Here is a 114633-nt window from a genome sequence, read left to right on the forward strand (position 1 = left end):
AGGAGAGCAGAGCTGGCAGCAGGGGAGGCCTTGGAGCTGTGGCATCGCCGGGCTGGCAGGTAGCGCGCTCTTTGGATGTGAAAACTGACTCACCGTGTTTCTTGGGATGTAGCAAGCTAAATGTCATCGTGTGAGGAACAGATAGTGCTGTGAGTTTAGTGTATGGTTTTGCTTGTGATCTGTAGTCTCTGTGTTGAGATTGTTGCAGACTGCTTGAGTTTTGGTTTTCCTGACACAGGAAGCATAGGGAGGGGGACACACAGCTTCTACTGACATAAGGGAATCTAAGGAAAAAGAATGGCTACCCTGAAATTTGGGAAGCAAACTGCTGAAATTATGGCATTCAGCCTTTGTTAGAACTCTCAGGAAGATTTCCATCCCTCACTAACCACTTGTTCTTGCAACAGCTCTGCTGTTGAAGTGTGAAACCTTTTCTGCACGCAACTAGTGTGGAGCAGGACAGGAACACAGGCCAAAGCCTACGGTGTAATCTTCGCCCCCGGAGAGGCGCATAATTCCCCTAAACCTGTAGCGTTTTTCAACTCCTGGGAGTGCGAGTGGGGCAGGTTGTGTGTCACCCGCCCACTCTTCCCATTGCTCTTCCCTGTACACAGCCCCACGGCATGCTATTGTTAGATATGAATGCTAATTGCTGGTATTTCAAGGCTCCTATCTTCTTATTGCTAAAGCCTGTAACAATAATCACAGCCTACATTCCCCATCTCTAGGCATCAAGGAAACAAGATATGATCACAGGCAGTGTGCTGAAGTAATTGTAGTATATAGAATATGAGCTTTTTCTGTGTAAACACAGGCCTGGCCACATCCTATGATAGCTCTTCCTACACTCCGTAAGATGGCTGTTCCCAGGCTCACAACTCACGTCCCCATTATGTATATATCTACCCTTGTCATAACACCACCTCTGAAACACTCACACCGTTTGGTCCTGCTGCATAATGTTAAGAGGGTGGAATTTTAAATTGAAAAAGGCTGTTTAAGTAATGTCAGCAGCCTGACTAATTTCACAAAAGGAAGGAAATTCAAAGTTAAGGCTATGGTATATTCTTATCTAGATGCCTGAAGATTTCTGTGCATGACAATATGCCCCTAAAATTCAGAGCTGTCCCTTATGTCTTTAATTTCTCCCATTGTGTCTCTCCTTTTTTTTTATTAAACATCAAAGTGAATTCACAACAGAGAGTCAGCCTAGAATTTAATCCTCTAAATACCTTGAAAATAGAGGTTTAGACTAGAAGTACCAATATATACCCTTAAAACTTCAGTGTAATATAAAAGAGATTCTAATCACAACAGATCATTACAAAGAAGAGTAAACCACTTTAAAAAATTAAGTGTCTTAAATATAATAAAAAGGAATAATTAAGAATCAAACAGGAAGCTGCTACTCTGACAATTTAATGATGCTGAATTGGACTGAAAGAATTGGCTTTGCCATTAAAAGGGAATGAAAATCTGATAATTTCAAAATGGCACTAGGATAAGATCAAGCATATTCTTCCAAATCAAATGCAGCAGAACCAGGAAGAAATGGTTGAATTCACCTCAGAAAAACCTTGAAGTGCTTTGGACTCCTGCTGCTGCCTGAGGCTGAATCTCTTATTTTATCAGACCTGCTTAACATCTTTAGACTGGGGTCTTCCTGGGAATTTATTACCCCGTGGATCCCATGGAAAGCAATGTGGCAACCCTGCTTGCCAAATAGAAATAATTCAACATTGATGTTCTTTCATTTTAATTTCTTTAAAGAATAAATAAAAAAGGATTTACATAAGTATTCCATGTCCATAGCACTAGGAGTTTTCCACTGTGTGCAACGTATCTGTTCTACTTCCATTTAATGATGTGCTTTTCTTTTTTGATGCATATAATCACAGAGATATGCAACCAAATGTTTAAAATCAAGCTAATCTTATAAAATATTTTTAACAACTGTACATGTAATTTGCACTTGTACTTACTGTGCTGTGTGTGGATTACAGCTATCTATTTACTATTACGAATTTTCTGAGCATTTGTGTCTTATGGATGAACTTAAGAAGGCACATAAGTACAAGCTTTTCAGAGGTTGCACCATTAGATTTTTAATTATTGGGTGGGCAGTTCTGGTATTTTCTACCTGTGAATCTTAGGAACCAAAACTGGCAAATTGCTATGTCTAGTAATATCACAGAGAAAGATGTGATTAATAATCACTTTGTGTGTATTTATACTGTAAAAAATAGATCCAAAAAGGTAAGAAAAATTATCTGTTAAAAAAAAAAAATGCTTTCTCACTGTATAGATTACTTTGGGCATCAGCAGCATCTAACTGGAACACAAAGGCAAAGTCTTTAAACACATAAGCAATTAGAAACAACACAGAATAACTAATACTGGTGTTTTTCATCCACGCGTGTTTTCCCAAAACTTCAGTAAAAATTTTTATGTTGCTTTCCTCTGTTTTCCTTCTTATGAGTGGTGAATGCAGAGTATGTGCTGCAGGAAGTAGTGTTTTGTGTGTGCTGATCCTTAGAGCTCTTCTGGTTAAGTATGTGATTGCCATGCATTCAAAGATTGTGACCTAGAACATCAGCTATTACAATGTGGAATCGGTCCTTTTAAATTGGCAACTCATAGCTCAGAATATTTTAAGGTGCAGCTAGTGCATATAGGTGTCACACATAAAACTGTACAACAAACAAATTTAAAAAAAAAAAAAAAAAAAAAAAGGAAAAACCACCATGTTAAAGTCTGAATTTTTCACGGTTTGTCTGAATGGAGGAGCACAACCTGGCTTCCAACTCCTGGTGTTCTGCTGCCATCCTGTGGCGAACCGGACTCGCTTCGTACAGCGGAACTCAGCAGGGATCTCTCTCAGTGCCTTCGCAAGGGTTACCAAAAGTAAACTTTGGGCTTGCCATGTTTTCTTGCAAGGGATGTTGTAGCCTGCTGCCCCATCTGCTTGTCTTACTGTTACCAGTCTTGGTTTGATTTTTGCTTGATGAATCTTAATGATAAGTAGTATAAAAGCAGGAAAACAATAATATTGCCACCAAGGATGAGATAGCTTACATAGAGAGGCTGTGAATCCAGGCCCATAGACTTAATTACCTGTAACCACAGATACAAAAATTAGGAACTGATTTTTTTTTTTCTAGTTAATTACCACGATTTTTATTAGAGAGTGACTTACAAGTTTTCCTGGAATGTGAAGAGTAACGTTTCCAACAGTCATTTCATATTTGGCTTCGGTGAACTGAATTTGCATCATGCCTTGGAAATTCCATCTTAGAAAAGACACTTTAGAAACCCAAAATGGAACTGGAAAAAAAAGTCAGAAAAAATCATATAAATAAGCAAATTCCTGTCTTGCTGCCAAAAATAACAGGTTTGTCTAATTTCTTGACAACCAAAGGCTGTATGATAGCTTATTACTGGACAAAATGGCAGATACACCCTATATTATTACACAAAGATTGAAAATTAGGGGAGAACTTATATCTATTAGACTCCCATTATCAACTCGAGTTCTTCTACTGAAGATCTTCATCTACTGAATATAACTTGTTACTGAATAATGTAGGGACCAATTCAGACTTTCACTAGTGCTTTTTTCAACCAAGCTTACTGTTACCTCAGCTTCAGAGGGAGACACTAATGTAAAATGAACTCTACTGTCACTATTCATGAAGATATTGCAAAGGTGGGAATAAAAGAGGGTTTTCTTGTATGGGACTCAGCCTCACTACAAACAATTGCTGATGAAAGCCATCGACATTTTCATTTGGAGGGGTAGTGGGAGGATTCTCTTACCTGTCCAGAGGTTTTCCAGGCTTACCACAAAACCACCACTCAGGTAGAATGATGTGAAAAGGACGTTGCCAAGGAAAGCTGAGAGCTGTAAGGTTGGCAACAGTGCTGCCACCCAAAGTGCCATCCCGCGGGCACAATACACAGCCAGCCACACCGAGAAGAAGTTCAGCAGGAAATGCTCTGCGTCAGGCATGAGGTTTGCCAGCCAATAGATGGGAACCCCATAAATTAGAACAAAAGCGCAGTGCTCAGGGAGTTCCCCTAAAATCTGTTCAGAAAGGAGGGAAAAAAATATATTAAGCAATAATCACAAAACCTTCTGAGATGCCCCTTGATGTACTTATGGACTGTTTAGAAAAACTTTGGGAAATAATCCCTTAGAATACAATCATCTCCTCTTTGGTTGTTTTCAGTAACAACAGAGATGGAAATCCTTGCTAATTTTTTTCCCTAGTTATGATAATTTCTGTAAATGTTGAATTGATAGGCGGCTTCTTACAGGTTGAATGTCGTATTTTGTTATGGTTTTGGCAGTTTCTAAGAATTTAAGAGAATTTCATGAAGAAATGGTGAGCTTGAGAGCAGTAATACTGTTACTGACTCATTGTAGGTGTACATTTTGTCCAAATTTGGTTGAACCTAGCATGAGATGAAATTTGAAATAGGCTGTTGGTCACTTCCCCACTTTGTCCCAAAGGTTGTCCAGTTAGTAACTTCCTAACTCATTGCAAAAACATGAATGTGTTTTGGATTTTCTCAAATATCTGAACATACATATTTTATTTATATACATGTGTGTGTATATATACAGTATACATAAAAATATATATACACACTATATGGATGTCTGCATACATCAGTTATATGTATATATGTAGATATGTTTAGATATGTGTGTATATACATATGTATGTAGTATTATGATTATTTTTTCCAAAGAAAGTTGCTACTATCCTCTAATACTAAGGTTGTAACAAATTACATCGATTCCTCTACGAATAATGTGCAATTTTTGTGACACAATGCAAAGAATATTTTTCTCTGGCAACCACTAATAAGCATTTAAAATCTTGTGCAGAAATGGAAACCTAAATTACAGATGCCATGGCAGGCAGAGCTCATCTCACAGTGGCAACATCACAAAGAAGGGATTCTTCTAAACCCTTGTGAAAAAAAAGAGAATGTAATTTTTCTGAAGTTCTAATTTTTTTCCAGGAAATCTAGCTCTTTATACACTTAATACAATTGTTTCTCTCTGATCAGTACAGGCCTGAACAACTACTGGAAATCTCAGTTAGCATTTTGTCATTTCTATTTTACTTTTGTTGTAGCGTTTAATATAAATATTCTGTTTTATAGATCAAGACATAATCAAACCTTCAAAGATGTTTCAGCTAATGAATCATTCAAGTACATAAAAGTGATGAAACGACCGAAGATGACTTTCAGAGTTCCCCAATTTTGGCCAAACAACCTTATGGATGTCAGCCATGACATATGGCAACAGATACAAAGTAGTGTGAGGTTTAATCAATTAACACCAAGGAAGCAAGAATGGTAGCTTTAGCTGGCAGACACACTAGAAGAAGTCTAATGCAAATGCAATTATTTATACAGCAAGGCTTTGGAATATTCTTTAAGCTATCTGTGTGTATTTCCTGGCATCAAAACCACTTACCTTAGCAAAGAAGTATGGGCTAACAGAATACATTCCATTTTCCAAGTCATGATAAAGCATAGCTCTTTCTGAATGGCCTGCAGGGTAGAAGCAAACAGGTTCATTTCATCCTAGAGTTGCATTTATAAACATAATTTTTCATTGATTTGAGAGCTCTCTGATTGTGATTGTTTAAACATTTACAATAAAGCTCACACTTACATTTGGCAATGACATCCAAAATCACTGTGAATGGGATTAGTGCACCTATCATGTACAACAGTGCTGTTGTGTCACGAACAGAGAGTCTACTTTCTCCATGGCCATAGTACAAAAATCCTATTAATAATGACATGATGAGGGCCTCAACTCCATGGACTAGTAGTGTTGAAAGATCTCTGAAGTCATTGGAGACTTGACGACTGGAAAACAGCGATATTGATCATAAGGTATAGTCCTTATTAATGCCAGATATATTCAGATATATTGCCCCAAGTGCTCTGCTAACAGCAGTTTGTGGAATTGCTGACTTTGAGTAGGTTGGGAGTTTGCCCAGTTCTGAACATGATTGTATTTAATCAAAGCTGCTGAGCATTGGTAGCGGCCTACTTTTTCAGGTCTGAAATGCTGAAAGTGTGAAGCCCATGGCGGCTGGAAGATCTCATTTTGAAGACACAGAAGCAATTATTTCAGCTAAAGCCTCTTTGTTAAGGGCCTGTAGTATACACTAGTACTAGATGTTACTATCAGTGATGTTCTACATGTATTAAACCACTAGGTTTTATTTCTTTTGAGAACACAAGCATGAAACCCAGCTACCACTATCCATCCATGCTGGCTATAATCAATGAAGCCTCCTGGCTTCATATCAAGGCAGAGGTGTGAGGATGGCAGCACCTAGGCCTGCCACACAGCTGTCTGGGCTTGCTGAGGGTTCAGTCACTGCGCTTTGGTGTGTGTGTGGAGATCAGGACGGTGGTACCCAAAACTGGGACACACATTTCTGAGCCTCAAGGCTCCTGCTGCCCAAAGATGCAGGCTTGCAGCAGTGTGAGCTGGAGGTGATTTCTGTCTGGAAGGAGCCCTGGGACAGAAAGCAAGGGGCTGGACATCTGGCTGCCACCCACCACCCTGCTCAGAGGCCTGGCGTGAGCCAGTATAGGAACACCTCAGTTCCATGGCTCGCTCGGGCCTAGTGCTAGGTGTGCGCTTTCAGCACCTGCTCAATTCACATTTTGTGCTTTTTAACTCTTTAAAATACAAATGAACATGATACATAGTTGTTTATGGAGGTAAGGTTACCTTAATAATACAGTGAACTGCCTTAAGACGCCTGGTAACTGATTGCTGGCATGGTAAGGCATGTGGATAGCCTCTTCTGATTTTACATGGGAGCTGTACAAAAGAGGGAAAAAATATTAGCCAAAGTTGTAGCAGTTATTCCAGATCTGCCATATGATATTATTTTCTTCACCTTTTTTGGCTGACTGTGTTCACAACATTGTCGTCTTCATTAACTTTCCATAAGAAATCATCAAAAGTCTTGATTTTTTCTAGGAACAAGCTGGCAAGAATACTTGCTCTTTTTTGGCTCTCCATCTCCTTTTCTGCAGTCTGTTTATCAATGCTGGCCAAATCAACTGCAAGACATTATTTGACATAAGTCCATAAGCTACAGCTGTGATAACTTTATGATGTGTTTAGAATCAGAGATTGTATCGTGAACAGACAGTATGAGCTGTGTGCATGCGTTAAGCTACAACAGTTAAAACTTTTATCAGTTACTTTAGGTAGATACTGAGAGCTTAAGAAGAATATTACCCAAGGAAAACATAGTAGCAGCAACAGTAGTTCACCTAGCTTTTTTTTTTTTTTTTTTTTTAACAAATTATTTTTTAAAATCTAAACTAACAGTAGTGTTTTCCAGTGCTGAGCATCAGTATAGAGCACCACTACCTGATACTTCGCAGACGCTTTCTGGGAGAATTATCTCTGTGCATTTCGTAATTCCTTACATTGAGCTGACTGTCTCCATTGAGCCACATTTCAGCAGGGGTCCATCAGAGAAATGAGTTGTAACCTGCCTGCCTTCTCTCATTCTGAGACTCTCCTGTTTCTCTTACTTGCCACACTGCCAGCATTTGTGCATTTCCTTCAGGTCCTCCTCCTTGCTGTGGCATCTTTAGCTTTCCTGTCCCATTTCCATCTTCCTGCAGCCCATATTCTCTGCCTTTCCTGTGGGTAGTGGCTCAGTGCATTGCACTGAATGATCTTTCACCTCCCTTCCTCATCGCCACCTGCCTCCATGTCACAGGGGTTCATCTTCTGAGGACTGCCCCAAATGGTCCATTCCCATACAGGTGTGCTGCAAGGCCCCCCACCCAGGGCTGCACTGAGCTGGGCAGGACTGCTCTGAACCACGTTGGTGACAAAGGTCTGTTTGTTGGGCTTGACATTAATTTCTGTCTATCTCTGCATAGCTGATAGGCATTCTGATATGAACTGACACGTAAGCAGAGCCGAAGAGGTTACTCCAGAGCATTGTAGTTGGTGTCTGTACAAGGCATACTAAGCAACTTGAACGCAAAGACCTGAAGGTAAGAATTGAACCAACCTCTGGGGTAAAAGACTACTGCCATTAGATTAACAAGGCCACATTCCCTTTGCATGTTGGGAGGAAAAAAAAAAAAAAAAGAAAAAAAAAAGAAAAAGAAGGGATTTAGAACCATGCAGGGTGGTTTTTTTTTTTTTTGTTTTTTTTTTGTTTTTTGTTTTTGTTTTTGTTTTTTTTTTTTTGAGAAGAGGAATCAAATATTACTGTTACTGTTTTTTTGTTGTTGTTGTTGTTTTTTTCTCCTCCCTTCCTATGCTCTATTGGGCAACTCTCATCTTTCTCATTTCCTCTTCAAGGTATGTATGATTACACACCCTGGGAAACTGGCTTCCTATGTTTCTTGAATAGAGTACATAGAAATGACTGCATGAAAGCAACTGATCAGTTCCTGCATGTCTTTTATCGCTGAATATAAAAGTTTCAACCAGCTGAAACACGGGAATAAGTGTGATAAAGGTTTGGAAGAGTTGCTACACCTGGCACTGTTAAGAGGATTATTTAAAACTGATTTTTTCCTCTCTCTTGTATTTGCTACATTTCCTGCATTGACAAATGGTGATCATATTCAAAACTGAACTTAGTACAATATTGTTGACGGTGACAAGGCATTTCTAAAACAGTTATGGTCCATAAAAATCAATGTTAGCTGATAGGCTTAAGAAAGCAAATGACTTCCAATAATATTTCTTTTTTTTTCTTCTTTTTATGGCAGTACTTTGTCAGTACTTGATACTAACCATAGAAATCTGCAGGGTTGCTGTACCTTGGGCAGGGATAGCCTAGTTCTGTGAAATATTGGACCATGTCCTTGGCTGTTCCGGAATAGACAGTGACTCCAGAAGACATCAGGAGAACTAAGTCGAAGAGTTGGAAGATATCTGACCGGGGCTGATGCAGTGAAAGAAGAACTAATCTGTTTCCTCTGGCCAGTCTGGATAATGTTATCACGAGGTTATGTGCAGTAAAACTGTCCAGTCCAGATGTGGGTTCATCAAGTATCAGAATTCCTGCCAAAGACAGTAAGTTTAGCTGTGGAAAACAGCTTGATTTGGAAAATATGGTATTAGCATTTGAAATCTCACTGCTATATTCCTTTTTTAAAAGTACGAAGTACATTTCACACCAGCACCAGGTAATATTCAACAATGGCAACCTCCTTCCACTGCCTCATTGAACATAATGACTATGTAGTAGGTACTTTAAATTTTGTCTTGGTCCTATTGGAAACAAGAGTAATGTTTCTGATTTTCACTGGAATGAAGGTTTAGGTTCCTTATTAAATTAATGTTTTACTCTGCAGTTCTTGCACTTTGCCTGTACAAATGTGAACATTATATGTGAATATACAATAGTAATAGTTTTATATTCTGCCTGCTGAAATATTTTAATCTATATTAAATATACTTAATTGATATTTAGACCTTTTTTTATGTGTAAATCCTCAAAGTATTAATTTACGTAGAGCATGCTTTGGGAGGAGAAGCTACTTAATGCCTGTTCACACCCAGATACCAAGAGATATGCATAAAATTGAATTTTTCTTGTTTTGCAATTGGTTGCTAAAAATTTGAAAGGGTTTTGTTACTTTGCAGTGTTTGTGTTGCCAGAAAACTTAATGGCCTCAATCAGCACAAGGCACTGTCTGTACACAGACATAGTTTCTGTGCTGAGGGGTGTAACGCGTGTTTGAAATGTAAAGGAATCTTTACTTATTTTTCCTAGAACTAATGTTTTTACTTCAGTACCAACACATCTATTTGTGAGCATTGCTTCTTACTAAAAAAGCTTCTACTTTCCCTTTATTTGCAAAATTATAATTCTATATCAGCAAAAAAATTTCAGATACATTTCCCAGTGGAAGTAGAGGAGCTGATAGGAAATCTCGCTCAACAAGAGGCTGAGGCAAGATCAGTGGTGCTGTTGATATAAGTAAGAGCAGATAGGGAATTCATTCCTGCAAAAGCAACTGTAGATTTAGCCTTCTCTTTTGCTTCCAGTGAAAATGATAAAATGACAGAAACTTCTAGTTCACCTGTAACGAGCCAGCCACATCAGAGTTGCACAAGACTGCAATGAGTTCCAGTGCTACCAAGAAAATGACCTTCCCTTGTTAACGTTGTACTTGTGCGTATGCAGAAGTGAGAGGGCTGGCTCCTGAACCACTCCTTTTATATAACCGTGACTATGATAATTACATTATAATCTGTGGTCAGCAAGAGTTGTGATTTAAGCAAATGGATCAGCACACCCTCACTGTGCCTGATGTTGCCATGAGGAGTGAACATCTGGCAGAGGAAAATGCAAGATCCGTTAAGTGTCTTGAGAAGCGTATGTGTGTCTGACTTTTCCCTGAACCCTACTATTTTCTCTAACCACCCCCAGTGGTTTGTGGGGGGCACAAGGAAGGTGTCATGGTTTTGCTCACCTGGGTTCCAGAGCAGCTGCACACCGATGCTCACTCTTCGCCTCTCGCCTCCTGAAACACCACGGAGGTACTCGTTGCCTACCCTCGTGTTTGCACACTGGCGCAAGCGTAGTTCTGCTATAACATCTTCCACCTGGGGGGATCCAAATGGTAACAGGGATAAAACAGTTTCTTGACACGTTTCTGCACAGATAAAGCCAAAAAATATAGTTGGCGTAGTTAAAATTCATCTGGATATTATGGTGCTATTTGATCGAGAGCCAGTTGAAAACAAATCTTGATTTTAGGGATAACATTAAAAAATGCTCAACGACCAGCAATTTAGTTCATCTTTCAGCCTCTCTAATGCTTTCTCTAGATTGTCATTTTTTATGAGCATTGGAACAATTGCTGGTTTCTATCTTGAAAAAGGAAAAAGATTTATAATTCATAATCTACATATATATTAAAAAAAAAAAAAGCCAGATTAGCTGTTCTGACTCCAAGCACACAGGATGTCTCGGATAGTTCCTTTCAGACGCATTTTTGACAACTTTATTTTTTTCCAACAGCTTAATTACCCTTTTTTCTCTTTGTGAGTCTGAGAAAAACTTTGGAAGGCGCAGTTTGGCAACGAACAGTAGCGTTTCTCTGACAGTCAGGTGGGGAAGCAGTCGGTCATCCTGCCGCACGTGTGCAATGCATTTCTTGACAAGCTGGGGGGTGCTGGGTTTGTTATTGATCATGATTTGACCAGACTTGATTTTGCCTCCGTGATCCCGGCAGGTTATCACGTCAAGCAAGGATGTCTTTCCACCACCTAAACAATCAAAATTAGAAAACAAATTTCTAGGGCATCCATTTGAAAAGTGATTTAGTCGCAGAGAATAGAAGTTTTCATTCCCTAACGTCTTTTCCTCAACACCTTGTGTTGCTTTTCTAAAGCTGCAGAGGTGGAATGATCTTGAAAGAAAATACTGACACCTGACTGCAAGCTCATGTTCAGGAAACCTCTTCCATCCAGAATGTATTACATGGCTTTAACCTTTGACATGTCCCAGGAGAACTGGGTAGCTGGCTTTTGAGAACAGCTCTGAATTTAAGAAGCAAGATCTCTGTCCGCTAGTTACCATTCTATATGTGTGGCTGCTGGGCTGGCACCTAAATGCTTTGCAGAAGTTTGCTTTGTGGAGGGAATTGTGAATTCAGAAACAGCAGCTAAGCAGTTTAAAGACGAAGGCACTGAGCAATTATACAGCTGATAAGACTCTGAAGCATGACTTAAATAACTGTGATTTAAACAAGACAAAAAGTCATTTTAATAATTAAGAAAAAGTTGGCTATTAAGAAAAAGTTGGCGCATGCTCAGAGGTAAGGCAAGTAAATCAATGAAAACAAAACCTGATTTGGAATTAAATAGCAAATGACTTTTTCCCTTATGCCATATGATACTTTATGCAAACACACAGAGCTCTCATTATGATTAGATATCATTCGTTTCCAGTCTTCCTGTTGAAAAATTAACTCCACACTTGTTGCTTAATATATATATTATAAAAAAAAAAATAAAAAAAACTTGTCCATCTGTAAACTACATATTGCTATGTTTGAGTGGCATTTGATTGCCATTGACAGTGTGAGACTCATCAGCAGTTTAATCCACTTTACTAAGGCATTTGATGAAATAGATGATAAACAGCTTTTTAAAATAGCTTGACTAGTTTGCTGAAATGGTTTGTGCCCAGTGTATGTTACCTTACAATAATCTAATATCTATAAGTCAATGTTATTTCATCACAATTTTTTTCCTTTTGCTATGGGGCATCTCTAAGGTACAATTTCCAGTACATTAGATACGTGCTAAGAAAAATCCCCCATAGCAGTGGGAAAGAAAAACCTCTTCTGTAGAAATAATGTTAAAACTTCTGTGGCAAATATGTTTTGTCCTTCTTTTTCAAAGAGAGCATCTTCACTGAATCACTGAGCTAACCTAATGTAAGAGTTTAGTGGAAGCACAGCATGTTTTTTTGCGGTTTTGTTTGTTTTACTTTCAAAGCATAGGTACTTATTACTTCAATTTAATGTATCACATGTCTACTTCTTATCCCCCTAGCTGAGATAAGTCTCACTAACCACTTAGGGCAAAGGCCAACTCTCTATTAGGCAACCTCATCCTTGAGAAGATTAAACCATTCCTACCAGAAAATGAAAGGAAAAAAAAAAAAAAAAGATGCAAGGAACCAGAGCCCCAGTTTTCAGACACTGTAAGCCAAATAAAAGAGGCGTTATCCTTTCTTTTCAAGTTTCTGTTAATTAATCTGAAGGTGATAGTTTATTCTATAAGACCTGTTTGCATGTGAAGGGAATTGCTGCCAGTTGCAACTGATCTTTCTTACAGGGTCTGGCCTCATGTCTGCATTGTTACTGGGTAAGGTCTGCAATTTGCCTGTTTTATGAGAGCCATGAAGCTGCTTCATGTCTAACAGAGATGGGGCTGCAGAACATAGTTGTAACAACGCTGCACCCCAAGAAACACATAGCAAATGTACAAGCCATAATATAAAAGTTTTTCTAAAATAAATTCAAAATATATTTTTCCAATATGTTTCTGTTTCTCAAAATGTACATTTTAAAGAATGTATTTAAGTGACACGTTTCCAGTAGTTCTTTGTCAGCTAGATTATGCCATTCAGAAGACTGAGGAATATTGGTTTTGATTGTGTGTTTTATCTAAGAATTAGTCAAATCATGAAACTTGGTTGTTCTTACCAGTGCTCCCTATAATAGCTAGCATCTGGCCACTTCGAACTTTTAAATTCAGATTCTGGATTACTGACACACGAGAATTAGGACCTGAGTTCCAGGTCCATGGCATTTGCATCTGCGTGAGTTTCTCATACCAGGGAATCTGGGATGCCGTGTTAACCTAGCAAAGAAAGAAAGAAAGTCTCTTCAATTCCTACGTTAAACTACTTAACATTAAATACTTTCAAAGTTGTAATAAATCAGAGAATATGTTAAAATAATATTGTTAATATTCAGAAATATAGACAAAAAATCTTTTTTGGACATGTATGGTTTTCATCCTTTGCTTCTTATTTCTGATAATCATTAAAACTATCTGTCCTTTACCTTACTTAGATAGTTTATTGCTATTGTACATTTTTAATTTTTAATACAATTTGAAATGAATCAAAACTGAAAACTGTGAAGCTTACTTCAGATGCCATGTGGCACAAAAGTGAAAAATTTCACTGGCTTCCTGAAATCCTCCTTATGTTTGTCATCCTCTCCTTGTCTCCTGCATGCTCGTTCTTGCCGGCAAAGGCTCCTGCTCCCTCAGTCCTGAGAGGAATAATTTAGCTCAAGACTGAGGGAAAACAGAGCCTAGAAATGGACCTCTTTTCCTGTATCATCGCCTAGTTTTACTAGATATATTATACAACAGCATGGTTTAGCCTCACGTTATTACCTTAGCCAGGAGTGTGATTCTCCTTACAAAACTTTTGTATATTTGATTGTGCAATATTTGCATGAACATCAGCTTTATACTGTTTTTAAGAGGGCTTGCTTAATGAAACAGGAGCTGCTGGATAAGTTCCCTGCTGAAGGGACGTACAGAAGGTAGAACTTTTACCTGGTAGTTGAGTTCTTTGACCTCAAGAACATTTGATTTTCCGCTGTATGTGAAATACAGGCTGTTATCTTCTTCAGAGCAAAAGATACTGTCCTGGGCCTTGGTCTGGAGAAATTATTGGGTTAGTTACAATAGTTAATTATAATAACTAAAGAGTTGTTAACATTTGAGTTCAGAAATGGAGAAACAGAACGGGAAATATATTTGTGGTATATAAAACAGTACTTCTGATATGTTACAGTGGTACAAAAGCATGAAGGGTTGAAATGAGTAATCTGTTAATCAGCGTGAAATGCAGTTTGTTCTAGAGGCATGTCAGAGGGCCAAACACGCTGTGCTGCGGTGGTCTATTAGCTTTCAGTTTAAATGGGTTTATTTTCAACATGGAGACAAATGCCATGCTGCCATAAAGAGATTAGGCTCTATTTCTATTATTGAGGAAGAAAGTGGATGACTACTGGAATTTTAATGTCTACTGGATCAAAACGGTACATATTGAAATTCATATTTCATAGCAGCTAAAAATTAAGGTGCACTGGAAGTATGTTCATTATTTAATTAATCCATACTGCACCATAGTAACCTGAAGCAGCTAATTCACCATCACACACAGAGAGAAGATAATTTGCTAATGTCTGTGCCTTCAAAGAGTAAATGGTATCTGCGAATAACGTCTGCTCAGTAAGAAAAAGTTAATCAGACAGGGAAATAATTTAACTAACCGATTTAGCGAACCACCATCTTCACTACAATCTCTGCTGAATAAATGTCTTGTAAAATAACAGGCAAAAGGCATGTTATCCTGAGTCAGCCATCAGAGATCAACCTAATTCCTGCATCCTTTGGCATTTCAGGGGATTAAAGCTCTTCCAGTGGCTCATAGTCTGGGTTTTCATTTCACCCAAGTTGTGTAACTCTCAGATTCACCTGAGGGCTGCTAGAAGAGCTTCATTTCCCCCGTTCCCTGTCTGGCAGACGTACTGCTGCTGGAGGTGTCTGGCAGATGGTGATCACTGCCTGTGAACAGTTCCTACCTTCACAGCAAGCAATGCTGACTAATCTCTTCAGTGCAGGCATGCAGCAGAAAGCAGCGTGACCCTAAGTTGTCTGAAAATCAGCGCTAAGGGGTCCCTCCCGCCGGTCTCACTCACCTCCTGTGCTGCCTGGCTCCAGCCACCACCTTCCAGCGGGATGTGCTCGGGGGGTCCCTCCATGGTGGCAGTGCAGGGCCGTGCACCCTGCGGTGCTCTGGCGATGGGTTTGTTGAGAAGCAGAGTGAGCCTTTCTCCCCTTGCCTTTGAGCTTGGCTCTTCCCAGCCCCCTTTGTTGCAGCACCCTGTCCCCTGGCACGCTGCGTCTCTGCGGCTGGTGTGACCCTGTGGACAGGGAAATACTCCCCTGCTCTGGGACAGGAACAGCTTGGGCTAAAGGTACATCAGATAGCGGGCTCTGCTGATTGCCTATCAGTTGTTCTCAGGAAAAGAAAGCACCGAGAGCCGCTCGGTTTTCTTTTAGGCATTTTCCCTGGGTGGTGAGGGCTGGGGGCAGTGAGTTGCTCCAGCCCAGAAGGAGCAAGGAGCTGCCCCTACCCGGCGGAGGCATGGTGGCAGCGTGAGGGCGGCAGCACACGGGCCCGGCACTGGAAGATGTCGTGCAGAGAGCCCTCTGCCATGGAGGGGGGCGGCAGCGATGGGCAGGCTGGTGAGGTGAAGGCTTTGGCACAGCCTCCCAGCAGTATCAGTGTGCGGGGGGTCTCCTACACCGTCAGGTAGGACTGGGGAGGGTGGCAGGGGGAGCCCCCAGCTGCTGGGAGCTGCCCTGACCTGGGGATGGAGGGGAGAGGGGCAGGGACAGGTGGGCTGCGGGCTTGGCTTCAGCCTAGTGAAGACTGGCGGCCATTTTAGGACCACCTGCCTCATGGTGCTGGGCCGCCGCCTCAGGGTGGGGTGGGCAGCTCGGAGGAGGCAGAGCAGGTCTCTTCTCCAGAGCCAGGAGTTTTTCTTCAAATGTATTTGAAGAAGATGCTGTAAAGTATATTTCCTGTGCTTGTGTGCTTCACGCAAAGCTTTTTACATACATCTTCGGTGTTTCTTCCTTTCTGATGTTTGTTTTCCAAGAGAGCGTGTTGGCCCCTGGTGGAATGTGCCTTTGTACCATAAAAAATGGACTCGGCAAATACTTAAAGATGTTTCATTTCACATAGAGAGTGGCCAGATCATGGGGATTTTAGGAAATTCTGGTAAGTTGTTTTTGTACCTTAAAAGAATAAACTCAGAGTTAATACTAGTGACTTCCACGGTAGCCTGAATGTGACTGAGGTCTGTGCTTTAAATAATGAAATTGCAATTGCTTTTAACCCTTGCATTGCGAAAACATGACACTTGTTTTCAGAGTTCTATCTTCTGTCATCTAACTGGCAATTATAACTTCAGTAAGATATTAGGTTACCTCTTAACCCAAATGGTCCACTATAAAGTGTGAATTTCTGTGAAGTAAATGCTAATTCACACACACACGTTCTAGGTTTCCATTTACTTCCCTATTTCTTTAACGTTATTAAGGAAAAAAGATTTGTTCTCATGTCTTCATCGAAGTGAGGCTATCACACTTGGGATTGCAAAATTCATCTCATCATATGATTAATTTCTTTTGTTTGAAAGGATCTGGGAAAACAACACTTTTAGATGCAATATCAGGAAGACTGGGACATAAAGACAGTTTCTTTGGAGAAGTATATGTGAACGGCCGTCATCTGAAGAAGGAACAGTTTAGAGACTGCTTCTCTTATGTACCACAGGTTAATCTCATTTGTTTCTGTATACTATACTTCCTCCTGTGTATTAAAAAAAAAAAAAAGGGGAAAAAGGAAAGTGAAAGTTGCTATTGTAATGCACTAATGTATTCTGACTACAGTTTTGCAATTTCAGTAGTGAATGAACGTGTGTGAGCAAAAGCAGTATCTTAATTCCTACTGAACTAACTCCTGCTTCCTTCATCTCTTTTCAGAATGATGCTTTGCTAAGCTTCCTCACCATACAAGAGTCTCTGACCTACACAGCTTTACTCGCTCTTCAGAAATGCTCCAACAGTGTCATCAAAAAGAAGGTCTGTATATTATCATCTTCCACCAAAAATGCAGACATGACATCATGTAATGCTTTCACTGACTGTTTTATGTTTAAGAGGTTTCCTGATCTTTATTCTGCGGCTGAGTAATCCTCCTTCTCCTGAGCCAGGAGTAGAACACAGACCCCTCGGCGCTAAGCACTTCCACAGGGAGCTTGTGGTGATGCCTTGGGGAACAGCCAATATGATGGCACAAAACTCTCCAGCCCAAAGCTGCAGCAGTTAACTGCTGCCCGATGTGCTGCCATAATATAGCATACAGAGTTCAGCTCCTCATTGGCATCTAGGAGACATGTGCATCTCTGGGGCGCTTGAGGCCATGCATGCTGGCGAGTCTCATGAACAGCAGAGATGTCTTTGGCACTATTCTGGCTCCTTAGGTGCTCTCTCACTAACCAGGGCAGCCCTGAAAAGCACTACTAAGCTCCTTACAAGCTGCCTTCTCCATAAAACAGGTGTGTTTCTGATCTACTAGAGGGCTCTTTTGGGCCTCTGTTGAGAGTAAAGATTAGATGTGCCTAATCAAAGGCGCTAGCTTTCTGTCTTCTCCCTTCACCTGTCTTCCATTCAGTATTTCATACTGCACCCAAATTGATTTGCCTTTCTGCTCCCTTATTGTGGAAGCAAGACCAGCACGTTATGTTTAGTAGCATAACTTCTGGCACCACCTCCAAAATGCTCTTCTCTTAATGTCAACTGAAGCTAAAATTCTACTCATTTTAGAATAAATAGAAATGAAAATGTATTTTAAACACTAATTGAAATACTGTATTAAAAATAATCAAATTGAAATGAGGCCAAGTACCTTCCAACTAGAATGGATAAAAGCAGCATATTGGGAAAGTCTTAGCTTAAAATTATGCCTTTTTTCATTATTTTTTTTTTCTCCCTGAGTATCTGAGTTGGACAGTAATTAGTCTTTCTAAATTGTAATTATTTTTCAGGTAGATGCAGTTATGGCTGAGCTGAGTCTTAGCCACATTGCTGACAAAATAATTGGAAGCCATATTTTTGTAGGAATTTCTGGAGGTGAGAGGCGTCGTGTTTCAATTGCAGCCCAGCTATTACAAGATCCAAGTAAGTACCCCTGTGTGGATTTTCAGAGTAAAGCAGAGCAGTGTCACTTTCTGCACCTGCTATGGACTTTCATAAACCACTTCAAAATCCAAAAGCAATTTTGTTCTATAATTCAGCAAAAGCTAGTCTAGCAATAACGGAGAAGGGTGAGCAGTAATTCAGGTCTGCCATTAATCTATTAGTTGGTCTTGGAAATCAGTGAATTTTAAAATCTTAGGGACTGAACATACGTTTAGACCTGCACTTATCCATTTTACCTCTTTCTGGGCTCCCTCTTCCCATGTACGAAATGTTGGTTGATGCATTGATTGATGGTTTATTGAACCAATTAGAGCTGTACATAAGCAAGCACTGAGTTTTGCAGTGGAGTAGCTGTCATTGAGCCACATATGTGTGAGTGTCACATAAATGCCAAAGTCAAAAAGACAGCGCATGAACTTTGCTCACTTGGAATGTATACAAACAAAACAGAGTAAATTGCTCGAGAGAATAATAGCCCTCATGTTGTATTGCTCTTGCTAAGAATCCAAATATTGATGCATACCATGCTCTCGATGTGGTTGTAGTTTTACTGTAAAGAAAACCAAGTCAGATGAATGAAAAAGCAGAGTAAGAGTGAGTAGGATTAGCCATGGGAAACAGCATTGTAAATTGCATCAGTTTTAACATGGTTTCTTAAAGGTGCTAGAATCTTGCAGAGCCAATGTATACCACCCATTTCTTGGACTCCAGAGACCTTACAGCACTGCAGATGCACTAGGACTGCACACCAGGCAGGAGGGAGAATGTAGATTCCCCAGGCACTGTGTGCTACTGGTGATTCCTGGACAGTTCACTGGGGGCATTCATTGCTCACTAAGCTCATGTTACAATAATCCTGTGTAAATAAACCTGTAAGTTCTCCTTCCTCCTCTTTAAACCCTAACTGAAGTTGAGCTGCCCTCTTCCGTACTTTATCTTATCTGTGTGAAAACAATCGATTTGACTGTAACTATTACCCTTCCATGTGCAATAAAATGATAAAGAAAATGAAGTTAAAAAACACCACTGCTCTCATTTATAGAATTATATGTGCCATATTTTAATATAACTCTTAATTTGCTCACAATTAATTCACTATGTATATATATCTTTAATTAAGATGACAACTTCAGGTTAACTCTGTCTGTTATATTTACATTTGTATACATGATGAATTTTATCTTAGAAGCAGGTGTAGACATTAAATCTGTTTTGGTAATTTTCTAATTTCACCTGAACATAGGAAAAAAAAAAAAAAAAAAAAGTTTATGCTATGATCTTGCTGTAGTTCTTTGTCCTTATTCCTAGTAGCTGAAACTGAACCACTGAAGCTAACTACAGATGAAATATCAAGTCACAATAATAACTGTGCCTGCTCTGCTTACACATGGAACTTCACATGTAAAGCAATTTCTACAGTATTGGTCATACTAGCTTGAAATGCAGAAGCCATAACATTTGCTCTCTGTTTGCCTGAGTTTTAATGCTTTTTCTTGTTGCTCCACAGAGGTCATGCTACTTGATGAACCAACAACAGGGCTGGATTGCCTGACTGCAAACCAGATTGTCTCGCTGCTCTCAGAGCTTGCACACAAAGACAGGATTGTGATTATTACAATTCATCAGCCTCGCTCAGAACTCTTCAGGGTAAATTACATCTACTTGTTACTTTCTCTTTTACTAGCTTTTTTGTACTTAAGTTCTTTTGGGGATAAAAGCACAAGGTCCGGTATAGTTGCCTCAAAAAGCTCCTTTACTTCCTCCCTGTGTAAATTCAGCCTTGTCTTTTAACCTTGCAGCACCGGCCTTCTGCCACTTGCAGGGTGTGCTAGGACATACGCTGCTCTGTGCCAATAATGCAGATGCTGACTGTGCACGTAACGTTTGTGATAGGAAGCTATCCAAATAAAAAGTACTGGGAGAAGCCATGTAAATCCCCCAGGTGTGCTGGCACTTTAAAAACTAGCACTTTATCAATACGTATTGCTATCTCAGTAATGCTTGCAGCTCAAGACAGAAGAGTGACAGTGGATTTAAAGTGGCCCTGGTGCTTTGGGAATATGGGCTGGTCACAGCTGGCGGGAACCCTGTCCTGGCAAACATACACCCAAACGACAGTGCTGTTGAAGTCCTTAAGCATTTCAGGATAATCTTCCCAGAATTTGGGGGATTGTGCAGGTAGAGGCTATTAAATGCCAAACGAGGTCAGTCAGTAAGTGAAGGTGCAGTGAGAAGTGAAGTCCCCAGGTCTCACTTCTGTTTGTGGATTACCTCTGTACGCTGCTGGCTCTGATCATTTTGAGAATCACTAGTTTTAAGAGCTTACACATGTGTCATCTTGCATAACCATTAAGAGGAGTGACGGAAAGGACAAACTTCCTTTGACAGAAATATACTAAGGAAGTTTGAATGTGTCAAAACTACTTTGCCTGTCAAAGCATTTTTCTTACCAAGACAAAGCTGTACTCAAGCATTAATGTACTTCTTCTCGGTACGTGTTGCTACAATGCTAATTTGCCCCCACAGTTATTTGACAAAATAGCCATCATGAGCTTTGGAGAAATGGTTTTCTGTGGGAACCCTATGGAAATGATCACATTTTTTAGCAACTGTGGCTATTCGTGTCCTGAACAATCAAATCCTTTTGACTTCTATGGTAAGTCTATCTAAGTTGCTTTGGTAAGAATATGGGCTTTCTTCAGACAAACAAGTTGTTTTCTTCTCCAAGTTAAAGTTCTTTTTCCAGAGATAGAAGTGTGTTTGAATTTTTCTCTGACTTTATAATTGTGCTCAGCTCAAAGGAGAGAGAGAGATGGGCCCATGGTCATCCATATGTCCACAGACAACATAAAAACAACACAAGTTTGCAGTAGGACTGAAAGACTGCAGAAATGAGTTAATTACCAATAAAAAGGGAATCTCATCTTCATGAAACCTGTGAGCTCCTGATAGCATCTCCCTATGGCTGTCCATTGGACGTAAGAATACCAATTTCATCCCCAAACTGTGGGAAGTCTCGTGCTCTCACAGACTTTCATAATGCCAAGCAACTGAACATGGTTGTTACATGGAGGGAAAGGTAGAAAAAAAATATAGGATGACCAAGGGATGAATTTCCAGACATTCACTGTTTGAGATTTTAGAAAGTTTGGGGAGTTTCTAGTACAAGGGTGAACTACTGGAGCTGAATGTATGGATGCTTCAGGACGTAATGATAGCAAGCTGTTTGCAATTTTTTTATTTTTTTTTTAACCAATTCAGGATCAAAAAATGTCTGCAAGAGATTTTGAAAATGAGGCTTGGTTACACTGCAGGGCATCTGAGTACCTGATCGAGTGCAAAAATGTTTGAAGAACATGTGAACGTCTTTTTGTGTGTGTCTCTGCACATGTACGTGTGTGAGTGCTGACTAGTTTGTAGGCTGACTTCTAACAACACAGCTGAACAATAAGCAGAGAATTTGACCAATGCAAAAAAAAAACTGTGTTCAGAAACAGCACATTGAGAGGAGGCAGTGTTTTTCTATTGTCAGGATGGCATCCTAACTAAATTCAGAGAGAAGAGAGGATGGTTGTTGACATGACGTTGGAATGGGATGAAGCTGAAAATACTGGTGTGACAGTGAGGATAATTTTGTCTTCATGAATTTGAATAGTCTTGAAATGCATAGATGATTTGAGATTTAGACCCACATTTAAAACAGCTTGGTAAAGAAAGTACTGCATTCTTCAAATGTCAACCTTTGAATGTGACAAGAAAAGGAAAAAATACAGTTTAGAGCAAAGAATCATCAGAATATTTAGTCTTTGGAAAATTGGTAGTTTATATTTTTTGTGTGATTTAATGATGTGAATGAAGGGACAGATTCTGATATCATTTACACCAAAAGTAGAGGAAAATAAGATCTGATGTATTGAGCATGGATTATATTGTTGAAAAGCTGCACATTGTAAAAGTGCAATTGCATGATAGACGTTAGATATCTGGTCCAGAAGTGAAGTCTTCAGTTTATGCTGACCATTGAATAAAATTATGCTAAATTCCAGCTTTCAGAACACCAGGGAAGTGTTCATAATCTTAATTTGGGTTCTGAGCACAAATTAAGACTCTTGGACAAGGGCTACAGATACCCTTTGCTTTTGTATTTTGAAGTTGAGCATAACACTAAAACTGAAATCTAAGGATGATACAAACCTTAAAAACAGGTAACTGTGTACAGCTATTCCCGAGAACAACAGTCTGGTTTTTGAAATGTCAAATAATTCATTGCTATTAGGGTTAAGGAAGATGTTCACTACATTTTTGCACTACTGATGAATCCACATGACTTGTACGAATAGCATGCATAAAGTTCCCATCTGCCAAGAAGAGTTGCTGGTGTCAGGAAATAGGGATCGATGGATTTATCAGAAAGGGATATTAATGCCATGAAGTATTCACAGTTCATAAATATGTTCCATGGCAGCAAGTAATATTTTCTTTGGCTTGTGCTGAGCCTGCTAGGGGCACTTGGCCTGCACAACGTCTTCTAACTTCATGTTAACATGCAGTGAAGTGTCTTTGCAGAATGAGCTCAGACTAACTGAAAAATAAAGCTCCAGGGTTATGGAGGAGCAGGCAGAAGACACAGCAGAATCAGGGAGCAGTATCAGAGTATGAACACCTGAGAGAGACGTGACCACAAAGCCGTCTTTTCATCCACATCATTGCTCACCCTCCGCTGGGGATCTGTCTCATTCTCAGCAGCAGTAGTGCTTCACGGGTAGCACAGCTCTGTGCTGTGCAAGGAGAACACTAAAGGGCTGACCAGCACCCTGCTAAGTCCTTGCAGTCCCAGACACAGAACCCCACACCTTGAAGGTCCTACAGGAGCCCCAAAACATGGAGATGGCTGCACAGTCATTCAGTCACACTGCTTCAAACAGAAGGGAGGAGTGAAATAAACTTCACCTCTTGCAAGAGGGGAATAGCTAAGAATGGAAAGCGATGTGTATATATAGTAAAAATGTTGTAAATTTACAGTGGATCTGACTTCTGTGGACACCCGAAGCAAGGAACGTGAACTTGAAACCTACAGTAGGGTTCAGGTAATCACATCAGCCTACAAAAACTCAGAGATCTTTAGCAGAGTACTGGAAGCCATTGAAAGGACAAGGTGTATGAAAGATCGGCCACCTATACCATTCAAAAACAAAGACTCACCCGGTGCCTTCTCCAAATTATGGATTCTTTTCCGGTAAGACTTTTGTTTTGTTTTTTAAAGAATATTCCTTTGCTTTGTTTTCCTTACCCACTAATCTCTCAGGCTTTTTCCCTGTTTGTGTAAATGCACTTTCTTGGTATTTTGGTCTACCACTTCACTTGCCTATTTTCTTCATACTCCTTTTTTCAGGGACATACTGCATGTAAGATTTTTTCAAAGCTAAATATCCTACCAACATGTGGTCAGTCATAGCTAACAAGTATTTTGTTATTGTTTCATTTGCAGGAGGATAACAAGAAATTTCTCCAGAGATAAGATGGGCATCATCATGCGTCTCCTCCAGAATCTTCTGTTTGGCTTGTTTGTAGCATTTTTCCTTCTCAGACTAAGGACTGACATGAGAGAAGGAGCAGTGCAGGACCGTATGGGGCTTATCTACCAGTGCGTGAGTGCCCCCCCCTACACAGGGCTGCTCAATGCTGTTGCCCTTTGTGAGTTTCCATCCTCTGTTCTGTGCAGCAGCAGGTATTGCTGCTGCTATTTTGTAACTAGGAATAAGTATTTTTGCAGATTAAAAAGATCGTTTAAAGGATCCTTACAGTTTTAGGTAATGTCAGAGTTGATGCAGAAGCATGAAATTTAAAAGTGAAGTTTCTGCAAGCTTTGCTATGCAGAAAAAGATGAGTGCATGAGAGAAGCTCCAGGTTCACTGCACTGAAGGAAGGAATATGCTCTCATCCCTGCCTCTCCCTTTTTACAGCTGTGGAGGTGTGTGTGGAGGTGCTGTCATGAACTATGCAGGAACTTGCCTGCATGTAGCACTGTAAAGGCAGGACAATGTCTAGGTTTAAAGTTTACCATCTTAAGTAAGATCAAATCCAAAGACACGTGGTAAGGGTGGAAGTACAAGGCAGCTTTGACAGCAAGCAGGGATAATTAAATTTAAGACTATTATGTGGTGATTATGTTTTTATTAGAGGGTGTTTCTCTTAGAGCTACTATAGATTAGTCACACAAAGACCAACAGTAGTTTTTATTTACAGCCCTAGAAACTGTTCTGCTCATGTAGGGAACATAGACTTCTGTCATTTTTGCTAGAAAAAAAGTTTTGTTTCTTAATTCAATGAGGATTTATTTCTTATGTATTTAATTATATTTAATCCAGTTCCACCTTTACGTGCTATCAGTGACCAAGAAAGTAAAGATGGCTTGTACAAGAAGTGGCAAATGCTTTTAGCTTATATACTGCACTTCCTGCCCTTCAGTGTCATCAGCGTGGCAATCTTCAGCATCTTTATATACTGGTAAGCACTTGTTGCACCTGTTGGATTGTTGTTTTCTTGTTATTAATTTCAGTTCCCTTGTCAGCAGTAGGCCTCCTGGTGTGGCTTCATGCTGTTGTCTCTCAGAATCATTCAGATCATTACAGAGAAAGTTTAAGGAAAGTTGATGCGATTTTAACTTCTCTTTTTCAGGCAGTGCTAAGACTAGGTGTACATTTCTAGTAGGAGGTGTTAAATAAGATCAGGGACTTAAGCAGCCCTTAAGATTTACCAGTCGTGCCAAAGGCCAGCTGAGCACTGCTGGGGTATTTGCAGTAAGGCTTGGTGTTGCAGGTAGGTCACACTCTGAATGCACACACGCAAAGTTTCACATTTCCTTGAGTGTTTGGGATTTACCTGCAGCATATGTTTGTGATAAGATCCAGAATCCTCTCTTCCACTCTCCAAAGAAAAGCACAAAAGTGGATTTCTGGTACTGAGAGAAAGGATTTGATAGTAAAATTGCTTCCCCCTGTACATTAATTTCCTCACATCATTGTGAAATATAGCACAGAGTTTGGTGATGAAATATTTTATCCTTTAATTGTTTCACCTGTCAGATAGGCCTGGTGTTCTTCATTCTTGTTCCGTTCATTTCCCCCCTTCTGCTTGCTTATTCTGAATTTAATACAGTCCACGGTTGCTATAGTAAGGTAATAGCAAGGTAGCGAGGGACCCATTTCTGTCCTTTGGTCTTTTTCTGAGTTGTTTTCCTCACTGTGAAAGGAGCGGGGTGTACTGCACTAGAGCTTATTTCTGTTTTCAAGTGGCAGCTGATGTCTGCAAAATGAGTTTGGTGACTTCATGCCTGCTGGTTTCCCCGGTCACACCACGGAGCTCGAATCCAGCGGGCTGTAGCATGAGACTTGGTAGCCTTGGCAGTGCTAGGCTAACGGCTGGGCCTGATCATCTTCCAGATCTTTCCCAGCCTGAGTGATCCTGTGACTCTAATCACAGAGTGACAGTCGGCGGTAGAGCAGGTAGCAGCCACTGGCAGGCTTGGTGGTACACGAGCACGGTGCCCATGAGCATCACGAGCCTCTGCTTGCCACTTAATCCTTACCAGACAGGAAATTCGTATGGCCACACTTTCCCCTTGTGCTTTGGTAGCTTCAGCCACAATCAGCAGTAAAGCGTAAAGCTCTTGGTTCTAGTTAGCAGGAAATAGTTACTGCTGTTAGCCTGTGCGTGTCTCTGCGGTCTTGTAGTTGTTTGAAAGCCATCAGTAAGCGAAGTGTCAGAGTGACTTCGTAGTGCCCTTAGGCCTCTAAGGGCTGGCGGTTCCTGTGGAATTCTGAAGATTGGACCTGCACAGGTCCAAACTCTGCTCAACTAACTTTTGAGAGGCTTTTATAGCCTCTGGTGTGCATATTTACAAGCCATTTTGTCTCTGAGTTTGTGTATGCAGGCACATAAAGGCAGAACCGAACTCTTACCTGATCAGGCACATGACAGGTCCGGCCAAGACCAAGTACAGCCACTTCTGCATGGCAGTCAACTAAACACACGCTATTTGTGCATTTTCCCAGCGAAGGATGCCTCTGGGAAATGCACCAACAGTTTATGTTGTCCTACCCTTCTATTGCTGTGATTTTTTTTTTCTTCTGCTTCTATTCCTGCCCTGATTTACTAGCCCGGATCTGCATAGCTCATAGTAAGCAGTATTGGAGCACTTCAGAAAAGGTGATACTTTAATGCTAGGACTTTGGAGAGCTGCTCCTTCTGTACCAAGCTGTGATTAGAGGTTGTTAAATACCCGCTCGCTCAGTGACTGTTTAATACTTGAAGAGTCCATGTTCAGCCACCTATTTATAATAGCGATTATTTCAGTGTTACATGCAAAAAATGCTACAGAAAAGACTGTGAGAAAATTAATAGTTCTATTTTAAGATCATGGTTCAAGCATGGTGCATTATAAAAAAGACAGAAGGCCCTGAGCAATGAAGATGAAAAAGTAGTGTTGAATACCTGCCTGTTAGCTAAGCAGAGTATGCAGTACGTACCTAGAACAAGGCAATTTTGGTGTGAGGTACTGTGAAAAATGATTAGTAATATGGCACCATATAATAAAAGGTTTTGTCATCTGTCACATATGCTACAAGGCTGAATTGAGTTTGCCAAGCAATTGCTGGCTTTTCCTAACTTTTTACTCCTTAGCACAAATTGGGCGTGGTGGTACATTTCCTTAATTAATTGAGGGAAAAGGTAGGAACAGCGTGTTGTTTATTCAAGAGTGTACGAATCTGGAGGAAGTTGCATTTGGATGAATTACAAGGGTGCTGAATTCAATTAGCTTTCCTTTTGATTAGGATGAACGTATCCATTTTTACGTTTGCAAGGACAGTATCAGAAGTACAAAATTCCCTCTTAATTATCTGCATAAAGATGTTCTTTTCAAATGTGACTTACATAAATAACTTAAGCGTATAGACTGTGAAGGTGGGCCGATGTTAGTTTAAATGATCTTTAAAGCCATGGTGGTTATCTTGAAATAATACAGATTTCTCCTAGTTACATCTTTATACATGTACACCCCGTTTTAATCTAGATGGAGAAAACCTAATGTGTCTGCACACATGAAATTAAGGCATGTCCTTCCTGTTAAGGCTCCAAAGAACGTGCAAGGAGCTAAGGGATAAACGGTTCACTTAATGTACTGTGATTGAAAAAATTAATAAAGCCAAAAATAGTGGTTACATTTCAAGTCTAGTACCAAACCCATGTTTTTAAAATTTTCTTCTGTTCATTTTTTTGTACAGGACCGTAGGGTTGTATCCTGATGCTTTCAGATTTGGAATTTTCTTTGCTGTTGTCTTTGCATGTCATGTGATTGGTGAACTACTAACGCTCGTAATGCTTGGTGTGGTTCAAAACCCAAATATAGTCCAAAGTGGAGTGGTGCTGCTTAACTCAGCAGGTGTGGTAGTGGGAACAGGACTTGTAAGGTAAGAAAAAGTTTTATTTATGGTGTTATTGTTAAAATAGTCTACCTATAAAGGAGTTTCTTGAACAATCTGTGTTGCTTAAGTGCAATCATGCATAGGTAGCAAGGGAACAAAAGTGCTGCTTTTATCTTCAAAAGAAGAACTATCTAATCACGTTAGATGTTGTACTAAATACAAATGCACATATAAATAATAGCTTTACATATCAGCAAAGATACTAAAATGTTTATTTTTTTCACTTATTTTGGAAATAAATGGGAGATAAAACTGAGCAATTCAAATCAGACAGCTCAGCTGAATGCTTTCGGTAATGCCAACATGATTCCCTGAAATGCTGTCCATTTTAAAGGATTCTTCAAAAAAAAAAATCTTCTGGAGCTTTCAGTAACAGTATTTAGTAACAGGTACTAAATACTGGAATTATGGTTTTAGGAAAAAAAAAGGTTTTTCTCAGTTATCTTAGTAGTGTTCTTCTGCAGTCTAGTCATTATAAATTTCAGACATTTTTTTTCTGTGTAAAGTCAACAACATAAAAATGTTAAATCAATAATTAGTTTTATAAGTAGGAAGGAACATTAAAATTCGCTTGCTGCATTACTGTGCATATACATGTTTTAGCATGGTACGTGAACTTTGACGAGTTTTCCCCTTGCACGTCAGCATTGAAACTATCATTTCTTTGAGAAACATCTCAGAATAAACATATTAGTGAAATGTGTGCTTCAGATGCCTAAAAAATATGATATGCTCAACTGAGCCCTTTCCAATGAAAATGAAATAAGCTTAACAATACATGGCATTAGGTTGTCCTCAAGAAAAGCATGAGTCTTCACAAAGCTGATGATGGCTGTTCACAGATCTCAGCTAATACTTGTTTATCAAATAAAACTAGGTTGATATCCAATTAATGTGGCCCCTACCTAATTTCAGGAATATATATGTTTCTAATAACAAGACAGTTATTCCTGTTACTGTAGTTTTTTAACTTTTAAAAATAACGTGTTTTTTTTTTTTAAGTATTAGCCATGTCTTCGTTGTAAAGTGAGGCCAGAAACCACTCTAATTAATATTGTGAATCTCTGTGATAATTAAACTTCATATACAGTGAGATATATTAAAAATGGCATTTGTTGTTGTTTTTTTTGTTTAATTATAAAAAGTCTTGCAAACTTCTAGGTGCCAGAATTGCCCAGTCTTGTTGAATAATAATATTTCTAAATGTTCACAGTCTACTTCTCTTCATATTCTTCTTTGCTTTATTACTGTGTCCAGTGACTTGATGCTCAGCCTTTTTTAGTTTTGAAGATAGAATGAGGGGGTGGTGGTTCCAAATGTAGGAACAGGGTAGTGTTTATATTAGTTCTTCTCATTTTCAGTTTATCTCTGCAAAATGAATATCAAAAACTTCACAGAATTATTTGTGACTGCCCATAAACAACTTAGGACAGAATTCTATGACACTGCACAGTGTCATAAAGACAGAGACAACCTTTGTTGCTGTCCCCCCATTTAGCACTAAGACAGACTTTGTTTGAAAACCTTTCATGTACAGCCAAGAAGTCTTGCTGTAACAGCCAATAACCAAAGTTAAGAGATTGTTTTCATTTGGGGCAGAACTGGCTCTTGGAATGTAGCAAAAGACAATTTAACTTCTCTGTTTCTTATAGGACCATAGAAGAAATGCCACCACCTTTTAAAATACTCAGTTACCTTACCTTTCAAAAATACAGCAGTGAGATTCTTGTAGTCAATGAATTTTATGGCTTAAGCTTCACCTGTGGTAAGTGTGCAATAAAAAAAAATCTTTAAGACTAATGTAAATAATTTTAATGAGATGTTGAGGCTTATCTTCCTTCTGCAACCAATAAAAGTATCCTGATAGCTTAAAGATTTAGACGTGTTAGCTGTTTAAAAAAAAATCAGCGATTAGTAAAGACTTACTAAAACTCGGTATCTGCAAGCTAGAGAAATATTTGACTACTTTTTTTCAACTATTTCTCATTCTTTCAGTTGTTTTTTTTTTAAATATTTTTCTTCTTTGTATGTTATTTTATTCCCCTTTGAGTTGATTTAGAAAGTAAACTTGGCAGCCTGCTATGTGCTTATCACAACTATTACACATAGAGTATCAACAGAATTATGCAATGCAGGATCAAAGATTGGTGAAGGGAGCAGTTCAGGAAACACCTGAGCACATTTCTCCTCTAATTCTAGTGAAGCTTCAGTTCAAATGTGTTTTACCACAGCAAATACTGAGCGGCTTAGATCTCTGTCAGGTTGTGCTTTGCTGTTTGTGAGCAAGATAAGTGGCACAACATTAGAATCAGGTTGGAGATCAGAAGGATGATGTGAATCCATCACCAGCAGTAAACTTAGAGCTCTGGGCCTGCCCTAAGCTGTACTGGGCTTTGTAGCCAGGTGTCTGTGCTTCTCTCCAAGCAGAGACACATTCCATATTCTTTATCCACTTGCTGTTCGTCATCAATCTCTCCTGTTCTCTTCACTATAAGAGGGCAGGTGGCACCTGTTTGATTATGACCATGCAAACACCTGTTAGAAAAAGGCTCCATGCCTTTGGTAGTGACCATCAGCAGCTGATGGTTAATGTACTTGAAAAGCCATAGATCTTTTACTTAGTATGAACAAAACAGAAAGCTCCTAGTGAACCCTTGTTCATTTCTTCAAAAAAATAAGGCATAGATTAACTGCAGAAACATATGGATTCTCTTACACCCAAAGAGTGGGACCTATAGCTATGAGCAGTAGTTCATTACAATAACGTTAAGGCTAGCTACATTACATGTAAGAGCTAGATACTGGAGCCTGAGTTTTCATTTTACCAATTAACCTACTGAAGGAATTAATTTTTTCTTTTGACAGGGGGAGTCAACAGTTCTACAAGTAATTCTGCATGTATATTCTCCCATGGCATGCAGTTCATTGACAAAACCTTTCCTGGTGCATTGTCCCGGTTCACAATGGATTTCTTGTTGCTCTATGCTTTTGTACCAGTACTTGCTGTTATAGCAATCCTGAGCTTCAAAATAAGAGACAGAATTATTAGCAGGCAGTGAAAAAAGGTAGTAGGTCTGACAATATGTAATTTAAATTTTACTTTCTTAATTTCATTATAGTTGAAGTCTTGATTTGCTGGATTGTAGATTTCAGAATTTAAATGACCAAACATAAAAAAACAAAAAACAAACCACATTCATCTTCTCTTGTTTGTACTAACTGGATGCTTTCCATCTTGAAAAACAAGCTTCTCTTAAGAAGGTGAATGACTTCATGCTATTCCTTGTACCTCACTCCTAAATTAGCCATATCAACAGTATTATATGTTTGAAAAGGCTTTTGAATTTAATTTAGTCTGATGATGTTGTCATTTTTAGCAATATATCTCACTGGTGCTCTAATTCTTTCCCCAATTTTGTTGTTGTTATTTTTGTTTTAACCATTACCAATAAGCCAAGGGATATAATTGCTAGTAACTGTTTCTCCTAGAATTGTATTTAAAATAGTATGCTTGCTTTTGATACCATTTGGGAGATTTGTAGAAACAGACTAACTAGCGTAAATAATGACAGAATCAAGAAATCATTTCACTTTAATCTTACACACACTGTCCAACCATGCCACCACTGAGTACAATAATCGTTATGATCTTTAAGCAATATAAAAGTTACCAAACATGTTTCAGTTGTGTAAATGATGGTAGATCACAGAAGACAGCTGTTATTATATCTGTTCATTCTTCTCTTTATCAAGTTTTAAATCCCCTCTTGGAAGCACCTTGTGAATTACTAGGAAAAAAAAAAGGTAATAAAGTATCAGTTTAAGTAGGGAAAAAAATGTTTCCCTTTTTTTGGAAGTGATGTAATTTGTATCTTTGTTTAAAATTTTTTCTTGTGGCTTTGCTAACATGTGAAAGAGTCTAATTTATCCAAATGATAAATAGAAGTAACTTCCCAAATTGAAAGACTAGCAGATGCAAAATACCTAAGTTTTATAACTTACTTTTCCTGTTCAAGGAAGAAATTATTTGTTCACTGAACAAATAGTGTGTAGCTAGTGATTACATTGTACAGATAAGTATACTTGTATCTTAAAATTCCATAATAAAATAATTTCAGTTTTGAGACGACACACATTTTAACAGGGTACGAAATCCTCAAGTTAGTGCAACTTTTCCATTTAACTGTGAGGCCAAATTTTTTTTTTCTAATTATCTTTATATATAAATATCTTAAATCAGAAAAAGTAATCAGTGAACAAATATGTTAAAAATAACTAGAAAGGGATGGAACAGTACCCAATTAGTTTCTTTGCCATTTTTATGCCCATGTAAGGATGTTCAGCAGGGAATATTCTTACAATCTGGTCTGCCAAGTGCCTGTTCAGGCATTTACTCTCTGACAAGTCTACAAGGCTTAGCTCTCAAAAGACACGTCTGGCCTTAATCCAGATCTTGACTTGCATATTCTCAAAAGACTCAGGCCAGCTAAATTATAGTGAGGAAATCCATGAACAGAAAGCTGTATACAGTTAAGGCTAGCATTTCCCAAGTTTAGGCTGAATGTGAAGTAATTATGCTTCTACCACTAACCAAGTATCTGTCAAACTCATTAAAAAGAATTCCTAGCAGTTGAATATTTGACAGGAATGTCTTGTCTTGAATTCTGTGCAGAGGTATTAAAATGCTATACAGTGCCATAAATAATTCCTGGTAAAGCAAACTTTTGAATTTTAGACCAGGTCAAAACTGGTTGAACTTGTATTTTGTTCTGCCAGTTTTTGTGGAACTGTTCTATTCACATGCATCATCCTATGATGCAAATGTATTCTTAAGCTTTGCTTTTGAATCATCTATGCAAGGAAATAAGAAAAAGATGCCTAGCACACTTTATCATGTAGTTTCATACTTTGGGTGTGAAAAAAATATTTGCATTTAATACACGTTTAGGGCAGAATTGTTCAAAAAGTAAGTTGAGTAATTTGTTAGCAATTATAAAATAGGTAGGACTGACTGCCGCCAGTCTTCATATCTCTGAACAATTCTTCTCTCCCCACTTTAAAAAAAGTGAATTGTTAGTGTAACATTAAAATAATTAGTTTTGCAAATGTGAAACTGAAGATACCTTGAGCAGTTCATCAGTCAGGGTCAAAATCCATTTCTTTCCAGGATTTAGAGGCATTTCTTTTGTATTGTTCAAGCTCCTGAAAGAGAAGCACAAATACATATTAATTTAATATCCTTATAACTAAAAGTGATAAGATACATTAGCCGTCTAATACTCTAAAGCACGTACAAAAAACTTGTCACAGTAGCAAAGAATGTACTGTATGATTTTTATTTTTAATACAATTATACTACAGGTGCTGTACTTGACTACACTTGCAGGAAGATGATACTCTATTGAGGTAACTGGTAGACCTAAGCATGTACTACTTGCAATAGGAAAAAAAAGGTCATTGTTTCTTATCAGAAGAATGTACTAGCTATTAAATACAACACAAAATAAATAATTATGCTGGAATTTCTCACTGAGTTCAATTAACCCTAAGGATAATTTTGATCTAGTGCTGCTATGACTTACCAAGTCCCTTTAGTATTAAGTCCTATATTGTGGTAACCACCCCACGAAGGTCTGCTAAGGAGTATTATTTATTTATGTGCTTTATGTGCAAGTAAAGAAAGTTAGATGCACAGTCTGAAAGTGAGTAGAAGGCCACATTTAACATTTGTTACTTGAATGGCTTCCAAAACAAAATTTCCAAATTTAGACAGTACCATGATCTGTGAAGACACTAAATATTGCCATGTAAATATATTGCTATGAATAGGACTGAGTAGGCAGAAACTGTTGTGTTTTTTTTTTTCAGTTGTTTCCATTACTTATTGAAGAATTCATGCAAACAGAGAGACAAAAGACATATTAAAATTATCTGCCAAAGCAAAAAGTAAATCCAGTCTCCAGGAATCACAGAAAATCACGTCTGTGTAATTATGGTTGTACTGGTACTGAAATAGCTTGGGATGATGATAAAGAAAATTTGGAGGTTAAAGAAAAAGGAAAAGAGCTGGACGTGAACAAGTGACTAGTATAAATGCAGCAAAGACCCTCAGAAGTGGACAAGTGTTTGTGATTCCTGTTCTGTTTTTAATGGAGTGGACTTAACAGACTGAGGTTTCTCTGTACGTATACAGATACCAGTGACAAAATTCACACCCGGTGAATTTAAACGAAGTATTAATTATCAGTCTCAAGCACTGAGGGAGGAAGAAAATGAAGGGCAGAGCAACAGAGAAATCATCATCTAAAAATTGCAAGGCAATTCCATTGGATTTTCTTTCAGGCAGTAATTTCAGCAGCTTCATCAGCAATGCAAAACTTTCAGGGAACACCACAGCTTTGTGAACAGGTAAGAGGATTTTTAATTAGTGCATATCCTTCAAGATGCTTGCAAAAGTCTGGTTTTACAGTTACATAATTCACAGATGACTAACGTAGAACAAACTGTATCCAGTCTAAATCTAGTTAAGTTGCATTGTTAAGTACAACTCCAGTACTACTGTATAGTTCCATCAGTAAACCAGCCTTTACTCAGTATTTTCACTCCTTCATTATTAATATAAAGTAATTATGATCTTAGAATGTACTGAACTGTTGGCAAGCTTCCAACAGTTGGGTAGTAGAGAATACTGTGATCATTTTAAGAAGCACACGTATCCTATTTATGCCAAGTAAATAATTCCAATTCTAACAATTTCCTCAAATGCTACAGGGAGGGGTAGAAATGGACAAAGAGGTTTTACACGTAATGACAATGCTGTGGAGTTGAGGCCTATGGGTGATGCCCAAATAATTAGCCTCACAAACGTTATCAAGTCTGATTAACCTGTTTCAAGAAAGAGGTAGGTAACTTAGCAGAATTTGTTTTGCTCTAATTTTAACTAGCTACAAGATGATTTGATACAAAGGCAATTCAAAGCTATAAAGTGCAAAAGATCAGAATCAGCCTATATTAAAACCGTATAGCCATTCCACTGTGTACAGAAGTACAGAACACAAAATGATAAATATTTTAGAGACGCATCAAATTAAGATGACATTCAATGAGAAGTGAAAGCATAGAAACCAAAAGGATTATATGGGAAGAAATTTACTGAAAAGAATCTTTAACGAATTTAGTGATCCAGGGAGAAAAGTGCTGTCAGGAAAGGCTACTTCCTTAGTTCTGGTGTAAAACAAACTAAAATAGATTTCTATAGGTCAGCAATGAAAAAAAAATAAATAAATAAAATATAACTTCAACAGCATTCCAGAGACAATTTTGACAAACCCTACCTTCCTGCTTGTGAAGTCCCATATACCAAGCATAAGCAGACTTCTGAAATATACTGTAGTTATATAATCAGCTAAGAGTTCTTCTCTCCAACCTAAAAGAACATCCTGCAAAAAAATATCTCCCCAAATAAGCCAAAATGTTTAAAGATGGTATTAAGCTTCCTTTCTTTTCTGGGTACCAAGTGCAGGGCGCACAGATTGGCTTTACAGAAGCATTAACAATTGCAATTTAAATAAGCCTTCAATGAGCTTTGAATGCTTTAAACATTACTAGTGTGCTAGCAACTTGTCCTAGATGTCTCAACACTGGCATAAAGGGGATTTTTTTTCTTTTTTTTTTTTTTTTAAAAAAAAAGGAAAACTTAAAACTTCTGTATTTCTGTACATTCTTCATCTGTCAACTGGGGAAGATCACACCTATCTCATAAAGGGATTGAGAATAAAGACTTACCTGATGTTTGTGAGGCACTCAGATAAGATAACATTACTACACATTCTCAGAGAAAAAAATTAATACTTTTGTGTTCATTGAAGTGTCTGAATGGCAGGTTGAGAAATAAGGTACACAAAGAATAAGGATGATGAAAAGAAATACTGAACAATTGAATTGAGACATCAGCAAAATAGTGTATGATCATGTAATTAAAGACAATACCATAATGTCTACAAACAAGTAGGAAAAATTAAGACTGTAGGAAAAGCCTTAATTGTTGCATTTCCCCAGTTCTGAGGGACTGGCTTTTTGTGACTTTAACTTCCTTTTTTTAAATGCAGTTTCTTACTGAATTTGCCCTCAATCTGGAACAGGGTAAAAAGCAACAATACTGAAACAAGGATTAAAGATCTTAACCCACTGAACTTCAGTAGCAAGTTCAATAACAGTGCTCTAACAAGGCTATTAAACCAACATTTAAAGAAAGAAAGAAAAAAAAAGCTTATGTTGGACCCATTTGGGCATGTTTTCTTGTGAAAAAAAAAAAAAAGCTTATTCTTGGCAGCTGAGTACAACCCTGCATAACTTTTCCTTCATGATATGAAGCCTAGCACTTCCCGTCTGGAGGAAACGAGATGCTCCTGATGCATAAGGTGATAAGATGATAAGGTGAGTGTCGTACTGCTCTGCCCAGCGCCACTGGCCTAACCAAGGAGGTTCACTGCACAGTACGAAGTCCTGTATTTTGCTTAAAGATTAAAATAGTCTCCTGAAGTTCTGCAACATGGTCATAGCAGAGCACTATGTGGAAGAAATAGGGCTGGCTCTCATGTGAGTTTATTGAGTCCCGATCGCGATCAGACACTCATGGAGTCTAATTAGCCATGGCAGACCTGACACCAAAGATGATTTCCAGCTGTGAATGACCTGGTTCATTAGGCCATTCCTATCAGGGAAAAATAGGGCTATACTTCCTTGAAAGATGTCTTAGAACTGTATTTTGTGAGCAACAGAGCTGTTTTCAATCCAGAATCTTAAACCAAAACAAAACAGCAGTTGCATGAACTACAGATAAATTTGATGTTTGCATGACTGATTAAAGGACTAGTGACAGAGTATATTTTAACCTTATTCTACATACAGTGAATTTCATACTAGCAGTTTTTTTCCCTTCCCGTTTTAAGAATTTACAGCCCTGTTCTTGGAGAAATGTTGCCATTACTTCTTGTAAGCTAACACCAAATGGTACCAGGTATCTAATTCTTTTTTAAAATTTATTATTACTATATTTTTGAGTACTTACAGTGCTAGGCTTCAGCTAAAACTGGCATCAATCCCTAACGTCATATATTTGTGTAACAATGACTTGTTGGTACGAACTTTAGCACTGCGTGATGCTGACTCCTTAAGTACCTGACTGGGAGGCTATCTGGTTCTCAGCTCAAGGTTAGCTCTATCATCCGCTTCCATGAATGAAGGTGCAGTTAAATGTCCAGATAATAAAGGATTTCTATCCTTTATGTAAATTCCAGAGAGATGCTGGGTGCTATATTCACTCTCATAGCTTAACTCCAGAGAATAAAAAAAATTAAACATTTGCAATAGCACTGTTTGACGTAAATCGTAAATCTGCACTTTCTATGTCTGTGGTGTATGAAAAAAGAAAATAATTTCCTGAAAAGAATACTGGAAAGACAGAGTTGAATAAGAGACGTGCTCTGTCTTGAACAAAGGCACAGTGTAAGGGTAGCCCCAGAGTTTTTCAGAGCAAAAAGGTTTAGTAATAGCATGGTATGTCTCATTGTTCACTTTGGAAAGTATTAAGGAACCAAAATAATCTGAAGTCTAAAAGAAAACATTCCCGTGACTGAGTGCTGATAAGCTGAACTCTAACATCTACAGCCACAAAGCATCTTGGATAAATACTTGCTGACAGCTAGTATGGGAGAGCGAGCCAGGTACTTTCCTGTTGCTATATTTATTTTTTAAAAATCTGTCTTCTAATTTTATACTCAATTTTACCTTTTATGCTGCTAGAGTGTATACTTCTGAAAGCTGATTTTACGGTAAGAATCATTGTAGCCAGCTCTGAAAAGGCACATTATTTCTTCACAAACCCTAGCTGCAGACAAACTCTTCAACCAGACTTCAAACAAACTTGGAAATCCCTGGAAATAGGACTATATTATCCAAACTACAAGGATTCATTTTAAAACTGGCTGCATCCAATGCTAAGACACTGAAAAGGTTCCTCACAAGTGGAAGGCAATAGAGAAACAGCCTTGATTTTTACTGAACTTTGCATTTGCCACAGTTATCTAGAAATGAATTACAGGATTATTTGCCAGTCCTGACTAAGGCTGAAATTTCACTTAGTCATGCACATTGTTCTATCAGATGCCATAATAGACTGTATTTTTTTTCCTGTTGCTACATTTGCGTTTATTTTTTTCCCTATAAGCTTATCTTTGAGATAAACAAGCAAACTTGTGATCATCTATAGTCCAAAGTAGCACATTACTTAACCGAATAAAATAACATGCACTTAAATGACTTCAATATGTACCCTGTCATTATATGAAACTTTCACATTGCATTATATCCCATGATTTCATTAGCAATATGTTACATAGTAAACATTTTAATATACTGTTCCTCCTAATAATAGATAGCATGAAACTCCAAAGAGAATGTCAGACTTATGATGCGTTTAAAATTTTGCTTTAACAAAATTAATAATATGCAAATAATCTTGTAATAACTGAACCTTACAATAAAGAGGTTTAGAAAATAGCTGTAGATAACAAAAGTAATTTTCTCTTTAATACTCAAATTATTTGTAGCAGTCCAACTAAAAGAAGCTATGCTGGTTTGCAGTGCCCTTGAACAGATTAGTGTTCTAAAAGCCTGTCTCTTTTGTTTAAAACCAGAAAAATTAATAATTTCCTTTATGATTTAATCAACATAGACCAGTAACTTTTTTTGCAAGACGGAAGTATTATCTCAAAATATACACCATAAAGTCATATTGAGATAGATATATTGAGTATAAGATTACATTATAAATTCCCAAAGCCACATGCTTTACAAATTGCAATGTTATCTAAGACTGCTCTTGATGTAACAAATTCAGAATTGATGCCTACATTAACAGGATATTACAGGTAATGTGCAAGTTCAAAGACTGCATAGGATTCTTGAAATGGCTTTATTCTTTTACATTATTAATGCAGTTCTTTGGATCAGGTAACTACAGGTTTATGGCCTTATGCAATCTAACCAAACTCCATAAAAACTTGATAGCAGTAATAATCTGATCCTTTGGCTTTCTTTTTACAAGCATGAAAAGAAGAAATTTGCTGTGGTATTCTAGGGTTCATTGAGATTGACTGCAGCGCACCTCAGTAAAACTGCCTTTCATCTTAAGAGGAGTGGTTTGTAAAAAGTATGTGAGACCAAGGTTGGTACACTCCATCTTTGAAAGGTCTCCCCTACCCATCATCTTTAACCACTGTTATAAAAACCTCTTTTAAGCACAGTAACTTAGTACACAAAGAAGTTAAATGACATGCAGATAGCCCACACAGAACCTCTGAAAATAGTGAAACATTTCTCAGTCATTCTAGCAATGAATTTTCTGCACATGAAACAAATGAATCTACAGGAAATACAGAATTTCCAGGCTAAGTATGCAATATTCTTTCCAAACAAAGAAAACTATATAAATCTTGGATTAAGTTTAACAGGCCCATACCTATGATATTGATAAAACCTACATTTTCACTTTGTGTGGTGTTATACATCGATATCTATATGGCAGTGCTGTAGCATTAGCCTAGTTCATCATACAGTGTGTGTTAATTCGCTACTAATGAATTCTGCTAACCAACGCCCAAATGAGAGCACAGGGTGCAGAAATGAATAAATTACTGCCAAGAAAGTTTCACTGCTTTGTTTCAATATTGTTCTAGAGAAATAATTCTGGAAGAGAGCTAGAGGGGAAGTTTTAATTGCTTCCAAAGAAACCACAAGAGCCAAAGCTTTTGAAATCTAACAATTCTCTACCCACTACATGGCTACCACCACCAACAGCAACAAAAACCACAACATATCCAAGCTAAAGAGTTCTTGAAGAAAAGTTGAAATTATTTAAAGGCAAAAGGGTGATACGTGTATATTCTACAATTCCGCAATGCTTGTGTCTCTGGAATACCTGACTGTGAAGAGCAATTGAACAACAACAACACACCTGGTTTTTCTGAGCTCTCATGACATCAACTTCATGCTCTGCATATTGTGAATCCTGTCCAGGGTCTTTGGTAGCTTGTAAATCATAGAAACTCTAGAAGAAGAAACGAGAGAAACACACAGGGTAAACGTTAACAAGATGCCACCATGCTATACATCTAATGGAAGCATTATGCTTGTAATAGGAAGGCATTAAAATTCTGCATTTATGGAAGAAAATTGAAGGTCACAGATTAGATAAAATATAATACATTGTCTTGGATTGATAATGGATAAGAAAAGAACAGTGCAGCTAGATCTTAAATGAAGAAAAATATTCTTACTGGGTGGTTGTTTATTATTCTCTCCTCAAAAAGCAAATAACCTTTCTGGCCCGTGATATTTGGGTATAGACAAGGGTACTTACGCCAGGAGCTTTAATACTCAAGACCGTGCTTCATTTGAAGCTACCAGAAACATTACTGCAGTATCTGAGAAGCACTACAAGAGTTAATTACGATCTTTTGGCCTCTTTTGAAACTTGAAAGAGCAATAAGTTTAACTCCAAAAAAAAAGAAAATACAGTAATAGAAAGAAAAATTATTAAATAAGATTTTTTTTAATTTTGTACTGCATGTCTCCTCACTCATACAAATAACAGAATAAAATAAAGCAGAATTAAAATAGTCATTAGAAGAGATGATGGGAAAAGGAATTCCAAATGCATAAAACCACTTCAAACGTTAAAGCGTATTTTGGAACCAATAAAGAATGGAAATCTACTTGGAAAATCTTTAATTTCACCGCTTACCTTAGGACACTGAAGGACCCTGCAAGATGAGAAATGTATTCAGACGTATCTAAAAACATTCCAGCCGTGCACTTAAATGGCCCAAATGCTTGTTTTTTGCATAAGGGGTTGTTACTTGGAATTATCTTACCCTTTAGAAAGGGCCAGGAAATGGTGTCTAACTTCACACTGCATCTGCTAAGGTTCCACAATTTATGGCACAGAGATACAAGCGGATGGCAGTAACCATTCTGGTTGTCAGCAATAATTAGCTAACAAGGCCAGATGATAAATCCGTTGCTTTCTGGCAGATGTATCTACCTGCAGATTTGAATAACTGGCGTAGCGTTAAAGTTACAGTCAGAACCAAGTCCTGTGCGGTACTTCAGGAAGTCAATTTAAATAACTTACAGGTCTATTCCTATGGCCAGAGCACTGCAACTGTCCAGGAACACATACGGACAATGTTCACATCCCATGTCCAGTGATTACTGTCAGCTGTTCTGAGGGGGGTTCAGGAGTTACTGGGTGCAGGACATTTGTATGTTTTTAAAAACACCATGAGAAAAAGTTATGTGAAAACTAAACTACCTTTATTGTTTTTGAGAAGTATAAATTTAATCTTTATCATGTAGGGACATACTGAACTGAGAATGGCATCTTGATGATAATTTATTCTGGTCACAAACCAACAGAAATAATTTGTAGGCTTTGATATCAAACGAATGAGGTAACGAAGGGGTAAATTAAGACACCTGCTCACCAAGAACAGAGATCCATAACTAGAAAAACTAGAAAAAGCCCAGTTTGTGAAGTGTAACTCAAGGCACAGTTTGATAGTCCTAACTCGCATGCCCAGATAAGATGTAGGGGCAAAAATGGACAGGGACGAAGAACTGTGTCACTAAACTGTGATACAGTCAAGTACACAAGGAAAAAGCACAAGGAAAAAGCACCAGCCTGCATTTGCTCAGGTCAAATAGAATATGATTTTGTTACTAATGGCAGCAATTACTTTTATTCAAAAGAAGTACATGGGGGTTTGCATCTTGCAACCAGAAGCTTCTGAAATATGTACAAGATTTATTATTGTGTAGGTGCCATGAGATACTAATTACTTTGCAAATCCTAACACTTTCTATAGACTTCCCATAGCAAACCAGCAGATTTTGGTAAGGAATCCTAATATACTTGCCTTTATTCAAAGCCTCACGCCCTACAAGAAAAGCAAGAAGTAGCTTGCTGTAGCCTTGAAGCATTCTCCTCTTGGAAAGTCCCTGTTACTCGGTTTAGCCACTTGGGCATATGGCACCTTATAAAATGCCAAAAAAAAAATGGAGCTGAGAATAGCTTCTCTCAATATAATTAAAGGCAACAGCATAACTTTGGAAAAAAACAGGGTTACATTGGTGCTTTCATTATTCCTGTATGTAGGAAGGTGACTGAAGATGTAGAAGCTAATAACCAAACCACCACTGCATACCAATCCCTCTCTTTTAAAAAATGTATGAATTTAAGAAGTTGGAGGAAACAGTACTCCTAAATGAGACCAAAATTCCAGTCATTGGACTTGACAGACAAAAATTACTACTATCCTAAGAAAAAAGAAGCTGTGCAGCAGACATGCAAACACCTACCTTGGGAGGAAAGGTCTTCTCAAATACTTTTTTCCACAGTTCCAAAGGAGTGTTTGCACGCATCTTCCCAATATCGCTGTCAGAGGTGGGCGGTGGTCCTAAGGATTTCAGCACAGCACAGAATAATACAAGTATGTTGTTATTACAAGATGAAATACCAAATCATTTTGGCTAACGATCCATCTAATTTAGTATTTCATGTTCTGCAGTGACAAGCTGCGAGATGCCTTGAGAAAGCACTGATCTCCCACCATGAAACAGGCTGGGTGGTACTGTATATTATATTTTCTTTTAGATCGAAGGTTGTTAGCACAACAAATTACTGTTTGATGTAGCCCAGATACTTTATAAAACTACATAAAACAGCACAGATAATTCTCAATAATATAAACTATGAATCATAGTCTTAATTTTTTAAGCCTTTGCTTCAATGATGAGTTAAAACAGACAGCAATGTGTTAGAATTCAACTTTACTTTGTATCTGCTTAATATTTTTTTTCTAATTTTCAAAAACAATTAAACAAGAAACACAATGAACATCAAATGTCCTAACCTATTTGGCTCAGGGAGTCCATGCCTGCTGGTATAAATAGAGGTTTGCTGTGATCCACTGACACAGACTTACTAAACGGAAAAAAAGAAAATAAGCCAACATTTAGTAATAAACTAAAAACATTACATTACTCTAGACAAGACTAGGCTCTTATTGGGCTTTGCATGCAAATATAGGTAAATAAAGTCTATTCAATGCTAGTGGTGACCACATTTCTATTCTGTCAGTTTGGGGATCAAAACAAGGCATTACTGCTGTTCTGCACGGAGATACGGAGCTGAGACATGAGTAAAATGCCACAAACAAGCATCTTGCAGAGAAGATACTTTTGAAAATAAAAATCAAAATAAAAGTGTTCTGGTGATTCAAATGTTTTTATTAAATACTTCAAGACTCTGGGCAAGACAATTAATAATTGGACAATAATTATGTTACCTTCTCTCATAGCCAAATGCCAAGTGATTAATAAGAACACGGGCTTTCAGCTGGAGAGCCTCAGATTTACTGGTGAACTACATAAATGAGAAAAAGTATATATTATGATCTTCCATCACAGAAATGCTATATTATGTCATCTGTACAGAGGATTTCAGATACAGCATGGTTGATTTGTGACACCAGTAAATATATCTATCTCTATATATATATGTATGTTTCCTAGATTTACTAGAATAAAAATCTCACCCTCCCTTTCAAAGCATAGCAAGAAAAATATTTTAAAATATTGATTCACAACTTTTGAAACATGCATGTTAAGATACAAGAATCTTTTGCCCAAAACTAATGAGTTAGTAAGATTTTAAACTACGTTAAAAATTATCCACAATACCACAAACACTTAGGAATGTAATAAGTAACTATAAAAGTGTTCACACATAATAAAAGCAGCTCGATAGCAACAGAACCAGTACAGATTTCTTGGAAAACACCTCCCAGAATATCTTCTCAAGCAGAACGCTTATTCCTTTCTAAGGTATTACATATCCTAACAGATTCAATTCTTTGAGAAACAAGTCAGATCTCTCCTGTGGGAAATTAACTTTCTCTCACTCATTTCAATGGGGATCAGTATTGGTATCCAAAAATTTTTAGACTCCTGGTTTTTATTTGTTAACTAAAATAATACATAGATACTTTATTATTTTTTTTAATTAAAGATAGTAATATTCTCAGTTAAAAGATGAATTCATATGTCAGCATACAAAAGCTGTACAATTTTACATAGATTCAAAGGGACATGCTGTAAGTACAGCAATTTAAAGCAAACTTAAGTTGTTTAGCAACCAAAATAAGCCACTATCACAAAAAGGCTTTACATAAATAGTGGTTGATAAAGTTCGAACCATCTTCGGATGCAGAGAGAAACTAGGAGGCAGCTGTCTTGGGTTGTAAATATTTTTCACATATTCCTGCATATTTTTGCCTTTACTCAGGAGTTGATCTGCCAAACTCAGATCAGTTTCTATGCCCACATAAATACTTCATCATCTTCATGGTTCTCTTGAGTTGGCGGTTCCTACTCAGTACTGTGAAAAAGTCCTGGTTTTATTTTTCAAAAGTGCACGTGTGGTAATCAGGTACACCTAAACTGCTGCAAAGACATGCCCTTGAAGCCAAGTTTTTTAGCCTTCAGAAGCCTGGTCATTAGACCTACGTTCATCGGTCTACTGAAGGGAGCAGTCCTCTAACGCCACCTAGGACAATCGCTTCCTCCTGTCATGCTTTCTTATACCAACAAAAACTTTGGCCAGCCACATAGTAAAGTCAGTACAGCAACTGAGTGGCTAACACATAACCATTTTCATTTAGTTTTTGCTGACACTGGAAATTAGGTATGTTGCTTGTTAACAAGGTATATTCATCTATCCCCTGCCAATCCCTGTAACCCACATTACATACGAGCTCATTAAGAAAGCTATTGTAAAACCAATTAAGCCCTATTTTCTCTAAGAGTTTTGCATTTCTATTTTTTAAAACATTGTTTCATATCATAACTATTGCTCATCTTTTCTTTCCTTAGTTAGAAAATGAAGATACATACCACCAATGATGCTCCATAATAGTGCGAAATAAATCGAAGTGTCTTGCTTACTGTTTTCCTCATTTCAGAGTCAAACTCCTAAAAAAAAAAAAAAAAGTTGATATTGGAACATATGCATTAGAAAAAAAAATAAATAAAAAAAAATATAACAGCTAGAACTTTTCATTTTTTTTGTATAAACTGCAATGCAGTTAGACTACAATATATGAGGCGTTCAGCTGTCAGCATAATTATATTGTAAGACAGAGTCAGTAACAGCCTACTCTGAAAAGAAATGTCACAATTTCCCTTTGTTTCTTTTTTACAGAGGGAGCATAATTCAGGCAAAATGTTAGTCTAGAAAAAGTTTCTTAATTGGGAATGCGTATTCAATTTCCAATTAATTTATGTTTCTTTTTGTTTTAAAATTTTAGAAGTACTGCCTTCAAGAACAGTAAGAATTTTCTTCTTTTTGTGAAAACATTTAACTTTAAGTAAACATTTGGCCATATGTTCTTTACATTCTAATAACTGTCAGATTGGAAAGGTGCACAGAAATACCATTTCATTTATGTTCCTTTAATACAAGATCATACAGATGGCCTTCCCTGGAGAAAGGAGGCAAAAACCTGGTCCCAATGAAGCTTGCAGGAGTCTGTCTGTAGACCCCTGTGGCATTAGGCTGTTGTTCTGTGTTTATTATATGAGAGTCACTGATTTTTACATTTTTAAAGTGTCCAGGGCTCAGCATAAAGCCTTGGTAATAAAGAATTAAATCAGAGGGTCGGCCTGGTATCCATGTACTGTCATCAGAGAAGCAGAAGTTGCCAGCACAACAGCTGAAAATCAAACAGACTGTTCTAGCTTCTCATGATCAAGTGCCACTTCAAAAGTGAGTATGCATTTGTTTGGGCTTTTAAAGTCCTAGGAGAGAATCCAGCAGTACCACATTTCTTTCCTCTCCCTGCTAAAAGATGCAATTACTCACTTGTTTGTAAAAACTTGAAAAAGCACTAAAAAAAAAGTTGCAGAACAAAATGATAGTTTACTGTTGTTGCTGTCACAACTACCAACAAGAACACAAAAGTAAAAGAGTGACTTACATGAAAAATATCGTATTTGCTTCCAATAATCACCAAGGGTATGGGAAAAGGGTCAACCAACTCGTAATCCTATTGAACAGATACATGACAGTTACGCAGTGTAAACAAGCTGTAGAAGATTGCAACAGTTCAAACTGAAAGGGGTTACATTAATTTACAGGAGACAAGGTTTATTCTTTCAAAACCTTAAGTTGGATGAATGAACTTCAATTCTATATCCACACCATATTCTACAGTTCTTTCATTTGCTTGTAAACAGTTAGGAAGTAATCCCTCTGAGCAGTCACAAAACTCAGCGCCATGAAAGGGCTTTTGCAGTGTATACTCCAGTTCCAACATTAGGTGGAAAGGGAAGAGGGCGAAACCCTCTCATTCGTTCACAGACCTACCACCAGTTTCGATCAGTATATCTGGAAGGCTTTTGTGTAGTCCACATGAAATGAGACAATCCCCTTGTGTCAACACTACGACAGTCAAGCTGCTTTGGTTGCACAAGAGTGGAAAAGAAAGAAGTGATAGCAGAAGTTGACCTAACTGTTCTCTTCTAAACCTGCTTACTTCACATGCAGGAGAAATGACAAGATGCAAATACAGAAGATCCTGTACTTTGAGGGGAAAAATAATGGCTTCGTCCCTACACTGTCAAGCTAAAACCTCTGAGCAAAATTACCGTAACTTAAAATTGGATGCATAGAACACAGAACTGAAAAAGATAAATAGATGAAGCGTTGGTTTCTTGAGAAAAAAATAAATAGAAATAACGTCAGAAACATTAAAACTGGCATCCAGCCACCTTTAAACAAGGTCTGCACTTGATAGATTTATGCTTTATCATAGCCAACAATACTTTATCCAGTCTAATGGAATATAACTTATCCTTCAAAAAATAATAATGATAAATCAAACTAACAAACAGAAACCCTACAGAACAACAACAACAAACAAGACAACAAAGGAAACCAAACCAAAATCTTATCAATTCTTCTTTATCACAAGAATGTTTAGGCATAAAGGAGCAAATAAATTTTTCCTTGAACTGTCATTTACTTTTTTGATTATAAAAGATGGTATTTCCTCCCACAAAATTGACATAATTTTTTCCCTGAACAGTGATGAAGGTTTCAAGAGAACCCAGTAGCAACATAACATTTTGTTTACATCCTTCCTGATTTTGATAATGAAGGCTGAATGGAAATCTGAGAGGAGAAGGTATAATTGTGTTCCCTACAGGGCAAGTATAACAAGCCTTCTCTTCAAAGCAATTAGTGGCATTATGCTTTTTACTATTGAAAAAAGTTTGCAGTTTTCCAATTCATAAGCTCTACACGTAAAGTTGACATTGTGGTCATGATTTGTTGCCGAGTGTGTTTGTAGGTATTTTCTTTTTGTGAAATACCTTCTCTAAAAGTGAAGAACAAAATCACTATCCAGCAGAGCTCAAATGCTATACTGTAAATCTATAAATCTACTGAGTGTTGCATAGGTTGCTTTCTCAAAAAATGGAAAAGTTACTTTTCAATATAAGCATTTGCTACATTACATTATATAGAAGCATTTTATAGAAGCTACAGTAACTAGATTTATGTGCCAAGCCTTTGAACTGTTGAATACTTATTTATGCATTATATATGCACAACATTTGCAGAGGTTTAATGCACAATGATTTTTCATTTCTATTGCACATAATCTAGTTTAGCTTTTCCAGAGATTTAGTTAGCAATTATGTTTAAAGGACTGATGTTAACATTTCTGAAACTTTATAATTTAATTAGTTGTCAGATTATCAAAAGGCATTGAGTTTGTGATAGACATTTAAATAAATGCAAAGTATATAGTCATGTTGATGGCTGTTATAACCATATTCTTTGCTTAAATTTGTACCTTCAGCTAGTCTCTTGCTAGATGACTTTTGTACATTCTAGTTTTCATCTTCATTTTAAAAAGATGAGGGGGGAAAAAGCAAACTGCTACTCTAAAACTATTTCTTTTGATTGGTGTAACATGCCATAACAATCACATTAGATATCTAACAAAAAGATATAAGAAACCTTCTTTCCTTGTTTCTGCTCTTATTGAATTTTTATTAAATTGCTATAATTTTCCAGTGAACAGGTTCATCTACATCAAATGGATTTCCAGTCATGCATAAAAATCTAAAAGAGTTGTTTATGATTTTCAAAAGCATTATCTTTAACTGTATAAAGGCCTGTGACATCTGGAGAAAATATTAGAAGTAACTTACTGGATGATCCTTCTGCAGACTGTTCCGCATCCTCTGTTTAATTTCAGTAGCTACTTCAGGATTTGTTTTTTCCAGTTTGGCTAAAATTTTATTCACGTGGTCCCTGATGGCCTGCAGAAGATTCTCCATGGTAGTCCAGAGCTCATTAGGTTTGGACAAATCCAATACAAGAACTACAGCAAACGACCTATTAAAAAAGGCATTATGTGGTCAAATTTTCACTGCCTGAGACCATTTACATTTTGATACACAACCATAACTCTAATACAAATGCTGAAAGCAACAAATGTGAAAATACAAACACTAAAATAGAATCAAATGTGACAGCAAAGGCAGATGGCTTTAAAGGATGCTCTGAGCACTGAGCAAACCTCTCCATCTTTTCTTGTTCAGAACTATTACTTTGGCAACTTTCCATCAGAGGGTTTGGAAGATTCTATATATAAAACTTTCTGTCCAGAGACTTTGATATAAAGAAGTAAAATATGCAAACATCCTGATCATATTCAACTTCTACCTGTGTGACTGGGTACTTCTGCTGCCATGTATCTTGGTCATCTCTTAAGTCTACACTCCCCATTAGCAATGTCAGCAAATGGTCAGGATCTTTCTTAACCATGAATTTATTAGAGATTTCTATACTTTCATTATTCTTGTAATATTAAATAGAAAAAGCTGGTTAAGGGGAATTATTCTGTGTCATGGATGGTGCTGGAACCTCAAATGAGCATATCAGAAAGTCTTCTGAAAGACAGAATGACAAATGGAAGAACTCAGAGCACTCAAAACCAATTACCAGGCTTTTAAAGGTGATTCTAATGAAAAATGTTTATATATAAACTTCTCTCCAGCCACAGCCCTGCCTCCCAAAACTCCAGCAGTATTACAATACAAATGTGAAGGAACACATTGGAAATGCAGAAAAATGACTGGATGTAATGATTTTTCCCCACTTCCATCCTGACAAGAAATAGGGGATTCCAGACTAGAGTGATTATCAGAAAACTACAAAGCAAAATAAATGTCCAATTTAACTTTGAAACACTGTGGAAGAAGTCTGGTGAAAAGTCTCTTGGTGCAACAAAACATAGTTCATGGAACTTTTAAACAAGCAAACTCCTTAACTGTAGATGGACAAGAAAATCAGTGAAAAGCTCCTATACTCAAGTACTTGAGATGGTAGAACTTCAGAGTAATAAATATGTTAAAATATTGTCTTATGAACACAGATGATCTTAAAGAACAGTGTGGCTCACTCAAAGAACCTCAAGATTGCACAGATCAGAAGATTCCTTTATCAATAAAATGGGGAGAGAAGACTGACAGAGGTGGAGCTCAGTTAAGTTCATTTAATGAAAATATGATCCTTGATTTTTGTCTCCAGGACCCGCTAGCATCAAAAGGCTTCACATGCTAGAAGTGTTTTTCTTCCATCTTAGTCTCTCACTAAATAACAGCATTATCTCAATAGCCAGAACAGTAGCAAGTGTATGTGATAAAAATTGTATCCTTCCCGTTAGTACTATTTTTTAATAGAAGTTAAAGCTCACTACCAAAGAAATATAGCAATGCATCATAATACAAAGGTAACATTTTTGATCCGTTTCGCCCCTTCCAATTGCCACTCTACCTTCCTTAGCTAGAAAAAAAAAACAACACAACACAAAATGGCACCCTCATTGTATTCTCATTTCTTGATGCATTTTTTCTTCCTAGGCTATTCTACCACTCCTACGTATTATTCTCACTGTATTCTTTTCATTCTCTGAATTTCTTCCTTTTGTCTTCAAATCAATTCACCAGTTTCAGTCCCTCTCAGAAACATCGTCTCTCATGTCTGACCTTGTTCTCATCGGGTGGGCACTTCACTTCCTAAAAATCCAGAGATTTTTAATAAGCAGTCTAGTGAATAAGTGGTCTAGAGATTTATTTCTGCATGAAAGACAGATGAAATTAACACAAGAATTGTAATTAATATTAATCACTTACCTTATGTTGTTGCTAGTGATTGGTATTCGAATCAGTTCTTGTAATGAGGTTCCACCACCTAGCTCCCAAAAGTGAGCTATATCTTTGGGCTGCAAAAGAGTTTCTTTATGTTAGAAACACACACTTCCATGCAACACCAAGAGAAGATCTTGATTCTGATAAGCTGGGTTTTCATGCCAGTGACCAGAACAATAACATGTATTACTTCACCAGTGTTTTCTAAAACACCAAACGTGTTCAAGAAATCCCATACAACACTTATTAAATACTCCTGGCATGCCTATGCCCATCTTGATGAATGACTGCTTTAGAGTGAAGAAGTCAGGAAGCAGCATAATTAACAAAAAACATTAAGAATATATATGTATGTCAGGTTTTCATCCCTTTCTTTTAGTTTATTGTAGTTCAAGACTAATGCTCTCAATCAGAAGAGTAACAAATCTCTACATTCGCATTTAGCTTCTGGGAGAAGTTTTAAGTGATTTTTATCTTTTAGACCAAGCCAGATTTTCCACTCCCTGCTTCAGTAATAGAACAGCAAGTAGCTGCAGCAATAGTTACTACTGCTGAACAGTGTAGTGATCAGAGTGGAATCAATATTCCCATTAACATATTCTGCAGTGCAAAAGTTAGTGATACTGGCACGTAACCCAAAACTTAATGATGGTTTAACATCCTCAGAGATGACTGTGTCTCTCATAAATCCAGTTGTAAGAGACCTCCCTTGGTTTATACTCATTTCATATTTTAAAGACAAAGTTCAAGGCATGCATCCTATGCATCTTCCTACAGTTGGAAAATAAAAGCATTCAAACACAACAAACAAGGTAGATTTTATAAAATGTAACTGATTGCTTTGTGTGATACTTTGGTCTCAGGTCTACTGCATTCTAGTGAAGGGGAAAATATATTGGAAATTAAAATAGAAAATTAAAATAGCTAACTTTAAGAAGATAATATTAAAAAAGAAAAAGTTTTTCCTCACAAACAATAAGCTAAAAATCCCCAAGATTCTTATACATAAAAATAAACTATGTATATAAAATAAATAAATACATACATACATGTTAAGTAAACTATACTTTCTGGGTACTCACTGCATTGTGTCTCCTTGCCCTTCTTCCAAAGGTATACTCCAAAGCTAATGTTGGCTTTGGAATCTCTTCCCTATCCAAGGAAAAATGAAATTATTTTGTCAAGATCCTATAATAAGGATAGTTCTACTGTTACTATAGCATAGTCCAGTCTGTTCAGAATGTGGCTTAGAAACAGCAATACAGAGAAAACACTCCAAGAGGACAGATCTCAGTTTATCAGTTGTTGCCAATGACAGGAGAAAAAGGAGCACCAATCTCAACCGATGGCCATTTCGGCACTCTCATGCTGGAGAGGACTGGAGGGGGCAGCTTAACAGGTAGCAGTGATAAGTTCGATCTATGAGTGATCGGTGGGACACAGAAGACAACATCTGTATGCATGTATTATGAATTATCACATAATATGAAATTCAGAAAAATCACACACTTTAATAACATTAAAATGCAAATGCTTACAGATCATTATCAACCCCTGGCAAGTAAGTAACCAGATTTCAAGACTACTGCTACTAGTTAACAGTATTTTAAACCGTTCTCTTTTACTGGCAACTGTTTCTTATGACATCTTTTATTATGATTATCCTGTAAGTACCCACAGTTGAAAAATTCTTCTAAAAATTTCACACGTACCTCTCGAGACACCTCAGTATAATAGTGGTCTTTCCCTGGAAATTAAAAACAAAGAAGTCTACTGCAGCATCATTAAAGCGTAAATAGTTATCACTAAATGAAACTTATTATTATTTTAATATTCCGATAGTAAAGTACCTGAAAAGTATAAACTCGTGTAATTGTTTGTGACCTTATAGTGGCAAGTTAGCTGCCAACTTTCTGTCAGCATGAAGCTACACTACCATTCTTACAGAGTGATGGAGATGACAAACACAGCAATAGGACCAGGGTAGGTAAAGTTAGACATTAGAGATCAACCTGACCAACTCTGTTAAACCGTTTAACAGTCTTTAATTATTAGAAGTATGCCAGCTTTCCACAGGGTTTGCATAAGTTATTACTGATGAGATGGAAATAAAAAGAATACTTAAGATACAGATGAACACACGGAAAAATATCTTTGCACTGTTGCCATTCAGACACTGAGTATGAGTACAACATCACTTTGAAGGGACAAGCATTTCTACAGTTTTACTCCTCTGTCAATTCCTACCTCAAAAATCTGTGAATTTCGTGTAAATCCCCCCAAAATTACATTTTGTAATTTAAAAAGTATTTTAAAGGTTGTTAATTAGAAGTTGTATATATACCAATACTCCTAGAGTAAAAGTGTTCTTATAACTGCGACTCACTTGGTCAAAAAGGCGAGTATTTTCTGATTTACTTTTCAGTTAAATGCTAACAAAAGACGAATATGAAATTACTGAATACCAAATTCTGGGGCAATGAGGTAAAACAGCCCCGGCCCCGTGGCACCTGGAGCTGGCGCCCTCGGGCGGGACCCGCTCACACCTGCCTGAGGGGCACGGGCAGAACCGCAGGCGGGGTGCCAGCGCCTCTAATTACAACAAAACCGGCCGAAGCGCACTTAAATCGTTTTGTTACCCGTTCAGCTTTAACAGGGGGACACTTAACAGCGCGTCACCCAGGCACAGCGAGGAGCTTTCCTTCTGGCCGCGACTTTTCCGAATTTACCCCGCTCCCCCCCCCCCCCCCCCCCCCCCCTTGCCCTGAGGCAGCGGCGCGCAGGGCGGGCGCGGCCCCGGCCTTACCCCGCGCTTGCTGCCCACGCACAGCACCGCCTGCTCCCGCACGGCCCCGCCATCGCCGCCGGAGCTTCCTCGCCGCTCCGCCTCAGCCCGCGCCGCGTCCCACAGCGTGTCGCTACCGGGAAAGCCGCGGCCGGGGCGCGTTAGGGCGAAACCACGGCCACGGCCACGGCCCCGCCCGCGGCTGCCCCTTCCCCGGCCCCCCCTATGGCCTCCCCTTTGGCTCTGGGGTCCCGGCACCGAGGCGCGGCCCCCCCGGCCGAGCCCCCCTCCCGCGGACCCGGGGGGCTCCCCCCGTTACCCGGCCTTGGGCATCGCTCCCCGCTCCCCGCCGGCCGGGCCCGGCTGCCCGTCGCCATGGGGACGGCGCGGGGCGGGCTGGGAGCTGTAGTTCCGCGGGGCGGGGGGGGGGGAGAAGCCGCGGCCTTCGGCCCCCGCAGCCTCTACCTTCGGCGCGGGGCCGCTCCCAGCTCCACACGGGAGCGCCCCAAAACCGAGCCGTGTGTCCCGCACAACTGCCCGAGCACCTCCTGAGCCTGTCCCAGTGCCCGAGCCCCCTCTGGGTGCAGACCCTTTCCCTAACCCCCAGCCTGACCCTCCCCTGTCCCAGCTCCATGCTGTCCCCTTGGGTCCTGTCACTGTCCCCAGAGAGCAGAGCTCAGCGCCTGCCCCTCCGCTCCCCTCCTGAGGGAGCTGCAGGCCGCCATGAGGCCTCCCCTCAGCCTGCTCTGCTCGGGGCTGAACAAACCAAGGGACCTCAGCCACTCCTCCTACCTCTTCTCCCCCTTCACCATCTTTGTAGCCCTCCTTTTGACACTCTCTAGCAGCTTTATATCCTTCTTATATTGCCATGCCCCAAACCGCACACAGTACTCGAGGTGAGGCTGCACCAGCGCAGAGTAGAGCGGGACAATCCCTTCCCTCAACCCACTAGCGGCGTTGTGCCCGATGCACCTCAGGATACAGCTGGCCCTCCTGGCCACCAAAGCACGCTGCTGGCTCATGTTCAGTTTGCTGTCAACCAAAATCCCCCGATCCCTTTCTGTGGGGCTGCTCTCCAGCCTCTCATCCCTCAGTCTGTACTCGTATCCAAGGTTGCCCCATCCCAGGTGCAGAATCTGGCACTTGCTCTTGTTAAATTTCATACAGTTGGTGATCACCCAACCCTCTAATTCGTCAAGATCTCCCTGTAAGGCCTCTGCCCTCAAGGGACTCAACAGCTCCTCCTTAGTGTTGCCTGCAAACTTCTTTAGAATACATCCAAGTCCTGCATCCAGATTGTTGATAAAAAAACATTAAAGAGAACTGGCCCCAAACTGGCCACTGTATTTTAGTTGAATATTTCACCTCAGCCCTAAGGCTGTTAATAAACTCAGATGCAGTAAAGCTGTGGGATGACCTCACCCCATGAAGGGGATGTAGGAAGTAGGTAAACCTGACAAGTCACGAGTATTGCCAGTCAGGGAGGTGACCCACAACCCAGAAGAGCAATTGGAGCTGCCTTCTGCGGCTGAGTAGCTGCTTTGTGTCCTGAGAGAGCGAGGTAGAAAAAACAATCTCCTGCCTGTTTGATGAAAACCAGGAAATGGGCCTCACTCAGAATTTACTCAGAATTCCTCTCAACTCCATCTGTCCCCAAAGAAGGCTTATGTAGCAAGAGACAGACCCTATGTAACACTTGTTCATAATAAATATATTTTTTCTAAGTTTAATTTGCATAATTATTCAGTTGCAGCTCCAGAGGTCTTCATTTGGTTATGTTCCCCTGTCTTAATTCACTTCCAGGTTTTTACACGGCTCTTCTAAAGCATTTGACAACCCCCTCTGGAAACCATGCTGATTAAAAAACAGGAAGAAACTCCATTATTTAGTGTTATAAAGTGGCGGGCCATGCTGATGCCTTTCTAAATGCATTGCTTTCATGAATTTCATTTCCACAGGGCATTTCCAGTATCTTGGTATATGAAGCCAACGCTAATCTATAATCACCAGTTAAAAGTGGTAAAAACCCTGGACGAAACTACTGTTTCTCTGCCAAACAAAGCAAAACAAACGTAGGAATGGCTCCTGGCACTAAAAAGCAAAGTATTTTTACCGCTATTTACTCAGTGACAGAGTGGTGGCAAATCTGGAAATGCTGCAGTACAAATCTGGGTTGGGAAACAGTGTAGGGGCATTAATTAATTAATAAGCTGTGCTGAAGACCAGCCCAGAAATGAATTTAGTTTTCAGTATTTTAAGTTTCATCTCAGTCTTCCCTTTGCTGCTCATGACCTAAGAAACAGTAAAAAATAACTTTTTCTTCCCAATTCACTGTTACTTAATTACTAATCACCTTAGTTAAAAATTAACTCAAGCTAATGGATCACACTAAGCTGTATGGACTATTAAAATTTTATGTAAAGGTTTAAGTGGTACATTCCTTTATGCAAGGATGAATTCCTTCCTCCAGGACATTAACTGTGAAACTGTATTAGTCTGAGTAGTAACTCCAACTCTAAATACCTACCAGCCTTTTTTTTTAATAGGGAAACAGAGGCCTTTATTTTAAATATAACAACATTTAATCTAAAATAACAGGACAACACTGATTTTGTAGATTGCATTAAAAACTCAAAGCTTTATCATTTGCTTGCTGTACTATAGAAGTCTTGCTTGTTTTAGAAATGTGCAGTTTGCTTACTAATCCTGCTGCACAAAGATTGACAAGGCAAACTTGTATTTATTCATTTTTATTGTATTCCAAAGCAAGCACAAAATGTTCTGAAGCTTGCTATGGAAAGTGAAGTCTCCTTCCATGAGCTTACCTATTAATCTCACCCTGAGAATATTTTTACAACCTAGGTTTTGCAAGCCTTGAGCATGGGAAGTTCTTCAGCATCAGTCCCAGAGGTTCCTGCTCATTTCACAGCTCCCATTTCATCACTGCTGCTGAAGATCAGAAGGTGAGAAAAGTCTAGTTCCTGCCTGGGCTTTAGTCGTGGATTAGGTGGCATGGTATGAATTGTTTTGATGGATGACTCAAGGCTAAGACTGAGATGTGGATCACTCATGAGGTTCAAGCTGGGTGGGGAAGGCAGAACAGATCAACTACCTGACTCTGAAATTTTCAGTTTTGCTGACTTATTTTGTGTGGTATCTTCTAAGTAGGTTTAGGGCTAGCTTAACACAGAGCAAGTCCGCCAGAGACAGCTCTTCAAGCCACACTGTTGAAGTGTGTTTGTGTAAGAGACTTTCCTTGCTGACTGTTAATTTTAGGGAAAGGTTTGCTTGAAGAGGTTACTACCACACTATGGAAACCATGCTGTTGCTAATCAAAACCCTGGGAAAAACTTGATTGTTTAGTGTTGTATGGCCACGCTGTGATTCTGAGTGTATTTATTTCATGAAAATTACACGGTATTTCTGGTAATGTGACCGTATATGGGATTAATGATGACCCATCATAATTAAACAGTCATATTAAGTCTGAAAGGTGCTGCCAAACAAAGGGAAACTAGAACATGGACTGCTTCTGGCACTATGATTTAGGGATATATTGCATCACCAGGAGCTTAACCCTAAAAAGCAAAGCTTCTGAATTATCTACCTAAAAGCAGGAAGGAAAGTCGTACTACTTATATTGTATGCTGCTTTATAAAAAAGCTGTTTGTAAGGCAGGAATTGTTAATGAAATCTGTTTAAAAGACTCAGGATCTGCACATCAGCTTTGCGTATCATTTTGTCTCCAAACTAACCAACTTAATTCAAAGATTTAAAAAAACTACATGAAGAAACTCACTAGTGACATGCCTTACACTATGTCCTAATGGACAATGAGGAAATAATTGCTAGCTGGAATATTCTAGGTTGATTGCTATCATAATTTTGTGATGACTTTTTGTTTGTAAATTAACTTTCTAAGCATATTTGATAAGCTTTACACTACCACCTGAGTATAACTGCTGCAGTACCATCTGTTTGAATTTGTAAGTACCGTCACCCACCCCCATAATTCTCCAGAAGTTAACTATACTGCTGATCTCAAAGGGATGTTAATTCCTAACCCAATTACACCACACTACCTGCATCGCTTCACCTGGGGATGCTGCACAAAAAGATGCTGCAGTCAGTGCCAGGGTCTCCTGTAGCTTCCTGGGTGCTTGCCCTGATGATGGCAGATCTGCTGTCCCCTGCCTCATTGAAAGAGAAATGGTGTAACTACTCGTGAAGGTTGAAAGTTATCAGGAAGCTCTTTATGCATTTCAAACATGGTATCATCCATATATAGTATGTTTGTAATTTTCAAGACAAAGCACTGAGCCATAAAGTGGAGGTAGCATCTTGCAGACTTAGCTTGTGGCAGGATTTTGAGAGCTTTCGGAAGAAATGTATTTATCAAGTCAGCCAGCCAACTTGTCTTTCCACTTTTTAATACTATGTTCTTTTTGCAAACTGTATCTCCAAACTAACCTATTTCAATTCTTCAGGAAGATACTTCCTACCTTTTACAGAGGGCAAACAGCTGAAAATTACTCCTCTCTCAATCTGTATGTCTGTATATACAAAATGTCATATAATAAAGGAGTTTTTCAACCTTCAGATATTAATATTCACCAATATGAAATTACTGCAGGCTAAAATGATGAAGGTTAGCAGTAAGTGATTAATGATCAATGACCATCAGCATGAGCAGAAGTAAAAAATATAAAATGTGTATAAATCAATGATTCATGTTTAACTACCCCCTCTGCAGTTGGACCTAAATTATTAGAGTATGCTGCTGATCTATTTCAGAGCCTGTAGAAATGGTTTCTTTGCACAGAAACTAAAATGTGAGGTTTGGAATTTAAAAGGAGTGTCATTTCTATGTACTTGACCCTACACAGCACTGAAGCTTGCAGCTGAAAAAGGTAATCAGAAAGTGCTCCCAAATCCAATAGTGCAGATGCAACATTTTACCTTTAGTGTGCAAAAACATTGTAATTAGTTTTATAATGTGAAATGTATAGATACAAATGAAAAACAACAAATACATCTTTTACAAAATATTATTCTGTATCACTGTATATACATTATACACATGGCATTTTGTGTCACTTATGTCTCCGAGCTCAACAATTCAAACAATGGCTTTCTGTGTTATTCCTGTGTTTTAAATTGAGTCATTCTTGCATCTGGATTATATTATTATTTCTGGATTAAAGAAGTATAATAAACCTATACTAAATACAGTGCCTGTTCAATTTAGATTTTTCCAAAAGGCTGGGGTTGAGAGGGATTATTTAGAAATGTATCAGGCCGAGGCTGGAGATTTGCCAAGTAGAATAGCTGTATAAAAATGGCTAAAAGGGTATTGGGAGAATACTTGTTAGATTTGTAATAGTTACACGATGTGTTTATGTTTTTTTTGTTTTGTTTTTAAGAAGAAACAATTCTAAAACAATTTGCTGGTTTTGGTCCCATGGTGCTTGTACTGAAAAATAAAGAGGGGTGACGGAAATGGAAAATATACTATTTGACATTTTTAAAAACAAAAAATCCTTTAAAAAATGAAGGTTATACAATCTGTACTTTTTAAAATGCAACTGAAGAGGTGAAGACAGTTTGGTCCCTGAGAAAATATCTGGAAAATGTCTAAAATGTATACAATTGTTCCCAAGGCCACCCTTCCCCATCACTATCAACAGACATGTTTATTTTTGAGCTATAGGGACAAGCCACCCCAATAAAGCAGAATTCTTAAATCGGCTCATCTTCAACATTCCAGTTTGTGCCAGGCTTTAATTAAAGGATTCCTCCTGCTATATACCATTGAAATGAATGTAAACCCATCCTCCTTTCCTTCATTTACAAACCTGCTTATGCAGTATGTCTTGTACATCAAAAAGTTTTCAATCAGTGTAGAAACCATGTAGCAAAGATGCATTATCAGAATAGGTAACACTTTCATAACAAAGTTGGACATTTAGTTGGTCTGTTGTTTGTGAGCAGTGGCTGACTCCCCAGTTCCTTGAATTTCTGTCCACTTTGAGGTGTCAGTAATGCTGGAGCGGAGAGGTGATGAGCAGCTCCTTTTTGCTGATGAAAGTTGTTAATATAGCTGGCAATCAGTAGAGTGATCTCAAGAATCTGTAACAGGAACATACAAGTCTCTTTGAAAAATACAGTGACGTGTTTTGACTGCTGAAAAAAATAGCTAACTTTCTAGCTAGTGACAATCAGCTGGAAAAGTACTTCTACTTTATCAGACTAATGATGGGGAGAAAGGAAATGCTACCAGAACTTTGTTCTATCACTGCTTTCCAATAATATAATGTTATTCCTATCAGTATGCTGGATACTTTGTCTTCTTCAGTCTTAAAGGACTCAAACAGGTCACTCCTTTCATTCAATTTTGAGAGGTATTTTGAAGTCCAAAAGATGATGCTCTTAGAAAAAACTTTCATGATGTATTCCCTCAGTTTTCCAAGAAAATAACTAGAGCTCAAGGACTCAAGATGCAAAGTAGGTAAAAGGAATGAAGACATCTGGGAACTTACTGTATTTTCTCTTTGCATTCCACCCAGCTTTGCCTGTAAGGGCACAGTCTGAGGGAAACTTGAACAGATGTATTTTACTAAGTCTAACTGTATCGAGAATCATGACTTTACCCAAATTTATATGTAGAATTTCATACTGTTTCATAGATTGTTCTGCATAACAGCAAGAGACTTCACATACTGTTTTTTGTTTGTTTTAATCAATCTTACCAGCGAATGAGAGAATATAGATTTTAAAAGCTTGACAGCTCCTTTACCAAAGGCAAAAATATCCTAGAATTTTTAACAAGTGACAGATCTTTCAGATCTTGTATTCTGCAATTCCACCGTAGAACAGAAACAGTTTCTTCAAAATCTATGGTGCTGATCAATCAGACAGACTACGTACTTACATGAAAAATTTGGAATGTTATATAAAGGGACATGAAAAGAAAACACATCAGTATTGTCACTGTTAGCTCTTACATTAGTAACTGTTTCTCCCTCTAAAGCCATCTGGAAAAAGTCAATAATCTCAGAATGCTAGGAATAAAGCAAGTGTTTCATCTTTCACATCTGTTAAGGATTAACCACTAGAAAAAGTAGAAAAGTAGCAGATGGTGGGGAACTCTTTCAGGTAATATACCAACCTTGGGTTTTGTCATGGCAAAAAGGAGTTTTTCAGTTGCTTTGTCCTTTATCTGAGCATCATTAACAACCAACATAAAATCATCTTGATAGCCTCCAAAAGTCATCAGACTCTTATATGTATATGTAACTGTCAATCGCTTAAAAAAGAAAACCCAAAGCTATAAGCAGGTCAATGCAAGAAAAACAGATTATGACAAATACATCTCTTAAAAATATAACTGCACGTGTATTTTTCAAAATGTTGTTAGCCTCTTAGGAATCTTGAAATTAATTGTAAATTTTGGGATAGATTTATCCAGACCTTCACAATGAGGAACTTCCACTGTATATAATAAGACTCCCCTCAGTTAGACTTCTGTTTCTATTCCAAATTAATTAGATCATTACATTATTATGAGCAGGTTTCAACGTAAGCCTGTAATTCACTTTACTTAACTCCTGACTAACTTTGAGAGAAACTATTCTCAGGAGTTCCACTTGAAATTGAAGTAGTGCCTAAGTAAGTTAAATGGGAATGTGTATGACATCTAAAGTGATTTAACTCCAGGATTTCTTTTTGGGCAGTGATATAGTTTATAGACACATAGTTAAATGTAGATTCATTTTTTTTTCCATGTCTCTGACAGTACATAAATGCTCTTCAAAGCTCCTCTGCTTTGCTCCTTCAACTCTTGCTGTTCAATGTTCAACACCACGCTAGTGGCCTTTGAGTCTACGATTAGCAGTTGGTTTATCATTAACATCATATTAATATGCTTAAGATTATTCAAAAATTCATCATGAGACAATACCCATATGATAACTCACTTTACTTGCTTGATTACTAAGCCTCTTTTTGTCCTTATTTCCAAATAATGTTTTTAATTAGCTGCTCCTTGCAGCACCAGTTCTGATACCCGTGATCCTTTCTGCACAAAAGCAGGATAGTCTCTGGAAACTGAGCATTCCTTAAATGGAAGACAGGGCCTGCCTGCACTGTAAACAGGCAGTGCTCTGCAGAAATCCCACAGCTAGCTCTATGAGCAGGCAGTGTTTATAGAGCTTTCTGCAGTCTGATGCAAGCTCATTTTGCTCATTCTCTGTATACAGCTACTGTATAGCTGCTCTTTGCTCTCCTCATGTTTTTTGTTTTACTGTTCTGTTGTTTTGTTTTTTTTTTTTAACAACAAAAAATGTAATGAAAAGGCCTATATTAATGCAATTATGAAGTCGAGATTTTAATTTTCTGATATTCAATATTAGCACTTGCTAATAGCAACATGCCATTCTCTTTCTTTGCAGGATATAAATTAAAGCAGGGATCTTCTCAGGCATTGCTTTTTTATACTGATTACCATGAGTCGTTCTCTGTGAAAACTTTTATTGCAAATCAAAGAAAAATCAGAGCCTAAAATGACATAATTAAATAACACTCAGTTATATTACCTACTATTAAACAAAAATAATACAATGAAAATAACAATCTTTTTATGTAACTGCACTTTGCAGAGTGTATGTATTATGAATAATAATGGAAAATGAAGTCTTCAAGAAAAGAAAATTAATGTTATTGTAAGAACTGTAACTATGGATCTTCTGACATCTGCATGATTAAAACATTAACATTTCATTAAAAGATATAAAAACTGTATCTGATAAACAAAAATAAATTCAGTGCAAAGAAATTGTTACTTATTTCTATTATTAGTACTCCTATAATGGTAACATGAAAGTGTTTTGAAAGGAACAAATTTTTGCTTTATGAGGAAAGACTAGATAATGCCATCTTTTGTGTACTGTGCTGGTGAATCTCTCTATATACTCAGTAGTAAAATCTACTTTGACCAAAATAAATAAAGAAAATAAGTCACTTACCATAGTGCTGTAATCAAGGATGCTTATGCCATCTTCATGTACAGCAAACCATATGAAGGACTTCTCAAGTGAGGATGTTGCTAGAGGCTACAAAGAGATATGTTCCTTAATTACTACTTCAAAATGAGACAATATGTAAATAACTATTAAGAGTAAGCTAATACAGAGCTCTTCTCATCCACAGATCTTACTGAGATTTACACTGGGAGGGAACTACAAAGCCATGTAGTAGGCCAGTGGAGGAACTGTGAACGCAACCTAATGCTCCTGAAGCTTCTCCCAGTGCTTAGTCCAATAAAATGTACAGTCTCACTAATAAAATAAATAAAATACAAAAAAAGTTTTTAATTTTGTTCACTAGTCTATGCATGTAAAGAACAGAGTGCTGATAGGTAATTTATATATATATAATATATATATAGGGATTACCTAGTGAGACATAAGGAGTGAAGTGACAATTCTACTTAACACAGTTGTTTGAATTAAGAGAATAAAGATACCAGTGGGTTAAGAGAGAGAGGCCAGCACAGTGCTCCAAATACCCTTAACAACATTTACTGAGCAGAGTTCTGCTTCCATAACCAGTTAACGATGCCTTTCAATATTCTAAGAGTTATCAGGCAAAAAAGTATGAAAGAAAAAGGCTCTGAAGATCTGAATATGTAAGAAAAGATACCACTGAGATTAATAACTTAAACCAAGCAGTAAGAGTATTGGGAAGTTATTAATATGGTATACCTATCACTATGATTGTTACATTTCACCAGCGTATAGCTTAAACAAATTAGTAATTTGACAAGTGATTAAATCAGCGTATGTGTATCATACTCATTTTCAACAAAAGAGTTTTCCAAAAACTCTGCAAATCACATTTATATTAAAAAAACCCATACTACTCAAATTCATTAAAGTTTCTTACTTTTGCTGCAAACAATTTAGCACCAAAGAAGGACCATTTTCTGGCTACAGTGAGATAAATGCGCACACAGTCAGCAGCACTGTGCCCCCGGAGAGCCATCCATCTTGTAGACAATCGCTGACAAAGCTGTCTGTTGAAATGAAATATGTAATTTAGTTATTGAAAGGAATTTAAATGCTTACCCATAGCAAGTTTAATGAGCAAAAAAAATCCATTTATTACAACGATAATTTAAGTTAATGCAACAACTATCACTTACACAGTATCAAACAAATCCAAAACACCATTTAGTATTTTTATGCACATGAGAATGACAAAGTTTCTTCTCGTTTCTGCAACATTATGATTAAATATTGATGTAGCAATAACAGCATAAAGGAAGAGAATCAAGTACAGCTTTTAATGTGTCTCTAAGGTAATCAAATTTTATCAGTACTCAACAGCAATGCCAGTTGTCATTCCAAAAATCCATCCAGCTTAGCACCTATCTTTACCTGTGGCTGGTCGCAGATGTGGAAGATAGAGCTTAATGCTACTCTTTCTCAGTGTATTTGGGCACTGCTACCAGAAAGGGTGCTTCTAATGCATGATGCATTCACACTGGCTCTTTTATTTTGTGACTACAAGGTGAGTTGGTTCTATAAAATGATCCCATGGAAAATGAATCCTCCAGAAAAAACTTGGCATACCTTTCTAGCACTCTGAATTCTACGAATATCTCACCCTGCAGCTACGAGATCCAGCCCTGGAAAAGGGAGGGGGAATGTATTGTAAAAGTGAGATCCTTCACTTGCAGCTTACGCTTACTGGAAGTTTATGAAGTCAAAACGCACCCTTAGCAAAGAACACAGGAAATAGGACAGGTATAGAGGGGTCCTTTCCCTGCTACAGTCTTTCAACTTGTGGCAATTCATAGTTTAGGAACTAACTGAACAGTTTAACAGGCTTAGCCTCCACAAGTTAGTCTGAGCTAGTGCTTCTTACACTTTGTTCTCTAAAATTAATTGCATAACTTTTTATTTGTTGAGCATATACTTTTGAAAGTCCTTGTTATGTTCTGAGTATGTAATAGTGTTGCTTTGTGTGTATGATTAACAGCTTTAAACTCTCAACCATGTCAGAATAACAAGGAAAACATTTCTGTAATGTGTTTTGGACTTCAAAATTGCTATGACATTGACTTTAGGTAATTTATTAAGCTGTTATGCTATTCTTTATATGAATAGTTGCTGAGTAAAGTAACTTGCAAATGATTAATTTTATATTAGGTGATATATTAATAGTGAGTCCACCAAGTTACCGTATTGCCAATTTGACTGGCTGCAAAACATTGCACATTTGAATAGCAAACACTTAGATCAGACCCTTATGCCCTTTACTTTCAACAGTTCTTTTCTATGCATTTTCCTAGTTCCGCTCTACACGCGGACCTAAATACACTTGCTGAGTAAGAAAAATAAGAATTTCAAAATCTCTGGGGTTTGCAAAACTATGTAGTAATTTGTCTGTTCTAAAGCTTTTACTAGAATGCATGCTTAATGATGATACTCCATTTAGATCACAAATGTAGAGAGGAAGTGCCTTCTTTAATTCTGCAAGAAAATAAGTTTCACTCACAGGTGTAGGTAAATCTGGCAGAACAGTCAGTTGTACCTTAGGAGAATTAAAAAAATCCTCATTTCACTGCTAAGTTTTCAGAGAAAGTAAGCAGCAAAATATGTCTCACCTTAATTGTTCTTCTGAACAACCATGCCTGTATCTCTTGGGGTAGAATCTCTCCAAAACTTGTTTTAATGTTTGATTGGACTTGGACTGGGAAGTGACTTGCCCTGCTGGTGTTGAGAAAGGCCTTTCAAAATCTCCGATTTCTACCTAAGGGTAAGACCACAAAGAAGAAAAATATTTGTTACTGCAGGGTAATTTTCTTGCTGGGTATTTATTTCTTCTGTCTTACCATGGAAAATTAGAAACAGTTTGTCAGTAATGTGTATTTTTCACTGATACAGAAGCCATTCAAGTAATTTTATTTGATATTTACCATGCAAGAAAAAACAAATATCAAATATAAATTGTACAAATACAGGGTATAATACTATCTAGTTCTGCTCTGAGATTGCTACATCTTCAGCTACACAACCAGTTTAGATTTGAGTAACACCATCAAGTAACTTTCTCAGTAACCTTCTTTTGCTTGAGTCTATTTTTTTTTTAAATAAAACATATTTTATCAAGACCATCTCTAGTAAAGGAGCTTTAGTGTTTCATTAAACAGCTGTTACTTTGGTATATTAACTTGCAAAAATAATTTAAACAATAGCAAATGAAGAAATGATATGTGATTAGATGATACTTTATCAAATGGGGCCTAACTGTGTAGGATGGTAGAGAAAGCTTTACCCATACTGGTGCCAACAGTAGCGCTCACTGTTGAGCATTTCCACTGAGGTACAGAAGTTAGCTTTAAACAAAGATTTCAGCCCAGTCTATTTCTTGCACTATCACATAGAAAAGGTGAAGGCCATTTGACTGCCAAGCAACCCTGGACCACCTCCTTAATTTAAGGTTTCCATCTGTAAAACTGCTGTGTGAGCCATTAATGCACCAGGATTACCTGAGCCAGAAGAGCAGTCAGTTCCATCGCTAGTTCTTTGTTTACGGGGAAAAGTCCATTGACTATTTGATCGTTCGTCTGATAGACTAGCAGCAGCTTCTCTCTGTCCGTCTCCCCATGGACTTGAACTGAAAAATAAAGCCTGAAGAGAAGACAGAAAGCTATCAAATATAGAAGATGGGGACATACGTTAGCCCTGAGGACTGGTAGTATCTGAATATGACATGTTTACATCAGTGTCAAAACACATTAGCAGAACACCACTTCTACTTAAACCAGTGGGCAAATACTTAATTTTAGCCTTCTGAACTCAGTGTTGCCCTTACTTTTTTATAGCACCCTCCTCACCGCTTTCTGAGGTAAAACCCACCACACCATATATACTTTTTAAATTGCTCTGGTTACATCCATTTACTATTTTTATTGCAAGTTTTGAGCCAGCCAGTATTTTTCATAAGAAGAAACTGCAGAAATTAAAATCAAAAAAAATATAAATCCTGACACAAGACAGAGATGTTATAACTGCTATACAAACCTATTTTTGTAAGTAAGGCGGACAGTCCTTGTACCTTCACATTTCCCAGGATGTTGTTCTTTGGAGGCCTGCTCCCATTTTGAAATAATGTCACAGATCTAGAAACAAATCAGTAATAAAGTAACTTTTGCTTGTATTCATCTTTCAAAAAATGTGAATAAAAACTGCCTACTTATTTTAATATCATTTACCTATTACATATTGGAAACTTACATAGCTTGAATCTTTAAACTAAATAGAAGATAGCTTTACTAGCTGTTCTTAGTTGGAACATTTAATAATTAGCTTTTCTGTTGTTGGTTTATCCTGGAACACACACCCTAACTTTGGAAATAAGCCATGATATGTTTATGTGGAAAGGACAGGTACTTGATTTAGCAGCAGCCAATGAGTATGTAATTATACAAAGTGAGTTGTTATATAATTAATCAAATGCCTTTGATCTCTGCCTTCTCCTTCTGCTGTATGCTGGAGATTTTCAGGCCCCTTTTACTAACTGTTTGTTTTGATGTTTGTATGAAGTTTGTTAACAAAGTGCACTGAGGGTGGTTTCTGACAAGTGGTGTGTGTGGGCAGCCTGGGAGGAGGCAGAACAGAGGTCCAGTGAGTCCTGCTGGACTTCAGGGCACCATTCTTTCACAGAAGAACCTTTCTGAAAGAAGTAATGTGAACAGCTTCTAAGGCTGCATTTACCAAGGAAATAAGTATTTTTGGAAACATGTTTTGCTTTCCATATGGTAATTATTCTGGTGGGGAAGCAGAGCTAATCAGATGACTCTGCTTGTTTGTCATGAAGAGCTGACCGTACCTTCCTTTGTAACTCAAAGTGCAGCTGTGAGCATTGGCCAAAGAGTGCAAAAGACTACTTGATAGAAGCACAAAAAAAAAAAAAAAAAAAAAAGATTCATTATTTGGTAAAAGGCTTGAAGAATATTCAACTAAAACATAGATTATACTGCATTTTGCCAATCTCGGCCACAAAAAAATTATTATTAGTAATAGATGGACTTAAGATCTAGAACAATGATATGCCAAAAACTGGGAATTTCCTGAACCTTATTTATTCTGTATTTAGATAAGGAATCCTTTCTTTATTTTCATTCCCAAAGATCCCCATGCCAGTATCAATGACTTTTTGGACCTCAAATGGTCATCTTTTGGGGCTATACCAGAAATACTAACTGAAATCTCTAAGTGACCATTGGATTTCCAATTTCTTTTTGGTTTTACAGGACTGTGATTAGTAACAGCTTTCTTTCTTTTTTTTTTTTAGTCTAGCTGTTACTTCTGTGATTAATATCAGTCTCCCAGACAATGCTTTTAAATATAGTTCACTGAATGAATTTCAGTAATTGAAAAAGTGTTTTTTTTCATCTTTCTCATTATGAGGGAAAAAAAGACAGTTTTCTGACTGAAAATATTTTCCTTTACATTGTCTGAAGAGAGCTCTGTAAAATGAAGATATTTTGCTCTTTTATATGCACAGCTCATTAAAGACTTTTATTTACCTTGATGTTCCCTTGAAGACAGTGCTCTATATCCTTGCCAGAGGGATCATCAGAAAACAGTGCAAATCCTGACTGAGCTGGTTTCCTCATTCCTGTATCCTGGTTCAGGGTGTTCAGAAATTCTTCCACTGTGGTAGAAGCATCAAACCCAACAACCTAAAAAAGCACCCAAAATATTTTTTGCTATCAAGCACTTGGAAAAAAAATGAATTAAAGCTAAAATTTTGAAGAATAGTACCTCTAGAACTCTAGAACAACAATGGCAGCTTAAGATCCATTCCATCCTCTGTGGATAACTTATCATCAGTGGAATTTACAAATTGGTTATTTACTGATCCCACGGAAGTAATTTATTTATTCAATTACAAATTTCATAGCCCTCAGAAGATGAATTTTGAGCAATATATAAATAAATGAGCAGTGATTCCTTTTCTTCTTCAAACTTTATTTTTGAAACTTTTTAGGGTGACTTAAATACATGCTGATTTTTCTCTTTTACTTGGCATGCAGTAAGCAATTAAGAAACTTAGAGGGGAAAAAAAAAAGATTTCTCCTGTTATCTGAAATAAAAAGATTATTCAATATAGTTTTGACTTCATATATAAAATCACTTTATATCTTGTAATATTGTGAATTGTTAAAAAACTCTTTTTGCAAGCTCTCACCACTAGAAACAGAAACCAGGATTTGCACCCCTATGCACAGAAGCCCATGGAAAGCTTTCTACAGGCTTTGACCGATGAGGTCTGAAAGGTTAAGAATGAAGCTGTGTTTGTTCTGTAACAAATATGGTTATCCTTCATGGCTGATAATGGAAGTCATAGCTGCGTTTCAATGCCTTCAGTGAGATATTTAACTTTAAAGTTATCTTAAGAAAGGAAATGGAATTTAATACCTTTCCTTTTCCTTCAGTCTAATTCATTCATCTGGTGGCCAGGTTAAATAAGAAACTTCATTCATATTTCTCACTCATAAGTGTTTTTTCCCAAACATTTACTCTTCATTGATTAAATCAAACTCAAATACATTGTGCCCACCATTGCTAGCATTGGCACAGGATGAAAGTCAAACAATATTTACCTTAACACGTAAAATTCTGTTTCTGATATACTTCACATATACGTTGAGAGCATAGGTTAGGGAGCCCTTAGATTTCACGGTCTATTTAACATTACCTGATAAATGCCATTCATGAAATGAACTGGAATACTAAAGGGCAGTGAATGGTGGTAGGGGTTTCTTAGAAGAGTTGAAAGAATTTCCATTCTGGAAGGTCTGGCTTCTCGGTCTCCATTCTGCTGCGTACGCTCTACGCATCGCTGACAATATATTGCATATTTCCCAAATTCAGTTCTGTGACAAAAAAAGAAATAAGGCAATTCTTGGGACTGATTGAAAGGATAGGAAACTGTGAGTAAAACTCTCTGGAGATACCAAATGCGAAGAGCATTCAGATTTCACAGCCAGATTTCCAACATTTTTACATGAGGCATTATAAGGAGTGTAAGTCCACTGAGACAAACAGAATTGTGCCAAAGATGAACATGGCTCAGAGTGTTTTGTGCAACTGTTATACTTTGGTCTTCATGCTTTTGCAATATACAGTCAGAATTCCATTGCAGACTATTTATCAAAACAAAGGATAACTTTGCCAAGCGATGCACAGAAGCAGCATGTATGACCTTTTCATGGCACTGAAACACAATGCTATTCAAATGCATTTTAAAATGTATGTCCAAAAAAAAAGAAATATTAAATGAAAGATTGGAAATAAGGTACTTTAAGAAACACTAGTCAAGTAGCTGGCTAACAATATTCAGGCACACCTGGAATCTGCATTCTTCTTTAAATGAAGTTTAAGAAGCCAAAGGAATGGGTGCTGGGGCAGAAAGAGTCCAACGCAGAGAGCCAAGAGCTGCAAGCCCTGGACAAAAGGAAGACATTCACTGTTTTAAACATCTTACAAAGTAAAATTTCCTGCTGTGGCTGCTGGCCAGCAGTGAAGCTTACTGAGCCAAGTTGAGTAACAGATGATTGTAAACAGGAAGAAAAAACAAAACACAGAGAAAAAGCTGAGTAAATGAACATGTCACCTCTTGAAGGCCAAAATGCTCTCTATTTACTTGTGTACAGCATGTTTCTTTTAGGGCCAGAAATGTGTAAGTAGATCAGTCTGCACAAAAAGCAGTCAAAATACAGGAAAAATATACTACAGCTGCAACCCAAGCACTAGGATGTAAGGAGCAGCCTGTGCAATTTTCATTCAGCTCCCCTGTTCATATACATAATGAAGTAACCCATAAGACATTTTCCTCCTACAAAGTAGTCAGGAACTACTGAAAATACAATTATTCATTATTTTGGTGTATTTTCATTGTTCAATATGTATCCATAGCCTTCACTTAATGCGCACTGCTCTCATGTACTCTCGATTCAGGCTTATTTTTCTTTCTTTTCTCACAACTGTAGCAATGCTTCATACTGAAATTCAGAAAACGAGGTTTCTCTATCTTGGTTTATCTGGCTTGCCTGGTAGTAAATCAAAATTTGACAGCACAGCCTTTTCATCAAAGAGCAGTACTTTGATGGAGGATAGCATCAGCTCTATTTCAGGAAGAAACTGTATCAGAAGTAAGTGTGGGAAACTACAGCATGACTGAGTTAATAATTTAAGACTTAAAAAAAAGCGTGAGGCTACAAATGTTTTACAGAACGGGTTAACCCTTAAATATCATGTCAGTGGATTATAATGGCTACAGTTTATTTATCTGTATTGGAGGGAAGGCCTCAGCAGTGGTTGCAAGTACCAAACATGGATTATGGTTAGTTTAAATTCCATAAGATGTATGTAACTTCAGTGTTTGCTAATTGACCTGGATATGCTACGTCTTTTATAAAAGCTTAGTAGACATTTTAGCAGTGCCTACATGCTGTCTATTCTCCAAATAAGGGCCATTTCTAGGTAACAGGCAGGCCTGCTGGTCGTGTTCTACTTTCTACACGAAATCCGAAGAAAACTGTGTCCATTACAAAAGCCTTAAAGTGGTAATTTCCTTTCTTATTTTCTGATTGATCTCCTAGTTCTGTAGGTATGACTATATCACATGCACTATTATTCCAGTTCTGTTAGTTCCACATGGGTTGCAAGTATTGCCTTTCCTTTTAATTTCAATTCATTGATTTGTTACATATTTAGATACCACTGAAATGCTGGCAGTGGACAAAGGTGAAGAATTTTAAGTATATATTCATAATCTAGCATGCAGGATGCATGCAGAATAGCACAAGAAAGTAAAAGGTGACATCTATCAGAAAAGCCAAGCATATGTGAAATTCCACAGCATGATGCTACAGGTTTTCTTCACACTTATGCTACAGAGACATCTGTCATATGGTTTTGCCCACCAAAGTGCAGCACCTATCTTAGGTAAGATGCAGTAAAGGAGAATTAGGCTCCATATATCATGCCCTTTACTTGACGATATGCCACTGTATGTCAAGCCTTTAAAAAGAGCGCAGGCACAGATACACCGTGTCATCTGATGTGAGTACTTTGATGGAGGATAACATCAGCTTTGTTTCAGGAAGACCCAGCAGTAATAAGATGTTATTTCAGAATTTTTTCTGCTTTTAAATAAGCAGAAGCTATGGATGCACAGAGACTCTTGGCCATTCTAAACAGTCTGTGTAGTTACTTCATGGCTGTTGAGATAAGTACCATTAAAACAAATACTGGTTTACCTGTATTGGTCCTGTCTGGTTTTGTGGATGTCGACGTCTAGTCTGTTTAATGAGCTGACAACAGATCTCATTTTGAAGTTCAGGATGCGTGAGGCAGATCTGCAAAGCACTCTGGGCCAAAGATACATGGTAGTCAATGGCAGGAGAGTCAACTGCAGCATTTATAAACAACTGGCAGGTCTAGAAATAAAATAATAAGCGAGTTTACATACAAAAAGCTCCAACAAATCTTTTAGATGTTCTGCATATCAAAAATGTGCTTCAATTTAAGTCACAATCGGTCCGTTTACCTGTGAAAGGGAGGTAAAAAGGAACTGGAATGGATGAAAAGCTATAGAGAGACTTAAGACAAATATACCTCTCAAAAAAAAGCTTTTCAACTCTGTGTCTAATGGAGGGAACACTTGCAGGAATTGCCACAGTTGTGACATTAGGAAAGTTTATAGACATGTTGAATGTGCACAGCTCACCTCTGTGCAGGTCTTTAAGATACAAGGTGGACAACTCACAATGGCAGCCAGTGCAAAACACTTATGCTAGGAGTGAGCACAATGCAGTGGGACATGCACAGGTTAGAAAACAAGGGCTCAGAGCCACTTGTTTTACTTCTTGACTTTCACTGATGTACAGGTGAGTACATACAAACTTTCCTACTACTGCTGCTGTCTTAGGGAAGCCAGGTGTCAGTCATTTGTTATGCTGTATTAGCGAAAAGCTTCCTCATCACTCACTCTCTTTAGTCTACATGATAGCTCTCTTGGTCACAATAACTAAATTAATGTATAAAAACACTTCCTTAAAGATGAATACAGGCAAAATAGAAGATAGGAATGGAAGCCTAATCTTTCTTGTTTATCTGAAAATGTGTAAGTGTTCAAGGCCAGGCTGGATGGGGCACATGGGTGGCATCCCTGCCCATGGCAGGGGGGTTGAAACTAGGTGATCTTTAAGGTCCATTTCATCACAAGCCATTTTGTGATCCTATGTGTGGATGCATAGAACTAATCTTCATCACCAATACAATATCTGAAACTGAACTTTCTGTTTCTAAATGAGTTTCCTAACTCACTTTTAAACTGATTTATACAACATTATACAATATGACATAGAAGTCATACAAGTAATCTCTTATTTATTTTAGCTAAGTGTCTGTGGTTTGACATAGGTCTGATATGTATTTCAGAAAGTGATTGCCAAATAGATATCAATTAATTCCCTCTTACATTTCCATGCTGCAGTACTGCTGAAAATAAGGTGGATCTACTTCTTTAAAGTGTGGCTGTAACTGAACATACGGTACTTGACTTGAATTCCTTTCCAGATCCTAACCCTTACATCCAGATTTTCAAGACTGTTAATGATGTATGGAATTTGGTCTTTGGACTTATGCAATCTCTGTGGAGGATGCTCATTTATCCAAACACCATGCTTACCAAATTGTAATTTCTTTCACTGTGTACAGAACAGCAAGAACCTGTTTTGTCTCTGTAACAGACTTTATTTATATCCTGGCGATTAGTTAACACTCAAGAGCAGTTCACCTGGGTGAGGGTAGGAGAGAGGAGAAAGAAGGTTAATGGAATTCCAGCACTTTCTGTCTCATAGGCATCAGCCACAGCCACAGCCACAGGCCCTTCAGTGCAAAAGATACAACGTCTTACCAGCACAGAAAAATTTTCAAGAAAGAAGCTGAAGCTAGACAGTTGATAAAAAGGCATTTACTGTGGTTTTACCTTAAATAATTTAATTGCTTCAGTTTGCAAAGCTTCTGATGGCAATGTTGTAAGAGGAGAAGCAATTCCTTCTTTGCTGTGGCAAAGGGTGGGATGTCTCCAAACCTGAGAAGCTGAACAGATAAAATATGTGCTTTCTGCAATTAATTCAGTACAGCAAGTTCAATTTTTTACTCATCATTTAATGAGAAATAAAATGTCAAACAATCAACTTAAATTCTATTTGCTTTTTTTAAAAAAATGCTTTCTTATCTTAAAAGACTGCAAGCATCAGATTTATAATTTAAAAGGCATTGTCTTCAACACAAGAACCCCTTAACACCTCATTAAATAGTGACTCAACACAAAGATATGTCCTGAATCTGTAATAGCTGAATGTCTCCTAAAACCTTATTAAGTAGACTAAGAAAGAAAGCAAATACCAATCTAACTGTATATTCTATCAAGTGTTTATTCTTTTCACAAATGATCTTTGTTTTCTTGTCAGTACAGTATCTTTTTGCAGATTACTTTTTTGTTCTTCTAGATTCTGATACTTAATATTCTAAACTCCTCCATGTGTTAAGAGCTGAATCTACTAAAATACTTATCAGTTTTTGAGACTACGGATTCTTCCTTTCTATGTTTTTCACATCTGTAGACTGAACTATTTCATGATGTTCTGACATAGGTGCTTGAAATGAGACAGGCAGGCCATTTCAACAGAATTACTAGATTGAGTCTGTAAGAGCACATTTAAAGTACATAAATTTAGAATAAATTCAGTTTGTTTGATTCATCATTATTTATAATCCAAGAGAAGGATACTCTATCATGTATTTTGTAAGTATCTTCTGGATTCTTTGGGATCTAGTACAGTATTTTCCTCAATTACGGCATTCATTGAATCACTTGTCTACCTGGGTACCTCTTTTCACAACACCTGTAAGAACGTAACTATCTTTGATTAATTTCAATTAGTTGTACTAGTGGCCCAATGTTCAAAAATTACTGTGGGTGCCAGAGGCAGATGTGAAAAATGCAATCAAATGAACTTTGTTGTCTTAAGAAACCAGAGCAAAAATTATAATGTTTCTGGGTGTACTCTTTTGTTTGTTTTTGTTTTTAAGGAAAGTTCCCTCATTCCGAACTGCTGCATCCCTCTGTACTGCACATATGCCTTAGACTAGCTGGACTGAGTATATCAATATCAAGAAGATAAATTATTGAATTACAGTAATCCTTCCTCTCCCCACAATCTCTAACTTCTTTGTGCTTATCTATGCAGCGGGGCCAAGAAAGAGCCTCAGCGAGATGAAGCTTTTAAGATACTACATCAGTTTCTTTCTGCTGAAATTCACAGCTCCACCTCATGCTGGTAGTGGGACCTGGCTTCTAAGTTCTCGTAGCTGTATCTCAAATCATGATAATGAGTCTGTAGGATTGCTGGCTTTTGCTACAAACTGTGAGACTATGCAAAATCATAAAACTTCTCAGGACCAGATTCTTTATGAGGTTTTATGTGAGAATAATTATATGAGTAGGAGTTTGCAAGATGAATCCTAAATTTGCTGGCACAGAATGTCAGTGAGTTTGTCTGTGACTTCTGCTTGAATATTTTGAATTTGAAAAACAGCTTCTTGCAGATCCAGCAAGCACAAGAAAACAGTATGTGGTGTTCTTCTTTTACAGCTACTACTTCATCTATTCACAGCAGCACAGGATAGCCACTGTTTTGGGAATTAGTGTGACATCAAGGTGAACTGTCCCCAGAGATGAATTAAGAAGGTGCTGGAATCTTGCTTCTAGAGGCAGATTGAGGGGTATTTCCCTCTGAATAGACTTTGGCATTCAGAACTGGAACAGTTGCTCTAGCTAAATGGATTATACCAGAAACATGAATTCTGAAACTTCACTAAATAAAACCACTGAATATATATTATTTTTTTTACAGAAAACTTTGAAACACAAAGTCTATGGTCTTCTTTTAGGAAACGCTTCTTTCATGTAGCATAAGAGATCGGAATTTCAAAATGCAGTTCTATACCTAGTTGCATTTAAAGCCCCCTACATCAAGTGGGAGTTGGGTATCTGTTAGCTTCTAAATAATTATCATCTGTTCTACAAATACTGTTCTAAATTTTGACCTGAAGTACAAATTCCATTCCTACTGATTTCAGTATGCTATAGAAACAAGACCTTAATAGTTGCATTTTTTATTGAATAGGAATAGTTTTGTTAATGATTTTATTAATGGTATTTTAGATAAGAGATTCAAAGCCCTGTCAGGCTTGTTCAGAGTGTTTTACAGGGCACGTTAGTGTCTGTAATACTGTTTCACAGAGCAGATAGCTCTGCTGGAAAGTTAGCATAAATGTAACCTTAACAAAAAGGTTAACTGACCTGCCTTGTATAGATCAAAAAAATCTTGTAATGCATGTAAGCATTTACTAAAATCTCTCAGAATTATGCCTAAAACTTCAATTTGTCTATTTTTTATTACTTTTTTTTTTTTTTTTTTTTTTTTTTACAATCTTAGGATAATTATTTTCTCAATATAACTGATAAGTATGACAATATTAGTGTGTTGAAACAAAAAGTAACTTACTGGTATCACCTTCCATATTTAGTAATTTGCAAATAAGTTGTTCAAACTCAGACCCGACATTTACGTTGGTACTTCCAGCAGCAACCGTCAGATGATAAAGCCATGTGTCCTAAAGTAGAAAAATATACAGCAACTCACTCATTCATTCCACCAGACTTTTAAGAGTATTAAAATATACTGAACATCACGTTTTAAAGGAATTAAGTCAGAAGTTGAATTGGTTTTGAAGGATTCAGCTGTGTTGGAAGTAGCTTTTTCACAAAGATTTTGCTTTCAACTTTCAACCAATTGCCATACGCTCCTGGTGAAGCACAAAGGAGTTGGCCTTTGTTTCACTTTCACATCCGTACTCATGGCCACTCCATGTTGCAAGCATTAAGTAAGGAAAATTGGACAAGGCTCTCTTCTGAAGTCTTTTACCCTCAGAAATCATGCCTAATTATCAGCAAGTTCTTCTTTTCTTCTTCAGAAAGCTAATATAAGTGCTTTTTCATCACTGCCAGATCCTGCTAAACTGAGGAGTTAGGCCAAAAAGCAAAATGAGGTCTACAGGATTAGTCAGTACATAATAATGTAAGCAATAATAGCAATAGCAAATAAGCAATAATAACGTTTTTAACCATCTCTCTCACTTCCCTACTGTTACTCCTAACAATGAAAACAGGTAACAATATACCAGAACTCTCCGGAAGATCTGCTAGAGGTCTATCTACGAGTTATTGCAGTGTGAGCAAAATTCTCAATTTACAGCATATTTAGTATTCTACACCACCACTTTATGTAGGCAAGCCTCAGTATTTTTGGCTATTTCAAAAGGGATTATCAATGATAGCACTGGCTCACAGACTGATCGATGTTCATGAAACAGGTATTTCTCTTTGTTTATTACATCAAACTACAAGCTGTATGACTTGCAGATTCCATTTCCCCTCATCTTTAGGAAATGTTCATATCACAGCACCACAGTCATAGACATGTTACTGAAACTCAGTTAAAAAGTCCTTTCATTACCTTCTCATGCTTGGATCCTATAAGAAGGTAAGTTGGTCCTTGATCTTTGGGGTGGATAACAACAGTGTAATGTGTTGATAATAAACTGCGACCACTAGCTTCATAATCTTCATCAGAGTCACAGGACCTATCAACTTCTTCAACTTTGGCCTCAAAAAGCTTGATTTGACCAAGAGGAAACTGAAAGTAAATATCAGAAGTGGTCAGAGAGCACATGTTTATTTCAGTGCATACTAATGTTATATTTCTTATTCTACAAACAGAAACAAACAAACAAAATCAAAACAAAACAAAAACATAAAACTGGCATCAATACTCATTTATTCATTTTCACTCCTGCCATGTGATGCCAGATAAATGAGCTGTTGCAGACAAATGAATGATATGTGAATGATATGTGCCAAAGTCTGAAAGCGAGAATTTTAAAAATTCTTTTCCAGGTCTGCTTCTGTATCTAATTAATGTAATAAATGTCTGTTAGGGTGAGAGAAGTACGTTTTCAGAGTTTCCAGACCTGCTTCCAAGTAAAAATTCCTTGGGTCAAGTCTAGAGCCTTAATAATAGTCTTGTCATTCCAGAGGCCAGCGGTGTTGAAATATCTATTTTGTTCATGCTATAAATTCAAAAGGTAAATGTTTTGTGTAGCAGACCTTCTTAGTTTGCTTCATTCTGGAGTCCAATAGTTCGAAATATTTGAGGCTTAAGCTGTATGTATAGTTATGATCATTAATCATGCAATATTTTGTATGAAATGACATTCAAAAGGAAATTTTCCTAGAAGTATTTCATACTCATTATCAACAGGAAACCACAGCAAACATCCATCTTCATAACTGGGTGAAAGGACTGACAGAGGCTGACAGTACTTTCTGGCTATTTTACGTAAAGGTTCCTCCCTTTCCATAGCACCACTGCTCTTCCTCTGGACATTCATACATCATGATGTTCAAATGAGTCTGGTATTTAATGTTGCAGAGAAGAAGCCTTTACTATTGTTTTTGTATTGTTTGTGATGTCTACTAATGTTTACAGAGATTCAGCAGAAAGAGAGAGATGTTTCCCTTTGGCAGAATGATGGTTGGGCTCCAGAGCAACTAGCATCTCATCTTATCTGTGCCATATTCTCGTACAAGCCTGAAGTAACTGGTCTTAACATATTAACAACAGTGAAAAGCAGATGAGGCTGACTCTTAGCTTCTCAGTAAAACTGTTTAAAAAATGAAAACCTGATAGTGGAGAGTAGCTGCCAAGCCTGACTCAATCTCAAGTGGGTTTCTTGAATCGTGATTTTATAAAGTGAGCAGTTGATATAATCATTTGAAGAAAACATCACACAATGGTGGCTCTATGTTTCAGTGTACTCCCTAGTAAGGATTAAAGATGCATGGTGTGATCTGTTTTCTGTGGCAGTTCTGAAGCATTCAACTATTTGAACAAAGTAGATTCTGAGAATCGTGAGGTGCCATGGAATATAAAAATAGTCACAACCAATTTGTTCACTAAGTTGAACTAAAACACAATTGGCTGATTTTTTTTATTTGCATTCCATTTTGAAATGCCACTTAAAACGACTCCATTACTGTGTTAACTACTGCAGATGGTGTAATTTTTTCCTGCACAGTCACATTCAGCTACAAGTATGTTTTTAATTAGCCAATTGTTTAACATTAGAAATGAACTAGCTCTGGGAAAATTTTCATACATAGTATTTTAAAAACACATTCTGCTTACAAAAGCGAAATGCTTATTCTGTTGCAAGCTAGTAAATTAGTTTCAATTTTGCCTTAGGAGAGATAACAAAACTTGTTCCAAATGTGAGGGATATACTCATAAGGAACCAGCAAACTTCTTGGATGTTCCTGAAGGGCTTCCTAAAAAAAACAAACAAATCTTCAAAGGTAAATATGTGTAAATTCAGGTACATTAAACATAGAGATTTCTTCATTGGAGAAAAATGTAACTTAAATAAAGTAAGTGTAAAATGAGCTAGAGGTCAATACTCTAGTCATTTGATTCCCTAGCTCTGTACTGCACTTTTAAAAAGTAATTAAAATAAAATATTCGGATTGATGTTTAATGCCATCTTATTGATATAGAAATAAGCTTCAGCTGAATGTTTAAAAATGGATAAAAAACAAAAGGAGAACAAAGGATATAACTAGCTTTATATAGAGACTACAGACTAATGGGTCCAGTATGAATATTTGGATAGATCGGAAGTAACAAAGGGGATTTTATGTATTTTTTTTACCTGTTACGGGTTTTAATGGCTCAGCAGAGTGTTAACATTTTTGTCAGTGCCAGCAGTCCTGACACTTAGGTAATAAGGGCATGAATCAAATATTCATAACCTCAGGGATATTAAAAACAATTTTTGTAGGCTTTCTCAGAATCTTGTTCCTGACCCAATTGAATGAAAATGTGTTTCTTGATGACAAAACACAATGTCCTGAGAGCAAAAGGATGAGTCAAAACTGTTACTAGTAAGTGTCTTTTGTCCAGACTCAGCAGGTAATTATGACTGGAAATATTAGGGTCTGACAACATTCAGAAGTGCAGGTAGCGAACTGAATACCAGGCTCAACAGGAAAGAGTTAGGTAGTATTGTGAGGGTAACCTAAAGCTGACTGGACTCCATTTCTTTCTTTTCTTCCTTAAAAAGTATTTTCCGTAAGTTTCAGAAATCATTTTCTCTTCACTTTCTCCTGCCTTCTTTCATCTCTGTTTCTAACCATCTCATCAGTTGTAGACCACGAGCTCCTTTTCCTTTTCTGATGGGGAACTGGAAAGGATCCCCCCATGTGACATGCATCTGCAGAGCAGCAAACTCTCTGCACCCTGCTAGTCTCTGCCTTTCTTGTAGCAGTGTGGAGGTACAGTGACATACCAAAGAACAAGGTTCGGAAGACAATCAAGGGATAAAAAAAGTAATTTCTTGAATCTTGCAGTCACTGCCCACTGCAAACATATATTAAAAAGGGTCAACTTCTGGAAGTAAATGGCAACCAGATCTTTTCCAATCAGTCTCAAGCCTGACAGGGAGTCCTGAACCATCGGCAAATTAATGCCGACAGTCACTTTGGCTAAGGGTAAGAAGATGCAGGATATTCATCATGTCTCATAGGAGAAGTAGACTTATGGGTGTGCCCATAGTGCTGTCTATTACATAGGAACCTTCCAAGTTGAGAATCTGTTAAGTCTAAATATCTGGTTATCAAGATAAAATGGGTTTATACTACCCAGGCCAACCTGTATCTTAATAAAGTCAAAACTTAGTTTTCAAAGTCTACTCACTCCAGTATGTATTCTTCCCTCACTGAGGAAACAAGTAAGGGACCTACCTTATCTTCTTGGTTACGGAAGTAATACAGAATTTTTCCAACTAGGGTACACCATACTCTTTTGGAGTATCCATGTTTCACCTGAAATTACAGAATATTAGGAACAAGCACAGTCAGAAAACTACTGACTACCTTTCACCGTCTAGACTTCGATGATTCTGTGAATAAATGACTTAGTTCAAATTTCTTTCCACATTATTAAACAAGTAATAAATTAAATTAAATTAGATTAAATTAAAACCACATAACTCTGTTAAAGGTATAAGATTTAGGGCATCTAAAGTACAGATAAAGACCTAAAGCCCAGGAAAGAGTACGAGGTTTTCACTTGACTTTGGATCAGGCCTAAGGTAATGAAAGCTGAGGAAATGAAGAGAACTGAAAGAAAAAAAATTCTTTTATACAGTATTCTTATTATCTTGAAATAACCTGTCTCAATGAATCACACTTAAAAGGGATCACTAAATGGAAATAAATTAGATCAATTAGCTACTGCAACTTATGCATGTCTCAAAGTGCCATGCAAAACCAGGATACCTCTTAACTGCAAACGGAGAACTCAACAACTTTTAATGAATTGAAAAGCTGGAAAGAAAAAACAAAGCAAATCTCAAACAACCAGAAGAAATGCTTTGGGAAAAGTAAACTAGTTGGTAGTCTTCCTCAACTGTTCACTATGAAAAGTACAAGGAAAGCTAATACATGCCTGTTTTGCTTGCATTTATTGTAGAACCATTTTCATCTAGGTATTATTCTTAATAAATACGGAATAAGGCACATTTGGGGGAAGAAAAGTGTTCCTACCTTTGTAAGTAACCCTTTCATGGTTGGCTTGATTTCCGGCTGTATAAAAAGTGGACTAGCAGCCTGTATTTTAAGAACATTCTGTAGTACTTTGATCCATTCTTCTAAGATGTTCGGAGAATCTGCAGTCAGGTAGTATGTCCGTTTTTCTGTGGTCAGCTACAAAGTGGCAGAAGAGTTCTGAGCTTTAAGAACATTACACAATCCAACCCACGACTAGAGGGTTTTAACATATACTACCCAATGTAGTTTCACACTTTGGGGGGTTATTTCTCCCAAATAATTGTGCATTAACAAAATGTTCAATGGCCAAGCAGACCAGACAGAAACACAGTTTCTGAGACTCCTTCTGAAAGATTCTAGTATAGCAGAATTGATAAAACCTAATTTATCTCATTTCAAACAACTTCACACAACCCTAATATCTAGTCCCAATACCACTCTCTTTTTTTGTATCTGTCTCATATTCCTATAATCTGACCTTTGTAGCAACACAGATAAGGATATGTTTATGCCTTTCTACCCCTCATTTTTATTGTTGAAATGACCCTTCGGTTTTAAGCAAAGGGCACTGATTAATTCCAAGACCACATTGGACTTCCAGTCCTACAGTGACTGGGATGTTTTGGCAATGCAGGAAATAAAGACCTACTGAAAAACAGAGAGAGAAAAGCAGGCACCTGAATTGTTTGTTTTCCATCACCCCTTTCAATGTGGCTAGATGCATTTAACTCGATTTGACCTTGAGGTTTTCGAACTACATCACTCTGTATGGAAAAAATGGAACAGAATATTTTAAATCCATCAACAAATGGTGATAAATAATCATAGAACTTATTTAAGCATTAATCTTGTTAAATACTTCCTATTTACACATTGAGTACCTTACATGCCTGTTGAGGAACTGAGTCCTCTTACAGCTCAAACACCAGGAATACATTTCTTTTCATTCCGGCAGCCCTAAATTCTCAGTAAAAAAACGTCTAATACTAAACAGTAAATAGCTATATGTACTTACTGGGGATTTGTAGTATAGTAATTCACCTCCTTTAAGCACAAACCATCGTCGTTTCCAGGTCTTCACTTTACCACCCATTTTTAACAGATATCCAGATTTTTCCAAAGGTTCCTGATTATTTAGAAGTTACATAAGAAGTAGTTAAGTACACCAGTATACCTATATGCCCCACAGATATTGTATAATTACACCACACACACAGATATTTGAATGACTTATAAGCATGCTAAATAACAATTACAAAATTGTATGAGATTTTTGTTCCAAGGACAGCATTTTTGCAAGCATTAAGACAAATGCCATGCATGTGTGATAACTAATTAATATCCCTACTTACAGTTATAGTACATGAAGGAGAGTAAGTGATTTGCCCAGAACTATACAAAGGAACGAAGAACATAATGATTCCTGATTTTACTCTAATTATTTATATTAAACAAATAACAAAATTAATATGATCTATATACATCATTTTTCCCAAACTTTAGGGCCTGGCCTACAGAACTGATATAACAGTGTAATTTAGAACACTGCAAAGACATACGTTCAGTGTGTACACCAGTAGAACAGAGTTCACAGTTTTGCTCTGTGAAGAAAGCTTAAAAGAAATTATTTTTGTCATCAGTCATTCAATCCACTTTTATGCCAAGACACTAACTACTAACGCAGACCATTAAAAAGCTCACAGAGACAGACCAATACCCTGTAATGGTTTGGTTTCTTTGACTGATCCTACTATGCTGTTTTGCTTAGGATTTCTCTAGTTTGCCTGAAGTCATTTTCCCCGTATGAGGAAGCTACAGAAACTGATTACAGAGCACAGATTTCTACTGATGACTCCAGCTCCTTCAGTGGAAAGCCCTCCTATTTTTTTTGAATATTCAGTTAATAATTTTAAGCTGATTTTAGCATTTGTATGCAATCTGATACCAGATCTGGTTCCAAGAAAAACTTAAGTGCTTTGAATTGTCTTCAGGAGTTGTCTACCTACTTCCATGAACTTCCATTTACTTCCAGAAAGCTCAGAATTATCCTCTACCTTGTTTCAGTTATTGCAGTCTTATATGGTTACTTTATTGCTGATATATTTTGCTATTTGTACTCATAAGGCAGTCTGTGAGTTGGCAAGAATGAATACAGGAATTTGGTCATATTCTTTGAACAGAAATATACACACAGCACCACAGGTACACTTCTTTACAGAGCTTCAGTACTTACATTTTTTCCATTATCAGTAGATGAGGAAGAGGTTTTAGGAAGTTTCTGCTCTGGCTCTGAACAGTCTGTATCTACTGAATATGCATCAGGAGGAATAGCATAGTCACTTTCTGAGGTCATAGAAGACAGAGACACACCTGAGTTAAAAGAGAGATGTTTCTTTATATTTTTATTTATTATGTTACAACCAAATGAGGTCAGAACATCCATGCAGAAAGAATATCTGAGCAGGAGATACAGGCAAACACAAGTATCTGCGTAAATCCATTAAGAACCGAGCATTTTGTATAAAAATACCAGCATATTTAACTATTAGTACAATGCTAATAGCTATAATCCCATTTTCTTCATAATTAATTGTTTACTTATGAATGAAACGAGAAGTAATTGTCTTCTATATTTTATGACCTTCTGTTATATTACTACACCTTTTTTAGAGGAGGAAGTCAGTGCCCTATATTGCATTTATTCTGTACAAAACAAATATGGGATCTTTAATTAAACTAAGTAACTTTCTTCTTCCTCTTTCTATCATTTTCTCTGGTATCTAGATTTCCAATGCAAGTGCCTAGGTACTAAAGAGCCAGGCTCAACATCTGCTTTATGTTGAAGTTGTAGGTTACCGTCTTTGTTTTGCAATTAGTTTTTATTCTAATATTGAGATTTTCTAAAAGTCTGAATTTCAGATTTCAGGATTTTTTAAAAACTTTATTAGCTTTACTCCTAGAGAAAAATACACCCTGTTTTAAATTCTAGTGAATGAGCAATAAAAATTCAAACTGCTCCATATTCATCATAGAAATAATGATTTTCAAACATGTCCTTTTGTAAAGTTTCACTTTCTGACCAGTGTTCTTCTCTGAAAGGTTACCCTCCAAGACTGAAATGAAGATATCATGTTTCCTTTGTTTCATTGATTTCTAAACTTATTTTCTGATTTGATTTTAAAAATTGCTTTTCTCATTTATTGTTTTGGCAAGCCACCTGGGCTTTCAGGTCAGTTGTTCTCTTTTCACGTAAGATCTTTAATAACACATATGCAACAAGCCAATTATGCTCATAGTCAAATCTGTGACTGCCTGGATTTTTAAACAATGTGATCTCATATGCATATATGTGTTTTGTGATTAAGAAAACTTTCCATGCATGAATAAGTACAAAGGCTAGTTTTGAAGAAGGAAGTACAAAGGGAATGGCTCAATTTTATAGACATGATGTAAACTGTGGGTGAAATCAGCTACAAAATTAGCTGATTTACCTTTCCTATCGTGCAAACATGATGAGATGCATACTCAGGAACTATGGGTCCTTTTCACATTAGCATGGCAGAACTGTAACTACTGCACTGGAAACGGGACCAACGCAGACAAGCACTTTGATCTTTTCAGTTGGCATTACATAAAAAACAAGAGTTGCGGGAGAAATCTAGTGAAGGACAAGACCCAGGCGGGGAAGGTTGCATGTCTTGGCCCTAAGAAAGCTGGCTGAGAGAGCTTTGCAGGTCAAAGACGGTTGTTCCTTCCTCGCAGAGCAGCAGGCAGACCTGAGAAATGAAACAGCCTTGATGGTATGTCTGGCTGGCACTGAAACACTCCTAGCAAAGCAGCAGCTGTTTTTGCCTGCTCAAGGGTGATGTGAGTGGAATTTTAGCGCACTGGGATTTTAACATATATAACATGAACAACCAAATAATGCTATCTTGCATTGCTAAGCAATATATAACAGAGGATGTAAGTACTAGGATGTTAGATTGTGAACTCCCTTGCTTTACCCAGTGAAGAAACCTTCTCAGGAAGGTAACAGTGATAGTCACCTAATGATAACATTGTGTCTTGCCATGTAGTGAAGCATGGTATTTTCATTTTGCAAATGGAAAACACACAGTTATGTACTGCTGTGAGATTTACCGCTGACAAAAGAACATTACTGGATTCAAGTGTTTAATTACATCTTTGCACAAAACAGTTGCTATAAAAAGGAAAGAAGTCCACCTCTGCATGAGATGACAGAACCAAACACTCTGTTGGGGGAACTTTCACACCTGCTTTCTAATCATGTTAAACTATTACTTTGTTTTATAAAAAAGAGTATGTATTTTTTTGCTGCTAGCAGTTACTTTCTTCTAGGTCATTTTATGTACATGCAGTTAAAGGTTACAGGGAATAATTGGTGTGACAGCACAAGTAGAATGGGGTTTCTTCCTTTAAATGTAAAAGTCACTTTTTCCTCATGACAACAGCTAGACTAATGCCTTAAACATCCATCTTCAATTACAGCAATAAAAAGAAAGCCACACATAACTGTCCTTTCTCCTGCTTGAATAGATCTAGGCTTTGATAGCTTAGATAGAAACCTCGATTTGAGATGTCCATGCAATTTAACCAAGAAATCAATTTCTAAGAAGATAAAGCAAACTGTTCAGTTTTCCAAATTCCCCAGGAGTTAATTCTTCTTCTGTTTTTTTGCCTACCTCGTTTCATAGCCCGAGGACTACTCGGGCCACTTCTGCTTCGAGAATCGGACTCAGAAGTCCTTGAGCTAGACCGAGAGCTGTCTTCTTCCTCAGATCCTGACGACTCATCTATAAATGGGCTGTTGCTTATTTGAGTTGCTTTCTGCAGAAATTAACGGAACATTCTTTGGTATCTTGCGTAAAAAGTATCAGTTCTTTCTTTCATACTGTGGCAGAGCTCTGATGGCTTTGTAATATTCAAAGCTGTTTTTGCTTGGGCTGTGAGTTTTGGCACACAAATATCAACATCAAACTGAATTCCCTGTCCTCTGTATCCTCAACCACCCCCACACTTTGAAACAGAAAACTGAGGCAAACTTAAGGGATGGGTCTTTCCAATCACAAAAAGCTGCCAGAAAAAAAAAAAAATAATAAAATGCTGTGATAAATAAAAACAGTTTTGGCACTGATACAAAGACATTTCTATACACACACACGCTTTTAATTATGACATTGAACACCATGTGGCTCTTTTTAATAATTAACAAGTCTTTGGAAAAAATCAGCAAGGGACCTGAGAAAGACTGACCTGGGCTGGTAACAATTTATAAGGAACAGTGGTTTTGTTTTTTTTTCCCAGCTATTTGACATTTCCATTACTTCTGGGGTTCTATAACCTCTAACCATGATCTTATGACACATTTGGCATGGTATCCTCAAATGTGAAAAAGCAAGTTTTTGGATGTGAAGACTAATGGTATTTAAACATGTCCTTTAAACAGTAATGCAGTTACCCCTTTCAAAGTGGTGTAGACAGGAGTGGTCATGTTCTTATATATCAGAGATGTGTATAATCCAGATACAGAGTATGATGTTAGTGAAACCGCACCTAAAAAAGCAACACATTGTATAAATGACCTTCCTAAGTTACACACCCTCAATTTACCAAATTCTGATGTCTTTTTTTGCACTGTATAGCTCAGCTATAAAAACTGAACTAACTCCTGATTCTTCTGGATGCGAGATTTATAGCTTTTTGAAATTTACAATAAATTAATTGTAATCATGACCATTAACCCTTTTTAAAACTGAAAGTACAATCTTTCACCCTCATATTTGGTATGGAATCTTCAAAATCAACCGCAGAGAAATCTGGTGTGAACAAAGTACAAATTCAGCACAAAGTCAAGAGGCAAAGTAATAGAAGGCAACGGAAAGATAACCAATGATTTTCCAGGTTTTAAATAGCAGGTAATTGAATCTTAGTATCTTAGAGGAACACGGGATATTTGGTCCTTTCTTACCAATAACTGGAAGAAGATAATTTTTGTTCATGAGACAATGAACAACTAAACCACTTACTTTTGTTAAGAGATTCCACGGTGAAGGCTTCAGACATCCTTAAGCCAGATTTGGCTACAGCATAAATTCTGCTTTCCTAACATAAAAAGAATGGATTTGATGGTAGACAATTAAAACACAATTACTTTTGTTCAGCCTCCCCATAGCCTCCTACTCTTTGTGTTAATACAGCCAAGTGATAATATGGTTGATAAAATGGTGTCATCAGTGGTTGCTGAAACATGCATCCTTGTTTTATATGCCATACCCACCATACACACTGTATGATCCAATCTTCTTTTTCTCAAAATGAAAAACTTCCTTTCATTCATTTAACTTCTTTTTAAATATACTATTATCAATGGCCAAAGAAGGTATAGTGAGAATATTTTTAATGGAAGATTGTATAGTTAAGAACAGAGACATGACATTATGGAGACAACTTTTCAACAGTTTTGTGTTAAAAAGCCAGAATATGAAAATCTACAATGGAAAAATATGTACTAAAATATATCAGCAGAAATAACGTGTTACATTAACGCATTACTCACCTCTGAATCACTAAATGGGAGTGTGGAACTGCAGAATCAGTGAGTATAGATGGAGCTAGTTTTGGATTTTGTGTTAGAAAATTAGTATCTATTTTAATTCCCTGACTGATGGCTTTAATTTTTTTTTTTCTGGAAAAAATGATCAGTAACTTCTGCAATCTGTAGTTGTTGTCTGTCAACATATTGTTTAGATTGTGAGTGGTACAATGGTTATAGTAACAGCATTGACACCAGCACTTTTAAGTCTCTGTTCGTATTGAAATAAATAAATACACACATTCACAAGCATTACCTTGTTGGTTATACACAAAAAGACATATACACCTTAGATGTGACGTTAAAAAAAAAGGTCTTATCTACAAAAAAATGTTTTTCACTGGCTGAAATGCTGTGCTTCATATCAAACTTGCTTCTGGATTTGTCCCTTTAACTTCAATTACAGTAACACCCTGTCTTGTCATCAAACAGAGAATGGGAAAGGTACAAGCAACAAAAAAACATAGAAGAGAAGACTGAGGATGAGTTAGTTTCACTGTGAGGAAAAGTATCTAGAATTACTCTTACCCAGGAAGGAAATCGATGTAATGGTGGGGTTGGAGGTTTGTTACTAGCAGCTTTTTTTGTTGTATCACAGGGTTCCTGGGCTTCAGCATTTTGTACTTCAGTGCAGTCATAGGTAAACACTCCTTCATCACAGCCAATCTCCATTTTCTCTAAAATACCTGTATCTTCTCCATCCACCAGATCAATGTCTGTTTCCTGAGGTCTCCACGGACGTATCATGCTTATAGCATTTCTATTTTTACCAAACATTCTATCAGAGCTCAGCTGGGGCTGGCTTAAATGTTTTTTTGCCAATGCTGAATTTATACTGAACACATTAGGAGTCCGTAACTTTGGAGGTGGCAAATTTGAGGGAGAATCTGATGGTGTCAGGTATTGAGATCCTGCAGAAGTTGCTAGGATTGGGTGTTTAGGAGTTAGAGCAGGGGTTAAAATTGGACTTGGGGTATTTGCCTCACTGGATGAGGATGAATAATCTAGCCTCTGAGACTGAAATTTCTTGTTCAGTTCATCTGAAGAACTATCTTGGTCTTTCTTCTTACTTGTGAAGTCTGAGTTGCACTTTCCACCTGGATTGTTCTGGCCTTTTCTTTGGGACCCTTGCTGCCAGGAGTACAACTTTTTGTGCTGAGTCCTCTGAACACCCAAACTCTCTTCTTCAAATAGAGAACTACTGTCATCGGAGGCTGTCAAATACATTTCACTTCCCACTCTACTGTACCTAGTGTTCTCTTCGGATGTGTGGCTTGACAGAGTGGATGCACACCTAGATTTCAGTCCTTTATTGTCTCCTCCATCCTCATCTGAGCTCCAGTCACTCCCTGTAGTGCAGGAGTTCTTTGACATGTCACTGTCCATATCTTTGGATGAACAACTTGTTCTCACATTTTTGTTCTGCTCTGATCCTGAGGAACTTTGCTGCAATGACTTCTGACCTTTATTGCTTTCATGTGCAGGACCAGCAAAGGTAGTTTCCAGGATATCCTTCTCTAGAAGACAAATACAATGAACAGGAGAAAATTACTTTAGCAAATTTGACTGCTAAAGGATTTTGTCATTATGTCTGCAAATAGTAAGTAGGTAATCATTCCAAGTAAGCACATTTATTTTTTTTTCTGAATATTGTATGTAATAATCTGTAAAAAAAAAAAAATTACAAAATTTTGAATGCAACTAAAGTTTCATCAGTATTTAAGAAAAAAACGCAACAGGCAATACTCCAAGTTTTAGCCAAACTAAATATGGCAATGAATGTACAGATGAGCAGAGTGGAGCCAAATGTTAAAGTAAGCCAGATATGTATGAAAATAAAAACTAGAAAAAAGACAAAGCAATGGTTTAAAAGGCATAAGCATTTAGCTGCTTTATTAAATTTAGAGAAAATTAAAGCAGAGTAAAAGCTTGACAGAAAAGATTTACACTAACAAATCAAATATTCTGAGGATATCTATAGTGTTTATTTTCAGAAATTTATTCTGCAAGCTATTACCATATTCTCAGTGGAGCATGCTTAAGACACACAAGAGTGGCTCATAAAAATGCTTAGGGAAAGACGTGTTAAAAATAACTGTGCTTATGCTTTTCACTTTTACCTGGTTTTGCAAGAGAGAGCTATAGCTTGAAGCATGTCAGTGAGGCCTATGTGCTTCCCCTGAGTTAAAACATATGCTAGAACTAGGACTTTTCACACGGACACTTGGGAAAGTTAAATAGCTGTATGAAGTTAAAGTGGATTGGATAAGTAAGTATACAAAATATTAACGGGATCCGCGTCAATTTCTGCTTTTCCACAGAATTCAACCTGTAATGCAGGATACCATGACTAACTATGAAGAAAATTCTGAGGCCATAAATAGCACTGTGGGACTCAAATGAAGGATGAGAGCAGGAGTAACAGTCTCCTTCTTGGGCTTTTCATTGCTTAAGGAAAGCAGCAAGCTGCAACGGACTTGCTTATGCTTGTAACAGCATTAACAGCACATCAATTTGCTAGCATTACAGGACTTCAGGGCTTGTGGGGGCAATTGTACAAACTGTTGAGGGAGCTTTCTACTTATTTGGATAGGAAACAATAGTGCAAAAAGATGCCTGAGACTCTATTCTATTATTTCTGACCTTGATTGAAATAGTATCTTCTTGAATTAGGACATAAAACTATCACTGGGACACCAGTGGTAGCATAGATAAAATATACAGAAACTGGATTTAAATCAGACTGTACACAGGCATAAAAACCTAACAGCAGTCTCTGGGGGACTGGAACACCCAAAGTCCATATTCTACTGTGAAGCAAACCTGAACCACAGCAGTTTCTTTCCTGGGCAGCCAGAGCACCCACCAGCCATTGCATACTGCCAAGCAAAGTATCAGTGGTATTACTGAGATGCTAATGCCCAAAATGATTTCTTCCTAGTAGTAGAGACTGACATTAAAGAAGGAGAAAGTTCTGCTACATACTTGGAAAACAGCTGGTTTGGATCCACTTACATACCACTTCAATTTTGGTTTCCCACCCGTGTTAGAATAAAATGACAGTAGGTGTGACTCAGTACCTAGTGTGTTTTTGCCTTCAGTGTAGTCTGACTCTTTTGATGAAGATTTGCTTATTTCTTCAAATTTAGGAGATGGTTGAGGACTTCTCGCTCTGTTTGAAAAGCATCCAAAAGTCAAACTGCTTAGTCGCTGACATTCCCCAGGTTTTTGTGTTGAAGTAACAGATTTCTTGCCCGTAGCTTCTGAAGAACAGTAATTCAGCAATTATGCGTTAGTAAGTTTTGGATGACTGTAGTCAAATGTAATAGCTACAAAATTCTGATCAGAATTCTTATTCCCTGCAGACTGACATTCATTGGTTCATTAACAGTGCTAGAATAACAGTGATAAAATGAAGAAATGAAAGCAAACAGCTGACACAAACCCTGTCAAATCTTACTACTTGCAAAACCTTTTATGTAACACAAGGATACCAGTTCAGCCAGCAAAAAAAGAGTTGTGCTTTGTTTGAATGTCTTTTTAATAAAAATTAAATTATTGCTTTGCTAACAACTTTATGTACAGTCACTCTGAAGTCAGGTAATTAATGCTCATTGAAATCTCTGATTTTATGGAATATTTCAATTATATGGATGCACAAATTAATAGGGTATAGTAAGAATTATGCTGTATATAGAGAAATGTTTCAAAAACTCGTACGCTTACCTTGCAGTTTGGATTGTACTGTTTTCATCTCTTTGGTTTGCTTTTGGTTGATCAAGCGAAGGTTCTGATTTTCCACCTCTAACTAAAAACACATAGATTTAACCTCATCCATCAGTGAAACAGTTTTAAAAGTCATTACATCACTTAACATTTTCTCTGAATTTGTTTTCTTAAGGTGAAGCTATTGCAAATGCTAATCTCCAATTTACTTTGCTTAACGACAGTCTATGCATTTGTATTTTTTCAACAATAAAATTCCCTGCAATGATTATCTGCACAACTGCTTCCTCAGTTAAAATCATTCCCCCGCCAAGCAAATCCAAGACACCTTTAAAAAGCCCAAATAATTAAGAAAAAGGGAAATCTCTGTTGTCACTTTAATAAAAGCAAAGGGCTAGAGTTACAAACCAACTCTTGTACCATTTGGCAAACCCAAGGGAAGGCAGAGGAATTGAAGGCAATGATGGCACTAAAACATCCTGACATCCCACAGAAAGTATTAAATAAATGGGTACTGAAAAGCTCACACAGAACAGATCTACAGGAAGAAAAAGACCCCACCAAGCCATTGCTATAGCCCACTGCTAGGAATTAAGAGACAACAGAGCTGGTTCAAACACCAGCTCTGAATTATGAAAAGAGAAGATGTGAATCTGAGTGTCCAGTATCACAGATAAGGGAGCCATCAATTCCACCTCCAACTGAGTGACACCTAGCTTCAGATCCTGCATATTCTAAACTAAGTACATGGTTTCAGTCATATTTCATGCAAACTATTTTGAGATGATTTTAGCTAAACTTAACTGCATTTTTATTACATGATTTTATTTAAAAACTTCCCTTGCAGACTAATCATAAATGTTATTTTTAGTTTCCTTTTTTTTTTTTTTTTTTTTTAAACTGGAATGTGTAGTGTTAACCACAGGACTGTACGACTGTAACATTTACAGGCAATTTTAAATTCTCTATATGGAAGGAGGAGAAAGCACTGCTGCATACCAAAACTGGCAGCCTTAGACAGGGTACAGATGGTTATCTCACCACAGCAAAGAAACAAGGGAGACAGCTGGTCTCTTACAGGAATAGAGCCAGTGCCCCTGAAACTATCCATGACTAAGAGTACAATGGGCATTGGAAAACAAGAAACGGTACATCCTTTTTCTGCCAGACCCCAGTAGACTTGTTCAGCTTTTGGGGGATTATTCCCACTTCAAGCACCTGCTGGAGCAAGCAAATTTTGCCAGCTAATCTTTCTTAATTGGTGGAGATAAGAATATCTGCCAGAGAGAAGTTCTGGGGGGTTCTCTCCATGAAGAGCACACAGAGATATGAGTTAAGCAAACCAGACATCAGAAGTTAAGCAATATGGACACTTTTGTCCTCAATGCTGTTGTTTTCATTTTCAATCTTTTAATGAAGTAACCATACCAACCAATCAAAATAGGAAATGTTTTTTTGACTATGGCCAATTTTCTGCATGACAAGCATTGTAGCAAGACAGGCATTATACCTCATGGAGCTTGACCGTCACCCATTCTTTTATTTTAGCTGCTTTTTCTTCTATGAGTTTTGCCTCTTGAAGTCGTATTTGCTTCTGGAAAAAAAAAAAATGACATAAGCATAAACTTTACTTAACATTCTAGTTTGCCACAGTAGTACCGTCAGAAATAAATCCTAAAGTTTCCTTCAAGAAATTCAATCTCCTGGGTGACACATGGTGATTTTTAAACAAATCGCAAATAGGCCCTTCAGAGCCTGGACTGGAAAGCAGAGGAGACAGAGATAAGGAAGAACGTCTTGGCCCTCTTAAAAATTAGATTTCTTTCAAAGGAAGTGAGAGCATAATTTGCAAGTGAATAAATGTTATTCAAAGCACACTCCTAATGAGAAACCTTCCAATCAAACAACAGAAATAATTCTAAACTTTTCTGTCCTCTATTGATCTTCATTCTTTTCCTTTTGCATAATTAAGAATGGAACTGATGCTCCTCTTTTGTAACAGAGTTATTTCTAACCTGTTCTTCAAGTTGTTGCTCCAATTTTTGTATTATGTCATTTTTATCTTGAATCAGGATCTCCAGATCTTGACATCTCTTATACAACCTGTTTTCTGATTCGCTCGTTTGAACATTAGCTGCTTTTAATTTTTCTTCCATTACTTGCACCTATTTGGAAGGTCAAACATAAAACTTTAAGAAACATTATTCCACGATAAAGGTAATAATTTGATCACAAAATCGATTGTTAAAATTGCCCCCACACTTTTGATTCAAGGTAATCCTGCAAAATTCCCAACCTTATTTGAGAAAAAATGCCAGTTTGTTATGTCACCCTCTGCATCTAATACCAGCAGGACTGGCAAAACACTTTTTTTTTTTTTTTTTTTTAAAGAATAACAAGCAGCACAGAATAGTTCTATTTAGAGACTGTATTGGTTAGCCTTCCTTTATTTTTTTAAGGTTTTTCTAAAATAGGTCACTGTTTCCTCTCCCTTTTATTCATATTAATCAATGAAGAAGTCCGTTACATGCATCTGTTCTGGATTTGCTCTGTTAGCTTTGACTTTACTGAACTGGACAGCAAGCAAAGGACATCTCTACTAAGACAAATCAGTAGATGTAAAAGGAAGCTGTCTTCTCCCTTTTGAGCAATACTTTAGACAGAAAGCAATTTTCTGAATTTCCTCTGGTAACAGTACCTTAACATGCACATAGCTAGTGGAGGTATTTTTCAATTTAGATATACCTGCTGAAAAGCCCTCTCTGCTTGACGGTCAGCATCTATAACTTGTCTCTCAAGCTGCTGCATCTGTAGATAAATAAAAACATATAGTAAACCAGCCACGCCTTCTGCCTGCTGCCAGAAATACCACAGTGAAACGTATTTTCATGGTCTGTTCTGAAAAAGGAAAAGATGGGTTCTGAATAGGAACATAAAAATAAATAAGAAGATAAGCTGTGTGTCAGACTGGGGAGATGATTCATGATTATGACCACATAAAACACTGTTAAGATTCTTCTAAAGAAAAATAATTAATACTGCTATTTTTACCTGTTACCAAGAGTAGAAATATGTTTGATAATAACCCCAGAACTTTTCCCTTGCAGGGAAGGCTATGGTCTTACAGCTGCTAAGCTCCTTCAGGTCCTTCCAAAACTGGCAAGAGTAAAGACTGCTTAGCACATTCTACAATTTGTCTGTTAAATTCTTCTGAAATTGACAAATTTATATTTTTTTTTCTGCTACGAGGTCTGTCCCAGTCTCCTCCACCCTTTGAGTGAAAGAGGTATGCAGCAGAAGATACACTGCAGACTCAGGTACTGCAAAGAACAAGATGCAAAAAGCCACAGCAGAAATGGATGAAGACAGACACCTGCACTGCATGGAGGAGTGTGGGTTCCTTTCGAAAGGAAAGAAACCCTGATCTGTTACATTATAATGACGCCTAATAAATCATTGTCTCAGCCTTTGCCCCAGGCCTCTGAAAACCCTTGCATTTTATATAATTTGTTTTGAAGGGGTTTCCAACAATGTGCAGCAGCGTAGGCCAGAAAGAAATGCTTTGTTAAAAGTTTGCGTTTGATTTAGTTATAAAACAGAATGATGACTTCTAAAAGAAGAAAACTGAGTACTTACATAATATTACGAAGTACCTACGGAAATGAATACATTATTCCATAATTTACAGGCTGGAGATTGGTTCTCAGGAAACACCTAGCTATAAACCTCTGTTTACCAAATACTTTACATTGGTATACTCAGTATTCAGTTTCAAACTTGTTCATAGGAAAGCATACAGTACAAATAACGAAAATGAAAACCATTTATTCTGTTTACTGCTTGGTTTTAAAATAATCAGTTTCATTCTGTCCTGTTTGTTCGCCATTTCTGGCATCTTTCAGTTTCTTTTTTTCTCTATTTTTTTTTTTTTCCTCTCCCCAATTATGTTGTCAATCAAACAAAACAATTTTGTGTACTTCTAGCACCTCAAAAAGACAAGGACACAGTGTCATCACTCTCTATCAATCAACAAATGAAAAAGGATAGAATGAGTTTTCATTACCATAACAAAAGCTGTGACTGACTTTCTAGGACTTTCTCATAGGACACAAGAACCCAAAGTCTACATCGTAATACCAAAACACTCTACTGATAGAAGAGTGATAAACACTACACGATGCACCTGGTCCCTGAAGAGTTGTTCTGAAGGAACAGCGCTAAGGAGACGATCTTCCCCTCACTCCTGTACTAAGTCTGGACAGACAGACAGGGAGACAAGCCTGCCTTCTTTGTCTCTGCTCACATGTATTGAATTCCCTGTTTGCACAACTTCATTTTGAGGTTTTAATGAGTTTAATTTGTAGGATTTTGAATTCTAAGGTTACTTTCCATCTATTTTGGTTTTATGTTCAAATGTAGGCTTAGTTCACATAAGCCACTTTAACATCAGTTTTATGACATTTCTTTTTAGTGAGTTTTTGACTCACAAATCGAGGTTGTTTCTGAGCATTTGGAGAGCTAATGTTCTGCTGTAGCAGAAGCACTATGTTAAAGCAAAAAGTGCAGACATTGTATCAATAATGAACACTGTCAATACTCTGTAATAGTTAATAATAATTTGTCATAATGATAATGTTATGACAGCAACGTCCTTCAGCTATTTATAATGTGAAATTCATTGTTGCCGAGTAGCAAGTAGTTCACCAATTTTCACAGGCAAACAATTTGTAAATGCAGGTGACTGCCACAGTCATAATTGGCAACTCATTTATGTCCAGTAAGTACAATTAATTCCAGCTGTAAGGTCGTATAAGAAACCTGGCAGATCTGAATGGAAATAAAAAACCTGAAAAGAAGAAATGTCTCTGGCACTACCCGATGACCCCTGAACCACTGTTCAAGCACAGAGCAGCGGCACTGCTCTTCTACACAGGAGATGGAGTTTGGGATGGTACAGTGCAAGACAAACCTAAGGTCCTTCCATGTTTCTACACCAAAACTGTGGGATGCACCTTTCCTAGGAATGTTGCAGTGGCCCTGGAACATAGCAATACGTTCGCCTAGTCTGCTGGGACAGAGGATATAAGGGGAATAAAGCTGTTGCTAAAATGGGCATAAAGCTAGGAGTCAGAGTAGCTGAGAGAATAATTACCAACAGAACTAGCATTCAGAGATAAAAAATGGAAGAGCAAGTTTGGTTTTGCTTCTTTAAGAGCTAACTATTTCAAGAAGATATGCTAAGAAGCTTTGCATGATCTCACAAGAGGGATGCGTCAGTCAGCCTCCTGGCAACAGTTAAATGGGAGCTGTTGTTTGGAAAATTTCTTAAGGGTCCTCAGTTTGTCTTAGGAGTCTCCTATGAAATAAAATAAAATAAAAAGCAAAACAAAGCAAGCTGTATTATTCAGCAAGTGTGGAATACCATAGTTAACCAAACATGAGCACTTGGTGTAACGGTTAAATTGACTAACTTTTCAATAAGTTGATGCTACTTAGCAATTACTAAGTAAGTCCTGATTCTCCCTTCACTTGGGGTTTATTTAGGTTTGTTTTGCAGTGCCTATTGTAAAACTTAAAAAATAAATATATTTTTTTCCATTAGCAGAAGTGATCTCTAACCATTCTCCAAAATAGTTTTACAGGGAAAAATAAAAAAAAAAAAGATATTCAAAATCTGTACTCTTAACTTTTCTGCTACTCTACAGGCCTGTGAGACTGCAGATTAAAAAAGCACTGCCTTAGGATACTCTAAAGGTTATTGAACTTGTTGGGCAAAAGACTGGAACTAGTTCCCAGTGAAAGGCTTTCTCTTCACAAAGAAAATCTAGCCTTAAACCTTTCTTTTTAAGTTAGCAGGAGATTTCATATCAACGATCACAGTGCTACTGTGTGTGTGAGAGGGAGGGAAGGCGGGGAGAGAGGCATGGTGAGAACACCCAAGTGGACCTAAATGAAAAGCTGAGCTTTGAACTCCTCAAGAATAAGATGCAGTAGTAAATTCTCTTTACCCAGTAAGTTTGAAGACAATTCCAGACCATGAAGAGACAGCTTAAGATCCTCAAATTAAAACAAAAATAAAGGAGGTAAATACTACAATACTATCTTAACTTGACCTCAAGATGAAAAAGGCAGGTAACTGTAGCCATGAGACATTTGAAAGCAAAGGTTGATATGTAGGAGTTATTTCTTCTGCATCCATAAAACATATGGCTGCACCTTGAATATTGATGACCAACTCTGAGTTTATCGAGAAAGTGATTAGAAAAAAACAAAATCTGTTGAATTAGACCTCTGTCTCGCCTAGTTCTTTTAATGTACAACTGTGAAAATTACCAGTATCAACAGAATTAAATGATATGTATCAGCTGTTAGGCTAGACATTTCTTCAAAAAAATAAAGTCTATAGAGTCTCAACAGAAACAGAGTTGGCTTACTAGCAGAAACATGGAGGGCCAACATGACATTGGTAATATTTGGCACGTAGAGTATATTAAAGCTAAAATTTCTATGTCCTGAATAGGAAAACCTGAAATAGTGCTCCAGCTCAACAAACCTCTGATAAAGAATATTCTTGTCACGTACATGTATGATTGTTTCAGGGTCTTGCCAAAATTCATTAAGGACTCAGAGGTCTCCCATGATAATTTAGGCTGGCTTTGGTTTTATACTCTTAAAGACTAAATGTCTTCAGCACAGGAACAAAAAATACATTCGGACTGAAAAACAGGAGCAACACAGGTATGGAAGAATGGATTGCCACTTTAACCTGCACTTTTTCCTTCTTTCTGCAAGTGTAAAACTTCTGTACTTTTCAGAAAACATGTTAGTGCATGCTGCATTAATTATTTGAATTATGGAAAATAGTATCTATTGTTAAAAACAGATTTGGTTTTAAAGTTGGTAAGGAAATAACCACTCTACATCTGACACTCATCAAATTGAGCTATTTTTGTTTAAGCAATGAACAGAGAAATGCCACAAGTATATAAATATTGGATGCTTTGAAGAAAAATAGCAGTATAAAAATGAAGAGGTGTCATGTCTTGGAGGTCTGGTCACTGAAGCTCAACACAGAGTCACTGGGAATTTGTTAAAATACAGAAGCAAATCCTAGAGTGACTGTTTTTCAAAGTTTACCTGGAAGTTTCCTGACCGTATTCAGAAATGTCCAACACACGTTTTTGTGCAGGTAAAGGGATATCCTATTTTATTATAACATCTATTGCAAGAAACAGATTCCTTTGCACTAAAATGTTTTTGCATCTATTTTTGCACTATAAATACTCCATCTGTATGCATATACGTGTATATATACTTTTAGTTCTGCATATATAGAGAGATTATTATTCCTGTGACATGCATTATAGAAGAATTACAGCACTACATTGATAATATCCCTGATATTTCCAAACGTTATTTGGTAATTCAAAATGAAATCTTTTATTTCAAAAACCTCATAAAAGAAAAAAAAAAAGTTGTTGGAATTCTTTCCTTTTTGAGCTATGAAATGTCTGTTATTGATAGGAACAAAAAGGTAAATTTTTTACCCAGGTCATTTTTCAATGTAGTAACTTGTCACATTCACATTTAAAAAATATATTATAATTGGTGCATAATACAGTGTCTTCTCAATTTTAATATTATAAACAATAGAGTTGTATCACGTAGACTTTTTGGAAACCTCGGTGTATGGTGTTTTGAAATAAATACAAGAACAGAACAATGAATGAAGAGGAAAAAAAAAAAAAGCTTTACTTAGCTGCAAGCCTTTCAAAGCATGTTGATAACAGGTCAGTTTTCCAAAACAAAACACCAGTTAAAAACAAATGTTTCTGAATGCAAAATGCAGCCTGCCTGTTGATTAAGTGCAGAACTTGCAGTGACTTGAGAGCAGAATGTTTACAGTCTGCTTTTTTCTTACATTTCAATTTTTCTATTCACCCTCACCTGAAAAAAACAACCTAAACCACCTCTGGTTGAAAAATTGTGCTTCACATCTGTCCGTTTTAAGATTTAGTGAACTATCAGTCCTCCTCATACCACATAGGGCTTACCAAAACTGAAGAAAGATGCAGCCTTTAGACTGGATGGAAGCGGCAGTGTTATACAGAATAGCTCTTTAAAAACTTAGACTAAAAGTAAAGAGGTTTGATCAGAGTGAATTCTCACCATGAACCTTAGCAGCACTGTGCCTTCCTACTTAGCCACATTCATACCAGCAATGACGTCTGTAATTCCCTGAGCTCACAGGGGGAGATGACTGCTTCTATAAATAAGCAAATAGGGGAAACAAGGGAGGAATAAACACACCTACACCTGTCTTTCAAAGAAGCACTAAGATATAAACAGGTGATGAAGAAACATAGGCCGGAAATTTTCCAGATCGGCTCAAAAAGATTTTGCAGCTGCCTTGCAGTAGAAGCTATAGATACAAAAAGATCTGACTTCTTATTTGGTGCTTGCTAAGTTTGTAAGTGGTTTGAATATGCCTGCTGGCTATTCCAGAGCACTGCATGTGACCAAGACTTCCCCTTTTGGTTCTACGTTTGTATGTTTAAACTCACACATTTAAACAAATATCTGCATTTCCTTAAGCAAAGATTAAGTAATGCTTAAAACCAACCACCTGTCCATCAGTGGCTTTGATCACCATCAGTCTTCATGTTTGGAAATATGCTTAGCCCAATCTATAGAGGTATAAAGCCTTGCACACATTTATTAGTTAGAAGTGATAGTTTTTGAAGCACGACCTTTTGAGAAAAAGGTCTCTCTTCTGGTGATTTAGCTTAAAAAAACGCTGCCACGTTCCTCCTCCTTCCAGTTACCGAAGAGCTGCCTGGGTGGGGATGTCCCACCCGTATTTTCAGATGCTCTGCCTTCTGTCTCGGCACTGATTTCCCTCCTATGTGTCAAGTAACTTCCATATGACTGATGCCAAATCTTTATGCGCTACAACAGACTTTAAAGGAGGAATGGACCAATTAAGCCACACAGGCAAAACATAAAGGTGTGAAACCACGATATAAATATAGCACAAGGAAAATAACGAGAGGAGAGTTTGTAAGAAGGAATTGGCACATACATTGGATAAGATACACTTTGTTCTTTACTGATTGACTTTTTATCCCCAAAGCAACACAATAATTAGAAAGACATCTTTCATATAACAGCTTTCCTTTTTAACTAAGAGAAGTCTGTCTTGTCTCACTAAAGCTGGAAGTGATACTTACCTACCTATATGCACAAAATGAACCACATGTCAGTAAAAAATGAAACTGAATACTTTGGCACAAAAGCCTTTCCTTAGAATAAGATGAAACCTAAAAATGTTTCTCAAAGGTGTAGATTTAGTCACGAAGAACCACTTTCTGAACCCAATCTTTTTGTTACACATCTCCCCAAATCGGTAACACACATCTTAAGATGGCTCAAATGTTCCTTGGACTACTCAGATCAAGCACAGTGGATTTTCTTCACAATTTTACTGTTTGACATTATTCTCTACATGAAAAGAAATCCATATTTAGATGAAATAATTAGTTATTTAGATTAAATTCCCAAAGTCACAGCCTTATTCTTCCTTTAGATCCCACCTAACGCTCACGTAGGTTATAACTAGTGCAAAACTCATTTTGGTGCTCACAACCTGGCAGTTCACAAGCTACCACTTCTCAGTGCAGCCCCGTTTTTCCTCCTTCTGTCTTAGCTATTTTTAATACCAATGAAGAGGTAAAAGGTGAGAATTCTCATGAACAAAGCAGTGCCAGCTGGTCCTCTGCAGACTTTCTATCTAACCAACTCCTCCTATTCATTTTATCTGTGTTCAGAATTAAGAGTGTAAAAGCAATTTAGCTTCACACATATATATATGTATACACACATACACATCTATTACTTCTTTCTGAAGACTGCTAATAATTTTGCAGTCTTCTATCCCCACTCACAGTCCAGTCTGCTCTAAACTACAAGAAATTCTGGCACTGCTCTCGTAGGTAGGCAAAAGGCACTTTAATCTTAATTGCAAGTTTCACTTAACTCTGCTTTTTAGCTAGCTCTCATGACCTATGTTTAGTCCAAAAGCCTTTCCTTGGAACAAAATGACAAAATTGTCCTTAGACAAAAATTACCATTCTCCATCTGTTCAGTCTCCAAAATGATCAGTCCCAAAATTTTTATCAGTATCCATCACATAGTGAGTATAACCACTGAGGTCTATGTTTTCTTGCAAGTTGTCTGTATTTGAACAAGATTTTAGAAATAATTATTTAGCACAAAAGTCTTTCCTAGTGTTTGCTGAATATGTGAAAAGTACACATGGAAAACAATCTTTTATATTTCAGCTGACTTCATTATAGAGAAATTAATGTTTTCTTCTGGAAAATATATACATTAAAAATATGGAACAGAAAAGCCCAGGGAGAGAACTCTTACAGAACTAGTAGTCTAGGACAGCTGCCAGTAAACATAGACTTACAAAAGTGAAATTCAGCAGTGGGATTTGGGGAGGCAGTGCAGTGAAGGTCAAATGAGCAGCATGTATTGCTGGCTGAATAGTTTGTGCTTTTCCCAACTTCGGTCTTTCCTAAGGACTTTTCAGGACTTTCCTAAGCCTGGTGAAATAATAGGAAAGTTCACTCTGGCTGTCTTCTTTTCCAACTCAGATCTTATCCTGATAGTTAAGTTGTAGAGACACAATCAAATGCAAATTACATTGACCTCCACTCTAGCAGAAGCAGCTGTTACCGTAACATTCAAAATCTTGAAAGGAGTGGAGATAGCGTTTTAACAAGGTGGAAGAATGTACTGAGGCACATGGTGGCGAACTGGGAAAAAGAAGTCTCACAGGGTACTTAAAATTCTAAGAGAAATGTACCAACACCTGATTTTTCATCTCTGTGACAAGGCAGTTACCTGCTTCCTTTTGTTTTGATGGTTGTACTACGACTGCTGAAATCCTGCTACTTTTCTCTTGCTGAATTATAAGTTCTGATGAGAGCATGAACATGAATATCTAAAATAGGAGGCCTTTTTTCATGTCACTGTCTGAGGTGACAGCTTACGGATCTAAGGTACCAGTCAAAAGTCTGCTTGCCAAAGTACAGAAGTACTTGCCAAAGTCGAAAAACTTGAAAACTTGACTTGATTGAAACTGAATTTACTTATGAAATTGAAGAGTGTAGGACAGACACATAGGGAGCACGGATGCTACAGGAGCAAGCAAAATTCCAGAAATGTAAGTAAGGTGGCATGATGCAGTTTGAAGACATGACAACAGATATTTAAAGCCTGAAAATACTCTCTGAGGGAATGAAAATTAAAAGCATAAATTGTAAGTACAGGAAGAGTTGCTTCCAGGAAAAACAGAGAAAAAATATTTTGTAGCTTCTTGAACTGAAACTCTTAAAGAAATCTTTGAAAGGGCAAGGGTCTGCACAGCGCCTGCCTCCTATCTCAGCTTCCACAACATCCATCAATTGCCCCATCTCAAGTGGCTGGAACAGAACTGATGCCCCCACCTCCACACCAGCAGCAGCAAGGTTTTCATCCTCTGGCTGTGCTTTCTCATTACACAGCTTGGCTCCTAGGACAGCAGCTGATTTATTGCTTCCTGAGTTCTCTTTCATTCTTTCTTTTTTTTTCCATCTTCACCCTCCTTAGAAAGAATATAGGTTTACGACATACAAAAATAGTGAAACAAAAAAAAACCTTCTCGCTGCCATAAAAAGGCAAGGCATAAAGTTAATAATAGACAAAGGATAAAAATAGAGTTACAGTGGAAAAGGTATGGGTATTGAAAAGGTGTAAACAAGCCTACAACCCTAAGTACAAAAATTTAAACTTTTATTCTCTTCACCTCTCCTTGCTTTCTCCTGATTCTATCTTCCCAGTTGCACATTAACTTACAATAGATTTAATTATTAAATCATACAAATGAAGTCCTCCCTGTGTGAACCTTCTACAAAGCTCCATTCACTGGTGCACAGACATGAGCAGGGGCTTACCCGAACAGAGTCTAGTGCAAGACCAGAGGCCCAGGCAGCACTCTGGTACTCTCTTTATATGCTGGTTTCAGTCATCAGCAGTGAAAACTGGGCCACAGGGGCCAGTAGGGAGTTTATTATTTCATTCAGGTGTTGTCTGTCTGAATTGCTTTCCATGACAAGAGAGTTTTTTGAAGAGCAACTGAAATACTGAAAAATAATCTTCATTTGAATATTTTTTTCAGCATTTGCCCCCTTTTACTTCACTCTTCATAATCCCTTGAATGCTAATGCAAATACTCATTGCGCTTTGTCACTATTTTGTGTGCAATCACTGCACAAGTGAAATGCATTACGGACTTGACCTCTGAAAACATCAACCTTTAGACTGTCCTGCCACAGATAACAAAGCACACTGCATCTGTTTCATTTGGAAATATTAAACAACATAAATAAGTCTCCAAAATGAATACAAATACAGGAGGATGTGGACTTCGCTGCTGGTTTGCAAGCCTTTAAGTCATGAATGTGTTGTGTTTTGGAATATACTGGAAACAGTGCTTGGCCTAAAGATCAAGTGCCATTCAATTTGCATGATCTGTCCAGAAAGTATGAATATTATTGTATTTGTCACATACACACACAGTCGCCAGCTGAACATTTATACAGAGTACTCAAATCGACAGATGAAAAGTGAGCAAATCAATACGTATATGAAAATAATTATCTTGATCATTTATATTTGTTGCAAGTCATTCAAACTACAAAATAACGATGCTCTGCAAGGAATCAAACTTGGAGACATTCATGTAAATGCTGAGTATTACTGGATGTTGCATAATGCAACATTTGGGATACTGCCATATTCAGACCCTTATAGGGTCTGATGAAAATGAAATTCAGTGCAGGCTGCCCAAGAGCAACTTTAACACAGCTATGATTTTACATCACAACGTGATTTTAGTGATAGGAAAAACATTGACTTTACACCTCATGTTATACGCATAGTTAAGGTGAAAAATGTACTTGTTATGAAAAGAATGAGGGCACCAAATTTTGCTCTGAGATGAAATGCTAGCTAGGAGTTAAACTTGCAGTCAAATACTGTAATCTTTTAACCAGTGAAGGTTTTTAGTGAACTCTTCATCTGCGTAAGACTCAAGCTGCACTAAAATAAAGGCTTCTACTTAAAACTCAGTTCCACACACATCCTAAATTTGGCGTACTAGGGATACTTTCTACATCATTCCTTAAATTCCTTTAAAGACCTCTCCCACTTACAGCAGCAGCTTCTGCTTAAAACTCCAACAAGGTCTCTTTCTTTGCATGTTAGATTTATAAATATGGACTCTTTTCTTGGCAAAATGAAAACAAACAAAAAACCCAAACAGATAAACAATAGTGAATGGATTAGTTCTTTGAAAACATTGTATATTTCTTTGCTCCTCTCTCTCTCTCTTCCTCTCCCCTGAGTTCACTACAGAATTACAGTACTGGTAGCCACGCTGCTGAAACATAACTATAACACAAATTTCTCAAACTTCTCAGCCACTGAGGTTCAAGGAAGAGTCCTTGATGAACTTAAAAAAAAAAAAAAAAAAAAAAAAAGTCATTTGTTTTTCTAAATTAGAATAAATCTATTAGAAAAAATGTACTGAAGATTTCCACATTAAATGATCATTATTTGCAAAACCACTGTTAAAGAAAACAACTTTGCAAAGGTATTTGATTTTGGGTGTATAAGAAAAGTTTTTCAATTAATTCAATGCCCAAATATATTTATAAATGCAGAGAGATTGCAGACATGGATATTAAAAAAGGATAAATTTAAACAAGCCCTTATGAAAATCTGGTTTTAGACTGAATTACAGTATACACAATGAAAAAAAGCAATGGCAGTTTATGACAAGTCACACACATACTGCGACAGGATGTAAACTTCTTTTCCTGATTCATTGCCTTGAGAAGATGTCTCAATTACACGCAGAGGAAGAAGGCTGGAGAATTACCACAGTAATTCATTTATATTACCTTCCTGTGGAGACCTCCTATTTAGTCACAATACCACTCTCGCTCTGTTTTCTGCAACAATTACATAAATTACATAATTTAATACCCATGAGGGCTTTACATCTGTCATGCTATAGGACTGTGATTTCTCTTGCTATTTTGAAGTAGAACCCTCTCTAGTGCTATTGTTCAATGTTTTACTACACACTTCATAGCACAGAGATGAGAGTAAACAAAACCACAAAGGCCTATGCTAATCAAAGTATGAGTGTGAATTTGTGTGCCTTGCAAATTATAAGTTGTTTCATTCTACAACGGGTAATAAGTCCCAGGAGTGACACAGGCTGTGCTCTTCTCTTGTCATTAATACTAAGATCGAGTACTGGCCAAACAATTTGTCAGTATTTCCTTTGCTGTTTTCCAAATATATTTTTGAGTAACAATTCCATGCAGTTTAATGTCGTAATTGTGTGGATGTATCTTTCCCTTTACAAATACTGAGAACTGTTTGTATACCTTACAATTTTTTGAAATAAAAATATGCAAAAAATAACCACTGGATCATTACAAATGAAACCAACATGGAAACAAATACCACTAAGGGTTTAGTGCAAACAGCTGGTTTTCAGTCCTGCAAGATTGATACATCTCGAGATGGATACAGTCTCATTTTGTGAAGCTCTGACCAGCCTCTTTGATGCATGTCCTAAATGACTTCCGGTTTATGAATGAAAGATTCATATTAAAAAGTCAAAGTGACAAAGTGAAGAGAAAGATCATTTTTTAATGAAGTCTAGCAATGCTCTGCTCTGGAGAGCAATACATCAAATTTTCCCAGCTGAATACTTGTTGGACCTTGTTGCTCTTCAATGGAAAATATTTCTCCCATTCTCAACTCCTGTAAACACTTTGCTTTTTGTAAACATTCTCAGAAAATTAAGGAAAACTAAAACAAGAAGGCAGTAACATGACAAGTTCTTAAGACTCTTCTTTTCAACTTTAAAGTAACATTTTTCACAGTTGAGAGCGAATCAGTAATTTTCCTTTGACTGCTTTGATTCCGGCACAGTGCTGAAAACCTTTGATGTTAACTCTGCACATTCTAAAATGATACAATAGTGCATACATTTATGTGAATTTAAGAGGACTTTTCTAGCAGCTAAGAACTTGGGAACGCAAATTGTAAAGGAACAAAGTGAAAAGACGAAGGAATTCAAAGGTTACTTCTAAAATCTCCATTTTTATTTTTTAACACAGATGGTTTTGTGAAACACTGCTGATGCACTTTAACTTTTCAGTTGCCAAAATCATAATCAGCAGCAGCTGCATAAGAAATGGTAGTTATGGAGGCTGGAAAGTCCCTAGGAAAGTCACATCTAGCGTTTTGCCACTTGAATTCTATCCCAAACAGTAGTGATCTAAATGGCGTGAAGTGGCAGAAGACATATACATGACATCTAACAGCCCTGACTGTGTAAGCAGCCAATAATCTGTTAAGTCTTATGACAGAGGGCATTTTACTCTGATGGATGTTCTCCTCCACGACTGATGGACATGTCTTGCTAACTGGAATGAAGGACACAAGGTTTTCCCTTTTCTTTTTTTTAAGATGAGATATCAAAAGATGGCATTTGGGCAACTGGTCATTCTTTCAGAATCCTATACTCTGCAATAATTGTTCAGTAAGAATTTACCATTAGGTAAAAAAAAAAATAAAAATAGAATTTTCAATTACAGTGATTTCTAACAGCAATATCTTTAGTCATGCCAAGGCAAAGATACTTGGAGTATTAACTCTAAAAATTCAATGCCAGCAGAACTCAATATTATTACACAAAGGTTTTACTTTGTTGTAAATTTTAATGCTAACTTTAATAAAAAGACCTACATAATGAAAAAAGTCAGACCCAGAAATTATTTTTCCCCATTTTTTTCCATCTCAGGTTTAAGTTTTCTAACTCCTTAGATATGAGAAGGGCATGAACAGATAAAATCAACAGTGACGAACTGCCAGGACCAAACGACATCCAGTCAATAACTGGATGAGGTAGTTGAACCACCTATTGATCTGTAATCTGTAGGTAGCAACTCAGTGGAAACTGTAAGAGCAGAATTAGGGGGCATGTGGATAAATGGTGGTAGGCTAGGCAAGAGTCAAAGTGGCCCTTCTAAAGAGGACTGTTAGGTCACAAAGCTACTGAAGTTCTTTGAGGGAATCACTCAGACTGCAGATAAGAGAGACCTGGTTTACATAATTCATATTTTGGAAAGTGTTTAAAGGAACCAAACAGCCACAGGGTAAGAAGGAATGTTCCTCCATGAATTGGCTCAGCAACGAACAAACTTTACAAGTTTCAGTGACCAGTCAATAAAATAAAAAAATGAAGCATAACACAGAAATCTAAAGGACTTTGACTAGATCCTGGAATTGTGACAGATACTTCCATGAAAACATACATGATGGTAAATTTGTTTAGCGAAGTAAACAAAACCTTAAGACTTATTTGGAAAGGAATAGAGTACATAACTGTGTACACCGTCCTTTTTTTTCATAAATAAACAATACATATTTTTCCTGCTGGAATACTATTCAGTTCTGGTCCCCACCAAAATGCAGTAAAATGGAAACGATTCAAATAAGACTAAGGGTGGATGATAAATGCATGCGTGGCTTCAAAGGGAGAACAGATAAGTTTACAAAAGACAAGCACTAACTTAAATCTATTCAAAATAAAATTGTCTTCCCTCTAACACAGTAGAAAGGGACATGAATTTTATTTGGGGGGGAAGCAATTGGTGGAAGATTTAGCTCAAGGAAAAATAGAGCAGTTTCCACCAAGTAGCTTTTTAACTAGGAATTCACTGAAGGCAGTAATAATGATGACATAGTTCCAAAGACTCTCTAAAATGTTTTGTCCCTTCTATTTTTAATTACCTTGTTCTGTTGGAAGTGTTAAACCCGGTAAATGCAACAGTGTTTTTTGTTTTGTTTTGTTGTTTGTTTATTTGTGTGTGTGTTTTGTTGTTTGTTTTTTTTTTAAGTATTTCAAATTTGGGTTCATTTGCAGTTATCTGTTGGGATCGACACATTTGAACTTGTCTCGTGAAACATTTCTCTCTTGCAAAGTGAAGTATATATTTAAACAGTATTCTTCAAATTAAATTATATGATACTTTTCAACTTCCAAGGTACCTAGACTCTCCACAGTTGGAGATGTCTTATAGGATATACAACTCTGCTGACCTATATAATTTGATAAGAAATACTAACAAAAATAATACTTCTTTTCTCCAACAGTTTTTATGTCTTAAATCTTAAATCTTAAATATTGTCAATACTTAACACATTTCCCTAAGTAATGTCATAAACTTGACTACTGGATACATCTTTTTCTCTTCATGAGATTTGCCTGGGTGTTTTCATTTGAAAGTAAACATCTTTGCTAGCAAATCTGTTGTGTGAAATTCTTTTACAGCATTAAAACAGATCTGTTTTCCTTTTTTTTTTTTTTTTTTCCTGGAAAAAAAATATCTTAGTAGTAGTAGTCTTAAATCGTGAACTGTGATGAACTCCCATCATCTAATCATTTGTACAGTATTAAAATTCATACCATGAGACCTACCTTTTCTGCTAATAATTCTCTGATCTTGCTTGCTTGGAGACGAAATTTCATTAACTGTGACTCCAGAGTTAAACATCTTTCCTTCCAGTTTACTGTACCTTCTGGCTCTGATAGATCAGCCATATTTATGCTGGAAAAAGGAAGAAAAAAAAAAAACACACCTCAAACTGAGTCTGTTTTAAATGTTTGACTTTTTAACATATACATTACTAACCTGTTTTACATAAATCTCAAGAATACCCCCGGCTTCCGTACGTGTACAATTCCATAAAGCTTAGTGAAAGAAAATACGTGAGCCTACAAAGGCCCTTATTGTAAAGGGGTTATTTGTGAAATCTGTGCTGATAATATTTAGGTGTACCTTAATTTAATTTCTTCAGTTATTTCAGGTCTGCAACATGTTTTTCATCATAAGCAGTGAAAAGTCAAGTATTTTAACCTTCAGTTCCTGTGTATATCCCTTCCTGCATAGAGAGGCTTTCTGGAGAACTGAGCTCTTGTTAAGAAAATGCCTTATATAGGTGTAGCTACACAGAAGTTAGCAGTACATTTGGTTTTATGCCGGTTTACTGATTGGCAGATGATTCAGTGAAGTGTTTTAAAATTGTTATGCTTAATCAGATTGCCTTGAAAATTTTATCTCTTTAAAGAGATGCAAGCTGGAGCTTATGGTTCCAGATGTAAAGATAGGTGAGCAAATGGCCCCTAATAGGTTCCCCCAGGGAAAACAATCCCTTTGTATCAGCTATAGGAGATCTCAGAACATCCTGGTTCATCTGTGTTTCAAGTTCACTGAAACCTGTGCTTTCATCTACGTTTAACTGCTCATGCCTTCTGAAAATTAAGCTCTGTGCCCTTTTGGATGAGCACTGCTGGAAAAAATATCCAGGATGAGAGCTGGCTCATCATGGTTAGAGTCTGAGAAGCCAAGAAAATCATCTGTGTGTAAGCAGAAGGACTGGGCTCTGTTGTATTCCAGCTATTTGTAGACAGCTTAGCAGAGAGTAAGTGGAGGGCTGAATGTAATCACTCAGCTCAAGATGCTTCCTTGCGAGTGAGGGCCCCGGCCTTTGCAGGGATCCGAACATGTAGGTTTGGCTGTGAAATAAAGCTTGAATTGTCCATGGGAATTCAATTTATCTCACACATACAAACCAGACAGCAAAGCACCATTCAGTGGAAGGCAGCTGTAAGACCAGAACAAACACAAGAGTATCAGCCATGCTGCATGTCTGTCACCTATGCCATGGACAAGGCGATGCTAACACGGGCACGTGGCCACAGCTCAGCGTCATGGAAGAGACCAGCACAGAAGAGCCAAGATGCAAAATGTGCAGCTCCATCCCTCCCCACCTCCTGCTGTTGCAGGAGGGAGTCCCAGCTGCAGGGGAAGGACCCACGGGTTTACCTTTGACACTGCTTCTGATGCCAGGAAGAAAAAAGGCAAAGCACCACAAGAGAAATCAAAGTCACGAGTAGGATTCCAAAACTTCAACATTTTTTGCAATACATCCAGTAGTATTTTTTAGTTCTTTCCTGAGTTTTCAATGTCTCAGATTACTCTCAAGTTTACAAGTTTACCATTGCTAAGCAGGTGAAAAACTGTCACAACTTTCCTTTCCTTTCCACACCCTAATTTCTTTGTTACTTTCATTCCATATCTACGTTAGAAGTAAAAAGAGGAAAGTATTTTTGCCGTAATTGTTTGCCTGAAGGTAACTGCTCCACTCCTGACCCTCTCTTTCTCTTGGTGTCTCAGGCTGTGGTTCAAGCTGTTAAGCACGAGGTTACAACCATCCCTATTCAGGAATCCTCTACTCCGGAGCTCAGGAATCCCTGTGGAACTGCTGAGATTCAAGCATGTTATTAAAATAGTTTCCTGAGTGGATCCTGCAACACCCAAATTCTCAACTTTAAGCACACTAGCATTTCTTCAACTGCCAGCCTTCTAAGTGATTGGCATCCTTACCATTTCCCCTACGGTGTTAAGCTTGCCAGAAGATTCCCAGGACTGTGAGGGAAGCAGGTTCCTCCCCTTGTCCCATCCCTAATCCCCTCTCCTTGTGCAGAGTCCCCACATGCACCGGGACACTTCCAAGCAGCAGCTTCTCCTACTCTGCAAAGGAAGCAGTGGCTTCAAGCATGGACTGATTTGGGCAGACGGTCCGGTCTCCTAACTACTGAAGAATGACAATTTCCTATTAGATTGTCTATTTAGGACTTCTTTTTTTACAGTGTTCTTCCTTGTTGACTAATCACAGCTACGTAAGACAGAGACGAACTCTGCCAACATCTGGTTAACAGTAGGATATTTCAGTGTTTGTGGTGGTGAAAATACAAATGGATAAAATCGGGAAAGAATTTTTGCTTTTTCGTAGGGCGCAATATTGCAGGGTGGAGCTAAAAATGTTTGTGTTTCAACAGACAAAACATTTGAGTAGATGGATTTCTGGCAGTGAACAATGCGTTCAGCCAAGTAGTTTCTCAATGCCCAAGCTAATTAATATTCCACTGTATAAACATTGCAGATAAAAAGTTCGAGAATAACTCCTTTTATTGTGGGATGCTTGTTAGAGATTATTATAATTTACCTCACATTTTCCAAAAAGCCAATGGGTTCTGGAAATATTTACAGACACATAATACACTGTTTACAATTGTGGAGTGAATGATCTTGCTTTGAATCAATGACTTCCTGTTTCGTGTTTGAGTCCCCAAGGGAGGAAAAAAAAATGAGTTCATCTCTTTTGGCTTCATAGAGTGCTCTGAATCAGCACTCTAACCTACAGAGTCCTCCCCTTCTTCCTGCTCCAGTTCCCACTGCAAAGCCCTCCGTTCTTCGCAGGCTTTAAAAATAAAATCTTTTGAAAAGTAAACTAAAAAAGCACATGTTAAAGTGGTAAGTTCTAATTATGTCATCAAAAATTAATTGAGACAAGTTTGACAAGTCTGGAAAGATTAAATTTGTCTTTTTCATTTTTTAAGTTTATAAACCTCTTCATAGGCTTCGAGAAGCCAGAATGTCACATTCTCCCCAAAAGGATGGAAATAATTTCTTTTTTTTTTTTTTTTTTTTTTTTTTTTTTTTTTTTTTTTTTCTGTCTGCTTGGAAATTATCAAAATACATCTGAGGGGGAAGGAGGGAACAATGTTCCAGCTTTCTGAAGCATGTTAAAAATTTACATATTCCTTATCATGCTGTCAGTGTTTTGCTCTGTTTCTAACAAAACGCTGTGTTTAACTAAACATTTCATATTCTGTCCATATGCTCCGTCCTTTCTCTGCCGGAGGAAGCTTGATAAATCCTCCTGCTTCACTAGGAGCGGGTTTGTGCAGTGCTTGTTGGCTTGCCTACCATGAGCAGCACCATCCTACAGCGTTACAGCCCGAGGGCCCTGTACTGCAGGCCCTTCTTCCACCCAAACACAGCGCTTCCAAATTATTTTTGGAGCCAGAAAGGTTGGGCTGGAGAAAGGAAACGAGCCACAAAGTGGACCTGTTTGGGAATCAAGGAAGCCATTCGCAGGTTTGTCAGTGGCCAGGCAAAACTCACCTAAAACAGTGGGAACTTTATTTTCCATTCGACTCACTTTGCAAAATTCCGTGCCCAGACGAACTGCACCCTAAGCTACGGAAAACGGCCTTCAAACCCCGATTGAGGGCAGGTTCTCCCGCTGTTTGCTCTGTGCTGTGGGGAGCGTGTGGCACACTAACTGAAGGAGTGTGCCAGCCACGGGACCCCGCTCTGGCCCTCCTGATCGCCTCATTGTGGGGCTGAGGGGGCAGCCAGGTGGCACGGCCCATGAAGCACCCTCGGCTGTACGTGGTCACTGTCATCGCGCCGCACAAAACCACCTCGTGTCACCATTTTGGGGGCTGCAATTTTGCGAGGTCACGGCACGACGCCAAGGAGTAACCTCTGGATGGGACTGGGAAGGCTGGATGCGGAGGGACTTTTAATAAGATTGGGCTTTATTAAGCGCAATGAGAAGCTGCGTGCTTCCCGCTGTCCCCTTTTTGGGGGGCTCGCTCTGCCGGCCACCCCACACGAGCTGGGACCCCAGCGCCCTCCTCCCGCCACCCTACACCCCGCAGGCTCCACACCGTGACCTCACATCACGTCACTCCCACACCATGTCGTCACCCCCCGCCATGTCCTGATATGACGTCACCCCCCCCCCATGTCCTGATATGACGTCACCCCCCACCAAGCCGTCGTCATCCCCCTCCATGCCCCTCACACGACGCCGCCCCCCGCGGGCTCCGCGCCTCAGGGCAGGGAGGGCGGGGGTCGGGGACGCGAGCTCCCACCTGGCCGGCCTCGCCTCGCCTCGCCGGGCGCCGTCCGGGCTGTGGGCGCCGCGGGCCGCCCGCCCCACCATCCCCGCGGCCAGGCACCCCGCCTGAGCGACGGCCGCCGCGGCCACTGAGGAGCCGGGGCCGCCCCCGGCGGGGAGCCCGGGCGGGGCCTGAGCCCGGCGGGGGGAGCCCGGCACAAAGTGAAGCCCGGGAGGTCGCGGCTCGATATGAGGGGGCGCTTCGGTGCTGTGAGGTGGCAGAGCGCTGGGGCAGGCTGCCCCGAGGGGCTGTGGGCAGCCTATGGGTCTGGGTGGAGATTTTGGGATTGTCTTTTGGTTGGATTGGGAGATAGAGGGACAAAATGGTCTACGGGTTCTGAAGCACGAACCGCCTGCACGCCACCGCTGTGTTCAGCTCCTCGTACAGTGAGGTGGTCTTTTTGTGTAAGCTGCTCGGTCACGATGATCAGTCAGTGAAAGTGCGTGGTTTTGTGACTGAAAAAAAAAAGGGCCTTGAAAGCTCAAATGTTCCCATCTGATCATCCACACAATTTCATTTTTTCCTATTCAGTTCAGTACAGCTTCCAGTTTTCCACTCGCTTGCAGTGACCTTAAAGTAGCCAAAGAACTTGACTGGATCTGATTCATATGCTGGTACTTTCCTAAGTGCCTCATGTAGTTTTGAAACGCCACTGAAAAACATATTGAAAATATCATTGCTGGAACAGCAAGAAATGAATTATTTGTTACCTGACATCTTTTTTATAAAGTGTCTTGAAAAGCCGCATTAAAAACAAATGAACTGAAAAAAAAAAAAAAAGTTATTTGTTCACATGAAAATATTTCTCCAAAAGAATAAAAATTATCCTCCTGCTCCTAACCATCTCTATACAAGAGGATTTAGTGTTGGTGTTTAATGCAAACTTCGTGTTTGCTTTCAGCCATCCTCTGCAGATAGACCCAACGCTGTGGAGAGCGTTTGACTTTGGGGTGCGTGGAGCCCAGGCAGACCGCAGGCTGTGGGAATGGCAGGCTTGGACCGCAAGAGGGAGAGCAAAGCCCGTGAGCTGCGTGAGTGTTTCTTTCAGGTTGTTTTGCCGATTGACATTTTCTTTGGCTCAGATAATAGTACTAATGATGCTCCGCAGCTGTGCAGCCCTCAGTACTGACAGGTAAAGAGGCATGAGAAAAATAGTCTGGAAGAAGGAGTAGGGATGCTGAAGATTTTCTTTGAACTGCCCTGACAGGTAATGCCGATATGTCTAGAATCCAAGGTCAGTTACTGAAGGGAATGAAATTACAAGTAGACCAGCTGCGATGCACAGAACAGAATAAAACTTTGTTTTGTAATTAGAAGGTGGGAATGCCATAAATATTAAAGGTGTGAAATAAACATAGAAAACTATTTTGCACACAAGTGCAGTCTCATGGAGAGGTGTTTCTCATTGCTGTTGTCGCAAGTAGATGTTACATAGAAGCAATAATAAATCAGAGGCACAGTCTTGCAAGTATGTACAGAACATGCAAAATACATCACTGCTACACAGTATGTTGAAGAAGCAAACTACACCAGCAGAGGTTTGCACCTTGGAATGATCAC

The 114633-nt window shown here is 37.8% G+C and overlaps 4 protein-coding genes across 6 annotated transcripts; 1 reads left to right on the forward strand and 3 right to left on the reverse strand.

The window, feature by feature from the left end:
- Window positions 1-2976: 2976 nt before the first annotated feature.
- ABCG8 (ATP binding cassette subfamily G member 8) lies at window positions 2977-15342 on the reverse strand. Its single transcript, XM_032183831.1, has 13 exons — window positions 15280-15342; window positions 14129-14233; window positions 13261-13417; window positions 11073-11311; window positions 10513-10645; window positions 8825-9094; window positions 6948-7113; window positions 6776-6868; window positions 5696-5895; window positions 5495-5571; window positions 3817-4084; window positions 3197-3324; window positions 2977-3114 (listed from the first exon to the last, which is right to left on the reverse strand). Exons 1-13 carry the CDS (start codon window positions 15340-15342, stop codon window positions 2977-2979), a joined length of 2037 nt encoding a protein of 678 aa, XP_032039722.1.
- Window positions 15343-15774: 432 nt separating this feature from the next.
- Window positions 15775-30897, forward strand: ABCG5 (ATP binding cassette subfamily G member 5). The gene is made up of 13 exons (XM_032185378.1): window positions 15775-15896; window positions 16246-16367; window positions 16789-16925; window positions 17135-17233; window positions 18199-18331; window positions 19860-19999; window positions 20879-21008; window positions 23375-23588; window positions 23841-24046; window positions 24721-24859; window positions 27637-27822; window positions 29490-29608; window positions 30709-30897. Exons 1-13 carry the CDS (start codon window positions 15775-15777, stop codon window positions 30894-30896), a joined length of 1935 nt encoding a protein of 644 aa, XP_032041269.1. The 3' UTR covers window position 30897.
- A 514-nt stretch (window positions 30898-31411) lies between these two features.
- DYNC2LI1 (dynein cytoplasmic 2 light intermediate chain 1) lies at window positions 31412-53331 on the reverse strand. The gene is made up of 14 exons (XM_032185379.1): window positions 53286-53331; window positions 52988-53099; window positions 51894-51928; window positions 51264-51333; window positions 50167-50255; window positions 48178-48364; window positions 45936-46004; window positions 44854-44931; window positions 43248-43324; window positions 42813-42883; window positions 42259-42356; window positions 39854-39946; window positions 32961-33039; window positions 31412-31625 (listed from the first exon to the last, which is right to left on the reverse strand). The coding sequence occupies exons 1-13, from the start codon at window positions 53297-53299 to the stop codon at window positions 32974-32976; spliced, it is 1059 nt and encodes a 352-aa protein (XP_032041270.1). The 5' UTR covers window positions 53300-53331; the 3' UTR covers window positions 31412-31625; window positions 32961-32973.
- A 5169-nt stretch (window positions 53332-58500) lies between these two features.
- On the reverse strand, window positions 58501-113086 carry PLEKHH2 (pleckstrin homology, MyTH4 and FERM domain containing H2). 3 transcript variants are annotated; one of them, XM_032185412.1, is made up of 30 exons: window positions 113047-113086; window positions 108736-108865; window positions 93867-93929; window positions 93137-93286; window positions 92632-92715; window positions 91122-91203; window positions 90476-90655; window positions 87924-88912; window positions 86830-86905; window positions 86262-86356; window positions 85486-85630; window positions 83016-83152; window positions 81798-81908; window positions 81460-81546; window positions 80780-80938; window positions 79976-80056; window positions 76635-76814; window positions 75624-75732; window positions 73037-73149; window positions 71304-71483; window positions 69389-69486; window positions 68738-68915; window positions 67563-67718; window positions 66055-66152; window positions 65520-65661; window positions 64635-64780; window positions 62909-63038; window positions 61990-62076; window positions 60135-60272; window positions 58501-59095 (listed from the first exon to the last, which is right to left on the reverse strand). In XM_032185412.1, the coding sequence occupies exons 2-30, from the start codon at window positions 108856-108858 to the stop codon at window positions 58913-58915; spliced, it is 4500 nt and encodes a 1499-aa protein (XP_032041303.1). In that variant the 5' UTR covers window positions 108859-108865; window positions 113047-113086; the 3' UTR covers window positions 58501-58912. The 3 variants fall into 3 exon arrangements, with proteins under 3 accessions (XP_032041303.1, XP_032041302.1, XP_032041304.1); XM_032185411.1 differs by having other exon boundaries at window positions 90476-90658; XM_032185413.1 differs by lacking the exon at window positions 60135-60272 and having other exon boundaries at window positions 90476-90658.
- Window positions 113087-114633: the final 1547 nt, after the last annotated feature.

Source organism: Aythya fuligula, chromosome 3 (genome assembly GCF_009819795.1).
Source record: "Aythya fuligula isolate bAytFul2 chromosome 3, bAytFul2.pri, whole genome shotgun sequence".
Classification (NCBI taxonomy): domain Eukaryota; kingdom Metazoa; phylum Chordata; class Aves; order Anseriformes; family Anatidae; genus Aythya; species Aythya fuligula.

Excerpts from the sequence above, each read along its gene's own strand:
- DYNC2LI1 (XM_032185379.1), bottom strand. Across the intron at positions 51,929-52,987 it reads GCGTGGGCAGCAAGCGCGGG|GGAAAGACCACTATTATACT; the intron begins GTAAGGCCGGGG and ends TTTAATTTCCAG. Across the intron at positions 50,256-51,263 it reads GGGCAAGGAGACACAATGCA|CCCAAAGATATAGCTCACTT; the intron begins GTGAGTACCCAG and ends ACTCTTTTGCAG.
- ABCG5 (XM_032185378.1), top strand. The coding sequence starts at position 15,775 with ATGTCGTGCAGAGAGCCCTCTGCCATGGAGGGGGGCGGCAGCGATGGG. Across the intron at positions 16,926-17,134 it reads GCTTCTCTTATGTACCACAG|AATGATGCTTTGCTAAGCTT; the intron begins GTTAATCTCATT and ends ATCTCTTTTCAG. Across the intron at positions 21,009-23,374 it reads AAATCCTTTTGACTTCTATG|TGGATCTGACTTCTGTGGAC; the intron begins GTAAGTCTATCT and ends GTAAATTTACAG.
- ABCG8 (XM_032183831.1), bottom strand. The coding sequence starts at position 15,342 with ATGGAGGGACCCCCCGAGCACATCCCGCTGGAAGGTGGTGGCTGGAGC. Across the intron at positions 11,312-13,260 it reads AGCTATTATAGGGAGCACTG|GTGGTGGAAAGACATCCTTG; the intron begins GTAAGAACAACC and ends TTGATTGTTTAG. Across the intron at positions 5,572-5,695 it reads TTTGGATGTCATTGCCAAAT|GCCATTCAGAAAGAGCTATG; the intron begins GTAAGTGTGAGC and ends TCTACCCTGCAG.
- PLEKHH2 (XM_032185411.1), bottom strand. The coding sequence starts at position 108,858 with ATGGCTGATCTATCAGAGCCAGAAGGTACAGTAAACTGGAAGGAAAGA. Across the intron at positions 68,916-69,388 it reads AAGAAGAATGCAGATTCCAG|AACTGAATTTGGGAAATATG; the intron begins GTGTGCCTGAAT and ends TTTTTGTCACAG. Across the intron at positions 65,662-66,054 it reads CGCCTTACTTACAAAAATAG|GCTTTATTTTTCAGTTCAAG; the intron begins GTTTGTATAGCA and ends TCTTCTCTTCAG.